The sequence below is a fragment of the Leguminivora glycinivorella genome, chromosome 1 (assembly GCF_023078275.1).
Source record: "Leguminivora glycinivorella isolate SPB_JAAS2020 chromosome 1, LegGlyc_1.1, whole genome shotgun sequence".
In the NCBI taxonomy this organism is placed as follows: Eukaryota; Metazoa; Arthropoda; class Insecta; order Lepidoptera; family Tortricidae; genus Leguminivora; species Leguminivora glycinivorella.
Window position 1 is genome coordinate 22587877 of NC_062971.1, and position 124007 is coordinate 22711883.

The window sequence follows — 124007 nt, forward strand, 5'->3', positions numbered from 1 at the left end:
GTCGAAATTTCTTTAATTTTCATTCTTCTCGATGAAAACTGGCTTAACCTAAGTGTTTTTAATTAATTTTAACCATTAAAACAAAAAAGATTGTGCTTGAATATGAATATTTCAATGAATGGTTTGTTTACATTATTAATTTCTATCCTAAAGACGTACTATTTAATAGGTAACGTATTACCTACTGGCTTAAGACATGTGATAGTTATTCTTACATACCAAATACAAAACCGATCAAAATAAGAAAGTAAATGATATATGTACTGCCTAATTTTATGTAGTTTTTTTTTTTGTATGGACTGATCGGCGATTGACCCTAGTCACACCTGATGGGAAGTGAAGACAGAGTCTAAGAAGTTTGTAGTATTTGCAAAGTAAAAATTGCAAATAAGTTGCGTTAGGGTAATTCCGAATAACAGAAATGCTCAGGTAATTTCGAAAGGGGAATCTTGATATGTTGGAAATAATGGTGGTTTTTATACGACTTTCGAAATTAGACGACTTTCGGAATTACCCTAACCTACATAAATATGGACTCTCATAAATTATACAGGTAACAAGCAAAGTATTACCTATTTTCATACCTAAAAATATTTTATTTAAAAACTACACAAGCAATTACCCTTTCCACAAAAATATGCAAATGGCATCTTGTCAGGGGGCGACTGCGCAACAAACTCTTCAATTTAGGAGTTGGAAAGATCCGGAGACCCGTTTGTGACTGTACCCGGGCTACCCGGGTTTACGTGGACCCGGGCATAAATACCGGCGCCCGGGCCGCTCGTAAATATCGTCAATCACACCGCACTCAGCCCGATTAAATTTAAATGTAGTTACCAATGAATGGTGACGCGTATTGCGATGATCTTGTCAGAAATAGATTGGTTAGACGGTAGACGTATTGATTGTTGGTAATAAGTGTAGGTATTTCAATTAGTTTTCTGCTTTTCGGGTACCTATATTATATACGTATACATAGATTTAAGTTTAGTTACAAATAGTTGCTATTTGGTACCTTTATCTTTACCTACAACAATACCATAGGTACGAGTACAACTATTTCTACATGGGTGTTTTTGGTTTTTTTTAGATACTAAATAGGTACCTACATGTTTTATTGCCAACATTTTCTATTTTACTAAATAGGTACTATAATTCAATAGAGCACATAAATTGGGCGCAGAGTACTTACAATAAGGGTGAATTAATTTGTTTTCTCACAATGGTGCGTCTAGACTGTCCCATAACTCAAGTTTCACTTAGCACTGCTAATGGGTGGCTGCCGAACATTACACTTTGGAGCATCTACCATATTCATATTATCTCTTAAAGTTTTTGGTCAGTTTCTGAGTCACATGATGTTTTTGTATCCGAGATCCTGAGAGGGTAGCAGCAAGTAAAATACGTAGCGTAGGTATGTGCCATATCTTCATTCATAAAGAAATCACACAAACTTCGACAATAAGGTAAAAATGAGTCAAAGATTCCTATCCAAAGGTTTAAGTTACTAAAGGCATATGATATATATTTCGGTAATACATCCATTCAATCGTTTTCAAAGACCGACATTTTACCTAGTGCCAGCCCATTTCTTTTCGGAAAGAACGAGCCCTGGGACTAGAACCCGCGACCTCAGTTTTAAAAGTCTCACGCTCTTACCGCTACTAAGGCGCTTTTCTAGGATCAACCTACACAAATAAATGTATGACTACATGAAATCCAATTTCGCATAATCTAAGCCTTGAAAACAATATTTTGCGACTCATAATCATTAATATTCGTGTTAAAACCGAGCTTAATGGCAGTTTTACGTCTTATTAAAGGGTTGTAAAGTTTTATGCGGCGATAGCACCAAGTTGTTTAATTAAAAACGCCTTGTGAATAATCATGATACGAATTTAATATATTTCGTGCGCGACGACGTTATTAAGCTCGTATACTTATTTGTCCGGACGTGAGCGCCTTTAATATAAAAACCATTAACTTTATTGTAACGCAGACGGGAATTTAGAAGGTGCTAGACAAATAAAATTACAGCGACAAAGTATTTTTATACTAAAAACGTACGGCCAGTGACTGAAAATTAAATTCCTTCAAAACATCCTTTCAAGAAGAATATATCCTTAATGATATCATACAGGTTGTTCACTAAAACACCTGCAATAATGTAAAAGTACTATGGGACCAATCCCGAATTTGAATAAAAAAACTTGCTTGTTATTTACACATTGTAAACATTTTAGCAATTTGATATTTTTATATGATAGAGTATTTTATATGATAGAGTAATTTTACTTCGCGATTTCTGACTTTCTCCCATAGTCCGAATTGCTCAGTAGGTATGACCTTCATTTATACATTATATATACATTCACCCCGTTAATGATTGCAGGTAGTAAATGAACAACCTGAATTACTGAAAGGCGGAATTAGCTGCCTGTTTAAACTGCACATTTCCACTCACTTTCTTAGCAACTGAAAAGTCGAAAGACTTAAGAGGTGCTCCAAGCAGTAAGTGCTCTTCATTAGGAGTAAACAGCTCAAACACGTACGAAACAGATTTGTGCGCAGCTGTGCCGAAAAGCGTACAAGTGACACTTTCACACTTTTTCATGTTATGTTATAAGATAAAGTTGTTAAAGCATTGTGTAAGATTTACCGCCATTTATTACATTTTATAAGTTTGTGTTACTTACTTGTTTGTTTTTACTCCAAAAAACATGTTTTGGTTGCCAGTATTTTATAATTAAACATTTATTTTTACAAACATCTGTAAAATAAAGTCAGAGAGGAGTTTTTGTGAAGTGACTTTTTAGTTTAAGTAGCAGATTTTCGAAGCTCATTACCTAAATACTAACGCTGTTTTGTAGCGCAAAACATGAAATATTAGTAATAATCAAAATAAAAACAAAGACTAATATCACTTACGGATAATGCTGTCCTCATTATTTTCATATAAGAATATATTGTACGCCTTTGTAAGGCAAGATATGGCGAAAGCGAAACAACATTACCTAAGATGTTTATGTATCCATATTTACACAATAAAATATTTTTTATTTTTTATTTGATTTTGATAAAGATAGTATGTGGCTGTTCTTCAAAGTAGACTTGTTTTTCTTCGTGTGTAACTTTCCGTTAGAAAACGATCAACGTGCACGTTGAGGTGGAGCACACGGACCCTGCCCTCCTTTTCCATTGCTGTAAAGCTGAGTCGTAATACAAATTACACCTTTATTGTTCTGAAAAAAAAAACCCGAAAATTCTGTAATTCAATGTAACATACAACGACATCGCACTTACATCGGATGGCATCACAAAGTATCGTTTGATGGTCGTAAACCCATCCCTTAACGACTGGCCGATCTCGGCGCCCCGCCCACCCTACTCCAGGCTTTTATGCTCCATCTTAACCCCAATAATAAAATGCGGGTAGTAAATAGATAATAAGGGAGGAACGGTAGACGCCATTAAAGGCGCCATCGGTGTAGTTTAATAGTCTATGTTGCCCGCTAATCGAGATTGCGTGCCGTATTTAATATCAATTTTATTACTACTTTGCATCTTACGGAAATAATACCCGAAAGCCGCAGGCTCTATCGCACAAACTTTCATAACCACTTTAATCGTCCATGGTTCTAACTGATATTTGCAAAGTAGATACAGAACAGAATTTCCTACCCGTTTGTTTTGTGTTTTCCTCTATTACTACCTAAACTTTGACCCATTATTGATAAAAGTGATAAAACTTAACATAGGTATTTTTGATAAAATAAGTGACGATGCAAAATATTTATAAGACAAAGCAGCGGAAATACGATGCCATACCGTAACGCAACGACACTGGATAGAAATAGAAATGGTTTCAGAATTATTACTAATGATAATCTGACGATCATGATTATGTCACACAAAAGAATTCGATTAAATATTTGTCTGAATTACTAAATACACGTTCTTTTTGATATACATAAAATTACTATAGCGGATATATCTAAAATTACCTACTTCCGCAGCTTAATAGATATTCATTCATTATATGCGAATTCATTAACCATCAATGCGCTCACTCCATATAACATGGTTCACTGGCATAGTTCAGTTTGGATGCCAGTTATTTATATTTATTTATTTCACTGTAATTTTTTTGAGGGAAGAAAGCAGGTAAGAAAATCAGAAAGTCAGTAGATCAACTTTATGTTACAGCTTAACAGAAAAGCTTCTATTTAATTATTTATAAACAATCTTAAACCTTTCATAATTGTTATACGACAAACATTGACGTGCAGGATGGATTCGAAGTAATTTTAAAAGAAGCTCGGGACTGCCCGGACCCGACTCCGCCGTACTCTAAGAAGCGTCCCATAATATGCAGTTACTCGATAACTGTCGTGAATGGCAAACACTACTTCAATGGAAATACTACGGTCGTCGAGCACACGCCATTTTTAAATGTAAGTTTTATTATTAACATACAAATATTTCTGGACGTAGGGCTTTCACCAAGAAAATTCGCCCGTGGTGTTAAGTAGTAGGCGCAGTCGTGATTCTTCTTGGTTACGAAATTTTGCTGCAACACAGTTGGTAGTAAGTAATACATTTCGCACTGCAATACGACATCAGTGGCAGTAACGTTAGGTGCATGTAGCAAGGATAATTGATATACTTAGGATTCACAATCTTCATTCATACTAATATATGATGAGTACTATTTATTTTCAAAATGTGTATTGACTTGATACCATGATAATTAAATAAAGAAGCATATCATTTGTTCTTATAAAAAATAAAAACACGCAAAAATATTTGGGGAAAATATGATTTTGGCCATTTCCAAGCCGCAGCTTAAAACTGGATGGCACTGTTTCGCAAAACAGTGCCATCTAGTTTTAAGCCTAAAAGTCTCATACATTTCAAGGGTACGCTTTTTTGTACGGGCTTTGTCTGCCCCGGTATTATATGGTCCTTGGTGGTAATTAATTTCGCACTGCAATGCGACATCAGTAACCTTACATGTAGTCTGAATCCGATCGTTGCCTGAATTCTGCTTTGCAACATGAAGTTGGTACTCCCCGAGCTAAACGAAATGAGTATCATTTTATCCCTTGGTGATTCAACTGATAGTCTTACTTCTATTACAGTTCAGTGGGAGAACATACGATGTTGACGAAGCTGGTCGACGAATTCTCAAGTATCAAGTACCGCACGTTACCTGCCGCAACGTTTTTGTCAGAGCCTTCCTTATGTACGCACGCGTACCTCTGGACAAAAAAAAATGTATATTAAAAAAAGTAAGTATTAATTGAATCTGGTTAGACATAGTTACGAGCTTTTAAGACTACACCTACTAGATATGTACAGATATTAACAAATAGCTATTATAACAGTCTTGTATTATAACCACAAAATTAAAATTTTGAAAAACCCCCGACCGCGACCTAGTGGACCGATTTTCATGAAACACGGCTAAGAACACTCCCGACTAACACAGCTTTCAAATAAAAAAAACTAAATCGAAATCGGTTCATCCGTTCGGGAGCTACGATGCCACAGACAGACACACACACAGACAGACAAACAGACAGACAGACAGACAGACAGACAGACAGACACGTCAAACTTATAACACCCCGTCGTTTTTGCGTCGGGGGTTAAAAATGACCTTAAAAGGATGTCAAAAGCTGGATTACTATGCCGCAACGTCAGAATATCTATAATAACAAAATTAAAATTTTGAAAAAACCCCCGACCGCGACCTAGTGGACCGATTTTCATGAAATATGGCTAAGAACACTCCCGACTAACACAGCTTTGAAATAAAAAAAACTAAATCGAAATCGGTTCATCCGTTCGAGAGCTACGATGCCACAGACAGACACACACACAGACAAACAGACAGACAGACAGACAGACAGACAGACAGACAGACAGACAGACAGACAGACAGACAGACAGACAGACACGTCAAACTTATAACACCCCTTCGTTTTTACGTCGGGGGTTAAAAAGAGTGAGCGTTTCATATTCACGACAGTAATGTCAGTAATTTGTCAGCAGCGAGCGTGACTCATTTTGCCTAAAAAACATTGCCTTTATGCATCATCAATATTTCAATATTATTATTAGCAATACGAAAATAGTCTAAGAATGTGAAACCGAAATATTTCTTTAAAAAAATATTTGAGTTGAAAGAAGTCAAATACCAATATTTTTATTGCTCTTATGTACTAAACTCTTAAGGATTATATGAGGAGCGTAACAAACACATTTCTTATGGCATAAATAGCGAAAAACTCCTCTTTAAGATGTGCCTACAAGGATACCCAATATCATCAACTACCGCTAGTGTTACATTTCTTAAACAGCCATTGATGCTTCAAGATCCTCAGTAATCATATTAGAAATTTAAAAAGTTACGAGGTTCTACAACTTATACTAAACATATTTTCATTTGTTTGTAGAGAGATTTAAAATGTAATTATAAGCTTAATAACATAGATTGCAAACATTTCTGCTTCTGAAAAAATATAATAATAACTTATTATTTATGTATTAATTTTAAGGGAATATACCACCACGAGCAAATGGACTTGGACAAGATATCGCACAGCATGGTGAGCTGGCACGCTCGCGGCAACATCGTGCACGAGCTGCAGCTAGTGACGGCAAGAAGCACTGTGTTCTGTGCCGAGTTCCTTGTTACAGTACAGTCGAAAAGTAATGCGTAACTTATAATAAAACATGTCCTACTGTCCTAAGTAAGTAGTTGTGTTTAATTTACTACCACGAGGAAATGGATTTAGACAAGATGTCGCACATCATGGTGGGCTGGCACGCTCGCGGCAACATCGTGCACGAGCTGCAGCTAGTGGCGGCAAGAAGCACTGTGTTCTGTGCCGAGTTCCTTGTTACAGTACAGTCGAAAAGTAATGCGTAACTTATAATAAAACATGGCCTACTGTCCTAAGTAAGTAGTTGTGTTTAATTTACTACCACGAGCAAATGGATTTTGACAAGATGTCGCACAGCATGCTGGGCTGGCACGCTCGCGGCAACATCGTGAACGAGCTGCAGCTAGTGGCGGAAAGAAGCACTGTGTTCTGTGCCGAGTTCCTTGTTACAGTACAGTCGAAAAGTAATGCGTAACTTATAATAAAACATGTCCTACTGTCCTAAGTAAGTAGTTGTGTTTAATTTACTACCACGAGGAAATGGATTTGGACAAGATGTCGCACATCATGGTGGGCTGGCACGCTCGCGGCAACATCGTGCACGAGTTGCAGCTAGTGGCGGCAAGAAGCACTGTGTTCTGTGCCGAGTTCCTTGTTACAGTACAGTCGAAAAGTAAAACATGTCCTACTGTCCTAAGTAAGTAGTTGTGTTTAACTTACTACCACTAGCAAATGGATTTGAACAAGATGTCGCACAGCATGGTGGGCTGGCACGCTCGCGGCAACATCGTGCACTAGCTGCAGCTAGTGGCGGCAAGAAGCACTGTATTCTGTGCAGAGTTCCTCGTTACAGTACAGTCGAAAAGTAATGCGTAACTTACAATAAAACATGTCCTACTGTCCTAACTAAGTAGTTGTGTTTAATTTACTACCACTAGCAAATGGATTTGGACAAGATGTCGCACAACATGGTGGGCTGGCACGCTCGCGGCAACATCGTGCACTAGCTGCAGCTAGTGGCGGCAAGAAGCACTGTGTTCTGTGCCGAGTTCCTTGTTACAGTACAGTCGAAAAGTAATGCGTAACTTATAATAAAACATGTCCTACTGTCCTAAGTAAGTAGTTGTGTTTAATTTACTACCACGAGCAAATGGATTTGGACAAGATGTCGCACAGCATGCAGCCGGCGTATCATGCTTCCAATTTTATCACTTATCCACGTGGATAAGACATCTGTCACTCTCACACAGACATACTTGCCAAAGCGTGACGTATACTTTATCCACGTGGATAAGTGATAAAATTGGAAGCATGATACGCCGGCTGGGCTGGCACGCTCGCGGCAACATCGTGCACGAGCTGCAGCTAGTGGCGGCAAGAATCACTGTGTTCTGTGCCGAGTTCCTTGTTACAGTACAGTCGAAAATTAATGCGTAACTTATAATAAAATGTGTTCTACTGTAAGTAAGTAGTTGTTTTGTTTATACATTATTGAAATGCAAACTACATTACTAAATGTAGGTTTTGCCCGTGAATAAGTGGGAAAGTAGGAAAGAAAGATCTTGGTAGTGTTGTGCCGGTTGTCATACTTGTCATTGATAAGCTTAATTCGTAGTCGCGTAGATGTGGCGAAATTATGGCATTACTTAAGTATGTGGTGCGATTGTTTTTGTTTATGTAAATAGAAAAGTATTCGTGTTATACAGTAACATAACTGACACTTACAATTTATATTTACACCAAATTTGAGTAAAAAGCCCAGTTGTTACACCAACAAACTTGTTAATATTAAAGCAGCAACCGAAAAAAGCCAATAATAACTTTTGTACACGTGCCACATTTTCATTTACTTTCACTATATCCACGCACCGGATTGCTCATAAAAAGCCAGCCGTAATAGTAGCACATCATCTAATAACGAGGATAAAATAGTGTCTGTCCGATTATAATGCGGGGCTCGTAGCCCGCAATCGAGTTAGCTGGTCCGCCCGGCGTCGCTCATTACCCATACCTACCGCCGTGCGCGGCACGTGCTAAGGTGCACTGGATCTTTGTCTGCAGGAATAGCTTAGGTACTTTGTAGGAGTTTCATAAATGTTTTGCTCTAAAAAGTTTTAACCCATCGTATGCTCAGCGTGCGTAGTCGAATGCACAAACGCTCACGAAACTCTCACGAAACGAAACGCTCGTAGATATCTATCTCTACTGCTCTTGCGTATTGGCGCGACAGAGTCAGACTACCTTTCGCGGCGTTTCGTTTTCGTTTCGCGTCGTAGAAATGCCTTTCGGCTACGGGGCCAGGCATCTTGCGTTCAAAGATCTTCCTGGCGAGCTTGTGGCTAGATTTTTGGTGATCTTTTTCAGACTGTGGTATGAAATATAGGCTAGGGACATACAGGCATACGGTAGCCCGAATACGAACGAACCCACTGGGTTGCTGGCTTCTTTGTTTGTAGTCGATTTCCCTTTCAAAGTGAGAAAGCGATAAACTATGACTGTAACGCTACGAAACGTTGACAGTGCATCGTATCTTGTATAACCTGTAACTGCATAAAAGAATTCACATACCTACGCTTGGCTTTTTTATATGATTTTTATAGCAATCCTGACTTTTTGATTACAAGTACTACCTAGTACGACTTAATATTATGTGTACAATTTACACGCAATATGATTCGGACGTATCTATGTAAATGTATCATGTCAATCTGCTTTTATAATAATTCCGTAGATTTTTACGGCACTTTTAGACAGCTTTATGGCCTTGTAATGAGGCGTCAGCAGATTTCGCGAATGCTAGATAATTCCGATCGCCCTCGGAATTATCCGTAAGATAGTTAACCACAATGATCGTGGAGTTTTCCTTTAAGAATCCGTATACAATTATAACGGAATATTGGTTTTCTCACTTAAAATTCGCCTGATGCATGTGGTTTTTAAAATGCTGTTGCATGAAATGCTAATGCAGCGAGCTATTGTATATATGTAGATCTATTTCAATTGACTGTCTCTAGAAACGGAATATTTCCCTATTCAAACACATTAACACGTTCGGTGCCAGCGACACATACCTTGTGCTCATTTTCGAACAAAATTATACCTACTGGCCAGTACTGGCACTGAATGTAAGTAGACATGAAAATACTGCACATGGCTTAGTCAGAATGTCAAGTGTAATTTGTTCGCTACCTATCACAAAGATGAGCAATGAATCTGTCAACAGTCGCCATTATAATGGCATTTCCTGGTTCTGTCGGAAACAAATAAATCTGCACAATAACAGAGCACGTCACTAAAATTAATGTGTGTCTTCTTTGACATAAGCCGCGGAGTGCGAGGGGCCCGAACTTAATGACGGAGTGGACAATGACGGGCATTCGAAACGGTTGTCGCGAAATCGTCGTGAGGGAAACTTCTGTAATCCTTAAGAGGAAAGTAGAACACGAAAAGTCTTTTGCCAATTTGAGGCTGTGGTAATAGGATATTTGGACGGATTTTTTATAGGATTGTTTACAAAATAGTGTGAGAAAATGCAGTTACTTTAGTTATTAGACTAAGGTTGAGATAAGTTGGCAACGATGTGATATAGCTGTACCTCTGTAAAGGTAAGTCAACGTCATAATTTCATCGAATTTAGACTTTCATAATTAACATATTATTCATATTGTTTATATCCTCATCCTCATCCTCCTTGCGTTATCCGGGCATTTGCCACGGCTCATGGGAGCCTGGGGTCCGCTTTGACAACTGATCCCAAGATTTGACGTGGGCACTAGTTTTACGAAAGCGACTGCCATCTGACCTTCCAACCCAAACTAACTAGGCCGTATTGGAATTAGTCCGGTTTCCTCACGATTCCTTCACCGAAAAGTGACTGGCAAATATCAAGTGACATTTCGCACATAAGTTCAGAAAAACTCATTGGTACGAGCCGGGGTTCGAACTCGCGACCTCCAGATCGTAAGTCGCACGTCCTTACCGCTAGCCCACCAGCGCTTTTTCATATTGTTTATATTTTGTATAATTGCATGCTGTATGTTTCCCGAAATAAATGAAATAGAATAAAAATGTAACTGTCAAAATTAATGACAATAACTTATGTTGGACTGATTCAAATTAATTAGAGTGCGACAGAAAATTTACAGGAATTAAAGGAATTGCGTATAATGCTTAAAACATGGCAACAATTTACTTCACTTTGCACTGTATTAAAAATGTAATAAGGTGCATTAGGGTAACTCCGAAAGTAGTCTAATTTCGAAAGACGCATAAAAATCACCATTATTTCCATCAATCAAGATTCCCCTTTCGGAATTACCAGAGCTTTTCTGTCATTCTGAATTACCCTAATGCACCTTAGCTGTATTTATTTACATCTGTTAATAATTTCTTGAAAAATCAAAAACACTTCAAACTCAATCCAACTTTGTACAGATCATAATACATAAAGAGCAATGCACTCGCTCAAACTAGAAAATTTAGAAAATGGAGTTTCGAACTTGTTGAAAACTTCCCAAGACAAGATTTAACTTTCACATTTGACGGCTTATTATTTGAAAAATACTGGCCATTATTGATGAAGCAGATAAACGAATTTGAAGTTCTAAGTATTAAACTCGTTGTTATTGACACTGGTGATCTAAAACTCAGAGAGGTATAGATATTTTTCACAACATTATAAAGTAAGTGGGTATCTACGTAAACTTGTGCGTCATGTTATTTCATCAGAATGATATTTTTGTGTTAAAATATTTCCTAGAGAATGGGAAAAAAGTTTTTTTTTATTCATTCTGGACATAGTTTTTGAAACATGTTTTCATTTCGGTTTATTATACAACACCGTAAACAGAAACCCAAGATGCGACCCCTAAGTAAATCAAATCAGACAATCAAGTGGAAAAATCCATGTTCCCAGTACAAACAATCAGGTCGAGTTACGCAGCCGGAGTGACGAGGGCCTCAGCCTATTTGATCTTCTCTAGACCTCTCCTGGGACTCTGCTATTTGTTTTAAAGCTTTATTACTAAGTAATGTGTACATAGGTCAACCCTCTAAAAATTTCCTGGCTCTCAGCTGTGTTGACCAATATCTTTAATGTGAAAGTCGACCCGGTTTTATTCAAATTGAATGCGTATTTTCCCGAATGTGAAGTTTGAGCGCTGAAGTATGTACACTGTCATTACGGGAATGGAAGTCCCATTGGAGGGAATGTGTTGTCTTACCTACTTTACTGCTTACAATACTAATCTTTTTATAGGTAAAGAATGGCCTCGTCTAGTGGATAGTGACTCTAACCATAGGCTTCGGATCCACGCACACGTCTCAATAGTCTGGAATACCCGAATTCACCAATAGTAAAAAAATGTCATGACTCGAGTAGGTACATGCAGTGCTCATATTATGATGTACACCGAGCACTGCATGTACCTATTATATTATAATAAATATAAATTAATGACCAAACTATACGAAGCACGCAATAAATGTAACCGAATCACACTGATACTATCGTTAATAAATATTTACAAAACAATCAAGTGGAACTTTTAAATTCACTTCACAGTCCCAAACCTGTATCGCTTGATATATTTCACTGTTCGCAGCCGCACCAAATAAATTAGAACAGTCGTAAAGCAAGTTATCTATTGTGTCCACCTAAATTTATTCACCGTCTGATACAAAAAACTTGTTCGCTCCGACCGGGGGTCCCTAACCCCTGCAAAAAGGTGTCAATTTTTGAAAGATCGCACCACGTCATGAATATTATATGAACGAATCCAGTTAAGGGTATTTTGCGATAATGTTGAGTCATTTGGGAGGCTGTCAGCCTCTGTCATTTCACATGGATTGGCCCTTTGTTAAAAGTAACACGTACTGTGTCATCGTGGGTTGTGGGCATATCGTGTGGAAAATTTGCGTTTCCGATTTTGTTGGCAAAGAAATATAGCCGAATGTGGACGTTTATTGATTTACAGGAAGGTTAATTTCATTAATTGATTTTTGATATCTATTTATACTTTTTTTATATTATAATGCAGGGGAAAAAATATTTTGAAGTGGCTTTTAGGCGCAGATGTTTTTGGCTTAATCAATAAAAGTTATAAAAACCAATAAAATGTGACTCATCGGTAAATTTTTATTAAATTATTTACTCAGCTTAGTGCAAAATCAGTACAATGTCCATTTCAGCGTGACACTATCAGAGCAGTATTTTTATAAACTCTCAAGTGCTATAAATCAGATATTTTCACGAGCTGTAGTTCGGCAAAGCGTCGCGCGTCGGAAGGAAGTCGTTCACAATAAGTTTTTTTGTCTTCGATTGCACCGACCGACCATAAATATTAAGAATAAATAGGTGCATCCTTCTTGCCAAGTTTCCTGACACCCATAAATAAAGAAACAATTTATAAATCAATTTAAAAGAGTGTCAACTTTAAAATATATATAACTAAAATGGTAACACTATAACATATACTGTATACTAAGTATTATTCTATTCTATAATTTAGTTAAGTAAAGTTTAACAGATGTCTGACTGATTATTTATTAAAATTAAATAATTAAATTATAAGTAACTAACTAACTATGTATATGTCTATATATTATCAACAACTAACACTGCTGCTGGCTTAATCACTTCTTTCAGCCAATTTACTTCTAGTTGCAATATAATCAGTATTCGAATAAATGCAAATACCGAAAAAGTAACTTCGCTAAACTCAATCTATCGCTTATTTAGTGTGAAATGAGTTTTTCTTTTTTAAATTAAGTATTATAAAATAAGCTTTACTTGGTGATATTGCTTTTTGTAAAAAGTAGGTATTGCGTATTACATAAATAAAAATTTTTTCACCACACCAACTGTTAAAGGCTTACTTTGCTATTCGAAAAAGATAGCAAAATTGCGTTTTATCCACAAGTGTGCAAAGTAATTTCATACAAATTTTAACATGATGTCTTAAGCTGGCTGGTAGAATTTACCTATAAATTATGATTTTGAATCATAATAGCGTCGTTTGAATCATAGTAGCGTAATGCTTTAGTTAGAACTTAGAATTAGTATTATCAATTGTAATTGCAGTTCAACTTGTATATTGACGTATAAAACTGCCGCTGTGGCCTATTTGCTGAATAAATGATTTGTAATTTGTAATATAAATATTGAATAAATTCATGGATTTGATTTAATTTGATGTTTTATAGTTAGTATTTTGTTCGTGTTGTTGTGGTAAAAAATTATAGTTTGTTTAACCTTCGTGCCTTGAAACCCTCGCAACGCTCAAGATTCCACTTTTTGAACCACTTGCTACGCTCGCGGTTCAATATTGGAATCTTTTGCTTGCTCGGGTATCAATATTGGCACGTGCGGTTAAACAACTACTTTGCCCCCTTGTAAAACAAATAACTATTGCTTATTACTAATATCCCGGTAAGGGCATTTATTTGTGTGATGATATTTGTTCCTGAGTCATGGATTTTTTCGATGTATATAAAAGCATGTATTTATCTATTTAAGTATGTATATCGTCGCTTAGCACCCATAGTACAAGCTTTGCTTAGTTTGGGGCTAAGTTGATCTGTGTAAGGTGTCCCCACTATTTATTATTATTTATATAAATACACAAAGCTTATTATCAGAGCAGCTTTTCACTGTTTAATCACCTAAAAATCAATTTGAGAGTTTGTCAGCGCCGCTGTAACGTGTTATTCCGCGTAAACAATTTCCACGTCAGGCGCAAGTCGCCCTCCAACAATGGCGTGCCGGTGACGTGCGCGTTAAATGTCACATTTCAAAAATCGACACCTTCCTAGATTTCTTTATTTTTTGACTGTAGCTAAAATAAGTACCTACTACTTTTTAATCCCCGACGCAAAAAGGACGGGGTGTTATAAGTTTGATGTGTCTCTTTCTGTCTGTTTGTCTGTGTGTCTGTCTGTCTGTCTGTTTGTCTGTCTGTTTGTCTGTCTATTAGTCTGTCTGTTTGTGTGTGTATATGTCTGTGGCATCGTAGCTTTCGAACGGATGAACCGATTTAGATTTAGTTTTTTTGTTTAAAAGCTGAATTAGTCGGGAGTGTTCCTAGCCATGTTTCATGAAAATCGGCCCACTGCCGCGGTCGGAGGTTTCTTCAAAATTTTAATTTGATGGTTGGGTTATCCTTTTGAGCGCTAGTTACACCATAATACTATATGTAAACCTCATATTAGCTTACAACACAAATTTTGTATTTCAGAAATATTTTGCTGAGTATATAATAATGATATACCAATTAACGGTCCACTTTAAGTTCTCTAAAAAGTTGGTTTTCTCCCAATATAATAGGACCCCTAAAATAATATATCTCAGTAACTTACATTTGCATTGAAAAATATGAAAAAAATGTACGTATCTCTGAAATCTATTCTATATAGTATAAGTCTTGATTGTAATTATTTTATCTTTATATTAATAAAATTCTATTCTATTCTAAATCTACTGATCTACACGTAATACGTACTTTAAGTAATTGCGTAATTTACAAGCCTCAGTGACATGTAAGACATCAACCGCCAAATTCTAAAAGCCGAGTTGTCTTTCACTTTCCCTCTTTACAAATTTCCTGTCTTATTAGGTAACTATTTAAGTCACAATAAATAAATTCAAACATTAATAAATACATCGTTACAAAACATACTTATCCGCCACCTTTCTAATTCAGACATCGAGCGGGCTGACAACGTCAAAATGAATTCCCTTTCAAGTCGTTAAAGCAACAAAACGAATGGGAAATCGTATTACTTTTCACCGCACACTCGCTCAAAATTCATTAAAACGTGTTCTTAGTCAAACGTAATAATTTATTTAAGCAAAAATCCCTAAAAGTAATATCCATTGAGGCGTATTTAAACGTTAAAGCGGAGATGTAAAACGCGCTCTTGAGATCGCATAAGGGTATAAAATATTCAGCATATCTTTCACAGCATTATGTCATTTACGGCGTTACCTTTTAGAGAGTATTTACACAAAAGAAGAGCGAATCAAAAATGATAATTACATGCAAATCTGGGGATCGTTTGAGAGCAGCTCTGCGCTTAGCAGCTTGGCTTTATTTAATGATGAGATAGGAAGCGTATTTTTAACAGAACAAAAATCGAGGGTGTTTTGAATACGACTAATATATTTTTCAAAGTTACTCGTCCCAAAAAACACAAATTATTTTTATTTATAAACTAGTTTTTGACAGCTGGTAAAATCAACAAGATATGTGTAAGTGTGTTCATATTTTTTTTTAAATAATTACCTATACGAGTTTCTATAGAGGTATCTTGTTGTTACTCGTAAATTGATATATTAACTTTTAGCTACAAATCAAACTTCAATTAATTCTTCATAGTAAGTAAAATTAAATTAAGCTAAGTATAACAATTTCGAACAGGATATTGAATCATGTTTCCAACTCAAGCCACGGTAAATAATACAATATCCTCGGTACATCGGTGAACAAAATATGAGTCGTTTCAGCAAACCTAACTCATTTGCGCGAAACTTCTGCGGAGCAAACGCTACTACAGAACTCAAGTCATTATTCGCCTTCCAGACGAGCAAATATTTGCAAAGACGAAGTTGGTTCATTATAGTTTTTATTTTCCGTTTTATGATGTTGAATGTGATTGAGTCTAAACAAGAGGAATGAATTCGCTGAACTTGCACCGACAACAACCAATAAAACCTTTCCCGATCAATGGTGGCTCCTTGAGTGGAAAACTTAGGATTGCCGGAGCAAAAATCGTTTTCGAATGTTTGGTCTAGACGAGTTATTAAGAATTTATTTTTCATAGAATTTGTAAATGTAGTCGGGTGGGATACAGATGGATCTGGTTATCGAAGCTTTGTGCACTGCGTTGATAAATTGATGATATTGATATCACCAGTTAGATATCTTATGTTTGACAACAAACAACTAATTCTCATTCGCGAAAGAGGCAGCGTACAGTTTCAGGATTACTTGAAATATTCTTACTATACAAAGTAGGTGCTTATTGTTAATGGATAGGTAAGAAATACTATTGACGTACTTATTTGATGTTATTTATGTGTTACCTTTTATGTTGCTAGTATAGTGTGTAATTGTGTATATACGAATGCCCCATAATAATAGCTATTAAAATACGAGTAATTATTGGCTTATTCAACGACATATTTCGTTTCATAAAAGAATCACAAGGATGCTTTACGAGTAACAAATGCAATGGAGGCAAATGCGATGCAATGGAGTTCATCTAGTTATGATACACAAATATTATATTTTTTATAATACTTACTAAAATAAAGCTTATCTCGACTGATATCAGAACAGAGGTGGAATAAGACTGCTATGTTTTCCATATTGCTAAATATTGATTGGCTATATCCAAAACATGTCTATAAAATTTTTATAATTTGAGATTTCTGATCGCATTGTAGAGGGTTTATCGTACGAGCGAAGCGAAGTTCTTCCCTTCTAATTCACAGACTGGCTATGAGCATGTCCATGCCCCGGTATTTTTAACCTGAACTCTAAAAGAAATTCTTTTAACGCGATAACTCAAGTTATTACGTAGATCAGTTTTGATAATTGGAATAGTATTAAAAGTGCCTACTCAATTATCAATATCTCATTATGGACGAAGACTCATTAAAGACTTCATTTATTTGAATGACCGTAGTCTCAAGACTCTCGGTAATTATCGTAATGACATGCATTAATAGTCATGGAGGGTCGAAAGGCTGAAATATTAACTTAACCCCTTTGTCTTACTTATCAAGGAGTAATCGGTATTAATGGAGACACCTTTAAGATTTATCGGATCATTTGGCACCGTTACAGTCGATTTATGATTATTACTGCCACTATGGTGAATGACTTACTTGGACCTGCGTCAAAAGTTGCAGGTAAAGGTGAAATTTTGTTGTAGATATTATACAAAGATTCAATGATACAGGTTGTACAAAAAAACTATTGAAAATGCTTATTTTTATGAATTGCTAACATTTGAAGGAATTGAATTGTATGTGAATGATGTTTTGTGTCTATTTGAACTGTTATCATTTATTCATTTTTATTTTTACTTTTTCCCATTTTTTCCAGTTATTCTTAGAGGTAATCTATTTGTATGAAAAACACTCAGGCATGAAAAAAACTTTCATTATATTCTATATTCATTTTATAATCATGTATTTCCATTTATTCCTTAGACGGATAGGTAAATAAAATAATATAGTTACAAAATACCTAAGTAAATATATTTTTAAATTACTTATTATTTATAGTATTTTTTCATTCCTTTGTTTTCCTTCGCAATCCGTAGAATCAAAGGAAATTCGATTTGGCGGGCGCACGAAGACCCGTAACAAATAAACAAAAGTTTTTTCAGTAAAGGTATTTTACCGTGGTTCTGTAGATATTGAATGCGACATTCGATGTAATTTTTAATTTTTTGCTGCAATACTTTGTCAATAATTTCGTGAATTCTTGTTTGTACATTTTAATATTTTTTTTGCGTCACTCTTTAAACATTCAGATGGAACCATAGGTAATATTTGAAAACATTATAAGTACCTACATATAACATGAAACAGTATTAAACAAAATTTCTAAACATTGTTAGAATAAATATATGTGTAACTGTTATAGCATTAAATAACATTTTCCCCTTACTAGCTCGGAAACACGTGTTTTGTCCTTTAATACCAGCGGGTAAAAACGCATTTTATCCACTAGTGGGTAAAGTAATTTGACCTTGAATAAAGTCAAATTAACTGCTTTAAAATTGATAAAAGTAGGTGAATCTAGTAATAAAGATGATTTACCACCTGTGGAACTACTGGAAGCAGTGATAAACGCATTTTTTGCGTTATAGTTTCCTCGCTATAGTGAGGGGAAAAGTTTTGTGTTACACTCAGGTACAAATCTGTGGGCCTAGTGAAAAAGGGTATAACTCAAATTGACTCGGTGAAAACTCCCATCTCGGACTTGTGACCTTTTTCACCGAGTCAATTTGAGTTATACCCTTTTTCACTAGGCCCACAGAAATATATTTTACTTCTCGTGTGTTAAAAAACTCGCAAGTTCAGGATTCTATTTTCAAACCACTCGCTTCGCTCGTGGTTCAACTATAGAATCCTTTCACTTGCTCGTTTTTCAATTCCACACTCGGCGTTAAAATACAACTTTGCCCCCTTGTATAACAAATAACTATTTACTGCAGTCTCGAAGATACTCGGTAAGGTAATAAGGCTCAACTCTCGGTTATTACTTATCTCAGTTATTACTATTATACCTAGTATAAAGTACAAACAACCTCAATTCGTATTGAACTTCGTATCAAACAACCTCAACACATACCTAGTTTAAAGTTTGGAACCCTAAAAACAAGTGAAATGTAGTTTTTCGTAGAAAAGTGAAGTAACATATGCAGCGCAGGTAAGGGGCGGCCTGTCCTAACGAAGAGGACGCGTCGCAGGAATACTTGATCATGTCAACCGGAATTCTCTTATAGTTTGTTGTTTGTTTAGCGATTGAGAGAATCACGGCAAAATTCTGGAAACATAAGAAAATAATGCACGTCAATTTTCTGTTAAATACATGACAATTTGATTTAATGTATTTAATAGAAAAGAGCTAGACGATCTTATGGACCTTACTAGTCCTATTACAAAAAAAAATACGAATTTGAAACAAGCCAATAGACTAATTATAATAAATGAATAATTTGAAAATGTTATAGTAGGTTTAATTATTTTTAACATCCAGCGCCTGCTTTGATATTGTATAACCAGACAAGTTGGTATATTCTATATGTCACTAAGCTAAGCTTAACTGCTATTTATCGTTACAGCCCTCAAAAGGGTTTTAAGAAACCCCATGAGTTTGATAGGAAACCATTTATATAATGCCCTTTATGTCCATTACTTCGCTAAAACTTGGCATCCTTTATAATCTTCAGAACTACTAATATCGTCTTAAAGCCTTTGTCTTGTAACCATCAATATCCGCAAATGGCAAAGGTACAGTCAGCTTCATAAACCATTGTAACAAAACTATTAGGTTTTTGAAAAAAATATACATCGAAACACAACTTGTCAGTGAATAAGATCCAATAGAATTCATTCAAACCGTTTTCTTTTGGATACTTGTATTCGAAAGAGTTTATTTGTATTCTTGTATTTTATTAGAAGACTTGTATTAAGATTAGACTTGGATTAAGACCTAAAGACAGTAGGTATGGTTTTTTTAGTCTATCTTTGAAATTGGTCAGTCTTGGACCAAACTAAAGCAATTACTTATTTTTCATTTCAAAATGTTTGTGTATGCTGTTTTGATTTGCTATCAACGAATTAAATGTCTAAAAGTTTTTACACTTTTTGAACTTGTATGTTAATTTTACTTGGAAAATAAAAACCATTCGTTATGTGTTGTAAATATAACAAGCTTTTGTAGCCATCTGTACTAAAGTATGACGATCCCTTCAAACCCCCAGAGGTCACTTCCTCTTGTAGTTAATTATAATAACTGAAGGGACCACGTGGCCGGACTCGAGGCCACTTTGTTCTTCGCTTAATGTCCAGACCCTTTCTTGATGCCGTGCAACTAATTGATTACAGTTGGCTAAATTAAGTGACGAATGTGTCAAACTAGCGGGGCTGTGCAACAGTGGCTACGTACTTTTACAGGTTATATTTTATAATATGTACAATCCGCTGCAGGTATAGTTTATCCCCCTACTAATAGGTATTCAAATTTCTATGCATTGGGGAAATTGGCACTAGTAATTTTTCGAACGTTTTTTGTAGACTTGTATGTTATAGGTGTATCTACTGTTTTCTGTATTTTTGTACATAGGATAAATGCAGTACAACACTAAGCAAATAGGGGATCGAAAGAAAATGAAACTGATATTGCAGTGATAGGGTGCTAGCTCATGGGCCATATCACAATTGAACCCATATCTCACAATCGACTTCTACAACACCCACACGAGATGAGGGGCAGTAGGATTCTTAACCCGCCACCACATAGGTAGTTTTTTTTCTGTTAATTATATTCATTTACGGGAAAATAGTTTCAAGTTAATCTATTTACAGCTGTTATACCTATTTCGTAAGACATGTAATTAACAAACTATTAGATTCCCTCCAACAATACGGAAAGCAATTGATGCGTAAACTAATTACCTGTTCCATATAGCATGTAAGGCCCTTCATTTCTGTTGCTAAACTCAATTACATACTCTGTCGGCCGAGTCCTCATGATACACACCAATATATCAAGACCTCGCTGCACACATGAGAGACTCTCACGCAACAAGCAAACCTCTACACGCTAAGGCTCAAGTTATTATGGAAAGATAGTGCGTCCCTATAGCTATTATCTTATACCTATTTGAAAATGTAGATTAGCTTTGCCTCTTATGGTACGGATGATAGGAGACGCTAAAATCAATTATTTTGATCTAATAGGTGAAAGTGTTCTTATTCTCGTTAAGGAGCAACGAGTTTAGTATTAACCCTTTTCAGAAATAGATTGGATATTAATTTTGGAAGCTGATAGTGAGCGTTGCCTGGTGATGACGCCTAGAACTTAGCTAGGTACAATCGATTACAAAAATATTGTCTACGGTTAATTTTCGATTTGCATATTTGTTTATGCGTGAATAGGAATATGATTGTTTATTAAAAATCATCATCATTGTTAGCAAATAACAAACATATTCTTTTGGCCTAATAAGACTATAATTAGGTACTATGAGCTTTTAAATTTTGTTCTATTTAACATTAATACTCGTATAAATATCTACTTCGCTTTTAGTGAAACGTTGAAAAGTTATAATTTCTTTATAAAACTCAGTTGTATTGCGTCGCGCAAAAGTAATTAAATGCCACTATAGACTTCAGAATTCATTGTGTTTTATTCTTTTTTTTAAAGAATGTTGATATTATGTCGGCAAACTTTTAATGTATGCCCGTTGCGCAGTGAATGCTCTCAGTGGGGCGGAGTGGGAGGGAAACTTGCTCCGTCGATTCCAGATGCTTGAAGAACTAATTTAACTGCCTTCGGTCCCCCACTGCCACTTCAATAAATTCTAAACTATATCTAAATAATTCTCGCAATTCTATTTTGTGGCAGCAATTTTACATTTGGCAAACCGTGATAAATAGGAACCATAAACTTTTGCTGTGCAGTATTAATCGTATTTTGCTTGTTTCTGCAGTTCTCGTTCTTTTGATTGTTATTAAGGCATCATAAATTGTTTTATTTCAATCGTATAAGGCTTTGGTTGGCTAAGTGCCTACTTAAACACGAGCAAAACATTTTCTAATTGAAATCTGTGATAAAAACACAAATAAATGTCATTACCAGGATTTCACCGCCGACGTCTTGCAACACAGACTGGATCACTACTAACAAGGTTAGGAGCCCCTGCCTGCTTTCTCTATTACAGGAAATAAAAGAAAATAAAACTATACACACATCACATAAGGTAGAATAAGAATCACGTATGTACAATCAGCAGACGTCATCCGCACCTCATCAAAATATCGCGTTACAAATTCGGGCGAGCCAATTACCCGCGCGCTCATTTTCCGTCCCATTCCCCGGTGTAATGATCACGTGGTGATTTTGACAGTTGCGCCTGGTTTTACTCCCTTGTAGGGTAAGACGGGCGTTTGCAAAGACGAACTCAAGTGATGCCAAACATTCGCTACTAATAACTCTATTGAAACAATTGGTAGTTCTTGATAAAAAGACTGGAGCTTTCACATTAGGCATTTTATAAGCCAACCAATTGTAGTACAAATATTTGTGTCTTATTAATTTCCAGTATTTAGTTCCTTAGCCCGGTTTAAAACTCATAAATATTCCTTGCATCCTAGTGGGTGTTGCCTCTGCGTCTCATAAGATGGGCAAGGGTAGGTATAGCATCAGCTCGGTGATCACCGTGATATTTATTTTTTCAAACGAGATTCTACATTACCTCATTGCCTTCGGGTCCTCACACACCAAGGTCCAGAACACTATTGTTTCCTGATGGCAAGTATGGACAATGTTATAAGACATTCCTAATTTTGATCAGCTCAAGGACTACCTTACCTACCAATAAAAGGTTGGAGTTGGCCGCGTTAAAGAATTTAAGTTAAAAATAATGTTTTGGCGTGTTCGCATAGTGAAACCACCCCCTAACGTCACAGACAAAATGCGCTCTCCAAATGCAAATGTCACTCATTAACATGCATTGCGCGAAGTCGCCCGTCTAATTAGGATAACTCACTTGACACGGACTCAGATATCATGACCGCCAACTTATTTGCAATCCGCGACGGTTCTTGTTCATTCACATAAGTATCACTTTTAGTTAATTTATGTTATGTATTAAGTTGGTTCAAGTATGCGGGAATTACGCCTAGTGATAGATATATAACTCAGTATAGTATTAGAGTTCATGTTTGTCGAAATATAGGTACCTATACTTGACCTAACGATCAAATAGACTAAAATGCTTCTGATAGCAAAACAAAATGATTCAAAATAGGTAATTGGATCTTTGACAGAGTCGCACAAATAAGGGTATACCTTTTGTAGCTTTTTGGTACTCAAAACCCTAAAAAGACAAAAATTCCTACAACTCGCTACAGTTTCGTTGCTATAAAACCTCGCCTCGTGAACATTAGATACTAAGCTGGCTGCTTTGGCTGGTTGTCAAAATTTTAACATCTTTCAAATCCGGTTCGGAAAGATGTCACGTAGAAGGACGGATGTGTAATATTTGCGAGATCTTTTAGATTTATTTTTAAATATCCCAATTTATTTACATTTGCTCAAATATTTTAGTGAAATTCGTTTTCGCAGAACGGGTAAGTGTAGAGAATACATTTTTAGGGTTCCGTAGTCAACTAGGAACCCTTATAGTTTCGCCATGTCTGTCTGTCCGTCCGTCCGTCCGCGGATAATCTCAGTAACCGTTAGCACTAGAAAGCTGAAATTTGGTACCAATATGTATTTCAATCACGCCGACAAAGTGCAAAAATAAAAAATGGAAAAAAATGTTTTATTAGGGTACCCCCCCTACATGTAAAGTGGGGGCTGATATTTTTTTTATTCCAACCCCAACGTGTGATATATTGTTGGATAGGTATTTAAAAATGAATAATAGTTTACTAAAATGGTTTTTTGATAATATTAGTATTTTCGGAAATAATCGCTCCTAAAGGAAAAAAAAGTGCGTCCCCCCCTCTAACTTTTGAACCGTATGTTTAAAAAATATGAAAAAAATCACAAAAGTAGAACTTTATAAAGACTTTCTAGGCTAATTGTTTTGAACTTGATATGTTCAGTAGTTTTTGAGAAAAATATGGAAAACTACGGAATCCTACACTGAGCGTGGCCCGACACGCTCTTGGCCGGTTTTAACTTAAGTTACCAATGAGAGTACCTCCTACTGACTAATATATCTGTAGATATCTGATATGTACCTACATACGTAATGTACTTACTTGCTAATATATTATTTCTTCTAAAATTTTTGGCACACTTTTTTCCTATCCAGAAACATGAACTAATCTTATACATAAACAAAATTCACTAAATATGTATAGGTATTTCCTCTTTATAATATCCATCTTCTGCAAATACTGTATTACTCCTGAAATTGCATGCGATTCGATTCCTTTGGGACATTAGTTGGAAGTCGGAAAATTGACGACAAACAAAAGTAAAAGGTAGGACTAGTAAAAGCATAGTGTAGGTATAGCGTGTATCTTTATTCCTCGTAGCGGTGATAAAACCTTTCATGTACATTTCTCCAATACGAGTAATTCATGCGAATAACATATTTTCATTGCAGATAATATACCAAAACATGTAAGTTTCCGTTCCAAATGAATGCTCGTACAAAAACGGGGAAACTCATGGCAAAATACCTATTCATAATAATTACCCGGCTCCAGTACGCCCAATGTTTATTAAGAACAGCGGGAGTTTTCATTAAACAACATATGTACGTCGAAAGTATTTTAAAAAGGCTTTTGTAAGCTACCCTTTGCCGACAAGAGTTCGCGAAATGCTCTTTTATACTCCAAGAGGATGCCCATTTTGTTACGTCGAAACCACACCATGCGATGTTATACAGATCAATAACAGTGGGTAAGTTATAACAGTATGTTAATGATAGTTGATTAAAAAGAACTTAAATTATTTATTCTCAAAAATTAAAACTTTCAGTTCATATGTATTTAAAAATTACAGTTAGGTATCCATTAAAAAATACTGTGCTAATATGTGTTAAGTTCAGGTTAACTTGTAATTACTTTTAAAGTGTTGATTGAGTACCTAAGTATATTTTGGTACACAGTACAATTGTGGTATTACAGACTTTTGTCCTCATTATAACTTACATGGTAAGTATAATAAAATTACAAAGTTTCAAAATGTTTTCTCAACGCATTGGCAATATTACTAACGTTTGATCTTACTTATTGTAAACTTACGACGAAAATCCAAACCATGTGCAAACAGCGAAATAGCATAAACAATTTCTTTCCCTGACTAAACTGTATACTGTGTAAAGGACTCCGAAAACAGATCTTTAAACAATGTGTGTTTTGTTAACGCGACGCTATTCTGATGAGGGTTCTGCATAAAGCGCGTGCAGGCTCGTGGCGGGCACGTCCTATGTTTATGCTGATTTAAATAAGCTAATATGATTTCATTACCTTGGCACGTACGGATTTAAATAAATATTCAAAGGTTTTCTATTAACATTAAAATAATATGACTGAGCTTATGAGGTATTTAGATAACTAATTATGTAAATGAGTATATATTTATTAAATTTAAAAAGCAGCCTATGTGTGAAAATAAAGGTAAGTACTTAAACATAAATAATTTTGTACATATGTAATAAGAAATCTTAGAATCGATTTCATTATGTCATGGATTTAGCAATCTAGTCCGCCTATAATTAATGAATTAATGATCTACAGTTATATAATACTCCAACCTACATAGTTATATTACATATACTACAACCAAACTAAATGTAAGCCGCCTAAGAAGGATCAAACTACAGCCACATAACAGAATACATAACTTTACATTGCAAGTTCTTATCCCAAAACTTCGAACATATCAAAGAGGTTTATGATATTACAGTCAAATTTACATCGTAAACACTAACTACGGGGTCTATCAAAATTCCCCAATAGTTTCGCCTTTAAGGATTACCTTTTGTAAACTGAAATGGGACGCAATCATCATCTGCCTACCAGGATTACACGAGGGCGCTGGATTACGCACGCTCTCCGATTATTGGCAGAGAGTGGACGCAACAGATCAAACGGAATGGTTCGGCAGTAATAGTTCGATGGTTTCTGCCTAAACTCATAGAGGATACCTTGGGCACATATCAGTTTTACAATAAATCTTGCTTTATACGTTTATTTAAATGTCAGGAATGCAAGAACAGTTCAATAATTACCTAGTTATTTTGAGTAACTTTTTAATTAATTTTGCCTGAAACACAGGAACTATCTTAGCTCAGGCATTTGTATAAAATCATCCCTTATAAAATTCTTAGTCTTTTAGAATAACCACTGTACACTTATGTTACTCATAATAAATTATTTGTAATTTGTGTATTTGTAAATCATTGAATAATGCGTGTCGGTCGTTGCCCAATTTATATAGAGGTGGATAAGATGGGCACTTATACGAGATTGAACGTACACGCGTTATTAGTTAGGTATGTATCGTGGTGGGTGCAAATACCTACAAGTACATATTTACGAGTAGCTCACGTGGCCAGAAAAAAATCATCCTATTTTCGGTATGCTTGAAGTTTTTGTTACCTCCATTTAAAATAACTCTAGTATTAGAGAAGTTTCACTTCTGCGCTGTCATTGTTCTGCTCAAACTATGTCTTATTATGCCTCAGCCCCGGGGGCAGAGTCCCCTTTGGTCCTCCGCAAATATTCCATATAATCATTCGCTTTTAATTATTATTGCTTAGTGGTGAAGTTTTGTTTGATGTATTGATTAGAATCGTGTTTGTTAGAAGTGCCGGTGGTCGCGGCAATAGATACTGTACTCTCTTGGGGTTGCTTTGTTACCAGCGGATAGTAGGGATTATCTCTTTATTGATATTGCCTACTAAGTCTACTAACAAATTACGTTCTGGACGAGTTTTAATTGCAATTATGCTAAATTTTATTTGTATAAAAAGAAACATTGCAAACGTTTAAATACAAAGGGACAAATAATTATTAGCCGACACCTAACTACACAACTGACATAAAGTAGTAGAAACGCTTGGAAATATTGATAAAGACTTGACGAGATCTCGTTACATCGATTTTCACATAACGCTCCAGCAGTTAACGCTCGCTCGTTACATTGAAAATTCTATATTCGAAACGTAAACACATCGGCAACATTGTCGCCAACTAAACCGAGCAACTTTACGAGCGCATAAACATAAAAAACTCATCGGAGCCGCGGGACAAAAATATGAAAATGCTCCTAATATACGCGCATGTGTGGGAATAAAAGTTTTTCCATTTAGCAGTACATTGTCGCGATAGTATTTCCCTATAGAAGTCATAAACATGATGGTTAGTTCTGGCGGGCAGCCGCCCTCGCAGTGAAAACTCATCGGAGCCGCGGGACAAAAATATGAAAATGCTCCTAATATACGCGCATGTGTGGGAATAAAAGTTTTTCCATTTAGCAGTACATTGTCGCGATAGTATTTCCCTATAGAAGTCATAAACATGATGGTTAGTTCTGGCGGGCAGCCGCCCTCGCAGTGAAAGTTCAATTTTACTTCGTTTTACTCCGCTCTACGACGGCGGAAGAATAATAAATATGTTGTAAAGAGATGACAGTGTTTTACAGCGGCTAGGATTTTACTGGCCCAAATAAGCGATGGTCGATACTAATATGGCAGTAAAAAGGGGTTTCAACATTAAATGTAAAAAAAACACTTTGTGTGACTTAGGTACACCCTGTAGATAAATATACGAGTATAAATAGGAATATACATATTTTGTAACTTTTCAGCCAACCAAAAAAAAACTCTTCGCTTTCCTGTCCATTAACAAGTTCAAATTAAGCCTTTAAATTTTAAACGCGCATTTGTCTTGAAAACGAAGTCTGCTTTTACTTAATAATTTAAAAAGTAATTCGTATCTTCAACGTTCTATTTAAAGCGAGCGCTTTGTACGTATAAAACATAAATAAGTAGTAGAAGAATTTTAAAAACAAAGTATGCAAAACAGGAGCTAAAAATAATTGCTTTTATAATAGAGTTTTAGCCTCATAACATAAACATTCCGCGGTACATTCAAGTGAGTGCCTGCCGCAAAATTGAAAGCAATTTTTAATAATTACGTTTGGGCAAAATATTCGAAGGTTGGCGTATCGGGCGTGCTGCTCGGGGCAGCAGGAGGCTCAGGCAAAGCTGCGTGAGCAAATAAAGTTACAGCCGAAACGTCCCGTAATGAGAGTTGATTGGATTACTCGGCTTACTCAGCCCCAATAATAATAACCAAAAATGCACGTGGACTCATATTAAATAACTCACTCAATATAAGGTCCTATTTAGTCGACTGCACAGAGGCGAGCCGCCGCGGTAATAAGGGTTCCGCCCATAATGCGGCTTCCCGTAACAGTTTATGGTTATTCTCATTATGTTAAACGTTATGAGTTTAGAAATATTTTTGCGTTGTTAATATTTATTCGAAATTGGTATACTTTACTTATACAAGAGCGCCCTCGCACATCAGAAACATGACTTGAATACCTATTTTATGTATTATTAAAATCCTAACTAAAGGATTCCGTACCTAAACGTTACATTTGTAATAAAATATACAATACCCAATATTAACGATTGTAGCAACACATTCAGTGACAGAGAAATACCTACATACTTACTTGTAAGCTCCTTTTAACGCAGGTGTGTAAATGCTATGTAAACTCTATATTGCGACACTCCCCTTTATTGTGGGTATTTTTGACATTATGAAGGTTTTTTTTTTTCGTTATATCCAGAATTAATATTAAAAGCACTAGATGCAAAAAATGTCGACGTTATAAGCTTTATAGTGAGATAAGAGACACTTTTGTATCTAGTAACGGATGAATTTATTCCATTATAAATAGTGTAAGTATACTAAAAACTAGAAATGTACAGTTTATTCCATTTTATAAGAATGTAGGTACCTATACATTTTTCAAATATCTCATCAGTTTGAAATTTGAATAAAATTTTCATAAAATACCTCACGGCGTGGTAATTACCTACCTGTCAAATTCATTGATTTAACAATCAACAAGTAAACTATCACAGCGTCTAATAATCAACTCGGTGCTACTATTCACCATATTAACCACATTACAGACAAAAACAAGCGATATATTTCGTAAACGGCGCACCAATTGTAAATAACTTCGCTCCGCAACATTAATACAGAAACGGAGATATTCGCCACGTCGTCGCTTTATATCTTTTGTTTCCGTTTTGTAAAATTTCGCCCCATAACATTATGTTGATGGCGGCAATAACGCTTGAAATATTTACGAATGTAGTAACAAACGAGGCGAGATTTGATAAATAGGCGATACTCGCGCCGGATTGACCGTGCCGGAATAAAGATTAGCTAGCAGACCGCGGCGCCGATCCGTTCACAACTAACCGCACAACATCCAACAACACCAAAAATCTGCAGGAATTTTACACCTAAAACAATATGCTCTAAGTTTCAGTTCCGACTAACCGATTAGTCTAAGTACGAGTTTGAGAAAGTTATTGAGGTCTTTTCATTTTTCACTCGTCCGCAATTTGTCTGGGGGCTATTCTGAAGTCCTATTCAAACAAACGACTCGGAAATGCGAGTTCTTTTGTTAGTAGTCATTGGTTTTTTTAGTTTTTTTTCCTGCAGAAACTCTCTTTAATATCTCGCTAGTAAATCTTTGTTGGAATCTAGTTTGCACCCGCAAATTATGATAACTAACCAAATTCATTAAAGATCACGAATATTTTGCAATCTAGTATTTTATTATAGTTATTGACTCAGCATTTTATTCATTTATTATTAAGTTTTAATCGATTATAGAAAACTTACAAAAATAAAGAAAAATAAATGATTCAAGGCATTTAGATGTTTAGTTTTTGTGCGTTTATTAAAACCTAACATACTCGTATATCCATACTTCCATACTAATATTATAAATGGGAAAGTGTGTGTGTCTGTTTGTTTGTCCGTCTTTCACAGCAAAACGGAGTTACGAAATGACGTGATTTTTTAAGTGCAGTTAATTGAAGGGATGGAGAGTGACATCCGCTACTTTTTGTCTCCTTTTAACCACCTACTTTCCTAAAATGGTGGGTGGACGTTTGTATGGATCTTTCCGCAATTTTTTAATTTAACGCGAGCAAAGCCGCGGACAGAAACTAGTTTTTATTTATATTATAGACTCAAACGAACAAATTAACCTATGTACCCATTAGGATTTAGCTTGCCACCACGGCATTCAAATTTGTATGTGCATGTAGGTACCTATTTTCTGTAAATTTATTCTTAGTTTCTAGCCTATTGGAGTCTTCCACTGCTAAACATTAATTGATAAGTTCCTAATTAACACGATATAGTAGGTACCTAAAGCATGAATCGAGATACGAAATTATAATTATTGTCTTTATTTAAGTAACTGATTGTTTTATAGCTTCAAATATATAAGCTTGACCATGCAGTAAGTTTATGATATGTAATGGCCAAAGTCTGGCCCTCGATCATTAACAATGAATCCTGCCGGATTATATCGGCTCTGCCGGGCAAGGTCTGCTTACCCCACCTTGCGAGTGTCCATTCTGCAATTTGTTGCCCCACGACACACAGCCTTCCTGAGTATTTAGAAATCTTGGGGATAAAACATGTGACAATCAGACAATTAGCAATTACCAAAACATAGTATAACAGATTTCGTTAGCATTTCATAAGTATACGTAATCTAACTTCTTTAACAGGGTATATACACTGTGAATTACATTTTGCTTTATGTCACAGAATATATAATAGTACAAGTACAGAAGGCCCACTGCTTTGATGTTCACGAAATGCCGCCTTTTAAATGCCTACAGAATCCTAACAAAGAAACAAGCCGCTCGTGCGCAGCGTCGGATGATAGGGTTGCCTATGGATTAAAACGAATTAATACTCAGATAAAATTATACTATTATATTCCAGTTTTGGGTACTTTCTGGGTATATATACAGTATTTATATATTTTTGTGTAAGTCCCAACATCACAAGCCTTATTGAACTTTTCCGTGGGACTTAATTATAAATCTGTGTAAGATTGTCTTATTTTATTCATGATGTCTATTTAACTAAGCATTACTAGCCATTCTCACGTGGATATCGCATATAAAACTTTAAAAAAAACTCGCGACGTAAAGTAACAATAGAAAGTGCGAACGTGCGTTCTATGAGAACGCGCGCCACCCCTGATTAGGCCGCGAACTCGCGGCCGCCAGCATGTACTTGTAGCGCGGCGATAGAATCGCGGAGTGAGCCGCCCCTGTTTATGTGGCAAAGCAAAAAGACAGCATAGAGGTTGTCATTCAAGTCAAGATCTACGAGTAGAGCAAAGCACAACTGAGTGAGTAAAAGTCACACACCGTCACATAATGGCTGAAGTTGTAAGATCAACCAGAGTATTTGCGTTTGGCAGATTAAATGCGTCTATTGAAGATTATTATATTCTAAACGCATATACCCACCAAGGTTGACCTTAAACATATTAACATATCTTTTCTGCATATATCAAGTGTTGACCATGATTGTCCTAAGTAGTAGTGTTCTCTTATTTTTTTGCTGCTATTCGCGTACGTAATATTAGCCATATTACATGGACTTAAGCAATTTCCATGCTAGGCGTCCGTGTGTCCCGGTCAGTTTGGCCGCTGGTCAAGTCAATAGGGGTTGTCTAATTAGCCTGCCGTAACAGCGCCCAATTAAAACTAATTTTACATAGTTACGCTAATAAATACACTTGCTCTTTTGCATGCTTGGACGAGCATGCTCATTTTATTTGAAGAGTAATGGGTATCATGTTGCTGATTCTGTAAAATCCGCAACGAGTAAATTATAATGCTTGCATTTAAGATTTTGGAATATTTTAATTAATGGCTTAAGGCTCTGGCTTTTCGATGAATGTACTTAGATGTATATGTTTTAAAATATATTATTGTACATACTCGTAAGTTTGATACATAACATAATATACTTACTTTACTAATCAGAGAAAAAAGTCGGTACGTAAGTTAATAGTTTATCCGATATAACATGATGTGTGGTTAAGTATCCACACGTGATATGAAATAAAAAAGACACTACAGGAAAAAGCTTACCCATATTACCCACATCTAGCGTCTAACGATGTCCCTATATGCATACTTTATGTAGGGTATAAGTGTGTCAATCACTCTGAACACTCAGCCACATCCCAACTATGTATTCACCGGTGCCTGGCTACAGTATCTTAGCAAATATCACAACAATCGCTCTCCACTTAATGGATGCAGAGTCACGACGCCAATCGACTCGACGCGATTTCCCAAAGGACGCCGACTGTCTAATTAGGTATTCGATGCCTATAAATATTCCAATCATATCTGATTTGCATGAAGCTGCCCGCAACATTTGAAGGACTGCATAGTTTTGGGGGACATTATGAACACTTTGTTGTGTATAATGTTGATTTAATACATACGTACATTGTACTATCAGCATCAAAAGTGCAAGGAGAAATTATGAATGAATTCATTGATAAATTCGCCATGCATTTTTGCAGCTGATACTTATATAAATTACATAAACGAATCTTAGTTCTAAGTTACAAAATCAGGAGAACAAAATAAATCGTATGTAGTAGGATCAGATAGGGATAATGACATTGTGACATGGTAATCTTCATTCACTTTCGGGTCCAAACAATACCAAAGGACCTCACGCACAGAACTTATTTTCGGAGTAAACAAAGCAGAACTATATCAAACATCAATATGCAGACGACATCAAACAAACTACAAAGACTCAATTACGTATCGTTCTTATAGTTACCGTCCCTTATTACGACCGCGAAATGAGGCAATTTCGCGGACAAAAGGAGGCCCCTCGACCAGCGGCGATTCAAAAGTTTCCATTTGACGGGCTGACGTGGACACCCCAGCTGTCCAGTATATTGAATTTGGTCCTGTCTGTAGGATAGCCACACGCTTATTGTTCTGTCCGAGCTGATTAGGGTGCGCATTGTTACAGGTATGCAACCAAATATTTCGGGTATAATTTAATTATGTAAGGAGTTTATGATTGAAAATTGAAATAGTTTGGGTGATATTGAGATGAGATGCGCTTGATGAAGTTAATTAAGCTGTTTCATCTAACGCCGAGATACATATTTGGCAACAAACCAATCGTGTTAATCTACATTTTTGAAAATGTGTACTTGTAAGCATTGTTTTACCGAAGCACATACGATAACACAAGTGGTTGTTGTCAAAAACCCTCAGACGAATAAATAAATCCACAAACATAAATACAAATAAAAATTCAAAATCTGATTCTTACAAATCCTGGTGTCTTTCAACTCACTCGTAGGTACATACAACTATTTATGTCACAAAAAGTCCATTCCATTTCGTCACGATTTAGATAAGATTTTTTTTATCTGTGTACATTACGCGTAACGTAGGGGATACAAATTTAACGCAACCGTGTAAAAACACTCAGTCAAAAAAGTGTGGCTGCAAATAGTATTTTATGCAACAGGCGTTTAAAGGAGGTCAAAAAAGACGAGTGGCGTGGGTAACAATTTGAGGCGAAGCCGAAAATTGTTATTAAGACGCCACGAGTATTTTTTGACTCAGTTAAACACCGTTGCATACAATACTTTTTCTACGACCATGCACTTACTTTTTAATAGTTTTCTAGAATAACTTTCGCGAAATTCGCACTCTTCCCTGTATTTTCACTTGTCCTCTGTAATGATCCTGCACTCACCCTGTCGCTCGCACTCCCCCGCGCCGCCGCAACCCCCGGCGCCCCGCGCACCCACGCTATATCCCTTAAAGGCTACCTAACAATACTTTAAGAGCTATATCGTATGCGCGGGTGCGCGGGACGCCGGGCGGGCGGGCATCTTTTATGTAGGGTTTTAACGATCTATGCTCGACCCTGTAAATGACGAATAACAGTTCGGGAGTAGAAAAAACGTTTAATAAAAGTATCATAGTAGTAGTTCGCCCCGAACTGAAGTAAAATGTCAATCTCCTTTTAAATATGGAAGCGCGTCTCGCCTGAAAATATATCGATTTATTTATCGGTTTGTATGATTGAACCTAGGTTACCTAACCTGCAGATTTAGTTTGCAATTGTTAAAGAAGATTGTTATTTCATTACAAATAGATATTCTAGTTTTGTCTTTATAGGGGAGGTATCAAATAAGCGATCCCCAAATTTCACCGTTGACCGCATCGCACGAAGATAGTTGACCAATTAATTATTACGCTGCGTTTTTGACCGCATTCTGCGAATAGTTATTTTATGGAGCATCCCCTGCGGTCGAGATGTTATTTACGACCGGTGCCGCGATTTCAGATGAGTACATCCATACCAAAATTTATCTACTACTGATATTTGGTTTATAATAGTTGGTATATTGTTTTAGGTTCTGTGTTCGATTATTTAACGTAAAAATAAATTATGCATTGTTAATTAAAATTCTTAGGTTAAGTTTAAGATGTTGACTGATGTTACCTATCAGTATTTTTTCTGATTGAAAATAATGTACATAAATAATATTTTGCAATGAATACAAACATTTTTAAATGTTATATGTAGCACTTAAACTTAAATAAGAATTTAAAATATTTAAAAATATTTTAAGCGGGTTACTCACGTGTTAAGTCGATATAGCGTTCAACATGTTTTACATACCGAATTACCGACATACCGCATGCGTCGCGCTCTCGACATGTAAAGGCGGGGTCGCTACTCTTGAGAAAGATCCTCGAAAATGGATCGAAACATGTCGAACGCTATATCGACTTAACACGTGAGTAACCCGCTTAAAATATTTTTAAATATGTTTGAGCCTCACGGGAGTTTTATAGTTATAATTTAAAATATATTTAAACTTTTCATCTTTGTTCTTTCAGTCTCATATTTAGTAAAGGAACAATCTAGTTGTTTTGTTCCTTATTACTTTATAAAGCAGATAATTACCAATATACCCACTTCTTGGTCTAATTACCCATCACACGGAGATATCTATTTCATACAGCTAATTTATTACAGCCGTCACGCGTCCTGCGCGGCGGCCATTCGTTACCTTAATGTGAGCAATATGTCGCCCGGTTCCTGCGTGACGGGATAACACCGTATGATATTTTACAGTATTTATTTAATTTAGACAAAATTAATTTGTAAGTACTTCTTATACAGGGTATAAAGCTAATACAGGAGAACCTCTTAACGGTGGTGTGTATAGCACATAAAAAATGTAATCTAATAACTTTTACTTCAAATTGAAATATTTTTTTTATTCATATAAATTAACACGGCCCGCAACGTAATGCAAACTCTCGTTAAACGCTCTTTGACAGTTGTCATTGATTGTTATCGCAACCGCGTTTACAGTACATTGCTGCTGGGATTTATTTCAAAAATTAATTATGGGGTGAAAATTAAAAGTAACTTAAAAACACTTCTCAATTAATAATAAAACTAATTAATTATATGCCTGGTTTCATTTATCGCCCTTATTATGGAGTGAACTTGTTAAAAGATGTATTTTGTTAGTTGGATTCGATTTTCTCAATTTTTGAAAATTTATTTGTTTGAGAGTTTTAAAAAATTACACAAAACACTAAAGTGATTACGGTTATCTTATTGTCTTAATTTTATTATAAATAAATAGATTAATATTTCAGCCGTAAACGTATGTCCATAAATTTGAATTAGAATACCTACTGGCTACTGACTATTACAGTTCGTAGCGCTACACCGCGCGCCGTAACCTGTACCTTTGTGTTCCCGATGAACCTTTGTTATCGAGCACCTCTTTTGGCTATAATGAGTACGCCGAAAGCACTCGGAAATAATATATTTTTATCCCATACTCGGACTTCAAGTTTTAACAACTACCTACTGCGAATACAGTATGCTATCAAAAATAATTATTTTGAAAGTCGTCGCCTCATCTCAGGTAATGGGTGATTTTGTTACTCCTTCTTGCGTAGTATAGGTACTCGTATGTTTTTATTGCATATGTGCATACATTTTAATAATAATCAAACTGAAACTACTTCTTAGACAGGTCTTCAATGGTCATGTCTTCCCGCAATGTACCGTGCCCCTCCACGTGTTTCTGTTTTCGGCTTCTTAATTGCATCGGGTATTGGCAAGCCAGTGATGTTTTTTACCACATCTTCATCTTACCATCGGGTAGGCGAGCAACCGCGTCCTCTTACCTTTGACGTTACCAACTACAATTAATGAATTACTTACCCCGTTATAACGACTTATTATAACTAAATCATACCTGGCCTTCCAATCCTCCCATCTCAGATTTTAAGAAAGAAAAATTTTTTGACGACCGGTCTGGCCTAGCGAGGAGTGACACTGCCTGCTACGCCGCGGTCCCGAGTTCGAATCCCGGTAAGGGCATTTATTTGTGTAATGAGCATAGATATTTGTTCCTGAGTCATGGATGTTTTTCTATGTAACGATATACATAATATAAGTATTTGTATATTATGTATATCGTTGTCTGAGTACCTGCAACACAAGCCATCTAGAGCTTACCTTGGGGCTCAGTCAATCTGTGTAAGAATGTCCTATAATATTTATTTATTTATTTATTATTTTAACAATGGTCATTTTAGATATGATTTCAAATTCTGAATATATGTGTAACCTGCAACTTGAACTAGCGCTGTTCGAGCGCTATCGCTTAGATAGGACATTATTAAAGTTTAAAGGTCTGCCATTACTCATGAGGCCGGGATGGTCGCGGGTGATTCCCCACATGTAATAGACGCAATAAATTTGGACTATTTTATTGGCTATTAAAATACTTAATGGAACTGTTTCGTGTCCTGTCTGAAACTACCTACACGTGCAGGTTTGCAGGTATATTGCCCTGAATTATTAATGTTGGTCCACCTACGAGTACTTCATTCAACTGCGGGGAACTCAATAATCACTCAATAATTTAAAAACAGTGAACATGCTATTTTTGACCACTCGTTTTCGATTTAATTCGTAGCTATAATTTAAATAAGACTTACTTGACATTGAGCGATCGAAGCTCAAAAATCGTCTCCATGTAAGTTTTGTTTATTATTAATTTATTGTCTTTTGATATCATACTTGCAAGTAGCGATAAAGTCCTACCTATAATTATTATTCTACTCGTAAGTAAACTATTAGTATCAAAAACTATTATAGGTACATTAGGTACCTATACCACAGTATAATAAAGAGTACTATCGTATACAGTGTGTTACCCCGACCCGGTCATTTATTTAAACTGATAATAATATGATTCATTAGCAATCGTTTGCGTATATCAGTAAATCATATTTATTTTAATTAACTGCAAAAATATTTTTGGCGGTCGCTTTCGTAAAACTAGTGCCTACGCCAAATCTTGGGATTAGTTGTCAAAGCGGACCCCAGGCTGCCATGAGCCGTGGCAAATTCCGGGATAACGCAAGGAGGATGATGAACTGCAAAAATATTTTTCCGAAATTTGCACGTTGAATGTCCTGTGCCCACTTCGTACATTGTCATTGCTGACGACGCTAATACTTCGTGAGCTGTCATTGCCCTTATTTAACAAGTTACTGCGCTCTACATTACTGGCAATATTGTTTTTGTTAAAAAGTTTGTATTTTTTTATGTAATAAATAAATTAAAGGCATGGTTGTTGAATAATTATGTAAGATTACGCTCCCTTAAAATAAGCTTACTTGCTGGTAACACACTGTATAATATTAATTTGTAAAATAAAGTAAGTAAATCTAATAAGGTACATCACTCAAAGCATAGAAGTCATACGAAAGTTATAAGGCCTTTGTAAATCAATGGCCCATGTGAACCTGCATAATGAACTTAATTAAATCTACCGTCAGCAATAGGATCACAATCCGTTGAGTTCCTGGCACGCGTGGATTTGCAAGGATTTCCATCAAATTAAACACCGTCTTTGCCCAACTATTTATAAAGATTCCGCGGGGGCGCCATTCATGGGAAATTGACGTGTGGACTTCAAGAGTAGGGCTGCCTACTGATTCTTGAAATTACATTATTATTAGTAGATATATATGTACATAATTCCAAGTACATTAGACGTGTGTCAGTTATTTCTGTATTAGAACAAAATATTCGTAAGCACACAGACAATAAACAATATTTAAGAATGACATAGAAGAATAAAGTACCTCGAAATGGTATTAAATATATAACTAAGTCATTTTGAAATTCACTCATCATCAAATTCAGTCATTTCCGTTAGATAATCTGATAATATATAAAAATACTTTCGTCGTATGAATTCTCGTTCATTATTCCTCAAAACTATAGTTATTTGTTATGTTACAAGGGGGCAAAGTTGTATTTTAACGCAGAGTGTGGAATTGAAAAACGAGCAAGTGAAAGGATTCTATAGTTGAACCACGAGCGAAGCGAGTTTTTTAACACACGAGAAGTAAAATACATTTGCACCCGAGTGTAACACAAAACTTTTCCCCTAACTATAGCGAGGAAACTACAACGCAAAAAATGCGTTTATCACTGCTTCCAGTAGTTCCACAGGTGGTAAATCATCTTTATTACTAGATTCACCTACTTTTATCAACTTTAAAGCAGTTAATTTGACTTTATTCAAGGTCAAATTACTTTACCCACTAGTGGATAAAATGCGTATTTATCCGCTGGTATTAAAGGAAAAAACACGTGTTTCCGAGCTAGTGAGGGGAAAAATATTTAACTATATAGAAGTTTATTTCTACTTAACTGTTTTTTTATTAAGTACCGTATATGTATTTTGCAAGTATTTTTTCTTCCATGAAACACAACATGCAATAATTTGTCTTTTTTAAATTATGTGTTTATTTTTGAAATTTTTATTCCACGAGTGTGTTATCAATTACATAGTTATGTTATACTGACAGATTTATGCAGAATCCATATTTAAGTTGGCGGGCAATTTTGTAGTATAATTAATTAACACAGATTTAAGAAATGGGTAGTATTTTGTGCTCTGAGGTAATTAAGATAGAACGTAGTATTTCTCTATAAACTCATTTTTTTAACCCCCGACGCAAAAACGACGGGGTGTTATAAGTTTCACGTGTCTGTCTGTCTGTCTGTCTGTCTGTCTGTCTGTTTGTCTGTCTGTCTGTGTGTGTCTGTCTGTGGCATCGTAGCTCCCGAACGGATGAACCGATTTAGATTTAGTTTTTTTTTTTCTGAAAGCTGAGTTAGTCAGGAGTGGTCTTAGCCATGTTTCATGAAAATCGGTCTACTATGTCGCAGTCGGGGGTCTTTTCAAAATTTTAATTAAGGGCTCTGTACATATTAAAAGCCAAGTACCTACGTTTATTATGGTTTCCGTTCAATATTTTTGTGACAGCCCTGTCAGAAGAAAGCGCTCGCCTCAACCCCCTTTGTGCCGATCGAGAGGTACACATCTACCTCATAACCTTCGCCCCGTCCTATTATTCTTTCTGACGTCTTCATTTCGTAGGGAACTTTCTTACACATATAGAGCTGATACAACACACTGCACTGTTACATTCATACATTGTATATTAATATTTTTTGGAAAAAGGCGTTTGCCTATAAGTTAAGTAGTAGTTACAACCATTCATCTTATTTTTCTCTACTCAATTTTTATTAATACCTAATATGACCTTTTTATAAGTACCTGAGTGCAAATCGTTTCACCTTTCTGTAGATATAAATAGGTACTTAAACAGACAGTACCTATTCGGTGCCCGTATTAGGTATATAAACCTTAATTTTAGAGTACTTTTAACATGTAAGGAAGACTTTTAAATCAAGTAAAAGTCAAGAGATGTCAAGAAAACTACTCTACATATTCTTGTTTAATACACAAACGTATTCTATTGCGTGTGAATAAGAATACACATAAAGGGCCCGAACACGGCCCTGCATGATACTTCCAATTTACGTAGACCCGTTTCAGCTCAATGCCTCTTTCTATTTTTCTTGTTACCCTTAACAGTGAAGTATAGGTGAGAGGTCCTTCCTAATTTGGTCGTGATTTCACAACAATTGAGCACGTAAGGACGCATTTTATATGGATTCCAAACGCATTCCGCAAATGAACACAATTTGAAGATAAATGTGATTTGGTACGCAATTTCAATGAACCATTGTGCCTACCTACTATCCTAATACTGTAATATTTTATGCGAGATAACTTTGGTAGGAAAATGGGTATATTTATTTGACGAGAGCATTTCCATATTGAAAAAAATAGATCAAAATCTTGTTTCAATTACTTAAATATTCATATAACAAGCTTAGGTGCTATATTTTCATACTTAGTTATTCGCTATTACCTCGTATACATAAAACAAAGTAAATTAATATGAATGCTAAATCAAATAATTCGCAATTAAATTAATGCATTGACAGTAATCTTCAAACAAGCCAGTAGGTTGAATTTGAGTGCCAATATTTCGTTCACCCACAGCAAATAAGTAAAGGGAATCGCAAAGCCCCACAAAAGCCTACGTGCATTAGCATGAAGTGGATGACATACTCTCCTCGGATTAATCCCATATTAGGCATGCATCAAAGGAGTCCCGACGCGAGGCATTGTGGAGTAGGGCTTGCAATATCGGACGGTTTTCAATTCCGGAACTGGTTTTCGAGATTGGACTTCAATTCCGGAATTCCGGAACTAGTTCCGGAATTGAACTATTTTTTTTGGTTTGGTTTTCTGGTGGCTTTTTGATGAAATAATACAATTTTAAACTGAAACTTGTTATAAATCGACGTTTAAGACAATAACTCCGTACCTGAAAGGCATATAACACTGAAATTTTCATTTTAGTTATTTTACAGGAAAGCCCATTTTGCATCAAAATCGGTCTTGCAAGGTATTTCGAACTACAGTTAACGATACAAACGAGGTTTTAGTGTCAGTTTTCTGATAGTGGTCAACGTTAAAGTTATTTTTTTATCCATTGAGCATCGAAATAATATAAAAGTAATAATTTACAAGAATTGCATAACGTCTTGTTCACATAACTGTAATAAAATAAATATTGAATTACCTTTATCAGACTCGAGTAGGGACAAAAGATATCCAAGCTAGCCCAAAAAGACAGATTTTATGATTTATTCCTAGGTATCTACATGTACCTACACCTTAATTTTTTGTAAAAAAATAAATCATTCTTTTATATACATCATTTTCCATACATTTGCTTCTCAAATCTTTTGATTTTGTGGTAAGTGGTAATAGACTTAGATAGAGTTTAGTAAAATATGCACACGTCTTTGTGAAAAGTGTATAACTACGACGTTATGCTTGTGAATGAATGTAATACCAAATACTACGATTTGCTTCTGAACTTAAGACTTTATGCCTAAAATATTCAGTGCTATGAGAAAAGAAGTAAAATTTTGAGTTTATAACATAACATAACATACAATCACGCCTGTATCCCATGAAGGGGTAGGCAGAGCATATGAAACTACTCAAGTTTCAATGCCATTCTTGGCAAATAAGGGGTTGACAGAAAACAAAACTATTACATTGCAGTGACAGGTTGCCAGCCTCTCGCCTACACCGCAATTTTGAGTTTAGTAATTTTAAATTATCACAAAACAAAACTTTCTACAACAAATATTTACTTTAAAATTATTATATATTTCACTTATTAGCTAAAACAATTGAGAGCAAAACCAGAAAGTGACAATGGTATAATATTAGCGGGTTTTAACTACACTATCTCGCTCTAACTAGCCCGATGCAACCCTTTGGTCATACTTACTGATTTTATACGGTACAACTTAATGATTTTATATATCTTTTATAGACGCGGTGGTAGTTTTGTAAAATAACCAGGCAGGCAATTATGGTCGCGCGATAAGTGATAAAATAGCAGGCCGTCCCTATCGCACTATTTGTAAGTGCGATAGGGACGGCCTGATATTTTATCGTCTATCGCGCGACCATGCTTCCCGTGCAGGCTGATATTACACGTTTTCGTCCAAAAATATATATTTTTTCAATTCCGGAATTTTCGAGATTATGTGTTTCAATTCCGGAACTGTAATATCGGAAAAATTGTCCGAAATTCCGGAATTTCGAGATTCCGGAATTCCGGAATGCAAGCCCTATTGTGGAGCAACCGCTGGTGAACAATACGCCAAATTATCAAACAATCGTAACGTTTGAGTACTTCTTGACCCATTTCTGTCCATATTAAATTACAGCTAATCTGCTTGTCTGGAGTAAAGCCTGCAGGGGCGGAATAAGAGTCAGTTCAATGGAACAAATAAGCGACTGTTAAATCAAGTTTAAGTGATCACATAATAAGTAGGTAATTATCATGCTGCTCGACGTATAACCGCTAGTCTTTGATTATTTACTTAATCCTACTATTTAATAGTGACAGTAATAGAGACATGGGATTCTTTACATCATACGATATGATTTTTTTCAGTATTTTTTTATGCACTATACTTACTGTTGTAATTTTTGAGTCGCGTATTGTAATATGCCTTGAACTTATCCTCATTAACAAGAAAAGGCATAGTAAGTTAAACTAATTTTACTTTTCAATACCACTTCGGACGCCAACCATGTCTTCTACCGCAAAAGAAGAATTTATTGGCGGGATGGATTATTTAAGTGTTATCACTTCAAGGATATTTTTGTATCCCTTCTTGGGAAGATCAAAAACTAAGCTTCTTTGCTATCATTTTATTTGTTTCCTTATAACTTTTGCCTCTCTTCAACAATTCGTTTCCTTGTGTGTTTCAAAATTGAACAGTTTCCTTGATATTGTCAATATTGCGCCGAATATTGGGGTTTGCGCAATGTCCGTTACTAAATATATAAAAGTAAATAATAACAAGGAATTATACAATTTGATATTTGTTCATTTCCGTAACGATATGTGGGACGTAGTTTCTGAAAATTGTCAGGAAAATGTTAAAATTTTGAAAAGATATCAGAAAATCATAAATTTTATAACAATCTGGTTCGTTTACTACGTGGTGCCGTTGATTTTGATTGTTACATCGTTCCCGCTTCTAATTATGTATTACGACAACGTAGTCCTTGGGAAGGAACTCGAGCACCGTTATCCTTTCGAAGCCTGGTACCCTTTTGACAAAGTAAAGTGGTATTACGCTGCTTATGCATGGGAAAGCTTTATTACGGGGCTCGTTGTTTGTATTTACACATTTTCAGACCTCATAAACGTATCGTACATAGCTTACATCTGCTTAGAATTAACACTTCTTGGTACTCATCTGAAAAACCTCATAGGAGTCGAGGATATAGAACAATTGAAAAGTTTTCAGAACGCCACTGCCATTCATAATAAAATTAGACAAAAACTAAGGAGAATTATCATAAAACATAATTTTTTAGCGGAGTAAGCTACTTTTTATTCCATTTGTCTCATTAGGATTTAGATTCACCAATAAACATTTAATTGTTAATATTTTCAGCGTCTCATCTCAGCTAGACACTGTTTTTGGAGATATAATGCTCGTTAATTACACTTTCGGCTCCGTGTTCATTTGTCTTACTGCCTTTACGTTTACGGTGAGAAATTTCACCCAACAACGCTACCTACCTTTTTCCCCTTAGGCGACAAACAATACTTAATACTTTATTTTTCAGGTTACCGATGAACTTTACAGTACATTGCGTTGTTTTTTCTTTCTTATTTCATTGGTAATTTCAATGCTGAATCAATGTATTATAGGGCAATGCGTAAGTGATCATGTAAGTACTTTTTACTAGTATTGGTACACATTTTTAGGCTAATTAATCAATTGCACCATTTTAAATAAATTATCCATAATTCAATAATTTTAAAGGTATTCTATAATAGAACCCCGAAAGTAACTAAGGTAACTAAAATACAGGCCCCGTTCAAGGCTGCCTATTTTTACAGTTTCTTAGCTATTTACAGATCCCTAAGTATCCTCCCCTCAGATCGTAAGTTCTTTCGGAAGAGACATTTTTTTATATTTATATGTTCGGTTTCGTCGTATGGAACTTTGTTTTAGAGCGAGCAATTATCCCAGGCTCTGTACGATTCCAAGTGGACCTATGGCGACAGACAAACGAGACAGCTGGTCCTGATGCTCATCATGCGTATGCAGAAACCATTCCAACTTACCGCTAAGGGATATATCGCCATGAATCTTGATACGTTCACGACTGTAAGTTTTACATTTGTTAATGTCCTATTGCGTCTTACCATTAGCTTCCACCAACTTATGTAAGTATACCTACCCACTGACTTTCAGCTCTATCAGTCAACTAACTGGTTGATATCTTCCGAAGATAGTTTTTAGTAGTCAATGGGCCCTTATAGTTTACGTAGCTAGCAATGAGTAAATTGCGTAACTATTACCTGTATGTATTTCCACCAAAAAATTGTGAAGTGTAAAATACAGAGCATTTACTCGTATTTATAATTAGGATTACGTTACAGGTTTTATTTACAAAGTATGCATTGAAAAATTCAAGTTTGCATTGGAATCGATGGAGGCAAATTGTCCGTTCGAAGGGTTCCAGTGACCACGATCCTCAGTAATGAGGGACCGATTTCTCAGAGATTGAAAAATACCTACACATATTAAATAGCAATGTACTCGTAACGTGAACTTTTGTTACAGATCTGCAGCACATCATATCAATTCTTCAATCTTCTTCGTACTATGTATGATCCTAAAGCAAATTAAATACTTAAGTATATGTTTGTTCATAGTCTCACCAAAAAAAAGTGTTGTTTTATGCAGACAGAATATACATGTACGTAAAAATAAGCATTTTATTTGAAAATGCATTTTCGTTTCAACGTTACATAAGACATTATAGTTCGAATGCGTTGAATAACCAGTGTATTTCTGAACTTCAACCTTTTTTTTAATTTATGTGTATTTAACACTTGACTGCGGAGTATTTTTCCAAAATTATTACCTACGTACATTATATAATATCTGGGCAACCGAGCTTTGCTCGGTTCTGTTTCGTATCCTTGACATGTGTCGCCATCTAGTTCAAAAATGAATAGTACCTACATCGAGCGAAAGAATTCTCAGCCTTAACAACACAACTACTCCACACGAGATGGCGCGCATTTCGCCACAAAAACTCAAAAATAGTGTATTTTCTATTCGTTTTAGCCTTGACCTGTGTCGCCATCTAATGTTTGCAATAAATAGTACTTACATCGACCGAAAGAATTCTGTCTTAACAGTACAACTACTGCACACGAGATGGCGCGCGAAGAAAAACGCATGAAAACTCGAAAATTCGCGTTTTCCGGGACCTAAGGATAAGTTAGACCGATTTTTCACCCCCAAAAACCCCCACATAACAAATTTCTGCGAAATCGTTAGAGCGGTTTCCGAGATCGTCAGTGTAAATAAATATATATATATATATATATAAATAAATATATAAATAAATAAATAAATAAATATACAAGAATTGCTCGTTTAAAAGTATAAGATTTAATGAAATGAAACTGTATGCTTGCTTATAATTGTACAGTCAACCTCAACGACAAAGAGATGTGTGTCTTATACATTTGGTTTCAGCTTAGGTTGACGAGTAGGCGTACGTATGTAATTATGTACCCTCTACGGGGATATGCGACTGCAGCCATATTTGGCAACGGTCTCGATGCCATCTTGTCTTTATTGCGTCAATAACTGGGTGGCTAGCCGAATGGCACAATCGCTCACGAAACGCTCACGAAACGAAGCGCTAGTAGATATCTATCTCTATCGCGCTTGCGTATTGGCGCGACAGAGCCAGCGGCGTATCGCTTTCGTTTGGCGTCGGAGAAATGCCATTCGGCTACGGGGCCTGGAAAATTTCAATATAGGAAGGCAAATTCCAATGTCAGTTACAATTTTCTACTGGGAAACTATCTTCTTAAATTGATTTTGATATTTTGCTTTGCAGTTATATCCAAACAGCTACGACTGGTGGGTAATTTCAATTAGTCGAAATATTTTAAATTTTATTGACTTATCTATTTACTAGTCACAGATTACACGGATTCTTGATGGTGACATCATCATCATGATAAACTTAAGAGTTAATCTCTTGTTGGTGGTCTCTCTTGGAGGTGGGTATTTTCCAGCTTTTTCTATTATGTGCCAGCTCTTCTCTTTGATACGACACACCCCTACCTTTTCTTTTATTTGGTCCATGTAGCTGCGTCTGCAGGGCTATCCTCGACCTCTCTTACGTCCTACCCGTCCCTCCATAGATACTCTATTTAATAATGTATACCTAACACGAAAAATTTAAGTTATGAATGTATAGATCATTATTTAATGGGCTTGAGCAACTATATCAAACAATACTAAACACTTGCCAATCGTGGCGGTAATACTAAATACTTGGTAACACTAAACATTTATCAGTATTAGTTTCTGCATGTAAATTTATGATATTTATTAAAATATGGACACGGATTGTGCCGAAAATATGAATTTACGACCTCACGAGTAATATTTTGTCGCTTTCTCCATGTATATGCCAAGTTTAGTGCTGTCAGCGCATGGAACTATAGCTGAAGTTAAGTAGGGACTATAGATAGGTTAGGTACAGTCAACCAATTGGAAACTTAGGCCACTGTAGAACTATGTCATAGTGACGTTATAAATCAAATTGTAAGAAATCTCGTACTGCTTGTCATTTTGACATGGTTGTAGAGTGGCCTAGGGTTCCAATTGGTTGACTGTACATAGTAGGTAATACTCGTAGAAAAAAACCATAAGAAAAATGTTCAATTGCTTGTTTAAAAAACTTATTATGTTATTAATTTCCTCAGTGACGCAAAAAAACAATTAATTTCTTAAATCGTGCTGATTTTGAATTATTTACTGGTTCACGACTAAAGTTAGACAGTACATAATATTAAGAATGTCTCACGAACAATTTTATGTAACAATAATAGTATTTTATATAAGTTATGCAACCGCCGGTGTTTAAGTATAGTACATTAGGTACGATACAAGTGCGGAAAAAAGGAAGTCCGAAAAGAGTGGCGATAAATTAAAACACGACCAAAGGGAGTATTTTAAATCGACACGAGTTACGAATTTCCTTTTCGCACGTGTATCGTACGACGTTTTTCAGTACAGATGGCACTCCAAAGTTTCGACCTGGCATATAATGAACCACTTCTCGCACTAGTGCGTAAAAAAACACCATCTGTAATGAAAAGAATTTCTACTTACTTGTTCCGACCATGCACTTACTTTTTAATACTACCGGAAAGGTATGTCTTTTTTTGGTCCACGTAGCATGGCTGCCAACTAGGTGAACGCAGGAGGATTCTGAGCAACTAACATAAGAATCATGAAATTTCTAGCAACATAGCATAGTGTTTTATAGATATTAATTACACTACATTGTAGGTATAGATACAGAGACAAAGTGCTATTTACTACTTAATTTAATAAAAGAAATACACATACATAGAACACTAAAAAACAATAAAAAAAATATGATTCCAAACTCCAAAATCATTGATAAAAAACACGAAACGTGAATAAAAAATAGTTATTTGTTTTACGAGGGGGCAAAGTTGTTTGAACGGAATCTAGAGCCTTGCGAGGCACGAAGGTTCAACTAACTTTGCCACCAAGTAAAACAAAATTTTTTTACGACTCCAATATTTATGAGGAATATGAGGAATTTACTAACTACAACATGAAACTATATCAAATCCATCAATTTATAAAACATTTATAGTTAAAAATTATAATTTAAATGTCAGTTAGGACATGAAGTTAAAATTTGTATGAAATTACTTTGCACTCTTGTGGGTAAAAAGCAAACTCATAAAATCAAGAGAGCTTTGACCAGTTGGTGTGGTAACAAGAACCTACTCCTTCTCTGAAACAGCCTCGTCTATCTGAGAGCCCCTGACATTTGAGCCCGAGTACATTGCTAGCAGGGTCTAGCTGGTAACCATGTTTTACAAGATATCGCAGTGTTCGTTTGTTTCAACGTAGGACAACTGACCCTTTATGTGTTGGTATTGTACTTTTATGTGTAGGTACCTACTAATTTCAATTTTCTGTCTTGTGGTGGGTAAAAAGGATTTATAAATCTAGAATTAAGCTTTAGAGCTTATACCAACCAATACCAATACCAACCAATAGATTTTCTTGATTTAAATTACTGGGTATGGATACCATTAGCATTCACGAATGGTCAGTTGAGCCTATTGCTGTAGTATAAACCTACCAACTATAACGGGTTTTAAGCCCCATGTTGTACACTCAATCATTTATCTACCTTCATAAAAAAGTTTCTGTTATCGTAGACTGACAATTGCTATATACTTACTTCAATGTTGTTATCTTAATCTTAGTGTAAAGTACCTAATCTAATGTAGTTTAAAGTTTAATTGAGCGCTACGCCAACAAACTGTCTCACAGTTTGGCGAAAATTTAATTTAAGGTACTATGTAACTGTGTTTTTTTTCTTTAAATAAATTAAAAAAAAAAAAAAAAACCAAATTGTGTGTAATTCTATATATTGTAAGATTTGTAAGCAGAAAAGACGTAATACTTTCTTATAATATATTGTACTATAATTGCTGTAGTCCTTGTGTAAATCAAGAAGAAAAACATATCTATCAGTTCTGTTCACAATGGCGAAAATCTGTGAAGTGATACGGCTTTTAGTGCGACAGTCGCTGGACACATGAAAGCATTTTTCACAAAAGGCCCACCTGAAAAAATGACGCTGCATCCTCGCGCTGAATATTTATTTAAATCGTGCTAAAAATAAATTTATTGATGCACGACTAAAATTACATTTATCTACGGAATGTCTCACGATTAATTTAATGTTGTAATAAAATGTTATGGAAGTTTCTTCTTTAAATAAGGCACATCAATCACATTTCCTTCATTCGTAAACTGAAGAGGGTACATAGGTAGTAACGAAAGATGGCGATCAAAGTGAAAATATTGCTTTTAATCACCGTATTTCTGACGTCTTTAGTTTCCAAAGCAGTAGGAAGTAAGTACCTATATTTTTTTTAATGTTTTGTATGTAGTTATTTTCACTGTATAAATCGACAGTTACCCTGCAATTCGTTCGTCAATTCGTCGCACTAGTGGGCAAGGTAGTACTTTATGTGCTTATGTCGGTACTTCAAAGGCATTTTGTATATAAATCGTGTCGTAATAGAGGTATATGTATACGGCGTCGATAACTACATAATACCTACTCAACTCTAGTGTTTCAATTTATCGCCGATTCTTTAATTTTTTTCTTTCCCGCTCATGCACGTGAGTGTGCAACACCTTACTGTTGTACACTGTCTGTCCAGAGCCTACTGTTGCAAATTGATGCATTTTTGTTTTAGTCTGATTATTTTCACAACGTTACGTCGATAGTAACAACACTCTATTATCATTTTTGAGGAAAAATTGACAGTCAAAATTAAATCGAAAGGAAATTCTATTGTTTGTGTATGTATGCATTTGACTAATTAACGACAATTTAATGTCGATACAGGCAAGATACAGGTATTAAGTTTGTTCCCGAAATACGTATTATATAACATGGAAAATATTTTGATTAGTCGAATTTGTCCCCCATTCTAAATTGCCTCGCATCGATGCAACTTACATTTATTATTAATTTATGTTTAGTTAGTTAGCTAATAGTTTCACTACAATAGTATATTATAGGTATAATAGTAACTTTATGAAGGCTATAAAAGTTGAGTACCGCATTTAGGCCACGAGGCCTACCGAGTGGCCTAAGTAAGGTACGATACTTTTAGCCTTCATAATGTTACAATTGTATACTATATTTTTTCTACGACTGCCAAATACGTACCTATCCGAGAACAATAAAATGGGTTAATTTCCATATACGCTTTTTTCGACTTTTCAGGTAAGAAATTGTCAGTAAATTAGAGCGCCATATAGCCTGGATTTCTTCGGGAGTACAATGTTCATCAGAATCATTCATAATAATTAATAACTTAAGATTTTGCACAATAACGTCGACCGATAATAAACTACAAAACACTGAAATAGTTTCGACAAAGTTTACAAATTTCCAAAAAATTGCCGAACAAGCCGTAGACAAGATAAATAGAAAATAAGCCGGTCGTCAATTACAAAAAATGTGGTTGCGTTCAAGAATATTTAAATGTCGAACGAAAAATTATATGATAGAATTATGGTTTTTACCTTTGTTTTGCAACATCAAATATATACTTAAAACGAATTTCAGTATATTTTTTCATCTTGATTTAAATTATTAACCACAATATTAATTATTTTTAAAAAGCTACTTATTACTGCAATTGAAAACAAACCTGTTAGATGGAAGTTTTACTTTAAAAAAAAATAACAGAACTCCTATATTCATGTGATTACTGCTCAGCAGTTATGATATGAACCTATAGACAAATAGACTTTCTTATCGTTACTCAAATGAAGTTAATTTAGATACCGCTGACAATAATCTAATTGACAGATTTAAGTGTTGGAGTAGAAAAATAACATTAACAATTAAATAATCTTTTTTTTTTCAGTCGAGCAAACACTATCCAGTATAGATGACCTACAAACAAATCTAAAAGTATTAAAAAAAGACATTCAACGATTCAATACACCTGAAGGTAAAAAACTACTCGCTGGTAGTAGCTCGAAGTCGGCCGATAGTGTTGTCGCTGTAGCCAGTGCGGAGGGTTCTGATGGAAGTGCCGCCGCTGCTGGTGCGGCCGCTAGTTCAGGCGGAGGCAGCAAGGGTGGAAGCAACAAGGGATCCGGTGGAACTGCCGCCGCTTCTGGTGCGGCCGCTAGTTCAGGCGGAGGCAGCAAGGGTGGAAGCAACAAGGGATCTGGTGGAAGTGCCGCCGCTGCTGGTGCGGCTGCTAGCTCAGGTGGAGGCAATACGGGTTCAGGTGGAAAAAACAACAAGGGGCAAGGCTCAGGTGGTAATTCAGCCGCTACCACCGTTACTACTGTAACTTCTACTGATAGTTCAAGCGGCAACAGCAAGGGACAAGGATCAACAGGAGGCAATACGGGTTCAGGTGGAAACGCTGCCGCTGCTGGTACGGTCGCTAGTTCAGGCGGAGGCAGCAAGGGTGGAAACAATAAGGGATCTGGTGGAAGTGCCGCCGCCGCTGGTGCGGCTGCTAGTTCAGACGGAGGCAACACGGGTTCAGGTGGAAACGCCGCCGCTGCTGGTGCGGCTGCTAGTTCAGGCGGAGGCAATACGGGTTCAGGTGGAAAAAACAACAAGGGGCAAGGCTCAGGTGATAATTCAGCCGCTACCACCGTTACTACTGTAACCTCTACTGATAGTTCAAGCGGCAACAGCAAGGGACAAGGGTCAACAGGAGGCAATGCCGGTTCAGGTGGAAGTGCCGCCGCTGCTGGTGCGGCTGCTAGTTCAGGCGGAGGCAATACGGGTTCAGGTGGAAATGCTGCCGCTGCTGGTGCGGTCGCTAGTTCAGGCGGAGGCAGCAAGGGTGGAAACAATAAGGGATCTGGTGGAAGTGCCACCGCCGCTGGTGCGGCTGCTAGTTCAGGCGGAGGCAACACGGGTTCAGGTGGAAACGCCGCCGCTGCTGGTGCGGCTGCTAGTTCAGGCGGAGGCAATACGGGTTCAGGTGGAAAAAACAACAAGGGGCAAGGCTCAGGTGATAATTCAGCCGCTACCACCGTTACTACTGTAACCTCTACTGATAGTTCAAGCGGCAACAGCAAGGGACAAGGGTCAACAGGAGGCAATGCCGGTTCAGGTGGAAGTGCCGCCGCTGCTGGTGCGGCTGCTAGTTCAGGCGGAGGCAGCAAGGGTGGAAACAACAAGGGATCTGGTGGAAGTGCCGCCGCCGCTGGTGCGGCTGCTAGTTCAGGCGGAGGCAATACGGGTTCAGGTGAAAACGCTGCCGCTGCTGGTGCGGTCGCTAGTTCAGGCGGAGGCAGCAAGGGTGGAAACAATAAGGGATCTGGTGGAAGTGCCGCCGCCGCTGGTGCGGCTGCTAGTTCAGGCGGAGGCAACACGGGTTCAAGTGGAAACGCCGCCGCTGCTGGTGCGGCTGCTAGTTCAGGCGGAGGCAATACGGGTTCAGGTGGAAAAAACAACAAGGGGCAAGGCTCAGGTGATAATTCAGCCGCTACCACCGTTACTACTGTAACCTCTACTGATAGTTCAAGCGGCAACAGCAAGGGACAAGGGTCAACAGGAGGCAATGCCGGTTCAGGTGGAAGTGCCGCCGCTGCTGGTGCGGCTGCTAGTTCAGGCGGAGGCAGCAAGGGTGGAAACAACAAGGGATCTGGTGGAAGTGCCGCCGCCGCTGGTGCGGCTGCTAGTTCAGGCGGAGGCAATACGGGTTCAGGTGAAAACGCTGCCGCTGCTGGTGCGGTCGCTAGTTCAGGCGGAGGTAGCAAGGGTGGAAACAATAAGGGATCTGGTGGAAGTGCCGCCGCCGCTGGTGCGGCTGCTAGTTCAGGCGGAGGCAATACGGGTTCAGGTGGAAACGCCGCCGCTGCTGGTGCGGCTGCTAGTTCAGGCGGAGGCAATACGGGTTCAGGTGGAAAAAACAACAAGGGGCAAGGCTCAGGTGATAATTCAGCCGCTACCACCGTTACTACTGTAACCTCTACTGATAGTTCAAGCGGCAACAGCAAGGGACAAGGGTCAACAGGAGGCAATGCCGGTTCAGGTGGAAGTGCCGCCGCTGCTGGTGCGGCTGCTAGTTCAGGCGGAGGCAGCAAGGGTGGAAACAACAAGGAATCTGGTGGAAGTGCCGCCGCCGCTGGTGCGGCTGCTAGTTCAGGCGGAGGCAATACGGGTTCAGGTGGAAACGCTGCCGCTGCTGGTGCGGTCGCTAGTTCAGGCGGAGGCAGCAAGGGTGGAAACAATAAGGGATCTGGTGGAAGTGCCGCCGCCGCTGGTGCGGCTGCTAGTTCAGGCGGAGGCAATACGGGTTCAGGTGGAAACGCCGCCGCTGCTGGTGCGGCTGCTAGTTCAGGCGGAGACAATACGGGTTCAGGTGGAAAAAACAACAAGGGGAAAGGCTCAGGTGATGATTCAGCCGCTACCACCGTTACTACTGTAACCTCGACTGATAGTTCAAGCGGCGACAGCAAGGGACAAGGATCAACAGGAGGCAATACGGGTTCAGGAGGAAGTGCCGCCGCTGCTGGTGCGGCTGCTAGCTCAGGCGGAGGCAATACGGGTTCAGGAGGAAGTGCAGCTGGTGCGGCTGCTAGCTCAGGCGGAAGCAATACGGGTTCAGGTGGAAACGCCGCCGCTGCTGGTGCGGCTGCTAGTTCAGGCGGAGGCAGCAAGGGTGGAAACAACAAGGGATCTGGTGGAAGTACCGCCGCTGCTGGTGCGGCCGCTAGTTCAGGCGGAGGCAATACGGGTTCAGGTGGAAAAAATGACAAGGGGCAAGGCTCAAGTGATAATTCAGCCACTACCACCGTTACTACTGTAACCTCGACTGATAGTTCAAGCGGCGACAGCAAGGGACAAGGATCAACAGGAGGCAATACAGGTTCAGGAGGAAGTGCCGCCGCCGCTGGTGCGGCTGCTAGCTCAGGCGGAGGCAATACGGGTTCAGGAGGAAGTGCCGCTGCTGCTGGTGCGGCTGCTAACTCAGGTGGAGGCAATACGGGTTCAGGTGGAAGTGCCGCCGCTGCTGGTGCGGCTGCTAGCTCAGGCGGAGGCAATACGGGTTCAGGTGGAAACGCCGCCGCTGCTGCTGCGGCTGCTAGTTCAGGAGGAGGCGGTAACTGCTGCGGTGGCTGCACTAGTTCAGGAAGGAACAACAAAGGACAGGAGTCAGGTGGCTGTGCACAAAATTCTGCTCCATACTATGGTGAGTCAGCTTGTCACATATGTATACAACCTTTCCTCTGCGAATTGCATTTTTTTTATTTAACAAGTGGCAAGAATTGTGTATATGTATGTACATACAAATATTTTCGTTCGTTATGTAGCTGTCAATTGCCGTATAAGTTAATCTTTTAATTTGTAACTATATTTTTAATACATACCTTGAATACTTAGGAATGATAGTAAAATAATTACATTTCACAAAAGAAAGGTTTAATGAGATTTAAGATTAATAAGCAACAGCAGTACCTATGTTGGTTTCTTGATTCTTTATTATTAAATTAATTATGTCTGCGTCCAAGTTATATGTTAATTTTGTCTATATTTTTATAGGTCAGCGGCCAGTGACATATGCAGTGAAAATCCCTGTGGCTTACTCTGGTAATTATCATACGGCGCAGGAGAATGGTGTATTTTTTTGATAGGTTAAAATAGTTATTTATTTTGCAAGGGGGCAAAGGTGCACGAACTTTATAATAACTAAAATTTTGACATTGACATAAAATTGAGTTTTTTTTTTCTGTGTGGGCTGCGTGCGTAGCCGAATGGCACAAACGCTCACGAAACGCTCACGAAACGAAACGCTCGTAGATAATCTAAATGCCATTCGGCTACGGGGCCTAGCCTTTGAATAATTATGTTATGAAGTTGACTGGTAGCAAAAGTAGGTAGTACAAGGTCATTAAGTTAATAGGTACCTACATTTTTCATGTGCATGTGTTTTTAAAATAAATAAGTAATTTCTAATAATCCTCATTGTGCTTAACACGTTCACTGCGGATTGAGCAAAACGAATTTCCTTGGCAACACGAGCTACGAATTTCCTCTTCGCACGAGTATCGTAGGACGTTTTTCAGTACATATGGCCCTTTTGAAATTTCGACCTGACAAGAAATGTGCTACTTTGCAAACTAGTGCGGGGAAAAACGTAACTCGTGTGGATTTTATCGTCATTCGTTTCGAACTTCCTCTGTTCCGCACTTGTATCGTAATGTAATGTTGATTTATTTTACAGGTTATCCAGTTTATAAGAGTGTTATCATACCATTTAAAGTTCGGAAGGGCTGCAACTGCGTACCTAAACAGGTAAATAAGCTAAAATCGATCATACATTTCGACTGACACGTGATGCCGCGTATTTTTATGGAACAGCCAAGCTAGCAAGCCAGAATTTTTTTCGCGATTTCAGCATTGGCCCCATACTAAAAGTGATTCATTGTGAGTATTATGACCACAAAAGTCACTATGCGGTTTGGTACTTACTTACAAAATCAATCTTTATATTAAGTATTTACCAAACATAACTTAAACGTATATTTTTAACTTTTTGACGACCGGTCTGGCCTAGTCAGTGCCTGCTGAGACGTGGTCCTGGGTTCGACTTCCGGCATTTATTTGTGTGATGAGCACAGCTATTTGTTCCTGAGCCATGGATGTTTTTTATGTATTTAAGTAATTTATATATTATGTATATCGTTGTCTGAGTACCCACAACACAAGCCTTCTTGAGCTTACCGTGGTGGGACTCAGTCAATCGGTGTAAGAATGTCCTATAATATTTATTTATTTTAGTATTTTATTTATTAAACACATCAGTTTAAAAGCTAGCTCTAACTTAATTAAGCGTTTAAAAAAACATGACATACATAAACATAACATAAGTTTCAATATGACATAAGTTTGGTCCCACTTAGCAATGCACGGTCGAGAAGTTTCCAAAATTGCAGAACATTCCTCATGAGAATTTTCGGTAACTTCTGACTCCCACTCTATTCTACGAGTAATTTAAACAAGTGTGTTTTCCTTTAATTCCAGGTTCGTACCTTCCATATCTGAAAATGAAACATCAACTTGATACCAACCTGTCAACGCAACTACGACGAAAATAATGGACGCAATACTACATCCGATTTGACCTAAAGTGATATATAATTATAAAACTATACTTAAAAATTTAAAAAAATATTTGGCTATTTAAAAGCAATATATGGCAAATTATTAGGTGATATAATAAGATTTGTTACTTTTATTTTTAAATAAAATATAATATGATTTTTACTATTATATAAACAATGCCAAAAATAAACAGTAAAATTTATCAAATTTCTGATTTTTTTTACGTCAAGCTCTGCAGCCTCAATAACATTGATTTTAAATATAATTGGATTACAGTTTACAATGCGATTGTTTGTATTTTGTAACCTACTCCGCGAAAATAAAACTTGAACTGTGAGCTGGGCACATGAACATGACACAAACCCTGGGGTTTGAAAAGAAATAAAAACATGTCTGGTCATTATTCGATAGCGTAACAGTCACGGCAAATTATTTGATGGAGAAGTGACGGGAACATTAAACTGCATAACGCTATCAAGTGACATATTTCCCGTTTAGCATATTATCAATTAGGTGGTATTAGAGGTATCATACACGAAAGAAAAAACAACAAGGCACACTGGTGGCCGAGCCGGGAATCGAGCTTACGCGGCTAACGTCCTTACCACTAGAAAAAAAAATTAACAAAATAATTTTTATTTGTTCCGTAGTTGTAAGGAAGGTGGAAGTTCATATGGGGAAAAAAATTACGTCCGAACGTTAGGTACGTCCTATTTTATAAGGAATAAAAAAACACCAAACCTTTCCATCTAACAATGAATTGATTTTGGTGCCTTTTCAGAATAATTAGCTAACGCTTTTACAATTCCTTACCTACCAGGAATACCGTTCAGGAATATGTGTAAAATAACGAAGTACCTTGAGTGGGTCTGGGTACACAACCTTATATTTTTCGAGACATAATAGACTTGAGAATATTCTTTGTTTGAAGCACACGAAAATGCATATGAAATTATAGATAAAACACCAATTTTGGACAAATACAGCCCGTGATTTGAATATCAAAAGCTACCGTGAAAATTGTGCATCCAAGCCGAGAGGATAGAGCCGGCGACAAATTTGGGAAGATACGCGTTTAGCGAATACAAAGCAGATGGCGTGTTCCATATAAACACACTATACTAGACAGATACAAAGAGATGGGCTGCACCCGAAAACAAATCTAATTTAAAATATATTATAAGTAGGGTTATCATAACATGGAATAAAAGTTTTTTTTATAATATGTATAGTTTTTTTATGTTATCAAACAATATCAAACGGCTTGCCTGATGCTAAGCAGTCATCATAGCCTATAGACGCCTGCAACTCCAGAAGTGTAACATGCATGTTGCCGACCCTTTAAACTCCTTTTATGACGAACCCCATACTGTAAAGGCTACAATAACTATAGGTACCACATATTTCGTATTCGAATCCCTTACAGCAATTATATTAGTTTGCTTTTTTGGAAACATAATTCTCACTTCGGCAATTCGGCTTCACTATACAGATGTAGTGTGAAAAGGGTATCCTTCGTATTTTTCCGGAAACGTTCGTATTTGTCATGCTAGTGCAATGTCGATACATCTTGTACTGATACTGACTGAAATAACATGACATGTTCGTACATTTCCGCAACAATACGAAGGCAAATCTTTTCGCTCTACATCTATAAGTACATCAAAAGTTACATTAAGTCATTTACCATTTGCTTGTCTGAAAGTATATGAATAGTTTCGCCTATCTAACACAGGATACGTCCATACATTTCGACGTAAAAGTAACCCATCTTCAAGGATTTCGTTCAGAAGGTGAAATGGATCATGTACCGAAAAAAGAGGCTCTGTCGCGTCTGTGGACGTAAATCTAATTTTGTATCATATGCGCCCCTCTTCATACTTTTTTCGGTACAAACTAAAAATAATAGTGAAAGAACATATATTATGTACTTAAAAATTTATTTATTAATACCTTTAAACATCTACTTATTGACAAATAATAAGGAATAAAATATTTTACATACAAGGGTATGTAAAAACAGTAAGCAAAAGTGGATTTTGTTGCGAGCGTGATATTTTCATTCGAGTGTCATTTAAATTCTCGGGGACTAGTAAAAATATACTTATTATGCTATTCATGTTCTTAGTCAAAAAAAAAATCAAGGTCTATAGACAACATGCCTTCGATGGAACGAATGGATGGATGGACATATAATGTGGAAAATGAAAAAAAAAATGATTATTACTGTTATCTTTATTTACACACAGCATAGTTTATCTGATATTTAATCATTACATAAATTATAGCCTTAGATTCATCAACTATTCTTAATTGGCTAAATAATATCTTTCCTTTAAAAATAATTAAAATGATGAATTTAGGTTGCTACTTCTTATCACAGTTTTGTAGGTACATAATAGTTAAAATTACCTTGCGTACTGCTAAATTATACCTATACATTACACATAAACTATATAAATGTGGAATGAGGCACATAATTATATATTACAAATGTATAATTTCATTTCTTAAATAACATTTGTACAAATTCGTATTAATATGGTCTTATTTTTGCTAGGTGATTTTCCTATCTTCTTAGGAAAAATCCTGGGTAATGGAAATATCTCGGCTGCGCAGGACCTGCAAAAGAAAACGTAAAATTGTATATAAATATATAATAATATAGTGAAAATATTTCGAACTAGGGTTTTTTATATCTGGAAATCTTACACCATCGAATATAATCTAGTTTAGTAATAGTGTCGAACAATTGTAGTTATTTTTTAGTAATAGTGTAGAACAATTATAATTATGACTTTTTGCTGAAATGAAGAAATTTAAATTAACATGAAAAAGTTGATTTATTAAGAGACCATGTTCTTAAATCCGCAACATTATTAAAAAAAAACATTTTACCCACAAAAGTTTAAAAATTTCATACAAATTTTAACTTGATTTCCTAAATTGGCTGATGGAATTGACCTGTAAATGATGATAAAATGTTTAATAAATTGATAGAAGAGATTTAGTTTAATGTTTTAGATTTATTATTTTCCTCACTAACAGGAGTGGTGAAAAATGTTGTGTTTCGTGTTTGTTTAATATTCGTGCCTTGAAACCCTCGCAACGCTCAAGGTTCCACTTTTCGAACTACTCGCTACGATACTGGTTTGAATATTATAATTTTTCGCTTGCTTGGGTAACAATAAGTGGTTACACAACAACTTTGCCCCCTAGTAAAACGGTTAGTTTCACTATACTAACATGACGCATGAAACTGAAATTTCGCGAGCTCGATAAAAAACAAAATGTATTCACGGTCTATATCCCGTTCAATATTAATAAAATAAATATTCCTTGAGACCTATACGCAGTGGAAGCGTGCTGAGCCCATAACCTATAAAACAAATATTCCTCTTGAACTATCTTTTACTATTTGAACACATAGAACAGCTTCATACAAAGAGTATGCACCTGATGGCCAGCTCCAACAAATATAACTCTAGTTAATTCATCAGCCATATTACGACAAATCGTTTTAACATATATATCGTGTAAACTATCGTCATCGTCAATAAGTAAGGTACAGCGTTTTTTTGCAGTTGTGCGTCTATACTACAAGTAAAGATATGGCTGAATAAGTTACCATAGACGTTAACTCATATGTCGGATTTGACACTGGGTGTGACTGTCAGTGTTACTGAAGAGGGCACTCAAAAATTACACACACCGTTGACGCCCTTATCCAACGGAGGTTACGGTCGATAATGGCACTTGTTTCACGGATTTCACGCCCGTCGGTTCGGAAATGCGCAAAGTTTCCTTTTGTGGCGTTGCTCATAACTTGATTTGTGACGGGGCAACCCTTCAGCGGGTTCCGGAGCGGCGCCGACGCGGCGCGACGCCGCTTCCGCCCGCGACGTCACACCAGCCCTGATAACTTACGTGTTTTAACTGTGTAAAGACTAATTAAACAAAAATTAAATTTAAGAACTGATTGACTAATCCCTCCAGTAAACACATTGGCATGTAAAGTGTTGCCAAGACCAAGACTGACTCGTCAACAAGATATTCTCATGTACCTAATGCCAATTTTCTAACCTTAGTCAAAATGATAGTTTGCCACCGACGTGGCTTCGCTGTTTCGTTTCTCCAAAAACTAATGTTTAAAAAGTATTTAATTGAATAAATGCCCGGGTAACACACTGTATACACAAATATTATTATATGCACAAAGGTTGGCTGGTAGAAAATGCTTTCTGGTATGAAGTCCGTCAAATTGTTAGATACCTACCTACTTTACACGTTCCATCTTAATTCGGTATAGCTTACATCATTCGTTAGAGGCCAGTAATAAATAATGTTTCAACTTAACGTTTGCCAATTTATGTAAATCTTGCATTAGCTGATTTCATAAATTAGTTCGATATTAGTTTATTTACGTGGACGAAATAATGATGTTCTTCACGCTTATGAATTCAGAAACCGGCTCGTGGCGTGTGGCCCATGGCCCAAATCCAATCCGAAACAGCGACAATAATTGTCATGTTTGTTTTTATATTTCCAAAACACTTATACCGCTGCAAAAAAGCTGGTATCGGATCTGATAAAAAAGTATCAGTCTGTCTGGGAAAAAAGCTTATGAAACTGCCAGTGTTAGAAACTTTCTTCAAGTTTCCGGAACATATCCGTTTTTCCGCGTCTTGGTTCATTTGTTTACTTTTAGATACTTCTATCAAATATCGATAAAAAAATGTTGTCATACAAAATTTGAACTTATGGGATTTTTATAGAGTACCTAATTAATATATGTTACACATGATTAGGTTAGGTAGCTGCAATTTCTCCAGCTTGTAGGTATAGGAACTGTACATCGACGTTGCAGTTGGATTGCAGTCGGTATTTAGTCTAAGTGTTGTAGAAAAACTTTTTAAAATATAGATAAAAGAAGGTTGAAAGTAATACGCCTTCAGTGTCAATTTATCAAATGACCCTGATAAACCTAAATATTCACATATAACCACCAACCTCGTGCGAAGTTATTTCAACCCTTTTTTAATTGAGTTTGGTGAAAACTCTCGATGACTCCATTTGTATTTTGGTCCACCCACACATTCAAATTGCGCTTTTCTAATCCCGCTGGCCCTAGCTCACGGTCAAACGCACTTTAATTATGAAATTGACATATCACGCCGGGCTTGGGTCCGCCATTTTGATTTAATAAAAGAGTTCGTACTTATTAAATTAATTGAAGCATCCCGACCTTTTCTAGCTGGACCGCCGCTGTTATGATATTTAACTAATGCATATTTATGTGTTTGCTCATTTTTAAACGTAGGGCGTCGAGACGTGTGTGTTTGTTATATTAATTCATCGCTAAACTTATTCTTTGTTTTACTCGGGCCCTTTATAATAGGGGTAACATTTCACCCTGCAAATTTTGGGTTCATGCAGTAATTACTTAGGTATGCACACAAATATTAAATTTCTTCAAACATGTTGAAATACCACTTTAGCTTTATCTCCGATAGGCAATTCCAGAACTACTAGGAAAAATTACATAATAAAGTGAGGCGTAATATAATTTCTGTTAGGTAAGTTATTTCACTTATGTAGCTCTAAAACACCACATTGGTTTGGAAATCAGAAAATGCACATTCATGATCTTCAATTTGGGTCCACGCACAGTGTAATACCGTACAGTAAATTATACACCTGCAGATGTATTATGAACGTTCATCGCTATTGACAGTGGTTTATGCATTGTTTATAATCAACCTGTCGAAACTAGGCTACGTTATTATTTCCGAGTTTTACGAATTTTTCTTATTAGGGTGTATGTAGGCCTATCAAATGTATTTCAAAGTAGATATATTATGTATTACTACACAATGTCACATGAGAAAACCGAATAATGTTAAGTGACACTACATAGTGACCCTTTTATGGCCCTGGGTTTAAATCCAATAAAGGCATAAAGGCATTTACTTGTGTGATGAGCACAGATATTAAATTTGATCCTATGTCAAGTTGTCAAAGTACCTAGTTGCAAATGTCCGATTCTACCCGAAAAATGAATAATTATTATTCTTAAAAGAAAATATGCAATAAAAAAGAAGCGTTCTGTTCTACACGTTCCTAAGAATGTTTTTTTTTTATTGCATTTAATTATTTAATAAAATGCAGAACTATGAGACTTTATTTATTAAATCAAGCAGGAAGAGAAACGAACAGCTGTTATTTACAAGTAAAACCAGATAGTCCATATAAGAAAAAGGTCACTGTCTGTAAGTAGTTTTTTAATCATATCAGTAACAACTTTCAGCAAACTTTTATGTACCAAGGTTAGTTCACAAAAAGTGAACTGATTTAAATCTTATTTAATACGTGTCTCCAATGGTGATTGGTATTAAATTGATTGTTCTATATTGAACTGTTTTGTAACAACTCGCACAATAGTTTGTCTTCTGATATTAGAGATCTGTTTACCTTCTCATATTTTCTAACCATTTTTGTTTCTGTTTCATGTGTTTTCATTTAACGTATATGAAATAGTTATATTATATTTGCTATAACTTATATATTTAGAATACACTTCATGAAGCTTGTTCAGGATTGTATTGTATTGTAACAAAAAGAACCAGCCAAGTGCGAGTCGGACTCGCCCACCGAGGATTCCGTACAAATGTTCAATAGTTGAATCATCAAATGTTACTACAGACTACTACCTAACTAAATCCTTCAAGACTCAAGACAAGAATAATTTAATATACAATTTTATTATTACACAACGTCCAAAGAAAATCAAGACAATTCGACTTCAATCGTTTACGACATGTTGTAAGGACGCCGACCATATCAGGAAAAACGCAACGTAGGACATGAGTTTTCAACGTACAGCGACGTCTATCGGAAAATTAAGTAAAGTAATGTGTGCGAGCTTAAAGTACGGAAGATGATTTTTATGGGTTAATTATTTATTGCGTTAACTGTTTTTAACCATTTTTCCTTCATTTGAAAGCAGGTATTTTTATTGTTATTTTGTAGAAATTACAGGTTCAATAAACGCCCGCAAGGGTGGTAATAAAAAAAAAGTTTCCAATGTAGCTGTACAATTTTATTTTTCCTGTAATATTTATTACAATAGACATGTTTGGTAAAAATTTCATAAATATTCGTTGGTAAACTTCGTAGATAAGGGGGTTGGGGGTACGATATTTTTTTAACATTTTCCTTCAAAAAATGTTTTATTCCACAGTAAAAAAGATATAAAAAATAGTTTTGATATGGGATGTAGGAATTCTTACAAAACTGTTTCCCCCGTGTTTCTCCCGTAGCCAGTGGTGGGTGTTGTAGAAGTGACAGAGCAGACAAGTGTGATATGGGTCCAATTGTTATACTGAGTCAACCTGTCATTGCACGATTACAATTTCGTTTTCTTTCCACCCCTTAACTGCTAAGAGTGGCACTGAAAGTTTAGCAGTTTCATGTGCTCTGCCTGCCCCTTTTGGAAATACCACAAGCGTGAGTTTGTGTTTCTGTATATATTTATCTATGAAACTGTTTCTATGAGCAATGAGGAGGCACACTCAAAGGTTATGACAGATAGCGCCACCCTATTAGTCCATACGTGAGAGCGAGAAGATTATATGTTTTTTTCTCTCTCTCACATATGAATGACAGTGACATGCCTAGACACTTGCACAGGCGCCGCCTGGCGGGATAAAATGTCAGTGTGCCTCCTCATTGAATCTAGCTACTGTTAGGTTGTGACCTAACCTGTGAGCTTTATGGTGCTGGCACACTGGCAGTTATATAACGTTATAATATAACATGCGCCATCGCGTCATCGCGCTGTCCCTGTCACACCGTGTCATATAACGTTATACAACTGCTAATATGGGAGCACCCTTATTGAAGTATTGGTTTATTTCGCTATTCTGACGTCAGTGTAGGTAGATAATATACAACATAATTGGTCTACATTTCTAATTACATATCTGTAAATTTCAGACTGATTATGTCACAGTTTATATTATACTAGCTTTTGCCCGTGGCTTCGCTCGCGTTAGAAAGAGACAAAAAGTAGCCTATGTCACTCTCCATCCCTTCAACTATCTCCACTTAAAAAATCACGACAATTCGTCGCTCCGTTTTGCCGTGAAGGACGGACAAACAAACAGACACACACACTTTCCCATTTATAATATTAGTATGGATACCTATAGTAAGTATGCACAGTACATGTATTGTATGTTACCACTATTCCGGTAGTTCACGTCCTAAGATAAAACATCAAACATCGTTTCCCCTTGAACCTCAGTCTGACAGCTGACTCGATTTTATCAATTGAATTCTTTGGCTCGCTTCCGCTTGAGCAACACTGGCTTACTGAAGTCGTGATTAACAGACCCGCTGACAAACTAATAAATATAAATAAAGTTAAGAGGAAAAGTAATGATCCGGCACGGTGAAGGTTAAGCGTGGAGCCGGAACGAGTTTGGCGTTACCTTTGCTGCCCCGCTGCCCAAGTATGGTTGGTGGCTTAGCTACGTTCTGTCTACTATTGTTTACTTATTCACAATTAATCTTGGTAAACAAATGTTTTATTTATATATTTTTGGAATACATCTACAAATTATGATAATTTAATTTCTATTGAAATAAAAAGAATTTTTAAATAAAAAAAATTACAAACTAAAATGAGTAAGTAGGTACTTAAAATTGCATAGTTAAGTTATGTCTTTGAAATGTTTACGATAAGTATGTATTTTATTATTTTACACTTGATCATTATTTTGTTACAACATATTTTATTAGATAAGTACCAAAAGACTAAAAAAGTAAAATTCATAATCCTACGGACTAAATTGACAAATGACTGACAGGTAAAATGATACCAGGAACAGCAAAATTAAAATAGGGAAGGGTATATGTCACAACAATATATCGACAAGTTGTAAAGTACATACAACAGACAAGTTTAAATCAAGAATAAGTATATGAGTTTCAAATAAGAGGTACACATTTTGGTTTGTTCTATTGAGATGGCAACCCGTATTCCACATACGTGAATACGTGCTTTACTAAGTAGTTATAAATAGGTGATTAAAAATTGCCATCGGTTAAAAGTAATAAATCTAAAATGGCTAGCCGAAAAAAAAAGGGCGGCAATAAAAATAGAAAGCAGGCAGTTTCCCATTCTCGGATTACCCAATATTTTAGTTAAAAGATATTCTATAGAATTTTAAAAACAAAACCCATTATAAGATTTATTTATGAGTTTACTGGAACAACAGAAAAACCGCTATCGCACAATGCACAGTACGCCAAACCTATAACGTAATTATACTCTAATATGGTATATTATTCCATACAAAGTCTACTCTCCTTGGTAAACTGTTTCCAGGACATCTGGAGCCCATGTGTCGAGGCATTTGACCATGACCGTACCCTTCGTTGCAAAAGTGACAGCGGGGGGTTCCTATGAAGACCCGACCACGCCGAACGAGACAACGTGCACCGCTGCAGTAAGAGAGAGCGAGACAGCGCACAAATCAGAGCCTTGGATTGGAAGGGATAAGATCCCATAGAGAAAGCGTGGGCGCAATTGGATAATTGTAGCGACGAAATCCTTATATCATTGTTAATAAAGTTGATATTAGCGTAACTAGAAATAAGTTGGGGTTGCAGGGACTCCAGTTAGGATGAAGGCCGGGAGTTGAGGACACTCTGATTTTAGACTCCAAGAAAGACCCAAGTCTTTCCAGCTTTGTTTCAATTTGTTCCCTGATCATGTATAATTGTAATAATTGTTAAAGATTAATTTAGTACTTCTTTATAGTAGAAAATAGATAAAGCCAGTGGTTCCGGATCAGGCGATAAACGAGCTAAGTACCTCTTTTATCAAAACAGCGTCTCAAGTTGTATTTTAAGTAACACAACATATTTTAATTATCTTTGTTCAAGTGCAAGGCAAGTTCAATTCTTGCGTTATAATCTGGATTTATTGTTGGGACAAATTCTATAACCTCGTAATGGTTAATTAGTATTTTAAAGTAACTGTATAATGTTTCTTCAGCTTTGTGTTACATATCTTGTATGACATTTTATTGATGAATATTAGTGCGAGTTCGAGCCTCGCCACTATGTTAAATATATTCCATATATATTTGTTGAAACCAGGATTCGAGTTCCTGAGATATCTAATTTACCTAAATACATTTCGTAAAGGATTGAAACGAGACGACCGATATTATATTGTTATATCCTACAGATTAAACAACATGTGCATTTATTATAACTCAAACTGTGTTTAGAGTAAACTGTCTTGGAAATTCTGTTATTACAATTCCTAATGAATTATTGTATTGTTGTATTAAATAGAGCATAATTATAGACGTTATGTAGACATTGTATGTAGACGTTACATTAATAAGGCGAAGTAAGGGTTTAGCGGGTTTTCCCTTACTTCATGAGCCATTGATTTAATATATTGTCCCCGCAAAGGTATGGGCTTGACTTGTATTGTATACACTTTTGTCTTATAATTTATATAAATATTTCAAGTGATAAAGGCCTAAACTGTTTTCCTCAAGTACGTATTTCTGTAGTGTATTCAAGTTCGCATTCATAGATTTTTGATTTCATTTTATATAACGAATGCCTTATAGATTTCTTTGATAGGAACGCCCTATACCTTAATAAATTTGCGATAATATATTTCAATTTTATAAATCGCCATGTGCCTTTCCTTACAACTACCCCATATAGTAGCTCAGACTCCTTAGATTCATCTACACCTTAATCAATCTAATTTATTTAATTCTCTAAAGCCTTCAGCATGGTATTTTAGGTCCCCCAATACCATTACACGTGGCGCTCGTGACGCAGGATCTAGTGCTTGTGTCTAAAATCATTTATAAAAAGACACAACTAGAAAAAGAACTTCTAACTTTTAAAAACTAAACACAACGTAGGAAACCTTAAATTTTATAAACTTAATACTTATGACGATCACTTCGATTACCTATGAAGAGTCTGAGAGGGGTGTTAAGTTGCTGTATAAAGTGCTATAATGATTAGCAGTTTTAACAATATTTGTGTATGTAGTTTGCTGTAATGTTTTACAACCAGAAATTCCAAGACAGTATACCTACTTTTATTCCGTTGAATTTTATTGTATATCTGTGTGTGTTTTGTGTGCAATAGCGTGTTTTGTGCTGATATTTAAATAGCAGGAGTCAGTTGTTCCCGCGATTTATATAACTTAAAATCAGTAATCTAGTATCAGTTTTAGAAATATGTTTAGTTGTAACTAAAATGTAAATGACGGTCAATAATCGGGATAGTGTTACCTGGGCAGTTCGAGATTATATAGCAGGTTATTATATAACAAAGCGTGTCGGAAAAAAAAATTGACCGTACATACATACATATAATAAAATAATACTAATTTTGTCAAGACTGGCGTGGTATATTATTTTCACTCTTGGTGATACAGATTATGATTTAATATTGGCGATTAATATTATAATAAATATAGCTTGCAGTTAGTGAATTCGAACAAGCTACATTAGCAGATAGACCTATCTACTCGTAGTTCAGTTAAAGGAAAATTTGATGATATTATGGAGGCTTGTGACAATAAAGAGAATGTCAAATCGGTGATTTGTGATGATACATAGGTAATTACCAAGGTATATTTCTAGTACCTACATATATAGATGTCGTAAATAGTAACGTTCAAATGTTAATGCTTTTATTAAAGTTTGGAGAAACTAAGAGATGATGACCAATCAAATGGCAGTAGGTACTATATAAACATTTTCCGTTTACGAATCTAGATTTGATGACATTGAGGTGGATTATAATTTCATTTGCAGCTTACCTATAAATTATTCCAACAATGTAAAATATACTATGTATGAATGTATTTTGCGTAGAGATATAGATATGAAGTTATTTCAAATATAAAATATGTAGTATGTATGTTTGTCGTAAAGATTTTGTTTGAGATACACGATATTGTTTCAATCAGTCAGTTACCGATATTTATCGATACTAGTTAATGGAACGAAGCATTTTAAAAAGCAGGTAGAATATTATTAGTTATAACCATGCATTGTTTATCACAATAGATAAAACAAGAAAAAAAAAAGAACAAGTGTTCGGACGGTTTACTTGGTTCCACATTACCTGGTTTGAAAGTTAATGTTGCAGCTCGATTTTCGATTGTTTATGTTATCACGAAAGAATTACCAATTTAATAATTAAAGTCCTAAAAGTTTGGTTCTCTTAATATACATATAAATAAATAACACATTTAGAATAAATAAGTGTAGAAACACGCGATGTTTCAGTTGTATACCTACGAGGGCCGATTGATAAGTATCCGAAACGAAGAGGAAAACTCAGAGTTATTTGAATAAAACGATTTTATTTTTCAACATAGGTTCCTCCTAGCTCAACAAACTTTGACCAACGCTTCTCTATTGCCATAATTCCGTTTTTATAGAAGCTTCTGTCAAGACCCTGAAAATAGCCGTTAACGGCGTCAATAACTTCAGAGTCAGTCGAAAATTTTTGTCTCCCTAGCCACTTTTACAAATTTGGAAACAAATGGAAATCGCAGGGGGCCAAGTCAGGCGAATAAGGCCAGTGCGGCAGTATTTCGAGGCGTAATTCTTGAATTTCTGACATCGCAACTTTTTCCGTGTGAACCGCTGCGTTAACGTGGTGGAAGAAGATTTTTTTCTTATATAAGTGGGGTGTTTCTTGTTCGACTACATCGCTCAGCTTTTGCAACAAGTTTGCATAATATTGGCCGTTTATTCTTCTTCCCTTTTCAAGATAATCTACGTAAATGACACCTCTAGCATCCCAAAAAACGGTTGACATTACTTTGCCAGCGGCCAAGGTCGTATTTGCCTTCTTTGGGGCGGGTTCACCACTTTTTGTCCACTGCTTGGATTGCTCTTTAGTTTCCGGTGTGTAGTGGTGGATCCAAGTCTCATCGACCGTTATGAAACGACGATGAAATTCTTTAGGATTCTCTCTAAAGATTTGCAAACACTCTTTAGAAATATTCACTCGGTGTTTCATTGGCTGGTCATTCGAAAACCGCGGCACCCATTGAGCACAAAGCTTTTTCATAGACAAATGCTTATGCAGTATATTAAAAACACGTTCTAACGAAATATTTACAATCTCTGCTATCTCCCGAAGTTTTAATCGACGGTCCCCCAATACAATGTTTTTTATTTTAGAACCATTTTTGGGGTTGTTACCTCATTTGGTCTTCCACTACGGGGAGCATCATTGCAGCACTGTCGTCCTCGTTTGAAATCCACGACCCATGTGTGAACAGTGCTCAACGATGGCGAAGAATGCCCTTACACACGATCCAGCTTTGTTTTAATATGAGTTGCTGTTTTTCCTTTTAAAACATTAAACTTTATAACAGCACGAACCTCCATTTTCTCCATTTTCACGAAAATTATCGACTTTTCAATTCAGATGAGAATATTTTATCAATAAAACAACTATTATCTCATGAAATTACATTTATCGGAATCGTAAAAGATTGCAGATGACGTATCTAACAAAAGTTTTTTATTTTATTTATTTTTTTAATATTGTTTCGGATTGTTTTCAACCAGCCCTCGTATACCCATTTATGCACTTAGTATAACGTTGTTGTACCTCTCGACCTTAAATGAAAGATGCGATAAATACTCGTTTCGAAATAAAAGAGTAAAACCTTATAAAACACATTTTAGGAACAAAAATAAATAAGTACATAAATATTTTGTCTAAAGTGTTGTATTTCAGGCAGAATGCGTATTAATAATGATGAGGACAATTATTACTAATCGTGCAGGTTTCAATGGTTACTGTAAAAACAAAATAAAAGGTATACCATGTTTTGCATTTTAAATTTGAATTTGCAATTATTTTATGAAAAGACTTGAAAAGAAAAAGTACATAAATCTTGCAGTTATTGGTTGGACAGACAAAAGGTATTTTGTTGCAGGATAGTTTCAGTATACCTAACATACCTGGCTTTAATAGGCGACTAAGACCGATCCTAGGAAAAGACTGGTGTGAATTGTGGCAGTTTTGACGCGTCTAGAGGCAAGACACGACGCCGCTGTATAGCCGACTGTGGACGGTCTCGACAACGCCTTTTGGATTGACCTTAACTTACCGATGTCTGATTAATTTTATCCAATTTATTTTTGGGTTGTTGTTGTTTGGGTAATTTGGGACTGAATCGATGCTACCTGGTCGGTCCATGGTTTCTGTCACGAAAGGTTTTACTGATAAAAGTAGTTATAGATAGACATCTCTTACTATTCATAAATATGGGATAGAAGCTGTTTTATTACTAAATAAATCTCGATGTAAATTAAAGTTCTTTGCTGTCGTAGTTTGTAATGATTCTATAATTATAACATTCGGAAAGGCGAAAAGAAATAAACACACAACCTGTTCCGCATGGTTTAAATTCCTTTATTTTTTTTGTTTGGTTTATACGTCTCAATGATACATAACACAAATGTTGGGTCTTCATATTTAAATTAAAGGTGTACAATTTGTGTGAATTAAATGTACAATATTGCTATATGCAATGTTTATTATAATACTATCTTGTTAATGGTACTCGGAGTATTCACAGAGAAAAATCAAACCTGGAATGCACCTAAATATTGAAAACTAATAGCAATTTATGACAACCGTGGATTCATTAATTATTTGAATATGTCTCACGAAAGTTTAACGTGTATAATCAAAGATTGTATGAAATCAATTACCCCAAAACTTAATCAGGTATAAAAACATTTTAAATAAATGTACCACAAGTTCTAATATTATTAATTTCTTTCATCAAGCCTATCTATGAAATTTTATCGGTCAAGGCATTTGTGACGGGGCTCATGAGTCAACTAGATACTGCAATCGAGGGCCTAGGGACGAGATTGATTGCCAGGTCACACCTCTGTTATATGACTTGCGTAGAATAACCTGACTTCACTTGAACTGAGGCGCCGGGGTTAGCCGCAGTGATCACTCACAAGTAGTGTCAAAGGTATACCGTTTAACATCTGACACCAAATCATTACAAATGAATGTCCTACCATGCGCTTGCGCATTCGCTAACCCCTACGATACTTTGATACGTAGCCTCACGTTTCGAGTAACTCAGACTCTACGTGGGTAGCAGACGGGATCAGTTTTAGAAGCTTTGGCACCTCAGGGCTGCCCTGAGTAGTACATCTCACTTACGCTTAGGAAGGACTGTTTCTACGCCTCCGCTCACGCTGGACGCAGTGTGACCCGAGAATTAATTCTCTCGTCTCAGACGAACGCGTTTTATAGTAGATCAGGCTCTGTCCATGAGGAAGTGACTCTGAGGTGTGTGGCTGAGGTATTTGTCTGTCCAAACTTTACTAAATAGGGCCATAATACCATTACACGACGTATGGTCAGGCCATTGTCTGTTCAAATCATTATTTCATAACAAAAGTTCAATTGCATCACTTATTAACAAAAGTTAAAGTGAATTTTCATTTAGCTGGCATCACTATCATAATACTATCTAAATACCCTAAAGAATAGAGATGACAAAGGGTTTTATTTTATGACAGCTATACTCAACAAATTTAATGATTTAAATAAATGTCCCTAAATAGAAAATAGACATTTACTATGCCACAATATAAATTATATGACACAAAATTATTTTGATCAGTGTAATTTGAGATGCGAGATCTCTTGACGACAACATCGGTGTTATTTACATATGTAATAATCTACTACAAGCTATCAAGTATTATTGAAAGTTGATTGTAAATTGTAATCAATAAACTAGAGGTCTTATGTGTGAACTTCGTGTGGAAAATCCCTGGCCAGGGTAATGCGTGGTTGTGAAAGGAGATGTGTGATTGCAACTTAGTATCTTGGGAAGGTGACGATGTGTGAATTTCGAAGATAGTATGGTGATGTATGAGTCAAGAGATCTTGTTAACACAAACTGTAGTGTACTTGGTTAACGTGAACTATAGATAATTATATGAAAACGCATAAAGCTTGAAATACAAGATACAAAATTAATTAAATTTCATTAGCACTTCCAAATAACGCTCTAAGATAGGATGTCGTTTGTGCAAAGAGACATATGGTTAATCGTTAGAGGCAGTAAATGTAACGGTCTAAGTGCAAACAATAAGATACTATAAAAATTGTTATATTTTAAAATATTAAATTCATTATTATTTTATTATCCGTGCCCAAACGTCAGGTAGTTCCTTCAGAAGTATAGGCGCCGGCGCTAAGATATTATTGTTATTGGTTTATTGCCCATTACAAGTCTCATAGTGTGGTTTTGTTAGAGAAGAAAGAAGCATAATTAACTTGTTTAAAGCTACCTTCCGTTTTGTAACCATTGGGACAAAGACATGAGTAGCAGGATAGCATTGATTGACAAGCGCGCTACCTTTTCGCGGATTAATAAAGTAGTTTTCTAGATTTGAGCATCGTGGACGTGCACAAAGTAACGCCAGATTCCATCGATAATTATTAAGATATAAATAAAAGGAGTTTACATTTATTCCAAGTTCTCGTATTCATGTTATATAGGTTACGTGGAAGACAGGGTAATTTTGTTCGACTAACCAGAGAGGGGCGTGAGATGGCAACCCGTATTCCACATACGTGAATACGTGCTTTACTAAGTAGTTATAAATAGGTGATTAAAAATTGCCATCGGTTAAAAGTAATAAATCTAAAATGGCTAGCCGAAAAAAAAAAGGGCGGCAATAAAAATAGAAAGCAGGCAGTTTCCCATTCTCGGATTACCCAATATTTTAGTTAAAAGATATTCTATAGAATTTTAAAAACAAAACCCATTATAAGATTTATTTATGAGTTTACTGGAACAACAGAAAAACCGCTATCGCACAATGCACAGTACGCCAAACCTATAACGTAATTATACTCTAATATGGTATATTATTCCATACAAAGTCTACTCTCCTTGGTAAACTGTTTCCAGGACATCTGGAGCCCATGTGTCGAGGCATTTGACCATGACCGTACCCTTCGTTGCAAAAGTGACAGCGGGGGGTTCCTATGAAGACCCGACCACGCCGAACGAGACAACGTGCACCGCTGCAGTAAGAGAGAGCGAGACAGCGCACAAATCAGAGCCTTGGAAGGGATAAGATCCCATAGAGAAAGCGTGGGCGCAATTGGATAATTGTAGCGACGAAATCCTTATATCATTGTTAATAAAGTTGATATTAGCGTAACTAGAAATAAGTTGGGGTTGCAGGGACTCCAGTTAGGATGAAGGCCGGGAGTTGAGGACACTCTGATTTTAGACTCCAAGAAAGACCCAAGTCTTTCCAGCTTTGTTTCAATTTGTTCCCTGATCATGTATAATTGTAATAATTGTTAAAGATTAATTTAGTACTTCTTTATAGTAGAAAATAGATAAAGCCAGTGGTTCCGGATCCGGCGATAAACGAGCTAAGTACCTCTTTTATCAAAACAGCGTCTCAAGTTGTATTTTAAGTAACACAACATATTTTAATTATCTTTGTTCAAGTGCAAGGCAAGTTCAATTCTTGCGTTATAATCTGGATTTATTGTTGGGACAAATTCTATAACCTCGTAATGGTTAATTAGTATTTTAAAGTAACTGTATAATGTTTCTTCAGCTTTGTGTTACATATCTTGTATGACATTTTATTGATGAATATTAGTGCGAGTTCGAGCCTCGCCACTATGTTAAATATATTCCATATATATTTGTTGAAACCAGGATTCGAGTTCCTGAGATATCTAATTTACCTAAATACATTTCGTAAAGGATTGAAACGAGACGACCGATATTATATTGTTATATCCTACAGATTAAACAACATGTGCATTTATTATAACTCAAACTGTGTTTAGAGTAAACTGTCTTGGAAATTCTGTTATTACAATTCCTAATGAATTATTGTATTGTTGTATTAAATAGAGCATAATTATAGACGTTATGTAGACATTGTATGTAGACGTTACATTAATAAGGCGAAGTAAGGGTTTAGCGGGTTTTCCCTTACTTCATGAGCCATTGATTTAATATATTGTCCCCGCAAAGGTATGGGCTTGACTTGTATTGTATACACTTTTGTCTTATAATTTATATAAATATTTCAAGTGATAAAGGCCTAAACTGTTTTCCTCAAGTACGTATTTCTGTAGTGTATTCAAGTTCGCATTCATAGATTTTTGATTTCATTTTATATAACGAATGCCTTATAGATTTCTTTGATAGGAACGCCCTATACCTTAATAAATTTGCGATAATATATTTCAGTTTTATAAATCGCCATGTGCCTTTCCTTACAACTACCCCATATAGTAGCTCAGACTCCTTAGATTCATCTACACCTTAATCAATCTAATTTATTTAATTCTCTAAAGCCTTCAGCATGGTATTTTAGGTCCCCCAATACCATTACACTATGTATCTTCGAGGTAGTGGATGGATACCATGCATTTTTACCCACTAGTTTTAAAACATAAAAAGGTTTCCGAGCCTGTAGGTAAAAAATAAAATACCATGTCCGACGATAATAAATTATCTGTCACGCTATGGCAAGTATATAATAAATATCTATATAATTTTCGAATAATATTATTGCTTCTTCGAAATAAAAAAAATATCTGTAATTAGCGGTCTACAGACCTTTTGATCTGTCGAAATCACAGAAAAAGTTGGTATATTGATTAGCCGATCAAATTTCCAATTTCATTGTCCCGTCTGGGTGCACCTTAAATCTACGATGTAATAATAATTTTAATATCGATAAGAACGACACTGGCCAAACTGTGGCAACATTCGTTCACACTTACTTGTCAATTTGGTCCGTAGGATTATGGATTTTACTTTAATTATTAAATTTCTTTCCGAATATTTTCCAAAAACAGGTATGGAACAATATGTTTTTACGAAAACTTTTGAAACTGTATTATGTTTTTGAATTAAATATAATTGATTAGTGTGTTTATTCTCTGTTATATTCTGATAATCACTATGAACAGGTATGTACCCACCCTCCGTGCAGTGCAATCATGCATATATTTATATGTGCAACTTAATCCTAAAGGAATCCATAATAAAACAGTTAGCAATAGTCAGTGTTTATTTTTACAATACTTAATAAATACAAGGTACACGTTCTTAATATTTTACATGTCCACTCACTACGTAGGTTCAAAAACATAAACAAAACATTAGCAATACAAAATTATTAGGTTTTACACATTTCATTCAGTTACATACATAACGCAAACAAAAAAAAGGAACTAAAGATTTATTAGAAAAACCATCAAACTAGGATACTGGGATACATGCACAAAATACCCATGCATTTATACAACTATGTCTATAATTATAAAATAATTTACTAGTTCTACACTAAATACCCCGCACACTATCACAATAAAATCCAAACAATCTTTAAAATGGTGAAACGTTAAAATGTATCAAACCACATAATCAAAAAAATAAGCGTTTAAATAAAAATTAAGTCTAGAATTCAGAACAAAAAATTCTTAATTTTATTACAGTTCTCTCACATATCACTTAAATATCAGCGACTGTGCAAGAATAATAGTTATTTGTTATACAAGGGGGCAAAGTTGTATTTTAACGCCGAGTGTGGAATTGAAAAACGAGCAAGTGAAAGGATTCTATAGTTGAACCACGAGCGAAGCGAGTGGTTCGAGAATAGAATCCTGAACTTGCGAGTTTTTTAACACACGAGAAGTAAAATACATTTGCACCCGAGTGTAACACAAAACTTTTCCCCTCACTATAGCGAGGAAACTACAACACAAAAAATGCGTTTATCACTGCTTCCAGTAGTTCCACAGGTGGTAAATCATCTTTATTACTAGATTCACCTATTTTTATCAATTTTAAAGCAGTAAATTTGACTTTATTCAAGGTCAAATTATATGCGTTTTTACCCGCTGGTATTAAAGGACAAAACACGTGTTTCCGAGCTAGTGAGGGGAAAAACTTATTATCACCATTTTAAAGCTGCTCAATTCTGAGGTAAGTTCAGGGAAATCCGAATGCGTTGTGGTATTACATGAGAACAATAAATAATCTCATTATCTGACCTCAGCCAGGTCAATAATAAAGAAGATATTTGTAAGAAAAGTCAGTGTTATATTTGAGATAAAGGGATATTTTTATAGCCTCTGAATCAGAATATAGAGGTAATTAAGTTATGTGCACAAAGATCAGCTAACATTTTGTGGTCGTATAATGTTTGCTCTGGATATGTTTTGATAACATTCAGCTTAAAGTTTCTTGAACAGCCGACCAGCCCTAGAGTATTACTTAATTGTTCCCATGGTTATTAGTACTAACTACAGAGTGGTGAGTCACCGGCCGGAGGGGTAGACTTTACCTTGCGAGCCGGGGGGAACGAAGCCGTAGCCTGAAGCGCCCACCACCACGCCGCTGGTCTGCGACGGGTCGCCGGGCGGGGAGGGGGGGAACACCACTGGACCTGAAATGGTTAACCGTAAAATATATATATATTTAAAATGTCATCTTGTCACCCGAATTATCGTTGGGCGAGTAGAATGGAGGTAGACCTCCGTGAGCTGGGCGTCGGCACAGTATAATAAAGAGTGCGTCGGCAAAGGCTGGCGCGATACCGCTCAAGATCTAGCAAAGTGCCGTGGTCTTGTATTGGAGGCAAAAACTCATTTTGGGCTACTTACATGGTTTTAAAGATAACAACAACATTACCAACGCCATTCCATTCCTACTTTAAATGTAAAAATACATACGAAGAACCTGCTTCATTAACTTATTATCGTTTACGAGTTCCGACGAAACGTTTATGTTTGATCGGGGACTGACCCCTTTACATAATATGTTAGCAAAATATATTGAGCAATGAATATCAAATAAATATCCTCCTTTAAGACTTAATTACACAGAACTGACGTAAAATGCGAAAACACTTTCTTTATTACATAAACAAAAATTGGGTTGAATCGTCAAACATATTTACCATTGCGAAGTTAAATATTAAATATAGTCGATACAAAGGCTTTACATATTGAAGACGTGTCGTTAATACTCATGTCTTAATTGAATGTTGTGTTAACTACAATATTTTTGAGTAGAATGCAATGTGTCATAAATATAATCGATATGATTTATAAATTACGTAGGTATTAACTGAGAACTACTTGTAATAAACTCGAACGATGATTAGCAATTGAAACTGAATTATTTAAAAGCTTAAAATACCTAATTACTGATTAGGTATGTCGAAAGTACTGGTAACTTGGTTTCAATTATCTTAAGAGAATAATTACAGTTACATTCTAATGGATTGGTAAGAAGCTTGAAATTACGAATTGCAGCTAGTACTTACCTACTTAATATCTATTTATAATTCTGAAGTCTATACCGTCATAGAAGACATAGGTAGGTTCTGCACAACTCTACATACCTACTATTTGTGCGATAATGGTGCCTACTTACTCGTACATCAATCACAAGCGAAGCGAGTAAAAACTAAACTGTGACTAATAAGGGGTAATATATTTGGGGAGGAATCCGGAAACCGGACTAACCCAAATGTCTGGTTTCCCCTCAGCATTGGAAGGTCAGATAGAAGTAACTTTTATAAAAACTATTCGGTCTTCGGCCAATTAGTTGTCAAGCGTAACATCTTCAATACGGAATTCCCATAAGCCGTATCAAAGACGGCGCAACGCTAATGAATACAATATCAATTCGAAATTTAAATCCTCCTCCACCAACAAGCATCGCCTTGACTTAATTTTATGACAATAATCAACACTAGACTTGAGTAGCCTAGAGTACTAGAGTAGACTACAACCTGAACATAGAATGATCGATACAGTCGTTTGAAGGAATCACCATCCTTGAATAACCATTGCCAAACCTGACATTGGCCGGCCGCAAACAGAGCGCGGCTGTAACGCACACGCATTAATTGCCACTTCCACTAAACCAATTAAATACGTAGTCGTGATAGCGGCTTGAGAAATTATTCCTTATCATATCCGGGGTTTATCAAATCCTGTCTGTTGTAATAGTGTTAAATATTTACGAGAAAATGAAGTTGCTGTAAAATTTTAAGTCTTAAAGTCGGATAACGCTAACTACAAATGATGTGCAAGGCAGTAAGATCATGTCATCAATGCATATTTCTAAAATTGTTCTATTAAATTAGATTCTAAATTAGTTTAGACGGTTACTACCTATATTCTGTAAAATTGTTTTACTTTTTAAACAGTTTTACCCGTTTTTTCACACAGACCTACATACTTTTGATATTTTATTTAAACGAAATTTATTTTTCAGTACAGATGGTCGTTTTTTTACGCACTAGTTCGAGAAGTGGTTCATTATCTGCCAGGTCGAAACTTCGGAGGCTCATCTGTACTGAAAAACGTCGTACGATACACGTGCGAAAAGGAAATTCGTAACTCGTGTCGATTTAAAACACTCCCTTCGGTCGTGTTTTAATTTATCGCCACTCGTTTCGAACTTCCTTTTTTACGCACTTGTATCGTAATGTACTATTATTTAATCAACAACATGAAAAATATTTAAACTGGATGAACGGTGTTAATAACTTTTTATGATTTACATCAAATACAGCTGTGATTATTTTGTAATTAGGAAAATTAGTTAGTTACTCTGCAACCTTTTCTCAATACATACAACAATAACCTAACCACAAAATTAAAATTTTGGAAAAACCCCCGACATAGTGGACCGATTTTCATGAAACATGACTAAGAACACTCCCGACTAATTCAGCTTTCAAACAAGAAAAACCAAATCTAAATCGGTTCATCTGTTCGGGGGCTACGATGCTACAAACAGACACACATACAGACAGACAGACAGCCACGTCAAATTTATAACACCCCGTTGTTTTTGGGTCGAGGGTTACAAACACAGCCCGAGCAAACTGCGGCTACTACTTTAAAATATAATATTAATATTTACATTCGGTATTCGTAATGAATTGAGATTGAATTTACTTAGGGGCAGTGCACACTTGCGCGTTTCGCGCTCCGCTGGGCGCCGAGCGCGGCCGACAATCGCACCCTTCTAACCGTCGTGTGGCGAGTGACATGCTGTTGCAGCTACTTGAGCAGAAAATGTGACACATGTGCCTACGAAGATTGCTATTTCGGTGCCCAAATCATGGAAATACTTTAAATTTGAAAAAAAAGTTATAAATACCCTTTGCAAGCTTAACTACAAGCTAAGCTACATTGACGTAGTTGGTCGGGAAACGGTGTTCTATCTACTTTTTATATCTGATTCTGTATGACCCGTGCTCGTATTAGACTGTTTATTTATATCCAAATTCCAAGTACTTGTTAACTACACAAGCGTATAAAACAACTGAAATAGGACAAAAACGAGTTTTGTACAAAAAAATTACTTGTTATTTTAACTATAATACTTATCGTATCAGTATAGTAGAAAGGAAGGCAGAAGACCGACACATGAAAGTTGCTCCACCGACAAGAGTACAACTCTTAAATGAATGATGATGATGATTGTATTTGAACCTACATCAAAAAAATACAGGACAGTGTAGACATACCTTGTCATATTGTAACTAACTACCAATTTTCAGAGCTATCTAGCTAGTCTTTTATAATGAGAGCGTAACTACATTTGTATGGAGAATCGTTCTTTTAGACTCTTAGATACTTAAGTTTCAACTTAATTTATTCATGAATAACCAGGATCGGTCCTAAAGTAAATGATGACACAAAACCAATTTACATTGTTACGCAAGCTAACCGTCCCTGTGTAAATATATACTTACTGAATATCTGAATATTGATCACGTTTATCATTAAATTAATGAAATATCCTGTTAGTAGATTTCTAATATTACTCAATAGAAAAGCCAGTTAAGGTTATATTATTTGTACGTCTTGTTCAATAACCGTGTACCTATTGCTTTAAATAATTAATTAGTCTTTGGTTAGAAACATGGCACCGATTCTAAATAATATGTATTTGTGCATTTCCCTTGTTGGTCTAGTTAATTAATTATAAAAACTCCAATAATATTTTATATTTATTTTACTTTTATTAAAAATTCATGCAGTTTTGATGCACTTAGCTAGTTACTATTTTAAGAAGATATATTTCAAGTGTATTTTAAAATGTATTTTTTTACGTGGAAGCTTGATCATAATCAGACGTCTTGCTTCACGAGTGTATTATTTATTATTATTTTCTTAATGACAGAATAATAATTATCTTAAAAATCTGGCCTTGATCTTTAGCAACGCCCCTACCAAAGCTAGTAAAGGGTCTGCCCTTCAGTCCCCTGGGCGGGCAATAAAAATATTTCTCAACAATGTTTATGGGTTATTGTGCACAGGCCTGCTAGTTAGCTGTCATTAACTCCAAGTATAATGCGCATGACTTCCTCCCACTGCTTTGTCGCACCGACATAAATACACATCCAAATTATACTTACGAAACTTGCCAAGGATTAATGACAAGTGTAATATTAGACCATTATATTAACCACGTATTAATGGATGCATTAATAATCCCACTCATAAAAAACCTACACACAAGGTATTAAGCAGTTTTTACCACGTTTTATGAAGGTTCTTTTTAATTTTTTAAACCCTATGCTATCTTGCATTTATCCCCAAGAGCACAATAAAATTATTATATTAATTTGAATTTTTAACATTCCACTTCGCTAGTAACCGCCTAATAAATTTTGGAATATTTTTCTCGGATATAACGCAAGTACTTTTTTTCCTATAAAACACAACCTTTGTTACCTTAAAAATCGTTTTGCCAACAAAAAAATAGTACATATCGACGCCTTATGCAAATCAACCCGTCACTCAGCGTATTTCTACGTAACCTCTGTAATCAGATAACTATGGTTGCTGACGAGTTGTGACCATTCTTTATAGGCCGACAAACGTTACAGCACTCGTAATTGTTCACTGGCATTAGCCAAGCTATGATTAAAAGCTTTCATGCGCCGATAATCATTGTGTGTTTGATACCTGACGAACGAAATTTGGACACGATCACGACTTTTCGTAATAACTGTTACATATTACATAGAAAGGTGGTAACGTATACAATTGTTGCAATGCATGGTACCCTTATTCGAATTTTATTATTTTAACAGCAAAATATGACTACCATTGATATTAAACCAGTAATAGTACATTACTACAGAGGCCGGGACAAAGGGGGTTGCCGGCCGAAGACATATAGACGGCCGAGCGAAGCGAGGCCGGATAGGTCTGAGGCGGGGAACCCCATTTCCCGCCGAGGTATGTATAGTGCTTTTCTCAAACATGGTATGAAATAAATAAAGTCTACTGAAAATAGTAACTTTGGATGGTAGCGCAAAAATAATCGAATTTTCGTTCCCCTTTGGTACCCCGTATACGCTTATAAAAAAACAAAAAGTAAAAAAAAAATCAAAAAAAAAACGAAAAAAATTTTTTTTGTATGAAAACGCACCCAAAATCAAATATTGTCTAGGGCCCGTACCAGTTGCAGTCGGCACGTCTATAAAGCCCCTTATAGTTTTTTTTTTAATTGGCTAAATACCTGGAATGTTATGTCACAATTATCTGTGTTTGGAAATTAAAAACTACGGAACCCTAAAAAAAGAAGACTTTGCCGGCCTTGGCCTGCAAGGTTTGTATGAAATTCCATTATCTATCAATCGTGCTAGCCGCAACGTCATACTTCGCTGCCAATTATAAGGCACATAACATCAATATTTCATACCATGTTTGAGAAAAATACAATAAGGGACAGTTAACAGTAATAATAGTAATTTCCGTAGAACCATGACATAGACATTGACACTGAAAACGTAATTATTAAACTTTCGTCATACAGTGGTACATACAAGTACATCAACCCGTAGTATAATTATCTATGTAGATTTTGGTTTACCTACCGACAATTTGCTTCAACTGTTCAACATTTTTAGTTTGTGTCTAATTCAATAAAATTTGCTATACTTAAGATGTTATCACTATGTATTATAAATACGTTTAAAGCATGACTATATGTATATCGTTGCAACTATATACATAAGTAGTTATTTCTAAAATATCTACAATTTTTATATCACTTACAAGAACGAATGATTATTTTGTCACATCTGACAATATAATTATAAGTTGACCATTATTAAATTCCAGTTAGGTACTCAGCTATGAAGTCGCCTTAATCGGAGTTTAAGTATAGTAATTTGGCCAGTGTAAAATGGCAATCAACTTGGACTAAGGTAAATTATATTTTGTAACACCCGCTATGATAACCATCGAAGTGCAATTGTTTTCATAACAGCCAGGGGCGATGCAGTGCTCTATGTCTTGATTAAAACACTATTTGCAACACCAACACAACTGTCATATAAAATTAAGCTATTATCTAATTAAATATTGGCAAACGAATAAGTTCTGTCTAGTTTTATGCGACTGATCTAAGTAAATTGTTAAGTCATAGAAAAAGATTGCATAACGTGGTCGATCAAATGATTTACTTAAGTGTTATTTAGTGTTATTATTGTTATTAACTATCAAATATTACACATACAGATAATTAGTAATATCTCGCTCATACTACTAAGAGACTAGCCTGTTCTGTAAATGGGAATATACCCTAAACTAGTATTTTGAGAATAGGTGTTGGTTATAATATATATTATTAATTCTAAAACAAGCCATACAAATCACTAACACGAGAACAGAATTGTAACTCAATTAGAAGAGATTTAGAAGTCGACAATTTTGGGATGATGAATTCCAAGCCATCAAACTTATACACGAGTGTATAATATTCCTAAATATTTTTATACCATTATTTATTACACAGAAATCTCATCTGTATCTCCACAAAATTAATATCATTAATCCATTAACAATTACAATGATAAATATATTCCAATCCAAATATACTTACGAGGCAAGGGCACTTGCACCATCCGCCTCGCGCTTGAATGATTGCTTCGAGTCAACAGCCGTTTAAGACAAACCGCGATGATAAGGAAATGTCAAGTCCACTAAGCTACAGTAACTCAACTCATTACTAAGCCCTTTAGCATTGTGCAACTTGACCAAGTGAGCTTATGTAGCTTTTAACTTTACTAACATGTTAGCTTCCCATTGCATTTCAGGCAGCTTTTATAGATAGCATAGCTTTTAACTATACTCAGTTAGGGCAGATAGCCAGTGATCTCATTTTAATTTATATATGTATTTTCATTTATCAATTACTTACTGGTTCTATTACCAACTAGTCACATGGTTAGTCAGGTACAGTCAAGATAGTAAATAGTGAAAATTACGTCAGCAAACGTGATATTAAAAATAGTAAAATGGTTTGCTACAAGTCCAGCCACCGTCGAAGTGGCTCATACTATGTTTCTTTTTCGTTAAGACACACCATTAAAGAAGTAAAGTTTTTTTGAAACACTTTTATATCTGATTGTACTTCCCGTCTAAGTGCATTTGCATGTCTATCAAGTAGGTAGTCTCTTTAATGAACCTAAACTCATTATGTTTGTGTTTTCCCTCAAGGAATTTCGTTTGCAGCCTACCATCATCATCATTGATGACAGTGTCACGGTAACTTATTTGGATATACTCCAAATTTAAAATTTAATTAAGACGATACGGTAGGGGTCAATTCTCCATACAAACGCTCTCGGCTATTTCCTCCCTGGTTTTTGAAGATAGAGCAATGATTTTTTCAACACAGATTGTTATCATTTTTATCTGTGTCGGACCGTTCTGATTTTTTTTTATATTCTTCTTTTTAAAGACTAGAGCCAATCAAAAATGTCCAAAAACGGCCTTTTTCATTGTGGCGCAAAAAAAGGTGTGCTATTCAAGATTGGTAACAATTAGCCAAAAAAGCTAAACGGTCCGACACAGATTATTTCATTGTTATTCAGATTCTTAAATTTCGTTCCGATTGAGTAAGTTTTGAAGGAGAAAAGAGTCGAGAGCGGAACCTCGATTTTAAAGATTTTTTTGAAATATCTTTTGACTGAGTTGTTCTTAATGGACAATTTTTTTTCGATAAATCTAGTTAATAACACTTGTATATTTAACTAAAATTCCCAAGTTGAAAGGGGGGCTGCTTTCCATTTTAGCATTTTCGCTACCGTATCCTCTTAACATGGGTAGGTAGATTATTTAAGTAACACAGGTAGTTGAAACATAAACTACAGAGTAAAGCCGATTAAAATTGTGCAAAAACTTAAAGTTGCCATAAGCAACTTCAGCGTCGATATACCTAGTGATTAAGTGTTTATAGTGCTATAAGCATTATATTTTCATAGTAATTTGACATTTACGATAGCACTTGATTTTTAATTGTAGGTCAATTAGTTTCTACTTACTTTGAAATACAAACTATTGAGTTGGTCATGACGAGTAGGTAGGTTCTAAGGTTGGCTTGCGTTTAAACCAGTTAAACCTACCGCCAACAGATTCTGTATCTTATTTAATGTCATTATTTATTTCGCACTAAGGCTTAACTAGGTAAGATTTTTATTGTCATATAAAACAATCAAATTAAAAATATATCTATACAAAAGACACTGAACATAACCTACTTACAAAATAAAACTTAAAATAATGAACTAAAACTACCTAAAAATAAAACTTAACGTAATAAACTAAAACTACCTAAAAATAAAACTTAAAATAATAAATCTTGCCCGCGTGGCAAGGTACCCATCACGCAAGCAGCATTCCCGCGCTGTATTGCGATTGCAATCCTTTGCGCGAGAAAACTGCCCGCGCAAGGGTCCCCCGTTGACTCTCTCAACCGCCTGCCCAGCTCTCTGCAGAGCCCGCGCGCACCGCCGCCCCACGGACCGAGTGTCTCGACACCAAAAGCTACAAATTCGTAGTTGGTGCCGAGACAGCTATATTTAGGCTTAACTTGTGTGTTGTTGTAACCATTTGGTCAAACTTGTCACTTAAAATGATTTTAAATACGCTGACATTCGTTAGATATGGAGTTCCATAGATTAACATTTTGATATTTGTAACTGATCGGTGACTAGATTTAGGCGCGGCAAATATTGCTACAACGCGAAAATGCACGCAATTATTTTCATTGGTAATTTTACTAATTGTGTACCGATAAACTGCCGAATGCGAGTTTGAATCATATTTAATTGACCTAATAACGAAGCTCTACCTTCAGCTCATATAAGCAATGAGTAAATTGCAAGCAAAGTACTAAATGTTCAAAACATTTTTAGACCCCGTCCCGTTTTAATTTTTTTAGGTCTCGTGTGGTAAAGCGAGAAATAGAGACGGATTTGTCCGTCGGGTACCCGTCCGCGGACAAATCTGTGTCTATTAGTCTATTTCTCGCCACACACGGACGGAAGTACCCGCCGGGCACATCTGCCGGGCAGATCCGACGGGCAAATCTATTCTATTCCAGTGTGTTACGCCCACTGGCGACTTACCGGTGTTCGCCCTAGGGTCCCTCGCGCCGGCGGCCGACAGCGAGTTGAGCAGCGGCCCGCCAAAATTGGTAGGCGCGAAGCTATCGCTGTAGTCCAAGCCATAGTCTATGCTGTACTGCGCCGTCGTCAGCGCGACGCACGCGCACACCACCAGTGCCTGAAATAGCATTACTCATTTTACTTATTTATTTATTTAAATTTTATTGCACAGTAAACAAAATATAAAGGGCGAATTTTATGCTAAAGGGCATTCTCTGCCAGCTAGCCTTAGTCCTTTTTCACATTATACGATCCGATATCGGATGTCGGAAGTATTTCAATAAAAAAAATTCCAAGATGGCGCCTGTAATGTATGGGATATCGGTCCGACATCCGATATCGGATCGGATAATGTGAAAAGGCACTTAGGGCCAAATAAATCAATTGACCTAACTCCATAAAATTTAGTCATAGTTATCATAATTTTTTGAACTCAAACGATCAAGTTTGCCCTAGTTTGGCCTAGTGGATAGTGACCCTGCCTATCAGAAATATGTCGTTGGTCTTGGGTACGAATCCCAGTAAGAGCATATGTATGATGAGCAGAGTAGGTATTTGTTCCTGCATTATGAATGTTTTTTATGTATTTGAGTATTTATACATTATATATTGTATTATATCGTTATCTGAGTAGTGAATGCCCAAAACACAAGCATTTTTACCGTGGAACTCAGACAATATGTTTAATAATGTAAAACAAATTACATGAGTAGTATTTAAAATGTAGTAAATCAGATAATTATTTACTAGTTATCCACCGAATCAATAACATACCGTATTATTATAAGCTTGAATATGAGCAAATTCCTATTCTTCATACGAGTAGGTATGTAGTAATATGCGATTTCTATTTTAAGTCATGAATTAGGCTGACCAATATGATGTTTAATTGCCACACCTACCTAATTAAATTTACTCAATCGAATACTAAAATAGTTTTCGATTAATGCCGACACACAAACTCACTACCGTTAACAAAGGATACGATTAATTTTACTATCCAGTATGTTATAATTAAATCTGATTAACACGAGGACGATTTCTGATAGCAGTTATGAAGGTTGAAGTGGTAAAAGAACGTACCTAATCAAATTAAATGTAAATGGTCGTAAACAAATGAAACGTGAACTTGACAAGCCTTTAATTAAATGGTTCCTATAAATTAGATTCGTTTCTAATTACTTATGGGTGACACTGATTTAAACTTTCACGATTATTACACATCATTATTTTTAAAATCGGGACTTAATCGCGTATAACTACATATTAAACTGACCTCCAACGTTTCAAGGACGGCGTTGTCCCCGTGGTCTCGGAGAAGACTGGCTTGAAATGACATCAACACCTTCTGACAGCCGCGCGAGTTTATCGAACTACCCGCACTTGGTTTTGATTATCAACTTGAACTGTTTGCGCACTAGGGATGTTACTTTGTCGACATACAACATTGACGATATTTGATTTAACGACTGTCGATATTATTTTCGGCTTACATTTATTAATGACAGGATTCCATGTGGATGAGATCCTAAAACCTTCGTCCCGATTGAAATTGCGATGTTTTTTGATTTCAATGGCTTCACGCACTTTTCTACTGTAGAAATGGCGTTCCGTGGCGCGCATTATACGCGATTAAGTCCCGATTTTAAAAATACTTATGGGTGCATCTAAAATAAAAGGTGTTACAACATCGTTAAAGTGTTAAACTCAGTGATCGCTTACCATCAGGCGACCTGTCTGCTCGTTTGCCTCCTATACCATAAAACAAAACTTACTCGCTTCTCACGCTAATATGCCCGTTATTGGTTGAAAGCGTAACGTTACGATTATTCGACAATCGTTTATTTCTATCATAACGTCTGAATCGATTGGTATAGTAATCACGGCTGGTGGTCTTCCGCGGCCTTACTCCACATACCTACATACTTTCAAATACAGCGGTAATGGCCGATAAGGCAACCAAACCTTTAGTATATTAATATTCATACAAGCAATAGCGAATGCGAATAGTTTTGTAAGACCGTTGTTGAGAATGAGTATATTGAGTATTTCCGTTTTCGGTCAGCGGCCTGATACCGACCTAATGTTACTTGGAGAACATTAAAAAATGAATAATTTGTAAAATTCCTGCGTTGGTGTCAATGCAATATTCAAAACAGTTGCAATCCGATGTTTGGTAATCCAGACCTGATCCGGGTGAGGAATCCAGTATGAATGTGGGCTGCACGCCTTTTCTTGACCAACCCAAATCTCTTGTTAGGCAACTAAATTAAACAATGTAGTTTTAACATAAAGAACATGTAGCTGATTAATGATCTATCGACGCCCTGGGAGGTCTTACAACATATTTGTTTAATTAATTAAAGTGATAAAAACTATTCAGATCGTTATATACTTTTATGTTTCCCTATCTTGCAAAAAAGCTTAATATAATTAAGTCGTTTTTTGTACAACTATTGTAAGTTTTTGCGAATAGTTTTTTTTGGATAAATATTACCAACGTGTACATTTTTTCATTTACAAAACTATACTAAGTACCTCTCATTGATATCTTGTCCTTCTGGAACTATGTTTGTTCCCATATCCTTTCACTTTTTCAGCAGTCGAACTAACCACACATCCCGCCAATAAGTTTCACACACGAGTGAAACCGCGGAAATATTACGTAAAGAACCTGTTCACATGTCGGACTGGTTTGGACCAAAACAAGTGTCTGAACTTGAGCTGACCTCGGCTGGGGTCTGCGCGGCATATGTATGAACCCTGGCTCGACTGATATGAGCACGTGCGTGCATGCACAGTGCACACGGGCGATTTCCTTCATAGCAAACGAGGAATTGACATATTTCTGTGCATACTGTGAGTCATTAAATCATTGCCTATGTGAGCATTTTCAGAATTTGGGTCCCCCCCCAATTAGCAAAAGTTGTTAACAAAAATTAACTCGCTGTCAGTTTTGTGACGACAATTAAGCATAAAATCTGTGTAAAAATTTACTTTTTTCACATTCTGAATGTAGATTATCGCTTAAAGTTTATGTAATTAACGCAAAAACAATATTTTTATTGAAATTTGCTTAATTATCGTCACAAAACTGACAGTGAGTTAATTTTTGTTAACAACTTTCGCTAATTGGGGGGTCCCAAATTCTGAAAATGCCCATGTTCAATTATTTTTAACAATTTAGATAATTTAAGAAGTGATAATTAATTTACAAGCCCTGAAAGTTGACAACATTAGGTTAAATTAAGAGGTTGAAATGTTGATCTTTTCTTTCAATTGATATTTAAATTAGATTCTTAATTTGACTGCATTGTTCAAAAAACTGCAGACTGTATTCATTTAGAAAATAAAATTAATAATCGTTTCTAAGAAATATTCTGAAAACCTTTGAGATAAAACGATCCCATAGACTTTCAATTAAAGCGTTTACAAAACGTTAATGGCAAGTTCACGTGACTAGCAATTTGTCCTAGAGGTTTCGTAATAAGCCCTACATAAAGGCTTGGTACAAGCTCCGACACCGGCCGCCCGTCTGCGCATACGCAATTGATTTACTTATGCAAATCTCAATGCGGTTTTCATTTTTACACTTATAAATATCCATCGTACTGATAAATAACGGTGTTAATTGAGCAATGAGCGGAATCGTAAATCGAAAAAGATGTCTATTTATATTCTATGGCCCACTCTGAAAAGTTTGCAAGTCCTTGGGTGTCACGTAGGTACCTTGTGTGTATGTAGATTTTTATTTTTATACCACGTCGATGGCAAACAGGTATACAGCCCGCCTGATGGAAAGCGGTAGATTAAATGATTACTCAAAACATCTGAAGGTCTAGATTCTAGAAGCATGCCACTAAAGTAATCATACGTAACATGAGCCAGCAGAGGTTATGAGTTACAAGTTTTACGGATATAAATAACTTATTACATATAAAACAAATGTTTGCTTTCACATCAGCAGAAAATACAGAAATAAATCAAATAATGAATACTAAACGGGCAAGCTTTACTTTTAAATTAGGCTTTATGAAACACACTTTTACTTTTAAATTAGGCTTTATGAAACACAATGGTATCAAAATATTCCCATCATTCTATAGATGACAATGTTAATGTTTACTAATAATGGCAATCCCTCTGATTAATGCAAAAATTTTGCCGCGTCCAATATTATTGCTTGGACTAGCCAGTACCCGCAAATAAAATAGTTAACATACAACTTAGTAAATTCAATTAGCTTTATACACTATATTTAAAACAGGGTAGGTTATTAGCCCACGCCTGTGATCTGATAGTGTCGGAAAATCATTTCATAAATATTTCTCTATATTTATGGTCCGTGTTTAATTTGCGGCAGAAATATTGGGAAACCCTTTAAATATGCAACACGAGTTGGTAAGGTAAGTGCCGTCAAGTTTAAACCGTCTAGGAAGTTTAGCAAGGTATTGATGAAACTGCGGGGGCGATAAAACAGAACTGTAACAACAACTACTGCACAGTGGGAGTTTCAGATCAGTAGGATGCTTCAGGATTCTAAAATATGTACTATTACCCTGAATACTCGTTAAGTAGCAGAACAAATGACAACTAAAAGAAAAACTTAATGTGTTTTCTTTACACAGATTTGTGATAACAACCATAAATTAAATATAACAAGATCATTTTGACTTTATTCAAGGTCAAATTACTTTACCCACTAGTGGATAAAATGCGTTTTTACCCGCTGGTATTAAAGGACAAAACACGTGTTTCCCAGCTAGTGAGGGGAAAAACACATTAAGCAAGCCACGTTAAAACTGCAGTTGTGAAACTCCATTTGGTTCTAGCTAGAGCGCTACATCTCCTAGACATTACTCTTGGCTACCTTTCCGCTAACGCAACGAACCTCATACATATTTAAAACAATATAAACCATATTCTTGCATCGATCAAAGCTCGATCGTAATCATGCTCAGATTGTATCGATGTTAAATAAGTGAGTAGCATTCGCACAAGCCCACTGGGTAAAAGAGAGTAACTAAAGTTGTAAACCTTGTAATCTAGTAACTTAACTTAACTCTGAACCGAATTAAAACGATTTACTGACTTTCGACTGAAAACTTATTAGCTCTGATAAACTGATAGATGTCTTTGATATTTGCCAGTCGCTTTTCGGTAAAGGAAAACATCGTGAGGAAACCGGACTAATTCCAATAAGGTCTAGTTTACCCTTCGGGTTGGAAGGTCATCTATGGCAGTCGTTTTCGTAAAAACTAGTGCCTACGCCAAATCTTAGGATTAGTTGTCAAAGCGGACCCCAGGTTCCCATGAGCCGTGGCAAATGCCGGGATAACGCAAGGAGGATAATGAAACTGATAGATGTCTTAAGCTCAATGATCTGATTAATAATAAATAATAATATATACTTACGTCCAAATATTGTCTCATATTTAACTCATAATTATTATAGGATTTACGAATATTACATATACATAATTATTGCATATTGGCTTGTGTTAAAATTGCCACTTTGTTAAATACCTACGTGCCAGATATCTCAAATAGAACCTATTTAATTACCTACATTGCCTATTTAAATATTTTAATAGGTGAGTGAGTCACTCACCTATTAAGTCGATATAACGCTCGACGTGTTTCGCTCCATTTCCGAGGATTATTTTTAAATACGTCTGAGTCTCAAGGGAGTTTTATAGTTAAAACCTACATTGCCTTTTTGGATAAGGCATATCATCCAAATTTAGATATATTTGACTAGTGCGATACGGGGACAAAGATAAGATTAGTATCGCGCCTCAGAATGCAAAGTACATGTAAACTAGGAGTACAAGCTGCGAATCACGAGCGCGCGTGCACTGAAACCAAATCAAGTGTGAACTAACATTGCAACAGAGTGACATAACCCGCTGGACATTGTACTACCATCTTGTGCTCATTATGGTCATTTGCATACCGCTAATGACATAAAACAAAAAGGTTTAGATTAGATCCGAGAGGGCCATTAGAGACGCCTAATAAAATTATTATTAAGTAATGCCTGCACCTTATCCCAAAATAAGTACGTGTACAAATAAAATTTGACCATAAACGATTCCCATATATTCATAATGGTTTATTATTCATAATTTGGTTAGTCTAAACAAGCAAAATTTTCAGCTACATACAAAGATCTTAATTATTTTTAACTATAAATTGTCGTAACAACTATTAGTTAAGTAACCTTATCTAAATACGTGTACCTATATATTAGTACATTAACTAAACAATAAGCCTCATACATGATTGCGTCACTTTCGACATGTTTCTATATAATCACATGTAATTAAATTCGCAAATTAGCTTGACCAATCATTCACCAGCTTCAAACTGGAGCAGAGATTTGATAAACGTCATACCGCGACCTTGAAACTAATTTGGACTATATATCTACCGTATGCGGGAGATTTGACTCATTATATTTGAAAAAAAAAAAAAATGAGATACCATTATTAAATACATAATACTTGTACCAATTAAGTTTGCGGGCTACGAGTACAATCAAAGTCAAGGTCAATTGGCTCTACCGGCTATAGGCAACCGGCGGCTGTGATTTGGGCCCGAGGCTCTTGGAAATGTTCAGAGGCATATTTATCCGTAGCGTTTATCAAATTGCACTTGGTCAATACGGTAGTATTATATGTGTCCAAGGAAGGAATTTGTGTAAGGTTTAGCGGGGCAAATCCCGACTGGGGGCAATTGTAACTGATCCTTTCATTATTATACTATTAAGTTCCACGTGTATCCACTGAACATGCGTGTCATATTGTAACCAGTGGGCACTCTATTTAACAATGCAAACATGGAAAAAAATGGATCACTTGCATTTGTCCCCCAGTTGAAATTGTCCCGCTGTACCTTACTAAAATACTATGTTACGGCGGCAATCAATGTGAAAGTTACTAGGGATACATAGAACTTACGAAATTGTACAGCGCTTTATTTGTAATTTAAATAATATATGATTTACATTAACAATAAACTTGTTATAATTAGGATATAAAATATTCTAACAAGTTAATTTATGCCAAAGTAGATAAATTAACAGTAAATTACTCTGTAGATTGTATGTTACAGAAACTATTCTACAGCATCTTGCGTTAACAAGACAGTCGAATAATTACAACATTTACCAAATGTCTCGGACTTTACGAGTGTTACGACAGCCACCAATGAAAGGATCTACTACGTACGAGTATCACCCACAAGCGCCAAGTTTGTCCAGGGGACCGAATTTTAAATTTCGAATCCACGAATTCGCCATTCGGCCATTCGTAAGTCTGTGGAAAACGTCGAAATGCTATTTTTGTAAAAGGACGGCTAATAATTTTAAATCTAGTGGAAATAAGCACTCGTTTTCGATTCTATAAGTAGAATTTAAATCGTTAGTAGTGGAGATATTATTGAACGAAATTCACAAAATCAAATGGTTACCATTCAAAAATCCACTACAGACGTCACGCCACCCTGAGCCACTACAGACGTCACGGAAAATGCTAGTAATTTTTAGTCCTACTAAATGACCGTTTGGGGGCGCTGTTCAGTTTCTCCATACAATAAATGTCATTTTCGTCACCGAGTAACGTAATATTCTGCAACTTTAAATGCATACCCATAGTAGAGCTTCTGGATTGCGACATAAAATATTACTATTGGGAGCCGAGACATCAGAAGGCCTGAATACATTTTAACAAATTTATGTATCCTATAGAATAAATAACAACAGTGTTCAGTTCGTGTAAAGGATATATCGAATCGGACTAGGTAATAAATACGACAGTATTGACAAGGTGTTTTAGACAAAAAGGGCAACTCGAATGTACTCTAATATCAGAATACATCTGATGTCATTCAGTAGAGATTTGTACTTGTCCGTACTATGTACACGTAGTTACCAATACATGAGACTGATTGAAACATTTCAGTACTTCTAATAATACGGACGCTAACTATTATATACGAAGTGGAAATCACTTCTTTTACTTATTTAACTATTAGGTAAGTAAACTAGAAAATAACTAAACTATTTTGCATATTCGAAACTAATGAATAATGATCGATTTCCTTGTTGCTGAACTGGGCGTTAAAATAATGACTAATCGCTCACCAAATTACGTGAAATATGGTACAGGGCACAGGACGCATAGACAGGATGCCAATTGTTCACGGTCCATAGCTTACCGTAGCTATCTTCTCTTCCTTAGAGCCATATGCGTATCGTTCGCCTAATAATAAACGATTGTTCAGCTTCAGCCTACTTGGCCCTGCACCGATAGCATTTTCGCGCGATAAACGATAAAACATCAGGACGTCGGGATATCGCACTTACAAATAGTGCGAAAGGGACGGCCTAATTTTGCCTGCCGAATCAGCCGATTAGAGTTTAAGCTGCATTACTTATATCAGGATTTCAAATGGAACAGTTTTATTTACGACGCAGTAAAAATTATCTAGAACTCTAAGGTCAAAAAAGGTTAGGCCTCTAGATGTCTCACTTGTTGATTTGCTAACCGCTAAACACAATCCTGGTGAAAATTCAAATGTGTGTCTCAGAAGAACAATATTCACAACATCTTCATTTGTTTTTAATTCCGTTCGTGATATAAAATTCCACAAAAAGTATTCAAAGTATGTGACCTACTTTATGTATAATAAGGGTCGGTAGGTAATTATTAAGTAATAGATGTAGGAAAATCGAGGCGTGTTCATCAATTATTTGTACATATTCATGAGACACGCATGCAAATCCTTTATCAAATCAAAAAACTCATAAAGTTAATCAGTCTAGAGCAGAGCCCAACTGGGGAAGTACCTCCGCCTTACAGAAGACCGCAGCCAAATAGCACTAGACCCTACTCATAGTGTTGTGTTCCTGTCGGTGAGTAAGGCTGCCAGAGCTCAACGAGGGTGCGGTGTGCTGATGACGGGAGGACTTACGGAACTAACTTGTTCCGTCTATTGTCCTTTGAGTCGTCGGCAACCCGAACCCTCCTTGTAACTTGTACATGTACACTCCTTTTTGCTGTGTACTTAACACAGCAAAGGGGAATGTACAAGTTTCTAATGGGGTGGCAACGCGCATGTGACACTGTTTGAGTTGCAGGCGTCCGTAGGTTACGGTGACCGCTTTACATCAGGCGGGCCGTATGCTTGTTTGCCACCGACGTAGTATTAAAAAAAAAAGTCGAAAAAATTAAAAAAAATACGATCTAAGTAGGTTATAATACTACATTCATCTAATACAGTATAATATTTCCATTGCAATATAATTGATATTAGCATAAACCTACATTATTTAATCCATTTTTTTTCGACTTCTTTTTTAACAGTTAAGAGTATATTTGATTGGAATTGGCTCTACATTCCGTGATTACGAATATAAAATATTGAAAACGGATTAACCTCCATGTCAATGTCGATCAATGACTAAAAATACATGATGCTGTAGGTGTAGGCCATATAGACACGCGACAGCAGTGCCTTACCGGTTTAAATTAATGTAAGTTCTTACCAATTTAAATTACATGGAGAGATATAAGCCTCGACCATCCGTTTAAGACCGTTTTCACATTATCCGATCCGATATCGGAAGGATTTCAATAGAAAAAATCCAAGATGGCGTCTGTAATGTATGGGATATCGGTCCGACATCCGATATCGGATCGGATAATGTGAAAAAGTACTAACGCATTAGTTACAGATGTAGTGCGAAAAGCTTTTACCGGAAACTTTCGTATTTGTCATGCTAGTTCAAACAGTGTCAGTACGTCTTGTACCGAAACTGACTGAAATAGCATGACACGTTCGTACGTTTCCGTAAGAAAACAAAGGAAAATATTTTCGCACTATATACATATGCACGGATAGTATGGTCGCGCGATAAACGATAAAACGTCAGGCCGTCCTTTTCGCACATACAAATAGTGTGAAAAAGACGGCCTGACGTTTTATCGTTTATCGCGCGACCATGCTTGCCTGCCTGCATGTTTTTTAATAATCAATATTTTTTTAATGTAGGACCGATATCCCGTATATTTAAGCCACCATCTTTGAATTTTGCCTTTGGAATCCTTGCTACATCTGATATCGGATCGGATAATGTGAAAACGCACTAAGGGGGCGCTGTTCACTTTCTCACACAAAAAATATCGTTACCCGTATACGTTTTTGCATATCGCATCGCCTAAGGTATTCTACGTTGTAACGTCAAAAACACACGATTGAGGTTATGTTCTAAGATTAGCAAGGCAGAGTTGTTAAAGACCTTCCGCGCTAATGTCAGATGTTATGCAAATAATTGAGCACCTGAGCATTGAAGGAATGTATTTATTGACTGTGTTCGTCGACTGTATTAGCTTTGCAAAGGTTGTAACTCAAAAATGACATAATAAACATATATCTATCTATCTATGTTGAATTTAAAAACAAGAAATAATCAAAAATAAACTCCCGCCTGTATTCCCAAACGGGTAGTTAGAGCACATGAAACTGCTCAAGTTTCAGTGCCACTCTTGGCAAAGGGGTTGACAGAAAATGAAATTGTGATATTGCAGTGACCCATCGCCCACGACACAATGAAACCCATATCTCACAGTCGACTTCTACACAACCACGGGTGGAAAGGGGGTGGTGAAATTCTAAACCCGGCACCACGCGGGGCACAGGGAAAAATATATTGTTTATAAACAATTTAATTAGGTAAACATAAACACCATTGACATTGTTGCATAATAGGCGTGTAAAATAGTGTTATGCTGTAAGACGTGACACACTAAATACGCTAAGTGGAATTGTCACCTACATACTGAAGGCTATGGCAAGTAGTACGTTGTCCCGCTGTCACGGACAATAAAACACGGCGATAGGTACTTAAAGATGTAGTTTTACGATGTGAAGACAATGTTTTGGCAAATGTAGAGAACCGCCGTTCAGCGACTACGACGCGTGAGCGTCTTCATGCTAACGAGCTATTTTTGGTCGGCTATAGACGTCGAAAGGTTTGAGGAGACCCTAAGGCCGTTTTCACATTATCCGATCCGATATCGGATGTAGGAAGGATGTAAAATGTAAGATTTATGCGCTTCCAGGTCTTCATTTATGTATTTAATAGATCATTATTACTAAAAAACGATATAAAACGCAAAAAATGCGGATTTAATGCCGATGGCACTCTCCTACAACAGTTTTTGTCCGAGGCACCATGGAACTGCCGATATCGGCAGGACGCTTCCGACATTTTTTGGCATGCCGGACCCCCCGCCAGTTGTCGGCCGATAATATTTGTTTGTGTGCGTATATAATGTATGTATACGTTTGTAGTAGTGTGCGTGACAAAAATGGCGTCTATTAAACAGCTGCTAATGATCGAAATTCAAATTAGTTGACAATTTCCATTGAAAAAAAAGGTTGTAATGCATCGGTCCGAATTGCGGATACTAGTTTTTTTATCTTTTAGTAGATATAGTTGAATGTAAAATTAATTATTTTGCCTGACACTCTGAGTATTTTTTATGCTCGTTATTTTAATTTTACAATATAATATTTAGGATATAGTGCTTATAATTATTAAATATAAAACATTTTTTTAATATTTTTTGATACAAAATCATACTTCATTGATTTGGAACAATGCGTTTTATCGGACCGACATCCGACACTATCGCAAGCGTTTATCGGATGTAGGATGTCGGTCCGACATCCGATATCGGATCGGATAATGTGAAAACGGCCTAAGAGGCTAAGACAAGATCTAACCAAATCATACATTTAGTCTAAGTGACAAGATCTAACCAAAAACAAACATAGAGCTGATTGTGATATGACTTTGGATAAGTAAATTTATTAAAGCAATAAATACACGTGCTGAAGTCATTTAATGAATAAACACGATAGCGACAGCGATATGATGATACATTATTAAAATTCTGCGCCTACTAGATACTTGAATTCATAAATATTTAAAAAAGTTAAACTACATATTTCTTGTAAGGTTTATCTGTTATGCTACACTAATAGTTATGTTTACCTGGCCTACTTAGTTAAGTGAATATTTAAATAAAACTGAGTAATATCAATTTGTTTCTAACTCAGTATAAAACTAAATGTCACACGGCTTTGGTCCCCGCGATATAAATTCCCGCAAATAAGTACCGCATTAATAATCTCTTACATCGGGCGCTAAATGTTTTATTTGCATATAAATAAAGGTTAACGATATTGTAGGAACTGTTACGTTGAAACACTTCCATTCTGCGTTGGAGACAAAGCGGTGTTCGTGGTAGGTTGCGCCCAGGCCGCGTAGACAAGTTGCCAATCGTTCAAACTTCAAGCTCCGTGGCGTAGAGTTTGACAGTTATGTCTCTTTATCGCCTTTTCGTATTAGTGCGACGGAACCAATTTCATATCCTCCGTCACGATTGGCATCTTGTCTAAGCAGCCAGTTCAGTCGCCATGCAACTAACGTCTGCATTAGGCCACTCCTACATATTTAGAATCATTTGTACTGTTACACGGTTATGAATTATGAAGTAGTTTCGATCTCATTACAGACTATTATAAAATTGCTCTAAAATAGGTACCTACAAAAAGTGATAGAAGGTCAGACATACGCCAATGAAACCATTGTTATAACTTATAATATTAAAATAATACTTATAATTGTGCTCAGTGACAAAATGATAGATTTGTATTATGTAAAGAGCATGGTGTTTTATTGATATTAATGATCTTATAAATAGCGAAATAAAATCACCGCACATTTTTTTTGTTTCTTTCAGTTATTCGGTTGTATGTCCTTACAATTTCCCACGACATGAATATAAAATGTATGATATACGTAACCTTCAATAAAGTACATCTACTTTAAATGAGACTGGTTATAATTATGCAGTGGAGCGCCCACTTATTATAAATAAATCGTAACCCGAGACATATTGTGGTTTGTTATTTAAATGGAAAAGCAATTTCGTCACGGAGTGTTCCGCATTCTGCCGGCTCCGGGCAATGGTGGTAGCGGATTTCGTATACCCGGATTCGAATTTATGATCAATATTATTTTAACCACTGTGGTTGAGTTCAATAAGTTAAGGCTGTATAATTTAATTGCACTATTTAAATGGGTAATTTAAAAGCTTCTGTAAAGTCAAACTAGTAATTTATTTGCTAAACCATTGCATATATGAAAATGAAAATGAAATGAAAATGAAATATTTATTTTTCAAGTAGGCATATTACAATGCGCATATGAACGTCAAATAAAGCTACTGCTGCTACTATAAAACTTAGAAGTGCATCCGTTTGGATAATAATAGTATTTTATGCAACTGGCGTTTAAAAGACGTCAAAGAAGACGAGTGGAGTGAGTAACAATTTGAGGCGAAGCCGAATTAAACACCGTTGCATACAATACTTTTTCTACGACCATGCGCTTACTTTTTAATAGTTTTCTAGAATAATTTTCGTGAAATTCACTGTTTCCTGTAGGAAGACGAAGGCCTTTTCTCTGTTCCTGCACTCAACCTGTCGCTCGCACTCCCCCGCGCCGCCAACAGCCCCCGGCCGGCTCCCCGTGCACCCACGCCATATCCATTAAAGGCTTCCTAACAATGCGTTCATAGCTATAACCTATGCGTGGGTGCGCGGGGAGCCGGCCGGGGGCTGGCATTTTCTTTGTAGGGTTTTAAAGATCTATGCACACCACTGTAAATGATGAATTACACTAGGGGAGTAGAAATGTACGAATATTTCAATCGCTGAATTTCGTGTTGCGCTGCCTACTCAGTTGCTTTTGGCAACTCTTGTTACCAGCTATTTTTTTGATAATAAAGTCCACTGAAAATTTTAGTGCTGCTACTTGGTATTTAAATTCAACTTATATAATTGAAAACGAGTAGTCATTACCACTAGATTCTCAATTTATATGTACGATTTTTTTTTAATATACGTAGTGTTTTGTTGTGTTCCACAGACTTTTTTTGAACCGAGCGTTCGAACTTCAAAATTCAACGAGTAGGTATAGGTAATTCCACGGAGGTTGAAGTGAATGATAACACACACAGCTAAATGAAGATTAGTACTGATTGCAAAAAAATGAATGAATGAAATGAGTGAGTGAATGTAAAAAAACTATCAATATATTTTTGAAAAATATTATTATTTATTGATAGACTTATCATTAATGGTATTAAAAGCAGAAATGGTATTATCCGGTGAACTTTATAGCTCATATGAAATTTCACTTCCAAATAATTATTCAGCTATCGATATATTTTGTATCGGAAGGATGTCCCTATGTTAATTGACGTATTGCTACTGCGACTTCTATGTCTGCTAATAAGTACCTAATGAAAAAATAGGTAAACACCATTTTAACAGCTACGATGATAAAATAAGGCAATCTAATAAAATATCTTTGATTTCTACGATTAATATTACAATCATAATCTGACAATTAATTAATCACATACGAGATATTTTATTTTCTGCTTTGTTTGAAAATTATTCTATAGACGTAATTCTTAACATAATAATAGAAACTTTTTGGTCTTTCTTGCAATTCACTGTTGAATCTGCAGTCGGTACACGGTAAGAACACTAATTTCAAAATCTCGTTGTCTTTACATGACAGTGTTATAGTGTGCGTGGCCTCAACTGAGTTGAAACTACCTATAGATGAAAACGGTTACTGCAACTGATACAAGAAAAATAGATAGAAGCAAAAAGATCCTTGTATTAACGGTCGTAAATCTGACCTAACTGAAATAATTGCATAATGACATATTGGATTGGTAGCATGCACTACTAAGCACGGTAATTATAATTTTTGTATGGAACGCTATCACGTGATTGAAAATTCCAAATCGAGGTTCGAAACGAGGTTGAATCGCACAGACCTCGTAACATTTCGTGTAAATAGATAATAATTTAAGCTTCACTGTTATTTACATAACTAATATTGATAAACCTCGAAACTAATGTATGTAATTATACAAAAATAATGTTTGTACATATTATTAATTAAATTTAGCAGTGTCTAAGACATTCTTATACGAAGAAGCTCAAAATTAGCTAGTTTGTTAACTGCGACTGCCACTATTCGCTGTGGCTGCGAATTTAATAGCACGTCCTGTACAAGTGTTACTTAAAACGTCAAACTTCTATGAAATTATGATGTCCTTACATGCTACGTGACCGTAATGGATAAATACCGTTTTATATTTGCTTAACATTTTCACAGCCTGTGTTGTCTATATCGCTGCAACAGTAGCTTGATATTTCTTATCAACATACACGAGTCGGAATAAAACGGGAACGCTTTATGTATAGCGCGTTTTCCCATCGTTTCGCTTGGACAAAGGGAGTTGGACATCAAATCATCTCATGAGCTGATCCTACTTCATATTACTGCACTTATTACAAGTACAAGGTTATAGTTACATTAGTCACTGCAAATATCTATAAAAGCTGTCATGACCTCACATATCACACGATTATTTTGATATGCCGACGACATAAGGAACAGAGCGTCACAGCCTCCACATTCCGCCGATAAGCCCGTAAGGCAAGGCACACATGAGACGATAAATTGTCTCGTAACAGCAGTCGGAAGGCGGAAGCGGACCGGTCCGGCACGCGTCGCGCGCAAGTCATGTGTGCGTGTGCGCAGCCTCGCCGCGGTTAAAGGCTGAATCTAGGATTAAACGAGATTCTTTGATAAAATTATTGAAATTAATTGCAATATCAAATAATGATTAGCAAGGCTGAAAACCGGCGGAAAAACGCCCGTTAATTGGAAATACAAATTTCGAAATGGCGGGCGTTTTTCCGACGACTATGAGTTAAACTTAATTACCTATAGCTTTATATTATTATTAGTCTATCAGTATTTTATAATATTAGTATCTGAAATTTAATTTCGCAAGTTTACCTTATATAAATATTTGTCTGGTGGCCCCGCGTATATGCGTAAGCGTCCTCCTAGACAGGTCCCATTCATGGTGGAGGTGCAGACTGCAGCCGCAACGCCTTTTTATGTCACCCGCCCGCCCGGTTTTCCGTTATGTAATATGTATTATATATTCCATTTTTAAAGAAAATTATGGTCACCCGTTGACCACGAACGCTGTAAAGAGTTCGAAACGTCGGGATGTATTTTAAATTCATTATACGCGATTTAATCCGTTTCCATAGTTTTATTTCAAAATTATGTAGGTTAAATAATTTTCTTCTTCAGTTACCTACTCTTGGTAAAACTCGTAAGTATGTAGTCAAAATGGTAATCAGGTAAGAATCAAAAGTAGGGTGATAAATTTATTAAACTTTCGATGTGCGTTGTCCATAACTATACTGCTTAAGTAGGTTCTATACAATAATAAATTAAACTATTTAAGACTACAAATATTTCAAAGTTTAAGTTAATCGATTTACGGGCATATTAGGAGCCGAGAGATATTTAATTGATCGTAAATCAAAGAGGTCACGTACTACGGCGAACTTTAGTACCTTGCACTTAGTCTTACAATCTATAATCCCATAAATGAGTTAGTACTAAAAATGTTTATTATTATTTGAAAATGATCATAATCTGTAATCTGGTCATGAATAATATGTACTTATATTTAGGTACTTTATAATTCCTGTAAGTGTCCTTTATCACTGTTATTGAGTGTATCTATCTAGCAGCAGCGGCTGGTCCATACAAGCCGATTCCCACCGGCTTGCCTAAAATTGATTACTAGAAAAGTACCTAATGTTAAGGTAGGCTTCTTTTTGCTGAGTGTTGCCTAGCAGAAATTTTCACCAGCCCCCACTGCTATCTAGTGTAGTTAGAATAACCAGCTACAGTAGCTAAGACCACAATTATAATTATTTCGTGCGCTTCATGGTAATCTCGATATTACGTGATTTTATATAGAAAATGTGATATCAGACACAAGGCTAGCAATTATGTAAATGCACAATGACAAGGTCTGAATCGACATTAAAGCGATATAACAAGTGCACATTTAGATTCGCCTTGACTCGTATACTGCTTGTTAAAAAGAGGAAGTGAGGATATGTCACAATACTTCTATTCACAATTACGTGGCAGCCGTGAGGTCGCCATTGATGGCGCCGCAAAGAGGTCTGTGAACTTGTTTACTGATCTTGACAATTCTTAAAAGATTGCAGGTCTGATAATTACACCGCAAACAATTCTTGACTGACAAAGAAGTACACTTAGAACATACATGTATTCTTAGACCCCGTCACACAAACTTTTAAATTCACTCAAATGTAAGTCATTCTTAACTATAATAGACTCTTATTTCCGGTAAATTCGGCATACTTTGCATCATAGAGGAATAAGTACGGAAAGAGATGTAACTCCATACATCAGTAAATGCGAGTTATTTGTAGTGACATCTAGCGTCAATCATGCGTCAAATAGCGTAAATTATCAGTACCACTACTCGTCACTGGTGTCAACAGTGTCTCGTCTGCCAAAAAAATAATATTAAAACAGTTTACAACTTACCTCTATATTACAAGCAGAAGGAATTGAAAACAAAATACTGATTAATACTATTGTAATATTTATTAGCTAAAAATTGTTGAGCATTAGACTTTAGTTGGTTCATAATAAATGAAAAGAAATGAAATGAACTTTTCGTTCGTCGCGACATCTATTGACAAGTAGCAGTACTGATAATGTACGCTATTTGACGCGTGATTGAGGCGTGATGAGATAGATGTCACTACAAATAACCCGCATTTACTGATTACAACTATTTCCTTATTTATTACTCTATGCTTTGCATACATACATCATACCATATTATGTAGAGCTTATGTTACAGAAGCTTTTTGATGGTCGCTTTTCGCCGCGTAATGCGAAATATTTGAGCACTTAGGCTTGCGCAACTGTCTGGCCGCAGCCGTGCCATTAAAGTCCTATTATTTAGCGCAAAATATTATAGATTGTAAGGACGTAGATAACTTTCGACAGCGCATATACCATTTCGGTTCTATGACGTTTAAAGTAGGTACGAAATTGCCACGTGTAGATATTTCAGTGCTTAACTATGCTAATTGGTAACTATTAGGAAAATTACCTATTGTTAAGTAGATGCTATAAATTTTGAATGTCTTAAAATTTACAACTTGACAGATAATGTTAAGATAACTACGTCAAATATTAGCTCTAGATATGATATGAATCTAATACCATACTTATGTCATTGTCAAATGAGACATTTTTGTTTGAAGTATCCGAAATATCCGATTCATATCGTAAGTAGAGGAAATATTTCACGAATGTTAAAGTTCGAATCGCGCCGATCCTTTCAATTATAAACTCTGTTGACGCTGAATATGGAGTTTTAGTATATAAGGTACAGGGCCTCCCAGTCGGGACAACTCCCAGGCAATTGTAACTGATCCATTTATTCCATTATTACACTATTAAGTTGAGTTAACCACATGTATCCACTGAACACGCGTGCCATATACAGCGTGTGTATTCCATACGGGCGAATATCTTAATGACGATTAGTATCGGATCTAAGGAGCCCAACGACATGATTTTTTTTAATAGGCGAGATATTTTTTTTTCATACATAATAATTCAGCACGCAATGTATTATGTCCACATCAATTAGCGTACCTACCTAAACGTCATTACGACATGACGTTTATGTCATGTCAAATTAATTGGATGGTGTACATTGCTGCTTGGCCAGATTTCAAAAATTAATTACTATTAATTAATAACACTTTTTAACAAAATCATTATCCTATACAATTCGTACCATCGGATACTATTACTGGGTACATTATTCGCCCGTATGGAATCCACACGCTGTATAACCAGTGGACACTCTAATTAATGATGCAAACATTGTAAAACATGGAAAAAATAATTCCCTAGTCAAAATTACCCCGCTGTACGCTGTGAGTGTGCACGGGAAAACGTCCCAGTTTGTCGATTTCTATAAAGCCGCTTTACCTTAATGGTAACCGACAAAGTGGGACGTTTTACTAAACACACTCACATATTATGCCGGTTCCCTATACATATTTCGGAATACTAGTATGTGCCCTCTTCAGAGTAACTGACGTTCTTGAGTTTCATTAAAGTCATCCCACACACAATGGCAACAACTTATAATAATTAAATAACCTTGCAATAACTGTCATAATTCTGTGAAAATGTTTAAATTCAATTAACTGAATCGTTAAAAAAAAGTTATAGCTTTTTGCCACTTATTGTTAAAACATAGACTTACTCGATAATTAAAGGCCCGGAACTTGATTAAAAATTCAGGAAAAAAATCGTAAAGATTATTACAAAATGGGTCGTTCACCGTACAGCGTGGTGTCCCGAAGGTCGCTTTTTGCGTGCCGCGGTCACAAGCCCGGCTGATGATCGCGGTAATGTGCGAAACACAGCGTTCGCAATTAACGTGAGAAATGCCTTCGTGATTGTTTGATAACGCCGCCCTTGGCCGTAATAAATCAAAGATTTTGTTAAAGACTCACTCGTGGCTGTAGGTAATACGAGTATATCTCAGTTCAATCCAATACTCAACTCAACACCTATGAAATACTTAGCTTTCTTCTGTTTCCTTACAGCCTAGTGTTACTAACTATAAGTTCTCTGGTCACCAATCACACGCATGTTCATTATAATATTAAAATATTTGGATTAGTTGAAATTACCCGCCAGTTGAAATTGTGCCCCTGTACATTAGAGAAAAACTCTAAAAACTATAAAAAAAGCTTGTCAAAAATACGTACGTATTTTTGTACGGAACCCTCGATGTAAGTCCGACACACACATGACCGGTTTAATATATGTATTAAGTGTACAACGTAATCACAGACAATGAAATGCAATCTCAACTAAACTAAAAATAGTAATTCACATGTCTCGATATACGGTCGAGTCAAGTCAAGTTTAATTAATCGTGAGATGAACGAGCTTGCTCAACAAGGAAGCACCTGAGTGATATAACGTCCAGAGAGGCTGTAGCTAAGTCTAACACATTCGGTATTGCAAAGATTTCAAAGGTATGGATAAGGCAATTCATACGATAGGCCTTATGGTGGAACGCTACAATGCTATTAGTTGATGAGTACGCATCGCTCGCGCGATTGCTCGCATCTACTGCACGCTTGGCTCGCATTCATGCACAACGGAGTCAATGATGCCACTGAATTGACACCATTTCTAGTGCCCGTATGTCACGTCCTTATGAAGTAATATATATGTCAATGGGTTATTATGTTTCGCGAGCTGTTATTTCGAATCATTAAATTCTCTTGCTGAAGCTATTCATCAAACAGATCGTTTACTGGTTTCAATTCATAACATCATCGCGTTAATAAATACCAATGTTATAGATTTCTAATAAATTAAACTGTTAAACGACTATTGTTATAATATTTACAGTTCCATGTGTTCTTATACTTCTTATTTAAACCCGATTGATTGATGTCTAGTATATTATGATGATAGCTGTTTCCTAATTGGTTAAAAAACCAAATGTCTAAGTATAACTTTCGACTAGAACTCGAAACATTAAATAACCGGTAGTATTTGTTCATATTTAAGGATTAATTATCATATTTATGAAAGATGACAGGTCAAACAGTAGATGTTACAGTATGTTCTTGCCTAATCCTTGAATGTAGCCGCGTCCTAATCTACAAAGGCGAATCGATAAAATTGCAGACATTATGTTTGCGATTTCAACAGACTGCAGCTTACGACCAAGTTGAAGATGAAAGTTAATAGCTGTTTACCTGATAAAGTGAAATACTTGCAAATACCGGTTCAATGTGATATAACTTTATCAGATGATTTCAAATAAACTACACGCAAATTATTTCAATCAAAATTAAGAATTTTTAGGTAATTAGCAGCTGATACTTTCCGAAGGTAATTAGCAGCTGATACTTCACGAGCACGAGCAGGCCTCTAACCCCCGCCCATCTGGGGGAGCATACACCTGCCATGTGTGCGGACGAGGGATCCTCTCTCGAATTGGGCTATACAGCCACGAACGTAAGTGTCGCAAGGATGCTGCTTGAATCATCTGTTATAGATGCAAAGGCCTGTTATTACTTTCCGAAGGCAAATCAATTTTGACGTCTCGTCTGACCGTAGGCTGTGACCCAGTCTAAGATGATATTGAAGGTATACTCGTTTCGAATTCCGATCCCGATATGAGCAGTGCAAGGAAATATGTGATAGACATGGGACATCGGATATTTATTCCCGAGTCATAGCTGTTGTATATACCTATTAACAAGGTACCTACATACAACAGCTACATGACCGTTCAGGACCGAGACCGGGAATATGTAATAGGTATCTTTGTGTGAGTACTCTGAGTACCTACCGCAAGAGCCTTCTGGTGATTCCTGTAAGGTTTTCAATTTGTGTAGTTTTCCCTATTTACTTAATTTAAAAGATCAGTTCTAATCTACGACTACCTATGTTCAGTTCAGCAAATGAGTACTTCTGAGTTCGCTGGTCACGTCCGCATAAAGATTTGCTAAACAATTGACTTGGGTCATGTAATTGCTCAGCGGTGTACGTTTATGGGGAATTTAATGGTGCGATAAGGTGGCATTTTACACGACAAGCGAATTAAGAAATTTGTTCCATATAACCAGTTTAGGACCTATTTTGTAAGGCGATGCATTGTAGCCAGATCGTCCGATATGCGCTACTTAATTGTGTACTTATACGGTTATGTTTTAGTAAAAACAGTAACTATAAAGGAACATCGTAAGTTATGTATCCAGGAATCTATTAGAATCTTCCGTATGATTTTGAAATCCTTATTGTCTTGCTTACATTAGAGTGAGGATGTAGTCTAGTGAGATTGCCGATAATGCACAGACGGGCCAAGCGATACTATCGTACCTTGCCGTTAACTGGTAGCTACTTACTGCGGGTGAGCAATAAAGATCGCTTACTATCCTTATCGCAATCTGGTTAATGCTTTATTTTGACGCGTTGACAATCAATTAGTTTTGTTGCTCAGTACAAGACAAAATATTAATCTTAACTTTGCGTAACGTAAGCTCGCGTATTTCGCAAGATACCTACTTTCGAGATTTCCATACGATTATTGAAATGATATCGCAGTATCATCGGGCAACACAGATCCTTGAGAATTTTAAATTCATCACGGCTATTTCCCACACTCTTTTAAGATACTTTGAGGGATTTCACACGTACGCCATTACGATATAACTACACCGCATTAACCGAAATGATAAACTATTATTTTTATTGGATCAATTTACTAGTCCCGTAATTTTAAACGAAATATAGCATCTGCAACCGCATGAATTTATAGAGGTAATGCGAATATATTGCACAAATGCTGTCGAAAACCTTGTTTACGATGCTCGCGATGTAAGTATTCCAAATACTATTTTTAGATAATTTCGGCTATTTTGCAAAATTAGCAAAATATTCACGATTCCGAAATGTGATAATTACGATTAAAATGAGTAAATTTAAATAATGATGTAAACTTACGATTCTGATGTAATTGGTCATGTTGCGGATGGACACACTGTCACTGAGTGGAGCGCGCGGGCACGGGCAGGCTGGAGCGGAGGCAACGCGGGCGCACTGGGCTGGACCGTCGGCGACTGACGCACGCGGCGGCCTGCAACGGTCGGTGGTGGTAGAAGGTACCAATGCCGCACAAACATACAACAATTTTCTTAATAGATCACGTATCTATGCGCACAGAAGCGAATCACGTGGTTTCGTAACTTTTCAGTGCACGCACGCGACCTTGGCAGTGCTGGGTCGGAATTTTAATTAACGTTACAAAAGTTTATTTTAAGTACGTACTGTTTTGCGTACGGTTGGCGGAGGGCGCTGGTCGGCAGTAAGCGCTTCAGCGGCGACAACTGGTTATATAGGTTAAGCGCGGCCTCGTCGTGCGGGAAGTGTCTCGCGGCTCTGGGAGCGCGCGCCCGCCCCCGGGCCACGTCCGCCCGCCCCAAATCTGCGACATTACCTACCCTTACAAACCCCTAAAACCAAGTTTTTTTTAAATACCAACTTTCTGCTTGAATACAAAACTTAAGTAAGACAATGTAAACATTGCATATATTAACTAATACAGTAAGTATGCGCATTTACATTCATTAAGTAACTGGTAACTTAGTTCTAGCGATTATTTAATTTATTTTATTTGTTAGCCTGTTGTGTCCCACTGCTGGGCAAAGGCCTCCCTCTCTTTCTTCCACGCGTCTCGGTTTAAGGCAATGTTTGGCCAATCTTTTCGAAAGACGTCAAGATCGTGCCGCTATCTCCGCGATTATTTAATATCTTGTGTAAATTCATATAAAAAATTAGAACCGTTTTTAAGTCTATTATATTTCAACGTGCAATATCTGGATTTTTCCATAAACAAACTGGAACGTAAATAAAACATTATAGTTGCACGGTTTAATACCTGGGCCGGCTCATGTTAATGGGAGCGACGCGCAATCGATGTAGGCACATTAAAGTAATTACACCGTGGGTAGCCGGGTCGCTTCTGGAGGAGTGAGCCATACCGACGTGACATTTCAGTATTGAAATACAATGGGGTTGGCTGTCCGAAATACTTTACAGGTCGCACTTCTTAACCTTACCTGAATCAGAACCAAATAGTTTTTTTTTTTTTTTTTTTTATGGGATAGGAGGCAAACGAGCAGACAGGTCGCCTGATGGTAAGACATTTGATTTAGATTCTATGATGATAGCTTTTTTTAACCCCCGACGCAAAAACGACGGGGTGTTATAAGTTTTTTCAAACTTTTTTTGAAAATACAAAAATGTGTAAATGGGCTGAACAAATTTTTAAGCGCCCATAGCCAAAATATTTGTGAGTACCTACTATTACTATGTGAATAAGACTCAAAGTCAATAAAGTACAAAGCTAAGTGAATTCGCCTAATGTGAACTGCGTATCGTTAAAGAATTCTGTGAGCGTAGCCGAATGCACAAACGCTCACGAAACGCTCACGATAATATCTCTTTCGTAGCTATCTATCTCTATCGCTCTTGCGTATTAGCGCGACAGAGCCAAACTACCTTTATGCGGTGTTTCGATTTCGTTTCGCTTCGCAGAAATGCCATTCGGCTACGGGGCCTGTTTTGGGTACGTAACCAAAAAATGCACAAACGCTTATGACAATATGGTTTATGGTAGCTATGTATATCTATCGCTCTTCTGTATTGGCGTGACAGAGCCACGCTGCGTTTCGATCGGCATCTAGCTTTAACGATTGTCATTTCGGCTAGGCCGTCTGAATCACCAATATCAGTCCCACCAACTCCAAACAATTTAAAAATAAAACTAATATTTTTGATTTTTCATGGAAACTCATCATCACTTTTTTTGGTTTCATGACCTCTGAAAGGCACAAGGTGTAACGAATATTTGACTACCGGTCTTGCTTAGTTGGTAGACTTGGTAGTGACGCAGCCTGTGAAGCCGTGGTCCTGGGTTCGAATCCCTGTAAGGACATTTATTTAGGTATGTGATGAACACGTTAGGTAACGTATATAACTTTGCTTAATTTGGGGCTAGGTCGATTTGTGTAAGGTGACCCTCAACCCTCAATATTTATTATTTGTTTTATTTTATATCTTAATATTATATTATTCATGGAAGGGATGGAGCTGTGACATACGAAGACCCTTGTTAATCCGTTTTCACATTATCCTCATTCCGATATCGGATGTCGGAAGGATTTCAATGGAAAAAATCCAAAATGGCGCCTGTAATGTATGGGATATCGGTCCTACATATAATAAATATTTTTGTCCTGGGTTTCCATTTAGTTGATTCCAGTTCTGAGCAACAAAAAATAAGTATTGTCAAGGGCAGTGCTTTCTTGGCTAATGGTTTTCATTATAGCGTGTTGTGGCCGGCTAATAATTTCTCCGGTGGGTGTCGTACAAGTCGACACTGGGATTTGGGTTCAATTGTGATGTGGGCGATGGGCATTTGGGCAACCTATCACTGCAATATTTAAGAGTGGCACTGAAATTTGAGCAGTTTCATGTACTTTATATATACTTTTTGTGTAGTATGTATACCTAGTCAGAGATTGCAAAATTCTTACGCTTTAATTTACACACAATGTTTTTCATCACAGTTACAATCAAAGCAAATGATACACTCATATACATAAAACTTTCATAACTCCCTACGGAAAAAGCTTTTTCTATAACTCCCGTTCCGTCTGCGTGCAATCGCACATTTACTGAAAAGTGTAAAGAAACATCTATAATTTTGAGGAAGGGGTTATTTTCTTATTTACAACACTTTATTATACATATTATGTTATACCGCTCCCTCATAACACGGTTATAAGTCTAATAAGTAAATTGATTGTAATAAATTAATAAGTATAAGTATATTCGAATACCAATTATAAAAGTTCAAGTTTAATTTGTCAAGCTTTCATATTTAAAAGGTAAGATAAGATTGAATAATCCCGTCGCGTCGCTATAAAGCTTATCATTCTCAAAAAATATTGTTTGGATATTTTGTACTTGTCTTTAGACGATATTGCATGAGAATTAAGAATCAGTGTTACAAGACGATACAAAATAAATGATCATACTAAAAGGATATTGAATAATTTGTATATAGGGCTATAAGAGTTACAGAATATATGAAAATTAATCTTTTTTTAAATTCCCTGTGTTCCTCTTACCCCACATGGCCTTAAAGTCTGTGATATAAAACTGCAACCGGTATGTCGGTACTTCCGCAATCACGTGTCAGTCGCAGTCAGCAACAGACGTGGGTGGCGAAGGTCATTGCCCCCGGCTGGGATAGCATTATGTCGTGACTACAGCCTTACAAATCCTCGAACAGGTGTCACACACACGTGGTCTCAACGTGCTTTAGGGTCCCGAATAGACCAAATCGGTAGACCTTTGACTGTGGATGATCTTATTCTGAATCGATAGGTATACTTGAATACAATAATCAAAATCAACTGCACTGGCGGGACTCTTGTTGACGTACTGAACTGAAGTTTACCTACATGAGCCACCTTGACCGAAGTTTTCTCCTAAGCTAATCACGCGCTGTACTATATTACAGTATATATTATTACATAGTTATGTAGTAAATACTACGGCTTAGAATGCACTAGGGTCACGCTACCGACGCTTACAAATTAACATTTATTTTAAATTTAAGTGTATAAAACTTATCGAATTTTCAATGATCACGGTGTTCTCGATAATGTTTTATTTATTTAAGTAATAATTTATATTTGTGTAACACTTTACAACAGCCTATCTGCTCCAGTAATATTTTTTATTGGCATAATGAACTTCTACCGCTACAAAGTTACACTTAAGGGACCGTCCACACTCAAGAGACGCATGTCCGCCGACCCGGAACGGACGTCAGCGCCACGCCGCCGCCTGAATGTAATTTTAAAAACGTCTCAGTACATTTTGTATAGGAATGACGTAAGACGCGCCCTTGGCGCGCGCCGCGCCGCCAGGGGCGCGCCAAGCGACGTCCTTTGCGCGTCCCTTGCGCGTCCTTCCTTATACAAAATGTACTGAGGAGACGTTTTTTAAATTACATTCAGGCGGCGAGGCGCTGACGTCCGTTCCGCGTCGGCGGACATGCGTCTCTTGAGTGTGGACGGTCCCTAAAGTGTTGTCAAGTTTACATTTAAGTGACCCTGTGAGAAATTATAAGGGTTGGTAAATTATAACTTGACGATCTTTTGCGTGTGGTACATAAGATTATTGATTGTTCTTTGACATAGTCAAGGGATTAGTGGAATAGACATTAGCAAGGTCACAAGATTAGACCCTGAACTGCTGTGAAGAGTCTTTGTAGAGTGTCCTTTATGACCGTCAGTATAGAACTAATTAGTGAACCCCAATAATGTTGACCACATGCACAATTGCTTGAACTGTCTCCCGGCAACGCATGACGGCCCTATTCAAAAGTTTACCGTTGTCTCTTGCATCAAACTTCAAACTGATTGATTGATTACATAAACACATAATATGCCTGTTATGCGTCGTAGAACAAAATTTTACAATGTAATTCATCTCATAAATCACATGAAAACAACCAAAATAAAGTGAACACGATCAATTTAAGTGATGTCACCCAATTAAGACATCGCAGCCAGATATCTTGCTTCCGATGCTTCCGAATATTATAAGTAGGTATATATTTTTATTGCTATTTAGTAGATTAACAATTTAAATATTTATTCTTGGAATTTTATTATAAACAACTTCAATGTTGAGGCTGTTTCATGGATGAATAAGTTATGGGTTATAATGGGACTTGATTTTTTTTTAAACGTAAAGTGTTATCATTCGACTTTATGAAGTTGGATAGCAACAAGAGGAACATTATACTATGGCATACCTTTTATTCATAGATATAGACTAACATGTGCACTCGACTGTTATTTATAACGCCGTTGCTAATGATTGATAGCATTTTATTTGTACCTTACTTATTTATCATTTTACAACATATTTTTAACTATTCATACTAATATTATAAATGGGAAAGTGTGTGTGTCTGTTTGTTTGTCTGTCTTTCACGGCAAAACAGAGCGACGAATTGAAGTGATTTTTTAAGTGGAGATAGTTTAAGTCCGTTTTCACATTATCCGATCCGATAACGGATATCGGAAGGATTTTAATGGAAAAAATCCAAGATGGCGCCTGTAATGTATGGAATATCGGTCCGACATCCGATATCGGATCGGATAATGTGAAAACGCACTAAGGGATGGAGAGTGACATAGGCTATTTTTTGTCTCTTTCTATCGCGAGCGAAGCCGCGGGCAAAAGCTATATAGTTTCTTTATAAATATGTAAATTTTATTCAACAGTACACCCTAGCACATAGGTAGATATAATTTACTACAATACATAAAATCCAATTTCAAACAAAAATACGACGACGATGTCGTTTTCTCTATGCTGTAAATTAAAAATATTTCCTTTTAACTAACACCGATTTAACAATATTTAACCGGAAGTCTCAAACAAGGACGGAAGTTATACAATAACAAAAAATCCTAGAAAACTGAATTTGCTGCTGATCTTGAACTTGAGACAGTGCAACATTGACCTGAATTTTGAATTGTATCAATGAACCGCTTATCAATTCCTCTCTTCGCTATAGTGCCTACGCGCCGTTACTGCTGAGATGACGCATCGTAGGTAAAACCACTAAGGAAATGCCGACCTTCTTCATAATTCTGTAGAACACGAACTAGAATTACGTATTTAAGATATAAACGTATTGCTTCTGTTCTGTACACATTTATTTAAAAAAAAAAGATTAAAATGTAACCTTTGGTGCGACTGTCAAACATTTGTCATTCATATATCAGTCGTTAGGTAATAAATTTAATACATGTTAAAGTTTATACAATATGGAGTAGATCTGCTACAGCATACGAGACGTTAAGTAATTAAGACCATTAAAAAAACATACGTAAAACCCTACACAGTGTACACTTACTTGTAGAGTGGCATTTGATCCCCAAGAGTGTAAAGTAATTAATTTCATACAAATGTTAACTTGATGCCCAATAGCTGGCTGGTTGAATTGACGTTTTAATGATGATTTTGAATGATAATGTTAAATATAAATATTTTCCTTCTGGGCAAAAATGTTTCACTCAGAGGCAAAATTTTTTTTAACTACGAGCCTTGAAACTCTCGCAATGCTCAAGATTCCATATTCTGACCACTCACGGAGTTGGAACATTGGAATTGTTCGCTTGCGGATTGATTGGTTGGCACGTGCTCTTAAACAAATATTAATATTAACATAGATAAACTAACAACATGATGTTTAATTTCAAGCGCACGATTTACTTAAAAATCTTTAAATATGGATTAACATAGTGTTTTATACCTGTTATTCCTAAAATTCAAAATTACCTACTTCCAAGCATTCTATGTAGCACGTAACTTCTAGAAATAGAGCAGCTAAAATAATCTGTCGCCAGGTTATGTCAGACCAACTTAACTGTGTAGCCTTCACCTTGCCTCGCTCAACCGAGACGCACAAAAACTCAGATATTTACTAAATCACTTCATAATTTGAGTATTTGGGCCAAGTTCAATGAGTCTATCGATGAGGCATGAACTTCGTTCGTGGGTTCGATTGTTTAAAGAGACAATAGCTGTAAACTATAGGTTTTGCCTAAGTGTTTAATCGCGAACAGTCATCCATTAATTTACGAGTTCTAGAATTTTACAACTACTTAATTACTTGCAAAAGATACTATTATAATTATAAAATATTCTCCAAGTTTCCTTTATAATTATAAAATATACCAATGTTGCTTTGTCTATCTATACTGCCTCCGCCTCTTCACGCTGTCAACAATTTCTTACATTATCCGATCCCATATCAATCAGATGTAAGGACCGATATCGTATACCGTATACCATTACCAGTATTAAAGGCGCTATCTTTGACATGTGCATTTGACATCCTTCTTACATCCGATATTGAATCTGATAATGTGTAAACGCTCTTAAGTAGGTACCAGTACCACCCAACTAAAATTAATGTTTTTACAGGGATAATTATGAGCTTTCAAAGAATGCCAGATATGAGGACTCCTAAAAATATGACCAGGTGGACAGCGCAACAAAAAAGGCCCAGGGCTAAACCTCGGAAAAGGTGGCTTGACTGTGTGGAAGAGGACCTGAGGAGAATGAGGAAATATACCAACTGGAGGAGGGTTGCCAGAGATCGCGACAACTGGAGGAAGATAGTGGAGGAGGCCAAGACCCACAAAGGGTTGTAGGTTGTAGCGCCATCGGAAGTAAGTAAGAAGTTTGAGCTTTCAGAAGAGACATAGGATAATTTTTAATCATCATCCCACGCCCCTAAATCCTAAATTGGAGGATCCTCTAACTATGTATAGTTAGGTGTAAAGAGTTTCATGTTCTATAGTCATTTATCATATTGTATATGGCGATCGGAAACCGGAAATATAAACGTAGGTAGGGTAAGTACATAAATAAAACATTCATTCACGCACACGTAGGTATTAATACTAGTTGGTATTATCCTAATTACGGAAGTAAGATATCATTAAGCAAGGCTTTTGCTGATAAAATGCTATCATCTAGTTCTAGGAAGATAGGACTATAGCTACAGTGAATAAACTAAATTTTATTTGTTTTCAAGGAAGTGACGAAAACAGGTTTTCAGAGCACAGAGCACTCTGTTCTGATTAAGATTAATTATTCGCCTTACCTTCATAATTATTTATAAGTAGGTAATTAGGTATGAAATGAACATTAATTAAAATAGCTACATAATTAGCTAATAATTATAGACGTTATCGACAGTATAATATATATATAATTAATATACAAATACATAAAACCATCTATTATGTAATAAATTAACAATAATTAATTTGTCCTTAAATCCATATGATTATAAGATCTGCTTTGAGTTTAACCCTGATATACGTGATGCTCAAATACTTATTACTCTTACTAGGTTTGATAACGTCATCCCATGTAAGTACAGATGTAGTGCGAAAAGGGTTTCCTTGGGAAACGTTCGTATTTGTCATGCTATTTCAGTCAGTATAGTACAAGGTGTACTGACATTGACTGAACTAGCATGACACGTTCGTACGTTTCCGTAACAATTCGAAGGCAAATCTGTTCACACTACATCTATAAGTTAATATTTTTTCACCTCACTAGCTCGGAAAGGACTTTTTTATTATTTAAAAACAGATAGCAAAATCGCATTTTATCCACAAGAGTGCAAAGAATATTTGAAATCCGAACGTGTCATTAGTTACTTTTTTAAATATAATTTCTTGTAAAGGCATCTCCCAGACAGGACAATTTTGTCCCTGTGCTTAAATTGTCTTAACAAATCATGTGATGCGAACGTAAAAATTATTTCATATCGAATTGTATCCGACTAAAAACATAAAATTCAAACAATTTTATAACATGATTCATAAGACACTTGAAATCGTACAAGAAATTGTATTTTTGACTCTTCCATTGTACTTATTCAGAACGCACCTTAAGTAACATTGCAATCTCAAAACGCGTGAAACGGAACGCACCCAAATAGATTTTTCTTCTTGATTCTTAATTTGAAACTTTTGTGGTGTCGGTCGGTGCTTCGTGGAAATTGTAATAAACGCAAATTGACTAATTTCTGTGCAATTATGTTCCAGTTTTATTGCGTGTTTCCTCGCTTTAGTGAGGTGAAAAGTTATGTGTTACACACGGGATGCAAAGTTATTTTAACTCGTGTGTATTGCAACACTCTCTACGCTCAGGATTCTATTTTTGAACTACTCGCTTCGCTCATGATTCTATTTTCGAACCACTCGCTTCGCTCGTGGTTCAACCATAGACTTCATTCGCTCGCTCGTAGTTCAACCCTAGAATCCATTCGCTAGTTCGTGTTGCAATTCCACACTCGGTTAAAATACAACTTTGCTCCCTTGTATAACAAATAACTATTTCCGCCCCTCCCTTCCTTCGTGTACTTATTTCCACCAAACATAGAATAAAAATTCGTTAATAGTATTTTATAATTTTTAGTAAGCTTTCGTCGGCCGTCCACGATGACGCGATATTTATATATACTGTCACACGTGCTAATTAAATGCTTAAAGGAAAAGAAAAACTCATTGAACCTAATACTTAATCCATTGAAATCGTATCAAATTAGTCTGGCATCAAATTACCAGGCAAGGCTGAATGTACAATTTCAGTGGATTATAAATCAAAAAGGTTAGGGTAAGGTCGTTGACAGTGGGTCGCTGGTGCACAATAGGTCACGCACACTACGACGAATCCAAATACACTATTATTAATCTATTACGCGCCATGGATACCTCTGGCCAACACGTACCTACTAGCTCAGTGCCCACGGGACCGCGCGAACAGAACGTCGTGTGCAGGTGTGAACGTGATATCACTCCGCGGGCAACATATTTACGTAAGCTGGAATTTATCGTATAATTTCGAATTGTGTGCCATTGAATATCTTGTTATCGTTTTTATTACTACCTTGATTAAAAAGCTATTGTGTGCTTTAACATTTTCCGCTGTAAATATTTTTTTGTATTTGTTTTTAATTATTTAATTTTTTTGGCGTGTGGGTTGACACTGGGTCATATGGATCAAGTACACAATGGGTTAGATTTAGTACACACTGCTATGTTACAGACTGCTGCGAAAAAGGGTCACCTGTAGAAAAGAAGGCGGAATACCAAATGAACGAGTGGAAAAAGCATTGGCTACCATTAGAAAATCTTGGAAGACTATTTTTATGTGGCTCTTACTTATGTTGTATGGTCAGAAATGTTCATTTCAGAAATATTGATCTCATAAAAGCATTTTGAGTAGTTAATTATTTATATACGCATAATAATTATTGGTCTAATTTTCTTACATTATAAAGTTTAAGTTAGATAACAACCAATATTTATTTTTGTTTTATTGTATGGCGGTTGACAGCTTGTAGTGGCCGAAACTGAAAATTCATAGAAATTAGATCTTTTAGTTAGATGGTCAGTACACCTATGTTACTAGGTTTGATATTTATTATTGACTATTTTAATAAAAAATAATACATGTTCTCTTTCATTATTTTTCCCCTTGTCTTTCTGATATGATTCTCTTTGGTCCACTGTGGACCACTGGTATATTCATTGTTCACACCCCCTGTTGCACAGTGGATCAAATTCCTTTTTTTTTTAAAAGCGTTAGTGACCCGACATGGCTCATAATACAGCTTTTAAACCACAACACAATAAATCTTAAATAAATTATGTATATAAGAGTCCACACAAAATGTAAATATGTCAAACCTTTCCTGAGATATGGCCTCTGAAAAATAGAGTGATCCACTGTCAACCATCTTACCCTACTTATAAAGATTATAAATTTACTTTTCAGTACAGAATACAGATATTGTTTTTTTTACGCACTAATGCGAGAAGTGGTTCATTATATGCCAGGTCGAAACTTCGGAGGCTTATCTGCACTGAAAAACGTCGTACGATACACGTGCGAAAAGGAGATTCGTAACTCGTGTCGATTTAAAACACTCCCTTCGGTCGTATTTTAATTTATCGCCACTCGTTTCGAACGTCCTTTTTTACGCACTTGTATCGTAAATTCGTAATGTACTATTTCAGTACAGATGGTGTTTTTTTACGCACTAGTGCGAGAAGTTGTTCATTATATCTCAGGTCGAAACTTTAGAGGGCCATCTGTACTGAAAAACGTCGTACGAAACACGTGCGAAAAGAAAATTCGTAAAATTCCTCTTTTTGCACTTGTATCGTAATGTACTATTGTAATTGAATGACGAAGATATTTCTTAAATAAATACATTTCCACATTTATTTTTATCGATTATGTCAAGTCAGCTTATCTACCCACAGACCTCGGCGTAAACAAATATAGAGCTGGTCACGAACTTAATTGCCGAAATTATGATAAGATTTATAAGTAAAAGTAAAGTGGAGTACATTTTGAAATAATTGTGGCACCGGAAGGAAGGAAGGAACCTTGCTGCCACTTCCGGCGGTCAGTGGTCGGGACCCGTTGACCTCCTACCGCGGTTAATGAGTTCAATGTATCGATTTAGCTAGGTTTAAAGAAGCGTTTTATTAAAAAAAAACCACCAAATGTATCAAGGACCTTAACATAAAATTATCTTAACTTTTGTATCTTATCTTCGAAGAGCCATAAATATTGTTTTTAATTACATATATTACTTGGCTATGAATCTGTTTTGAAATATCCCTTTACTGAATTTTAATACGAGTTGGAATATTTTAACTGCTTATGAAACATGAAACGGATTACTGCAATGGATAATTTTCTTTTTTCCGTGGTAGCAAAGACATATATAACTCCGTATAGACAGATAAAGTCTAAGAAAAAAACGTACCTCAGTACCATACAAAAAAGGTACGGTGGCCTAAATGGCATTACACCTTCGGGATACGCTCAACTAATAGATGGCGCTAATATTAATATTTGACATTTCAACACATACCTAATCAAGCTAAGAATATGGGCCAAATTGTCAAAACTGAGGTTCAAAAGTTTTAAGCCTGTGTCAAGAGATGGCAGTCTATGCACACATTTTACTTCGACAGTAACTCTCTATTATGAAGGCGGCTAGTTTCGGGTAGGTAACTATCAAAAATAGCTACATACCTACCTAATTAGTCGTTTCGACACCGAGATCGATGTAATTCAGTCACGATTTTTAGCCGGTTAGCCTGACACACAAATCTTAGTGGTTTTATAAAATAGCGTAAAGGTCAACGTATCATACAACCACACATGATATGCCTACTCATAAAAAGATTGATCGCAGGCATGTGATAAGCTAATGCGTATGGTAATCGTATTAATTATTGATCGAAGTAGGTATACATATTAACGTTCACACTTTAGCATTCCAATTTCGGAATTAAACTATATATACACAGGTGTTAGGGTTTCGTTTGACTTGCATTTTGAATGGGTGCAACTTAGATGTACAGATGTATGTTGCTACGTGTCGTGACTGACGGCGGAACTCAGTAAGGATTTAGTTAATTGATAGTGTACCACTGTTCCGCGTAATCACTCACTACTTTAAAGATCATTATTCATTAAGATGCAGATTATTTAATTTAGCATTACATAAATATGTACCTAGGTACTTATACCTATTATAATTCTTTTTTTTTTGCGTCGATTACTTAGTAATTTTAGGTGCTTGTATTGTAAGATCCTACATTGTTTATGTGCAAACTCAAATTATCGAATATGACCGTTGTCGCCACATTTTTTTGCGAACTGCGGACCGAAGACGGTTCGGTCTTCTTCTGTGGTACACTAGTCGCACGAAGAACTACGTTGTATAAAGCCATACCAAACTAAGTTGACAGCGATTTTAACAGCCTCCTCGGCGCAAATGTTATTTTAATAAAAATTCTTATAAAAAAGTCCTTATTTATATGAGTCATTTGGGCCTGGAACGCCACATATAACATAACGGAGTTATAATGAATTCATTTTGAAGTACCTTCGTAATTGTGATAATACTGATAATGGTATTCGAGCAAAATGCTTACGTGACCGCGAACACGTTCAATGGCATCTCAGAAAGTTGTTTTCGCGGGACTGCATAGTTGCAGCAGGACCACTCAAGAAACTTCAATAAATAAAAAACCGGCCAAGAGCGTGTCGGGCCACGCTCAGTGTAGGGTTCCGTAGTTTTCCGTATTTTTCTCAAAAACTACTGAACCTTTATCAAGTTCAAATCAATTTTCCTAGAAAGTCTTTTTTGTAAAGTTCTACTTTTGTGATTTTTTTCATATTTTTTAAACTTATGGTTCAAAAGTTAGAGGGGGGGACGCACTTTTTTTTTTTCCTTTAGGAGCGATTATTTCCGAAAATATTAATATCATCAAAAAACGATCTGAGTAAACCCTTATTCATTTTTAAATACCTATCCAACAATATATCACACGTTGGGGTTGGAATGAAAAATAATGTCAGCCCCCACTTTACATGTAGGGGGGGTACCCTAATAAAACATTTTTTTCCATTTTTTATTTTTGCACTTTGTTGGCGTGATTGATATACATATTGGTACCAAATTTCAGCTTTCTAGTGCTAACGGTTACTGAGATTATCCGCGGACGGACGGACGGACGGACGGACGGACAGACATGGCGAAACTATAAGGGTTCCTAGTTGACTACGGAACCCTAAAAAAATATTTATTTGCTTATTTTAGTATTTCGTGCCCAGACAATTTTAAAGAACACTATAATAGTTATAATTATTTCCGTGATAGAAAAGTAGGTATAAACATTCTGAACAAATTTTAACGAAGAAAAGCAAATTTTGGATACATTTGCTATTTACGTATAATTATATTTAGGTACGTAACGTAAGTAGGATAAACCAACCAAACATGGAAAATAATTATAAGCCCTTTTGAAAGAGCAGAATCTACATTATATAAGAACATATTATACCCGTGAAAAAAAAGCGGAACTAAAGGGCCAACAAAATTGCAAAGTACACTATTAGATGCTAAGCTACTTACCGCGTGGATGCTGTTGCCGACAATGACCGACATTCGTCTATCTATTCATACCTACTTCATACAATAATTAACAAATCAGATCTCCATCGATGCACCGTAAGGCCTTACGAACTAACCGGGTCAAACGGACGTAATATAAGTTAATAATGGGTAATTGTTCGTAAATACTACATCAAGATGGTTGGTTTGGTTGCTCGGTTTGCATGCCAGCGACGTCTGATTACCGGCACGACACATGCAAAGGTATTCGTGATCCGAGATATTGTTGGAGAAAATTAGCACCTAATTACTTTGCTTAGTGTACGGTCAAGGGGAGCCTTAAATGTGTTAGGAAGCTTATAATTTTGTAGCTCGATCGTGCGTAAAGACTGCGGGGTTTTACTAAAGGCAATTTACTATTTTTCCTTGGGGTCTCATGAATAAGTGCATATTTACATAGAAGGGTAGGTAGGTACTTGTAAATGTTTAAAATGTTCTTGCCTTTTTAGATCAAATATATAAACTTTATTATAATCATAATGTAGGTAGGTATCATTATTGATTTGATAATCGTTAAAGATTTACCTAGATCTGAGACATGACATAGATTATCATAATTATAACACCTTTTCTATATATGGTTTGTAATAATTTAGTTTACTTACTTTATGAAACTGACATCTTGTTGGTAGAGAGGGTTTTCATGTAGGCTCAGCAGTCCCAATGTGTTACTGAACGAAGATTTAATTGTTGCAATTTCTTTTAATAAGTGATCTGTAACACCTGTCGAACAAAAAATGGCTTACTCTTTCCCATAATGGAATAATTATCTTCTGTGCGTTTAACACGTCCACTGCGGTCTTAATAAGACCTCTTACGAGTTATCGTTAGTTACGAGTTACGTTTATTGACGCAGCGAAGGTGTTAACCCGTTAATCGGTAGCGGCAGAATACCTGCCATTATACTTAAAACAAAAACGCACCTCTACAATGAGAATTACAGTTCAAAATCGAATGAGTAGAACAAACGTCAAAATGGTTTAAAGGGTTAAGAGACGTGCGTGGAGTCGAAGCCGACAGACACCTCCATGACTTTTTGATATTTTAACGAATAATTAATACACCAGGCGGATGCCGCCCCTACAATAAAATAGTACATTACGATACAAGCGCAGAAAAGAGGAAGTCGTAACGAGCGAGTGGCGAAAAATTATAACAAGACCGATGGGAGTGTTTTAAATTGACACGCTTACGATTTCCTCTTCGCACGTATATTGTACCTACGCTTTTCAGTACATATGGCCCTTTGAACCTTCGACATAGCCACATAAAGCACCACTTTTCGCTCTAGTGCGACAAAGTAGCACCATATGTACTGTGAAATAGAGTGTGTGAGAGTGTCTAGCTATTAAGATGCCAATATTGCCAATCGTTACGAACACCATAACTAACAAATCCGTAAACTCTCAACCAGTCTTCCATATTTATGCGACTCGTTTAGCATATCGTTAACACGTTCGACGCCGGTGACACAGCGTCTGTGATCAAAAAATCCTTACTCCTATGCCAGTGACACATATGTGTGTTTTAATTTATAAGCCTTTTTGTTGCCAAATTTCAAATTTAATAAAAAATGATTGAACGTACACTTATGTTATTCAAAATTAAATCTAAATACGCTTTGGCTAAGGCATACATATGGTGATTTTTATGTTTTTAAAGGAACAGCATGCATTTACGTACGGAACAGTGACATTTGGTGCAGAGGAACTCCTGATAATGGTCAGAATGGAACTCCCCAAATCTGAACGGCACACTTATAGTGACTTTGGTATTTTTATAAGAACAGCATGCACTTACGTCCAGAACAGTGACATTTGGTGCAGTGGAACTGCTGATGATGGTCAGAACGGAATTCCTCAAATCTGAACGGCACACTTATAGTGACTTTGCTATTTTTTAAGAACAGCATGCACTTACGTCCAGAACAGTGACATTTGGTGCAGTGGAACTGCTGATGAAGAGTGAGCCGCCCCTGGTTAGAGTTCCGTTCTGATAATCATTCTCATCTGTAAGTACTTCAGAATCATCCAGATTTCAAAATTGGTTCAGAAATGATGGAGATATCGAATAACAAACATTAAAAAATATACAGACGAATTGATAACATAATCCAACATTTGAAAGTATTTATCACCAGAACCACAAAGGAAGGCGGTTTTTTTTTTCTTAAAAATTATGTCAATTTGATTTGATGTCTGTCAGCGGTATTATGTTATTAATTAATTTGACGACCGGTCTGGCTCAGTCGGTAGTGACCCTGCCTGCTAAGCCGCGGTCCTGGGTTCGAATCCCGGTAAAGGCATTTATTTGTGTGATGAGCACTGATATTTGTTCCTGAGTCATGGATGTTTTCTATGTATATAAGTATGTATT

The 124007-nt window shown here is 36.3% G+C and overlaps 3 protein-coding genes across 3 annotated transcripts; 2 read left to right on the forward strand and 1 right to left on the reverse strand.

Annotated features, from left to right (window-relative positions):
- Nucleotides 1–42600: 42600 nt before the first annotated feature.
- LOC125231605 (odorant receptor 13a-like) lies at nt 42601–44724 on the forward strand. The gene is made up of 5 exons (XM_048137068.1): nt 42601–43400; nt 43477–43573; nt 43652–43756; nt 44044–44199; nt 44659–44724. The coding sequence occupies exons 1-5, from the start codon at nt 42601–42603 to the stop codon at nt 44722–44724; spliced, it is 1224 nt and encodes a 407-aa protein (XP_047993025.1).
- Nucleotides 44725–48966: 4242 nt separating this feature from the next.
- LOC125230982 (uncharacterized transmembrane protein DDB_G0289901-like) lies at nt 48967–56071 on the forward strand. Its single transcript, XM_048136343.1, has 7 exons — nt 48967–49039; nt 50574–50945; nt 51405–51464; nt 51660–53876; nt 54227–54274; nt 54909–54979; nt 55709–56071. Exons 1-7 carry the CDS (start codon nt 48967–48969, stop codon nt 55727–55729), a joined length of 2862 nt encoding a protein of 953 aa, XP_047992300.1. The 3' UTR covers nt 55730–56071.
- Nucleotides 56072–58008: 1937 nt separating this feature from the next.
- LOC125227767 lies at nt 58009–108405 on the reverse strand. The gene is made up of 5 exons (XM_048132093.1): nt 108299–108405; nt 107975–108107; nt 85360–85516; nt 76249–76350; nt 58009–58411 (listed from the first exon to the last, which is right to left on the reverse strand). Exons 2-5 carry the CDS (start codon nt 107993–107995, stop codon nt 58359–58361), a joined length of 333 nt encoding a protein of 110 aa, XP_047988050.1. The 5' UTR covers nt 107996–108107; nt 108299–108405; the 3' UTR covers nt 58009–58358.
- Nucleotides 108406–124007: the final 15602 nt, after the last annotated feature.

Coding starts and splice junctions, on each gene's coding strand:
- LOC125231605 (XM_048137068.1), top strand. CDS start 42,601: ATGTCTTCTACCGCAAAAGAAGAATTTATTGGCGGGATGGATTATTTA. Junction 43,401..43,476: donor AAACATAATTTTTTAGCGGA/GTAAGCTACTTT, acceptor TAATATTTTCAG/CGTCTCATCTCAGCTAGACA. Junction 43,757..44,043: donor GGCAATGCGTAAGTGATCAT/GTAAGTACTTTT, acceptor ACTTTGTTTTAG/AGCGAGCAATTATCCCAGGC.
- LOC125230982 (XM_048136343.1), top strand. CDS start 48,967: ATGGCGATCAAAGTGAAAATATTGCTTTTAATCACCGTATTTCTGACG. Junction 53,877..54,226: donor AAATTCTGCTCCATACTATG/GTGAGTCAGCTT, acceptor ATATTTTTATAG/GTCAGCGGCCAGTGACATAT. Junction 54,275..54,908: donor AATCCCTGTGGCTTACTCTG/GTAATTATCATA, acceptor TTTATTTTACAG/GTTATCCAGTTTATAAGAGT.
- LOC125227767 (XM_048132093.1), bottom strand. CDS start 107,995: ATGACCAATTACATCAGAATC. Junction 76,351..85,359: donor GGACCCTAGGGCGAACACCG/GTAAGTCGCCAG, acceptor TAACCATTTCAG/GTCCAGTGGTGTTCCCCCCC. Junction 58,412..76,248: donor CGTTCCCCCCGGCTCGCAAG/GTAAAGTCTACC, acceptor TTTCTTTTGCAG/GTCCTGCGCAGCCGAGATAT.